This window comes from Anomaloglossus baeobatrachus, chromosome 5 (assembly GCF_048569485.1).
Source record: "Anomaloglossus baeobatrachus isolate aAnoBae1 chromosome 5, aAnoBae1.hap1, whole genome shotgun sequence".
NCBI classification, from domain to species: Eukaryota; Metazoa; Chordata; class Amphibia; order Anura; family Aromobatidae; genus Anomaloglossus; species Anomaloglossus baeobatrachus.
This window is the reverse complement of record NC_134357.1, coordinates 566,416,002-566,560,180: the sequence shown is the minus strand read 5'-3', so window position 1 is coordinate 566,560,180 and position 144,179 is coordinate 566,416,002. Positions and strand designations below refer to the sequence as shown.

Below are 144,179 nucleotides of genomic sequence, written 5' to 3'. Positions count from 1 at the left end.
TATGGATGCCTGGTTTGAGGCACAACCAAACTCCTTTTTGCTAGACTTACTGAACTTGGAATACCGATGTATGGTTTAGGCTGAATTGTACTTCTGGGCGTTTCTGCTTAACCTATGAAGTCTACTCCTAATTCAGTGTTTGAGAAAATTCTCTTTTGTTTCTTGCATGGGAATAAACGTTCTTTCTGCACTATTTTGTAAGGACGATTTATTCCCAGTAAAAAGGGAGTTTTTACTCCCAGTCTGATTAGGAGTTTGTATTTGCACAAGAGTTCCTGATATAGTGGGAGAAAGATCATGTGATCTTTAAGGTATTTTGGACTATCAAGTTTTGGTATTGTTTTCAGGGTTTTAAGTGCCTGCAACCAGTAATCTTTTCTATCCTTTTTGTATTTAGCTAGCAGGGCCTCACTTTGCTTAACCCTATATTAACCATCTGTGTGCTGTATTTTTCCTTACATCACCGTTTTCATATGTTGGGGGCTTTACTATCCTTTTTGGGCTTCTCTGAGGCAATTCAGGATTCCACATTCCATCTTTGAGGCTAGTTAGTTTTCCGGCGGTGACGAGGCGTCTAGGTTGGTTAGGAACACTCCACCACTACTTCTAGTTGTGTATGTGTAGTCAGCGGATTGCAGCCAGCTAAACTTCCAACTACTCGTGCATTATTTTCTACCTCTTATGGGAATTTTGCAAGATCATTAGCAGTGGTCTCCTAATCATAACAGCGGGACCTGTAAGTATAATCATTATGGTTTTTAATAATGTATTTTTTTTTTTAAAGCCCCTGGATTCGATCTGTACCCGATCTGTAACACGATCTTCCCAGGAACATTCGTGATCGGGATCGTGTACACGATCACTATGTGATCGGCACAATCCCCGATCTTTACAGGTCGGGATCACACATCACTATTAATAAGCTAAAAAGATAAAATTACAATTAAAAGCAGACAAAGGAGAAGTGAAAAACAGAGATAACACCCTCGGCAGTTATAGTTGATGACAAATAGAATAAATAGAATAATTTATACATCATTTATACTAAGATGTATTGAGCAAAAAAATGCCAGACCAATACATACATCCAAAATTACTTGAACCTACATGTGGAACATATGCTGGGCTCTTGGTGGCAGCAGGCCTTTGTGTTGTTCATGAAATGAAAGAGTACAATATAATATGACGAGGGTCAATTAGCACATTAAGAAACATAGTCTAAATGCACAACATAATATCAATGTATCAATGACCAAAAAATCTCTTTGTTTTTTTTCTCCCAATGGAGCAGTCAAGTAAGGAACAATATAACAGAACAGGTAAGTGAGTAACACACAGTACAGACCCGTATAGCCTTAATCGGATATGAGTTACAGAGCCCTTATAAAATGAGTCACATAGAAGATAAGGGTCTATATACACCTAGTGACACATGAGGTGAAAGTAAATAGATGAAATAGATGAAAAATTAATGCAGGGACCCCCTGAAGCGCATTTCGCTGTCTTGCTTCCTCAGAAGAGACATAGCTACTAATATAAGTGGCAGGCTGTATAACTGGTGGGCAGCCAATCCGCTGCATCCACCAGGAGGTGCGTCAGCAGACGTTGCATTCTCATGAGTGGCCGCATCCACGCGGTAACATAGCTTGGCATCCAGTGCATAGAGGACACGCCCCCCAGTGATGCACCTGGGACACGTCACAAGGAAAGGGGGAGCACGTCTCCTAGCAACAGAGGACACACAGCCCATGTGAGTGCACGGCTAGCGCTATGCTTTACAAACACCTGTCATAAATCAATGAGCATTCATCAATGAGCAGTATTCAGCTGGACTTCCCAAGCAGTCACTCAACAGGAGTGTACATAATATATCAGATAACACTCTGCATATAGTAAACATTTAAGACCATGAATTAATAAAGATATAAAAAAGTGATGGGATGTAAACAACAGAGAATATGATGGAAGAAAAAGTGCAAAAAATATACATACAGAAACATATGTAATAACATATTTATAAACATGTATACAATAAAAGAATTATAAATATTCTGTAGAAATGTCAATAAAAAATATATAGTATGCATACCTACAAACCCACATACCAAAATATATATGTGTCCATATATGCACATGGATACAGTTAGGTCCAGAAATATTTGGACAGTGACACAATTTTCGCGAGTTGGGCTCTGCATGCCACCACATTGGATTTGAAATGAAACCTCTACAACAGAATTCAAGTGCAGATTGTAACGTTTAATTTGAAGGTTTGAACAAAAATATCTGATAGAAATTGTAGGAATTGTACACATTTCTTTACAAACACTTCACATTTTAGGAGGTCAAAAGTAATTGGACAAATAAACCAAACCCAAACAAAATATTTTTATTTTCTATATTTTGTTGCGAATCCTTTGGAGGCAATCACTGCCTTAAGTCTGGAACCCATGGACATCACCAAACGCTGGGTTTCGTCCTTCTTAATGCTTTGCCAGGCCTTTACAGCCGCAGCCTTCAGGTCTTGCTTGTTTGTGGGTCTTTCCGTCTTAAGTCTGGATTTGAGCAAGTGAAATGCATGCTCAATTGGGTTAAGATCTGGTGATTGACTTGGCCATTGCAGAATGTTCCACTTTTTAGCACTCATGAACTCCTGGGTAGCTTTGGCTGTATGCTTGGGGTCATTGTCCATCTGTACTATGAAGCGCCGTCCGATCAACTTTGCGGCAAAAGCCTCCTCTTTTTCAAGGGACTAAAAGTAATTGGACAAGTGACTCTAAGGGCTGCAATTAACTCTGAAGGCGTCTCCCTCGTTAACCTGTAATCAATGAAGTAGTTAAAAGGTCTGGGGTTGATTACAGGTGTGTGGTTTTGCATTTGGAAGCTGTTGCTGTGACCAGACAACATGCGGTCTAAGGAACTCTCAATTGAGGTGAAGCAGAACATCCTGAGGCTGAAAAAAAAGAAAAAATCCATCAGAGAGATAGCAGACATGCTTGGAGTAGCAAAATCAACAGTCGGGTACATTCTGAGAAAAAAGGAATTGACTGGTGAGCTTGGGAACTCAAAAAGGCCTGGGCGTCCATGGATGACAACAGTGGTGGATGATCGCCGCATACTTTCTTTGGTGAAGAAGAACCCGTTCACAACATCAACTGAAGTCTAGAACACTCTCAGTGAAGTAGGTGTATCTGTCTCTAAGTCAACAGTAAAGAGAAGACTCCATGAAAGTAAATACAAAGGGTTCACATCTAGATGCAAACCATTCATCAATTCCAAAAATAGACAGGCCAGAGTTAAATTTGCTGAAAAACACCTCATGAAGCCAGCTCAGTTCTGGAAAAGTATTCTATGGACAGATGAGACCAAGATCAACCTGTACCAGAATGATGGGAAGAAAAAAAAGTTTGGAGAAGAAAGGGAACGGCACATGATCCAAGGCACACCACATCCTCTGTAAAACATGGTGGAGGCAACGTGATGGCATGGGCATGCATAGCTTTCAATGGCACTGGGTCACTTGTGTTTATTGATGACATAACAGCAGACAAGAGTAGCCGGATGAATTCTGAAGTGTACCGGGATATACTTTCAGCCCAGATTCAGCCAAATGCCGCAAAGTTGATCGGACGGCGCTTCATAGTACAGATGGACAATGACCCCAAGCATACAGCCAAAGCTACCCAGGAGTTCATGAGTGCTAAAAAGTGGAACATTCTGCAATGGCCAAGTCAATCACCAGATCTTAACCCAATTGAGCATGCATTTCACTTGCTCAAATCCAGACTTAAGAAGGAAAGACCCACAAACAAGCAAGACCTGAAGACTGCAGCTGTAAAGGCCTGGCAAAGCATTAAGGAGGAAACCCAGCGTTTGGTGATGTCCATGGGTTCCAGACTTAAGGCAGTGATTGCCTCCAAAGGATTCGCAACAAAATATTGAAAATAAAAATATTTTATTTGGGTTTGGTTTATTTGTCCAATTACTTTTGACCTCCTAAAATGTGAAGTGTTTGTAAAGAAATGTGTACAATTCCTACAATTTCTATCAGATATTTTTGTTCAAACCTTCAAATTAAACGTTACAATCTGCACTTGAATTCTGTTGTAGAGGTTTCATTTCAAATCCAATGTGGTGGCATGCAGAGCCCAACTCGCGAAAATTGTGTCACTGTCCAAATATTTCTGGACCTAACTGTATCCATGTGCATATATGGACACATATATATTTTGGTATGTGGGTTTGTAGGTATGCATACTATATATTTTTATTTTTTATTGACATTTCTACAGAATATTTATAATTCTTTTATTGTATACATGTTTATAAATATGTTATTACATATGTTTCTGTATGTATATTTTTTGCACTTTTTCTTCCATCATATTCTCTGTTGTTTACATCCCATCACTTTTTTATATCTTTATTAATTCATGGTCTTAAATGTTTACTATATGCAGAGTGTTATCTGATATATTATGTACACTCCTGTTGAGTGACTGCTTGGGAAGTCCAGCTGAATACTGCTCATTGATGAATGCTCATTGATTTATGACAGGTGTTTGTAAAGCATAGCGCTAGCCGTGCACTCACATGGGCTGTGTGTCCTCTGTTGCTAGGAGACGTGCTCCCCCTTTCCTTGTGACGTGTCCCAGGTGCATCACTGGGGGGCGTGTCCTCTATGCACTGGATGCCAAGCTATGTTACCGCGTGGATGCGGCCACTCATGAGAACGCAACGTCTGCTGACGCACCTCCTGGTGGATGCAGCGGATTGGCTGCCCACCAGTTATACAGCCTGCCACTTATATTAGTAGCTATGTCTCTTCTGAGGAAGCAAGACAGCGAAATGCGCTTCAGGGGGTCCCTGCATTAATTTTTCATCTATTTCATCTATTTACTTTCACCTCATGTGTCACTAGGTGTATATAGACCCTTATCTTCTATGTGACTCATTTTATAAGGGCTCTGTAACTCATATCCGATTAAGGCTATACGGGTCTGTACTGTGTGTTACTCACTTACCTGTTCTGTTATATTGTTCCTTACTTGACTGCTCCATTGGGAGAAAAAAAACAAAGAGATTTTTTGGTCATTGATACATTGATATTATGTTGTGCATTTAGACTATGTTTCTTAATGTGCTAATTGACCCTCGTCATATTATATTGTACTCTTTCATTTCATGAACAACACAAAGGCCTGCTGCCACCAAGAGCCCAGCATATGTTCCACATGTAGGTTCAAGTAATTTTGGATGTATGTATTGGTCTGGCATTTTTTTGCTCAATACATCTTAGTATAAATGATGTATAAATTATTCTATTTATTCTATTTGTCATCAACTATAACTGCCGAGGGTGTTATCTCTGTTTTTCACTTCTCCTTTGTCTGCTTTTAATTGTAATTTTATCTTTTTAGCTTATTAATAGTGATGTGTGATCCCGACCTGTAAAGATCGGGGATTGTGCCGATCACATAGTGATCGTGTACACGATCCCGATCACGAATGTTCCTGGGAAGATCGTGTTACAGATCGGGTACAGATCGAATCCAGGGGCTTTAAAAAAAAAAATACATTATTAAAAACCATAATGATTATACTTACAGGTCCCGCTGTTATGATTAGGAGACCACTGCTAATGATCTTGCAAAATTCCCATAAGAGGTAGAAAATAATGCACGAGTAGTTGGAAGTTTAGCTGGCTGCAATCCGCTGACTACACATACACAACTAGAAGTAGTGGTGGAGTGTTCCTAACCAACCTAGACGCCTCGTCACCGCCGGAAAACTAACTAGCCTCAAAGATGGAATGTGGAATCCTGAATTGCCTCAGAGAAGCCCAAAAAGGATAGTAAAGCCCCCAACATATGAAAACGGTGATGTAAGGAAAAATACAGCACACAGATGGTTAATATAGGGTTAAGCAAAGTGAGGCCCTGCTAGCTAAATACAAAAAGGATAGAAAAGATTACTGGTTGCAGGCACTTAAAACCCTGAAAAAAATACCAAAACTTGATAGTCCAAAATACCTTAAAGATCACATGATCTTTCTCCCACTATATCAGGAACTCTTGTGCAAATACAAACTCCTAATCAGACTGGGAGTAAAAACTCCCTTTTTACTGGGAATAAATCGTCCTTACAAAATAGTGCAGAAAGAACGTTTATTCCCATGCAAGAAACAAAAGAGAATTTTCTCAAACACTGAATTAGGAGTAGACTTCATAGGTTAAGCAGAAACGCCCAGAAGTACAATTCAGCCTAAACCATACATCGGTATTCCAAGTTCAGTAAGTCTAGCAAAAAGGAGTTTGGTTGTGCCTCAAACCAGGCATCCATAGCAGCCATGGAATCAGAAATGGTGTGAAATTTGGTACCCCTGAAACGCGTTGTAGCTCAAATAAATTATACTAGCTTAATCTCCTATCTCCTTTTGTGAGCAGCGCCCTTATTACCGTGGTTTTTTGTTTTTTCTTGATAATTTACTTCTCCTTCGGGAGTCCACGGGGTGCAGCAGCTCCAGCAGTAGGAGTTTCAATTAGGCTGGATTCACATCAGCGTTTTTTTTGCCTAACGGCAAAAAAAACAAACAGCGCATCATGCCGGATCCGTTTTATTTGTAGTACACCGCATGCAACCGCAAGTCACCGGACCGTTATTTTATATATAAAACCGGCCCGGTGACTTGCGGTTGCATGCGTTTGACTGCTGTTTTTTGCCAAATTTTGACGGATCAGTTTTGGTTTTTTTTTCACCCCCACAAAGATATATATACATTGTTTGAGTGTTCTCTGGACCCAATTTGTTGACATGATCACGTGACTTCCGGTGGTTGCCATGGTAACACAGGGTCATGTGATGACACCTGTAGCTAACATGAGTCACTTCCTCTCAATGCCGGAATACTGAAAGTAAAGCAGCATATCTTCAGATCTCGACTCTGTAGCTGTGATCTGGAGATATGGCAGACCGATCAGATTGTTGATCCTTTTAGCCCCCTAGGGGGACTAGTAAAATAAAAAAAAGTAAAAAAAAAAGTTTAAAAAAAAAACAAACAAAAATTGAAAATTAAAGGGTTAAAAAAATATACACATATTTGGTATCGCTGTGTTCAGAAATGCCTGATCCTGTTAAAATATAAAATCAATTAATCTGATTGGAATTTTTTTGCTGCTACACCATTTACCAAACGCCAAAATTTGTAATTACGTTTGCACAAAATGCAATAACAGGCGATCAAATCATAGCATCTGCGCAAAAATGGTACTGTTAAAAACGTCATCTCGAGACGCAAAAAATAAGCCGTCACTGAGCCATAGATCCAGAAAAATGCGAACACTATGGGTTTCGGAAAATGGCGCAAAACGTGCACCACTTTTTTTTGGACAAACTTGTGAATTTTTTTAACCCCTTAGATACAAGTAAACCTATTCATGTTTGGTGTCTACAAACTCGCACCGACCTGAGGCATCATACCCACACATCAGTTTTACCATATAATGAACACGGTGAATCAAATATCCCAAAAACTATTGTACGATCACACTTTTTTTGCAATTTTTCCGCACTATTTGCCGTTTCCCAGTCCACTATATGGTAAAACTTATGGTTTCATTTAAATCTACAACTCGTGCCGCAGAAAACAAGTCCTTATATGGCAAGATTGACAGAAAAATAAAAAAGTTACTTCAAGATAACTTTGTTTTCCTACTTTCTGGGCATGCTCAGTACTGGAAACCGGATCTTGCAAATCAGATGCGGTGACTTGTAGTACAAAACGGATCCGGCGCTCATTGAAAAGCATTGCAGAGGGCGCAGCAAAAGTACCGGATCCGGTGAGATGCGGTATTTTATCTTTATACAAAAACGCAACATGTTGCGTTTTTGTATCAAGATAAAATACCGCAAATTACCGGATCCGGACAGTAATGCACGCAACCGCAAGTCCATTGAAAATGCAGATGCGGTAAGATGCGTTTTTCTTTTTTTTTGCCGTTAGGCAAAAAAACGCTGATGTGAAACCAGCCTTACACTGACGTGTAATACTTGATTGGTCTGACACCGAAACCGGTGGGAACGGGGTTCCTCCTACCTAATCCAGGAACACGGTGAGATGCCGACCTGAGAACAGGAGGGCTGCACGAGCTCCAAGCACCAGCAGGATCAGAAGCTGCTGCGGTATCATCTTCATAGGATCCGTGACGGCATCCCCCTGTCAGCGCTATTTGACAGTGTTGTACCTGCAGTACAACACTCAGGTGAGTGTAACTGATTTTACTTATCGTAAAAATTAACATTTGCACACAGGAGCGTCCTCCTCTCTTTTCTCTTTTAAAGAAAAAAGCAGGACACAATAATCGTAATAAAGAACAAATGGCTGCCTTGGAAGATCTTAAAAAAATGAAAGGGGTTGTCATCAAGACAACAGATAAAGGGGGAAATATTGTCATTTGGCCCAAACAAATTGTATGATAAGGAGGCCTTTCGGCAATTAAAGGACAAAAACTGTTACAAAAGGTTAACATTGAATCCCTTAATGACTTCTTGATGACCTGTAAAAAATCTTTACAGATGATGTTCTAGGGAGCAATGTGATCACTATAGATCAAAAAGACTTCCTGCAGGTGGAACACCCACGAATCCCATTTTGTATTTACTACCAAAAATACATTGATCATTGATACTTATGATGTTGTATATTTAGACTATGGCTCTTAATGTGCTAATTGACATGTTTTATTGTAATCTTTCATTTCTTGAACAACACATGGCATATGTTCCACATGTAGGTTCATATAATTTTGAATGTATGTATTGGTCTTGCATTTTTTGCTCGATACATCTTCACCTTTCCTTTGTCTGCTTTTAATTGTATTTTTATCTTTTTGTCTTACTAATAAAGATATTTTTTATGCTATATTTTTCTATGGAATTTTTGTCTCACCGACTGTGGTTAGAGAATCTCCTATTCAACCATTCCATGCTAGAATAAATTGTCACTGCTCATCATAGTTAAGAATCAATAGGCATAAATAATAATAATATGTATTCATTTATATAGCGCTATTAATTCCAAAGCGCTTTACATACAATGGCAACACTGTCCCCATTGTAGTGCTAACCACTGAACCACCGTGCTGCCCTATAAATCAGGAGGAACTAGTACTAGAGATTGGACCACCAAAGGAAGGTCTGTTATTTGAGTCCTAAAGGTATGAGTACTGAGACAGTATTAAATGCATAGAATCGGTATTAGTGATCAGCGAACTGGTCGGTGCTCATAGTGAGCATTTTGATACTCGGGTACTCGTTACTTGTTTACCGAGTATAATGGAAGTTAAGGTGGAAATCGAAAATTATTCTGGAAAATCTTTAGGAAAAATGCTCTGTGTTATGCTCGCAGGGCTAGCAGGGGGTTAGTAGGTCCACTGAACCTAAGGTACCGATCACTGAACTGGAGGAGCGAACTGGATTGGCCGCTGAGTCTCCACTACCACCACCGGAGGTGCAGGTAGGAAACTGATAGAGGGCAGCCCCAGGGCATCAACGGTACCTTGACAGCTGGCGCCACGGATACAGACAGTCCCTGGTTGTAGAAACAGCAGCAGCAGCTAGTGTCGTGGATTTGGCGAGATAGATGAATGGATGTAGCAGCAGAGGCTGCTATGCATACTTGCAGCAGGGGATATCATGGCAGGGGGTTGGCGTGGATACTTGCAGCAGCGACAGCAGATATTGTAGGAAGAGGCTTGTGTGGATATTTTCAGCAGTGGACTTGTAATGCACTGAAACACAGATATGACTCCAAAACAGCATAATGACAGCAGCAGCAGGATCTGAGAACTAGCAATGTATAGACCTCGTTGTCAGGTACCTCCCTTAAGGGGAGAGGCACTTCTGGGTCAGGGCGTACTGGCCCTTTCACAAAAAGGGCGTGTCCGCATGCACAACCTACGGGCATTCCCAGGAGACCTGTGCGGTGTGTGCAGGCCCTGGGAGACCGCAACATGGACCGGGGATAAGGCAGCTTACCACTGGGCAGCCGTGAAGATGAGAGATCCAGCTTCCCTGCCAGGGAGTGGAAGGACAGCGCGGGGACGCCGGTATGGGCGTTACACTCGAGATTCCCGTGTACTTCCATTATATTCAGTAAAGGAGTACTGATGACCCGAGTATCAAAATACTTGTTACCAGCACTGAACAGGTCGCTCATCACTACTGATTCAGTATCCTTCTATTGGCATATAATAAATTGTAATGTAGACACTCCTAAATCTTTCCACTTTCACAAAAACTGTGACTGCAGGCTCAGTTTGTATAAAAAAAAAAGCAGCTTTGTTCACCCACTGCACATCCAACTCTGAGCTTACGCTGATGCTTCCGTCATCAGTTATTACCCGCAGTGCATCAGCCAATCACTTAGGCGGGCTTTGCACACTACGACATCGCAGGTGCGATGTCGGTGGGGTCAAATTGAAAGTGACGCACATCCGGCATCGCATGCGACATCGTACTGTGTAAAGCCTAGATGATACGATTAACGAGCGCAAAATCGTCGTAATCGTATTATCGGTGCAGCGTCGGCGTAATCCATAATTACGCTGACGCGACGGTCCGATGTTGTTCCTCGTTCCTGCGGCAGCACACATCGCAGTGTGTGAAGCCGCAGGAGCGAGGAACATCTCCTACCGGCGTCACTGCGGCTTCCGTAGGATATGCGGAAGGAAGGAGGTGGGCGGGATGTTTACATCCTGCTCATCTCCGCCGCTATTGGCCGCCTGCCGTGTGACGTCGCTATGACGCCGCACGACCCGCCCCCTTAGGAAGGAGGTGGGTCGCCGGCCAGAGCGACGGTCGCAGGGCGGGTGAGTGCATGTGAAGCTGGCGTAGCGATAATTTTCGCTACGCCAGCTATCACACGATATCGCACCTGGGGCGGGGACTATCGCGTGCGACATCGCAGCATCGGCTTGCGATGTCGCAACGTGCAAAGCCCGCCTTAGCTCAACGGCTGTGAGCAGAGACTTGGAGAATTCATTAATACTTGACTGAGTTAGACTAAAGGCCGCTTTACACACTACGACATCGCTAAAGCGATCTCGTTGGGGTCACCGAATTTGTGACGCACAGCCGGTCGCTTTAGCGATGTTGTGTGTGACACCTATGAGCGATTTTGCATCGTCGCAAAAACATGCAAAATCGCTCATCGGTGACATGGGGGTCCATTCTCGAATATCGTTGCTACTGCAGTAACGATGTAGTTCGTCGTTCCTGCGGCAGCACACATCGCTCCGTGTGACACCGCAGGAACGAGGAACCTCACCTTACCTGCGTCCCGCCCGCAATGAGGAAGGAAGCAGGTGGGCGGGATGTTACGTCCCGCTCATCTCCGCCCCCTCTATTGGGCGACCGCTTAGTGACGTCACTGGGACGCCGCATGGACTGCCCCCTTAGAAAAGGAGGCGGTTCGCCGGTCACAGCAACGTTGCTAGGCAGGTAAGTAGTGTGACGGGTCTGGGCGATGTTGTGCGCCACGGGCATCGATTTGCCCGTGTCGCACAACCGATGGGGGCGGGTACCCACGCTAGTGTTAGGGCCAGGTGGACGGGCAGACCCAGGAGGTGGATCCACTGGGCCGAACACCTTAATGAAGGCAAGGGGTCCGGTAGCCGGAGCACTACGGGTAGCAGGACAGTCCGTGCAAAAGAGTGGAATGGAGAAGTCCCTGGGACCACGGAGCCACTGATGGTAGTCCGGTGACGGAGCTCAGGTTCGGAGGCCGAGATGTTGTCAGGCAGAGTCCGGAACCGATGGAGCGAGAGGACGGGTCACCACAGGGATCAGAGATGGTACGGACTGACGGGATGGCAGATAGTCAGCGTTCGGGGTTCGGGAATCGGCAGAACCGGATGGCGAGGCAGGAGCGGCTCTAGAAGAGAGATAGGTAAGTATATCACAGAGACACAAGGAGACCTGACTCCTAGCTTAGGAAACACGAAGAACAGGCCCCGCCCACTTGGACATTAAACCCCTTTATACCCTGTACCTGTGTGTTCAATTTCCTGTCAGTGGACGCTGGCCCTTTAAGAGAGGGTCAATGCGCATGCGCGAGGCCCGGGTGCTAGAAGCCAGAGCAGGGAGCGGTGTATAGGAAGCAGGGGAGCCGGCCTGGAGCAGGGCTGCCGACGGGCGCCGGGAGCGGGGACCGGGCCGCCTGGGGACTGTAGGTGATGGAGGCTGGAGACCGTGGAGCGGGGGATGCCTGACAGAGAGCGAAGCAGGGAAGCCGGGGAGCGTGGCAGGTGAGCCGGGAAGCAGAGCAGGGGACCCGGAGAGCGTGACAGTACCCCCCCCCACGCCCCCCTCCCCGCAACCGGGACAGGAAGGCACGTATCAGAGGAGTGCCCACATTCTCCCGGGGTTCCCAGGACCTATCCTCAGGACCATACCCTGCCCAGTCCACCAGGAAGAACTGTCGGCCCCGCACGGTTTTCATGGCCACGATATCCCTTACCGCATAGATATCATCATCAGCAATAGTAGGAGGAGCCGAACTGGCAGCAGCGGAGAAGGGACCAAGGACAACCGGCTTGAGCGGGGAGACGTGGAAGGAGTTGGGTATCCTCATCGTGGCCGGGAGCTGCAGCTTGTAGGAGACCTCATTTATTCTGCAGAGGACTTTAAACGGCCCGATGTAGCGAGGACCCAGCTTGTATGATGGTAGCTTCAATCGGACGTACTTGGAAGCAAGCCAGACGAGATCTCCTGGAGAGAAACACGGAGGATCCAAACGCCTCTTGTCTGCGTGTCTCTTCATCCGCAGGGAAGCACGTCCAAGAGACGCCTTGACAGAGTCCCAAATTGTTGCAAAGTCACGGGCTACAGCATCAGCAGCAGGGACATCCGAGGAAGAGGATACAGGTAATGGGACGGAAGGCTGAAGTCCGTAAACGACATGGAAGGGAGAGCTGGAGGAGGACTCACTGACGTGGTGGTTATGGGAGAATTCAGCCCAAGGAAGAAGCGTGGACCAGTCGTCGTGATGGGCGTTGACGTAGTGACGTAAGAAGGAGGTCAAGATCTGATTGACTCGTTCCACTTGGCCTTTCGACTGAGGATGGTAGGCTGAAGAAAAGTCCAGAGTCACTCCCAGATGTTTGCAGAAAGCCCTCCAGAAGCGGGAGGTGAACTGAGTTCCTCTGTCGGACACAATGTGTGATGGAAAGCCATGCAACCGGAAGATGTGCTGTATGTAGGCGTCAGCGAGTTCCTGGGCTGAGGGCAGTCCAGCCATAGGGACGAAATGAGCCATTTTGGAGAACCGATCCACCACGACCCATATGACTGTGTGTCCGGAGGACAGGGGCAAGTCCGTAATGAAGTCCATTGCAATGTGTTGCCACGGAACTGAGGGTATAGGCAGAGGCAGAAGATGGCCATATGGCAGATGTTTGGGCGTCTTGTTCCTGGCACAAGAGGAGCAGGCTGAGACAAAAGAAGCGACGTCCGTACGAAGGGATGGCCACCAGTAATGACATACAATCGTACTCCATGTTCTTTTCTGACCAGCATGGCCGGCTGTTTTCGAGGCATGGCCCCAGTGCAACACTTTTTGCCTGTCAGTCTCAGAGACAGGTCTTCCCGGGCGGTATCTGGGCCAGGGTGACAGGGGCCACCGGAATGATTTTACTAGGGCAGATGATGGGCTGGGATGTCTCCTCCTCCTGCTCCATGGGCATGAATGACCTGGACAAGGCATCTGCGCGTACATTCTTGTCCGCAGGTCGGAAATGGAGCTGGAAATCGAACCTGGCAAAGAACAAGGACCACCTGGCTTGCCGTGGGTTCAGTCGCTGAGCGGACCGCAGGTATTCCAGGTTCTTGTGGTCCGTGTAAATGATCACGGGATACACTGCTCCCTCCAGAAGGTAGCGCCATTCCTCCAGAGCCAGTTTGACTGCCAATAGCTCTCGGTCACCGATGGTGTAGTTGCGTTCAGGCGCTGAGAAGCTCTTGGAGAAAAAACCGCAAGTCACCATCTTCCCGGAGGAGGACTTCTGCATGAGCACTGCTCCGGCTCCCGAGGAGGAGGCATCCACCTCCAAGGTGAACTGTCGGTTTAACTCCGGACGGTGGAGCACAGGGGAGGAAGCAAATGCCCGCTTCAGAGAGCCAAACGCGGCGTCGGACGCAGGTGACCAGTCCTTTGGATTAGCCCCCTTCTTGGTCAAGGCGGAGAGAGGTGCAGTCAGAGCCGAGAAGTGAGGGATGAACTGACGGTAATAGTTTGCAAATCCCAGAAAGCATTGGATTGCCTTCAGTCCAGAAGGAGGGGGCCAGTTGAGAATGGAAGAGACCTTCTCCGGATCCATCTGCAGTCCGGTATCAGAGATTACGTAACCCAGGAAGGGAAGAGAAGACTGCTCGAAGACACACTTCTCGTACTTGGCGTACAGACGATTTTCCCTCAGTCTTCGTAGTACCAGCTGCACGTTCTCTCTGTGGGTCTGGAGGTCCGGAGAAAAGACCAGGATGTCATCAAGATACACCACCACACAGATGTAGAGAAGGTCCCGGAACACGTCGTTCACCAATTCCTGAAAGACTGCTGGTGCGTTACACAGGCCGAAGGGCATCACACAGTATTCATAGTGCCCATCGCGAGTATTGAACGCGGTCTTCCATTCGTCCCCAGAGCGGATGCGGACCAGGTTGTAGGCACCCCGAAGATCCAACTTGGTAAACACACGAGCTCCTCTAAGCCGATCAAACAATTCGGGGATGAGCGGCAGGGGGTATTTATTTTTCACGGTGATTTGGTTCAGTCCCCGGTAGTCAATGCATGGACGTAGGTCGCCCTCTTTCTTCTTAACGAAGAAGAAGCCTGCTCCAGCAGGAGAGGAGGATCTCCGAATGAATGCCCTTGCCAGGTTCTCTGTGATGTAGGTAGACATGGCCCTTGTTTCGGCAGGAGACAGCGGATATATCCGTCCTCGAGGTGGTGTAGTTCCCGGGAGCAGGTCGATGGCACAATCGTAAGGACGATGTGGCGGCAGTACCTCTGACTCCTTTTTATCAAAGACGTCCGCGAAGGACCAATAGGCCGAGGGCAGTCCCGGTAGGGACTCTGGAACCGGACGTCGTCGGATGGGTTGAATAGTCTTCAGACAGTTCTCATGGCAAGAGGAGCCCCATCGGGTGATTTCACCAGTACCCCAGCTGACTGAGGGTTCGTGTGTCCGTAACCAGGGGAGTCCCAGCAGGATTTGATGGGACATGTGTGGGAGGACATAGAGAGCGATGTTCTCGGTGTGCAGGGCACCGATACGCAGTTCCACCGGCTTGGTGATCCACGAGATGGTGTCAGAGAGGGGTCTCCCATCCACAGAGGCAATCACTAGGGGTTTGTCGAGTGGAGTAACAGGCACCTGGTACTTGTCCACCGTGGCCTGCTGGATGAAATTGCCTGCTGCCCCGGAATCGAGGTACGTCTCGGCCGTGAACCGCGTCTCTCCCGTTGTCACTTGAACAGTCCACGTAACCGGGTCTGAGAGAATCCCAGCACCTAGGGTGGCCTCTCCTACCAACCCTAGGCTTTGGAGTTTCCCGGCCTCTCTGGACAGGAGCGTAGAAGGTGTGTGCCCTCTCCGCAGTAGAAGCAGAGACCCTTGGCGAGCCGTTCTGCTCGGCGTTGTTCAGACTGCCGCAAACGGTCGATCTGCATGGGCTCGGGGACGGAGACACCAGATGACGTTGACTGAAGTACGGCGGGCTTCTGCGGAGGAGAGGAATGCCGTATCGGACGTCTCTCACGGGACACCTCTTTGGATCGTACCTGAAAACGTAGATCCACTCGAGTCGCTAGGGCAATCAGGGCATCCAGGGTGGACGGCACGTCACGACCAGCCAGCTCATCTTTGATACGACCCGAGAGGCCTTCCCAGAAGGCGGCGGTTAGAGCCTCATTGTTCCACCCGAGTTCCGAAGCCAAGGTGCGAAAACGGATGGCATATTGACCCACCGTCAGAGTCCCCTGACGTAGCCGGAGGAGAGATGAGGCAGACGCGGAGGCGCGTTCGGGCTCGTCAAAGGTGCCACGAAATGCCTGCAGGAACTCCTGGATGTTGGTGGTCACCGGATCCTCCTCCCACAAGGGGTTCATCCAGGCCAGCGCCTCACCCTCATCATGAACGCGACCTTGGCTTGGTCGGAGGCAAACAAGTGCGGCAGCTGCTTGAAATGGAGATAGCATTGATTGATGAAACCCCTGCAGGTCTTGGGATCTCCAGCGTACCGGGGTGGTGAGGCCAAACGAAGTCTGGAAGCATCCGAGGAGGCTGCCACGGGAGCTGTGGCCGTCGATTGTACAGTGGAAGCTTGAGATGCCGAAGATGTGACCGACGCTTGCAGCGTGTTCAGGCGGGCGTCCACGGAAGACATGAAGTTCAGCATGCGGGTCTGGGTCTCACGCTGGCGTGTGAGTTCCTCCTGCAAGGCCGCTAGTGCTTGGGCGGGATCCACGGCCTGTTCTTACTGTTAGTACAATAGCAAATATACTCCGGCACACTAAAAGAATTATATGAGAGAAATCCAAAATGGTGCTCAAAAATACATCTTTATTTTTATATATTGTCCGACGTTTCAACCCGAAGGTTTTCTTCAAGGACTGAATTTTTTATACATATGAAGAAAAGAAAAACATAGTCATACATATGTAATATACATGGATGTCATAACAGGAAAAAAGACACATATGATACATCAGTAAAATGACAAAAAAATAAAAAAACAAAAAAACAAAACATCACATAACAAAGAACAAAAGTATGTAGAGAGCTCTCCACAATTATCTACATGAGGAATTCCCATGGTAACAAGGATTATATTAATGAGATCTACAGGGTATGTTATGGCATAACAAAGAGCAGAAATGGGTGACATACCTATGTCAAATCAGAGTAAACATTTTTCTGAGTAGGTTTTCAGAGGAGCACCCAGGTGTATCAGGTAAATACGAAGATTCTTAAATCAGAATAACGCTATATGAGTAAAGAATACAATTGTCAACACATATCGTTGGATAAAGTACAAGAAAGAAAAAGAAGAAGAAGAAGAAAAAGAGGAGGAAAAGAGTAAGAATGTTTTCAATGGAAAAGAGGAAAGGGGGGAGAAAGAAACGGATAACAGGGTGTCGGGGGCATACCTGTTGCTTACAGGGTGTTAAATCATCAAAGAGGTGGAGTATTATAAAGAGAAGGGCCGAGTCCGTCTAACAAACCAAACCAAGACATATATGAGTAAACAGTATGATATGGAGTTACTGAGATATGAGTATCATATATGAATCTACCTTATGTGCGTAGATAGGTGGGCCAAAGATCTAGACTATTATCGTATTCGTCAAGGGGGACCTGAGTAAGTCCGTATTTGATATTACTGCAGCGATAGGAATGAACAAAAAAATCTTTTTAAGTGCCTATATGGGCTAGAATGACATTCCACTATCAAGGATCGAGTATAATTGATCCCTATGGGTTAAAGAGAAAACAAAAACTGAATATATGTACCATAAAGAAAGTCCCAAATGGCGTGGATATTTCATATAATAGTATAGTTACCGTTAATGTTCAAGGGAAATGCCCAGGAGTCATAAAAGTGGCTGATAACAGAGAAATGAAAAAAGCCAGGTGATTAGTAAATGAGCCTGGGATATTGTAAAGGGGACATTGAAAAGGAGACATGTAAAAGTAGGGAAAAAGAGATAGAGTGGGAATACAGCATACCTCAAGGCGATATTAGTATCAGAACGTCACAAAATATATATCTGAAGTCAATTCAGAATATTCTAACAGGGATCATGCTTATAAGAGGATGTAACCTGTTACAATGGATAAAGGGGCAATGTAAGAGGCATGGAGTGTCAAGCAGTATACAGTGTATAAATAACAGCACAACATACCTCCCTGACTGGCAGGCTGTGTAATTAATATGAACAGTGAGCTGGCCAAAGGCTCTATGAGAAAAGGGCAAGAGGGAATTAGGCATAGGTTTGTGTGAGAGCTTAGCGTTGTGAACGCTGGTACATACCTAGATAGTGAAGTTACCACAGGTGGAGCGTCCAGGGACGCAATAGAGCCAGGGGGAGGCTATTTGTATTGTGAAAAAAAGGGGCGTACACGCAGTGTGAGACGTAAAGCACACCTATGTCTGTGAGGTGACTGTGCACGTGACGCCGCAATGCCCCACGCCTGCGCGGTGGAACAGGACGCCGAGATCTCGGCACCCCTGCCCCGCGCATGCGCGGAAGGCAGAGCGGTCACGTGAGTGACTAGTGGAATCTAAGCGCGCGCATGTAAGGGCACACGGTCGGCGCGCGCCCCACGGGGCGGGGCGCCAGTATGACGCCGCACCCCGTGAGCGCGCGCAAAGCAGAGCACCCCGCGCGCGCGCGCATAACGACGGACGTGAACCTGGAGCAGTGGGAGACAGTGTCACTATGTAAGCTATACCGTAGTGAACATTAGTGAAGGTGATGTGCTGGAAACAGGTGCGATCAGGGGACATGGGAGACCTAAGGGTAAAAGGAGAAGAATTAGTGATATATAATAAGCATGTACAGACAGACAGTTACATCACTATCAGATAGTATATCCATACCTATACGTCTATACACATATGTGTACATCTCGCACTCAACCATAAGAGGCGAGATATATCAGTACAAAAAGAACCAGGAAAAAGTATACAATGAGGAGATAAACAGGTTACATCATAATGACCATTTAAACCAATGGGTTCCAGGGATCTAGAAAAGAACATGAACACATGCAAAGAGAGCTAATAGGTTACATCATATTCCCTGTTTAATCCATTGGGTTCTAGGGTTCTCAAGGTATGTATCCAAAAGGCCTCACGTTGTTTGAGGATTCTGATCCTATTCCCACCCCTTCTCATTGGCGGTACATGTTCAATGATTTGGTATTTAAGTTGGGCCACAGTATGTCCATGTGTCACAAAATGATGTGGAACCGGTAATAACACCTGTTGGCAGCGAATTGTCGATTTATGCTTGTTAATTCGGTCTCGGATATGCTGGGTGGTTTCCCCAACATATCCGAGACCACAGGGACACTTTATGAGGTATATCACGAACGAGGAGTCACATGTCAGAAAATCTCGAATGTGGAATATTTTTCCAGTGTGAGGATGGGTGAACGTGTCTCCCCGAGTTAGGTTATTGCACTGTAGACAGTGTAAACAGGGATAATTACCAACCCTAGGGGTTCCTAAGAAGGTTTGGCGTGCTACTCTTGTGGATGACCCAATATCTGCCCTCACTAGGTTGTCTCTTAGGTTCTTGGATCTCTTGTAGCAGAATAAAGGAGGCTGAGAAAACTCGGACACTGTAGGGTATGAGGTATGTAACAATGGCCAATGTTTTGCAATAATGCCTTTGATCAATGGAGAAAACGGGTGGTAGGTATTGACACATGCCAGACGGGGAATATCCGATCGTGTTGTGTCAGACCGTGACCTACGGTTATTGGCTATGTGGGCTGGATAGCCTCTGGACATGAATTTAGAGCCCATTTCCTGGAATCTCAACTCACGCTTGTCAGGGTTGGACACAATCCTTTCCACTCTTTTGTGTTGTGAAATAGGAAGGGCTTTTTTGGTGTGGGCTGGATGGCAACTCGAAAAATGGAGGAGACTGTTCCTGTCCGTTGATTTTACAAAGAGGTCAGTGTCAATCTGGCCGTCAGGTGAGATCTGTATGAGGGTATCCAAAAAGTTGATTGAACAAGGGTCATGGTGTATAGTGAACGTCAGGCCCGTCCTGTATGTGTTGATCTGCTGAAAGAAGGTGTTCAAGGAGGAGACATCGCCATGCCAAATCATGAAGATGTCATCTATAAACCTCTTCCATAGTATTGAGTGATTCTTCCATAGGGGATTCTCGTATACAAACTCGGCCTCAAAGTGCGCCATGTAAATATTGGCATACGGGGGTGCCATGTTGGACCCCATGGCAGTGCCCCTGCGCTGTAGAAAAAACGCATCTTCAAACATGAAGAAATTGTTGTCTAATACTAAATGAATAAGGTCCATACAGAGCGAGTGCTGAGTGATGGTAAAAGAGCCCTGTAAATCGAGGAACCAGTCCACCGCTTGAATCCCGTCTGCGTGTTCAATACTAGTGTATAAACTATTTACATCTAGTGTGACCAGTAGAATATCAGTTGGAATGGTAGACAATTGGCGTAGGTGTCCAAGGAAGTCTGATGTGTCCCTAAGGTATGACGGTATAGTAGGGATTAATGGAGTGAGGATCCTATCTATGGTGATGGCCAGAGGTGATAATGCTGAATCGGTGGAGGCAACAATGGGACGGCCGGGAGGTGACTGCAAGTTCTTATGGATTTTGGGTAGAGTGTAAAATACTGGTATGACCGGATCAGGTTTGATCAGAAACTCTGCTAGTTTGGTATCAATAGTGCCGTGTAGTAGGTGGTAGTCAACTATGTCTTTTATCTTAACCTGTATTTCCCTTGTGGGGTCCCTGGAGATGGGTAAATACGTGGTCCTATCCTCCAATTGTGTGAGGATTTCGGAGACGTAGTATGACTTGTCCAGAACTACTATAGCTCCTCCCTTGTCAGCTGGTTTTACAATGATGTTGGTATTATTTTTTAGTGTGCGTATAGCTGCATGTTCCTCCGGTGTAATGTTACTCTTTACTCTAAAATCTCCTTTCTCAATTGACCTGGGAGTCATATCAATGTCCCTAGAGACCAGTGATATATATGTCTCGATGGGATGATAGTGTCTGGGGGGGTTGAATTTGCTGGGTAGTCTGAGATTGAGATTATGTAGAGTAAATAAGCCAGGATTGTTGTTGGTACTAGAAGGCAGTGTGTCAGTCGTCTTGTCAGAAAAATGGGCCTTAAGCCGCAATGTCCTATAGAACCGCCTAAGCTCCTGATCCAACTGGAAGGTGTTGAAAGAAGGGGTGGGACAATATGTCAAGCCTTTTTGTAATACCCGTGTCTCAATCGGGGACAGATTGTATGAAGAAATATTAAATACCAAATTGGTCATACCTGTGACCGAGTCTGCACTCGATATGGTGTGTAGGTTTTTCCTCTTCCCCCTCCTGGTCGCCCTCTTGATGTCTGTCTTTGATCTAAAAAATTGGAGGGTCGGGAAAAGTATGATTCACTGTCCGAGCCTGAAGAAGCTGAATATCGAGAGGGACCAGGTGGTCGTCTGGGGTAGTTGTCTGATGACCGCCACCTATTCACGCGGTCCTTGGAGTAATCCTCCTGGTCACGGATGAACTTTTGGCGTTTCCTGTCTTGCAGGGTTTTTTGAAAGTCAGCAATGGTCTCTTTAGTCTTTTGCCGAATCCTGTCCCATTCGGCGGTAGGTAGGCTGTTGGAAAACTGGTCTTCAATAGATCGGATTTTAGGGCCAAGTTCTTCAATCTCCTTTTGTAGGAATTCTATAGTCAAAATAATTACGTCCATGGAACATTTATTTAGTATGCTCTCAAATTTGGTGCAGTAATCAGCATTTTCAGCGAAGAGAGTGGGTCTAAGGGACACCCTTAAACCCCTAGGTATCCGTTGCACTTTATGGTACTGTGCCAAGGTAGCGCAGTGCAATTCAAAAGCAGTCCATTTTCTGAGTTCTTTCTCATAATCGCGGGTGCGTATTTCCTCCGAGGGGGTAGACAAGAATGAATCTGGAACCGTGACTTTCGCAAGTATGTCCGTCACTTCTGTAGCTCCGTATGAAAAAGTTGTGAATGACATTGGTAAGAAAATGTAGTAAAAAAATTTTTTTGTGAAAAAAATTCTTTGTAAAAAATTTTTTTGTGAAAAAATTTTTATACTGGGAAAGCGGGAGCACAGATCAAAAAAGGAGTCAATTGTGTACAGAAAGGACCTGGCTCGACCACTAATATCAATAGGTGCTCTGGAGAAAAAATAGTAGTACAATAGCAAATATACTCCGGCACACTAAAAGAATTATATGAGAGAAATCCAAAATGGTGCTCAAAAATACATCTTTATTTTTATATATTGTCCGACGTTTCAACCCGAAGGTTTTCTTCAAGGACTGAATTTTTTATACATATGAAGAAAAGAAAAACATAGTCATACATATGTAATATACATGGATGTCATAACAGGAAAAAAGACACATATGATACATCAGTAAAATGACAAAAAAATAAAAAAACAAAAAAACAAAACATCACATAACAAAGAACAAAAGTATGTAGAGAGCTCTCCACAATTATCTACATGAGGAATTCCCATGGTAACAAGGATTATATTAATGAGATCTACAGGGTATGTTATGGCATAACAAAGAGCAGAAATGGGTGACATACCTATGTCAAATCAGAGTAAACATTTTTCTGAGTAGGTTTTCAGAGGAGCACCCAGGTGTATCAGGTAAATACGAAGATTCTTAAATCAGAATAACGCTATATGAGTAAAGAATACAATTGTCAACACATATCGTTGGATAAAGTACAAGAAAGAAAAAGAAGAAGAAGAAGAAAAAGAAAAAGAGGAGGAAAAGAGTAAGAATGTTTTCAATGGAAAAGAGGAAAGGGGGGAGAAAGAAACGGATAACAGGGTGTCGGGGGCATACCTGTTGCTTACAGGGTGTTAAATCATCAAAGAGGTGGAGTATTATAAAGAGAAGGGCCGAGTCCGTCTAACAAACCAAACCAAGACATATATGAGTAAACAGTATGATATGGAGTTACTGAGATATGAGTATCATATATGAATCTACCTTATGTGCGTAGATAGGTGGGCCAAAGATCTAGACTATTATCGTATTCGTCAAGGGGGACCTGAGTAAGTCCGTATTTGATATTACTGTAGCGATAGGAATGAACAAAAAAATCTTTTTAAGTGCCTATATGGGCTAGAATGACATTCCACTATCAAGGATCGAGTATAATTGATCCCTATGGGTTAAAGAGAAAACAAAAACTGAATATATGTACCATAAAGAAAGTCCCAAATGGCGTGGATATTTCATATAATAGTATAGTTACCGTTAATGTTCAAGGGAAATGCCCAGGAGTCATAAAAGTGGCTGATAACAGAGAAATGAAAAAAGCCAGGTGATTAGTAAATGAGCCTGGGATATTGTAAAGGGGACATTGAAAAGGAGACATGTAAAAGTAGGGAAAAAGAGATAGAGTGGGAATACAGCATACCTCAAGGCGATATTAGTATCAGAACGTCAGAAATATATATCTGAAGTCAATTCAGAATATTCTAACAGGGATCATGCTTATAAGAGGATGTAACCTGTTACAATGGATAAAGGGGCAATGTAAGAGGCATGGAGTGTCAAGCAGTATACAGTGTATAAATAACAGCACAACATACCTCCCTGACTGGCAGGCTGTGTAATTAATATGAACAGTGAGCTGGCCAAAGGCTCTATGAGAAAAGGGCAAGAGGGAATTAGACATAGGTAGTGTGAGAGCTTAGCGTTGTGAACGCTGGTACATACCTAGATAGTGAAGTTACCACAGGTGGAGCGTCCAGGGACGCAATAGAGCCAAGGGGAGGCTATTTGTATTGTGAAAAAAAGGGGCGTACACGCAGTGTGAGACGTAAAGCACACCTATGTCTGTGAGGTGACTGTGCACGTGACGCCGCAATGCCCCGCGCCTGCGCGGTGGAACAGGACGCCGAGATCTCGGCGCCCCTGCCCCGCGCATGCGCGGAAGGCAGAGCGGTCACGTGAGTGACTAGTGGAATCTAAGCGCGCGCATGTAAGGGCACACGGTCGGCGCGCGCCCCACGGGGCGGGGCGCCAGTATGACGCCGCACCCCGTGAGCACGCGCAAAGCAGAGCACCCCGCGCGTGCGCGCATATAACGGACGTGAACCTGGAGCAGTGGGAGACAGTGTCACTATGTAAGCCATACCGTAGTGAACATTAGTGAAGGTGATGTGCTGGAAACAGGTGCGATCAGGGGACATGGGAGACCTAAGGGTAAAAGGAGAAGAATTAGTGATATATAATAAGCATGTACAGATAGACAGTTACATCACTATCAGATAGTATATCCATACCTATACGTCTATACACATATGTGTACATCTCGCACTCAACCATAAGAGGCGAGATATATCAGTACAAAAAGAACCAGGAAAAAGTATACAATGAGGAGATAAACAGGTTACATCATAATGACCATTTAAACCAATGGGTTCCAGGGATCTAGAAAAGAACATGAACACATGCAAAGAGAGCTAATAGGTTACATCATATTCCCTGTTTAATCCATTGGGTTCTAGGGTTCTCAAGGTATGTATCCAAAAGGCCTCACATTGTTTGAGGATTCTGATCCTATTCCCACCCCTTCTCATTGGCGGTACATGTTCAATGATTTGGTATTTAAGTTTTTTTATTTTTTTGTCATTTTACTGATGTATCATATGTGTCTTTTTTCCTGTTATGACATCCATGTATATTACATATGTATGACTATGTTTTTCTTTTCTTCATATGTATAAAAAATTCAGTCCTTGAAGAAAACCTTCGGGTTGAAACGTCGGACAATATATAAAAATAAAGATGTATTTTTGAGCACCATTTTGGATTTCTCTCATATAATTCTTTTAGTGTGCCGGAGTATATTTGCTATTGTACTACTATTTTTTCTCCAGAGCACCTATTGATATTAGTGGTCGAGCCAGGTCCTTTCTGTACACAACTGTTCTTACTGTTAGGGCCAGGTGGACGGGCAGACCCAGGAGGTAGATCCACTGGGCCGAACACCTTAATGAAGGCAAGGGGTCCGGTAGCCAGAGCACTACGGGTAGCAGGACAGTCCGTGCAAAAGAGTGGAATGGAGAAGTCCCTGGGACCACGGAGCCACTGATGGTAGTCCGGTGACGGAGCTCAGGTTCGGAGGCCGAGATGTTGTCAGGCAGAGTCCGGAACCGATGGAGCGAGAGGACGGGTCACCACAGGGATCAGAGATGGTACGGACTGACGGGATGGCAGATAGTCAGCGTTCGGGGTTCGGGAATCGGCAGAACCGGATGGCGAGGCAGGAGCGGCTCTAGAAGAGAGATAGGTAAGTATATCACAGAGACACAAGGAGACCTGACTCCTAGCTTAGGAAACACGAAGAACAGGCCCCGCCCACTTGGACATTAAACCCCTTTATACCCTGTACCTGTGTGTTCAATTTCCTGTCAGTGGACGCTGGCCCTTTAAGAGAGGGTCAATGACCGCGCGCGCGCCCTAATGCGCATGCGCGAGGCCCGGGTGCCAGAAGCCAGGGCAGGGAGCGGTGTATAGGAAGCAGGGGAGCCAGCCTGGAGCAGGGCTGCCGACGGGCGCCGGGAGCGGGGACCGGGCCGCCTGGGGACCGCAGGTGATGGAGGCTGGAGACCGTGGAGCGGGGGATGCCTGACAGAGAGCGAAGCAGGGAAGCCGGGGAGCGTGGCAGGTGAGCCGGGAAGCAGAGCAGGGGACCCGGAGAGCGTGACAGCTAGCGATATCGGTACCGATATCACAGCGTGTAAAGTGGCCTTTAGTCGGGATATGGGAGAGAACAGTTGGATGAACAAACATTTGTTCGACAGCTACCTGGAAGAATTGGCTCATAAGGGAAAAAAAGACTTCTCTAGTAAGATATCTTACAATGACCTCATATATTTATTGTGTCTGCTTCGTTTTCTTGTGCTCGGCATTATAAACATGATTTACCTAATCTGAAGGCTTTAGTCAAACTTTTTCCCGATGGAAATAATCTGTCTAATATTGTTTTAACACAGTTAAAGACTATTGTGAGACAAATGAAAAAGGTAAAAGGGAGGGAAAAGCACATTATTGATTTTGCGAATCATTTTTCAAGAATTTGGTGCAAAAAAAATTGCGTAATTGAGTTCTACAGTGAATGAGCAATATTGTAAAATGCTGTACATAACGGAATAAGCCTAGTGCGGCAAGTACCATTTTAATCAAATGAAAAGTCATACACAATCAAATTAAGGAAATATTAAGTAGTTTATCACTAGTATACTCAAGAATGCTCAATAGAAGGTGATCGGATATCACAGAATTCAAATTTGTTAAATCTGATTTTTTTCACATATATTTTGCTCTTGGGTCTCAAAAGACTCCGGAGCATAATAAATGTAGGATATAAAAAGTAAAATAAGACTACCTCAATGCTCACCTGTACTGATGTCTTCCATCCTACCGTCCCATCCTCCATACCTCTTCTTTTGCCAAGTGTCTGTCGTGCTCATTTTCTACACATCTTCACTCTAAACTAGGTCTCGGAGGTCAATATGCGCTGTGCTGTCACTCAGGCAATGCATGTTTGACCTCTCAGCACACGTTATGATTTTATTGGTGACATCCGAGGCTCAGACAAGATCTTTCCCAGAGTGAAGAGACTGAAGAGATTGAGCGACATGACCGAATGGGGAAAAAAAAATAGGTGTGGGAAAAAAACCCCGGTAAAATACAGAGACATCGGGATGGGTGAGGGGTGCAGTGAGTATTTTTTTTTTTTTTTTAACAGTTTTCCAGGCTTTCCAGTGTTCAGCAGAATGGCGGTCACAGCTGGCTGCCATTTTGCTGACTTTTTGCCAAGTAAATTACTTAAAAAAACCTATATATTCTGAAGAATACAGCTTTTTTCTAAAATAAGAGAATTCAACTCCACTCGAATAAGTTCGCTCCATTCTAGGAGCAACCTAAAGAAAAATATTGTTTACGTAGGGCAGTGGCGGGGAACCTCCGGCCCGCGGGCCGCCATGACCTTTTCTGCGGCCCGCGGGCAGATTTCTGGGGGCGGCAGTGCTACGGCCGCCGCGGTATTATCGGTTGCCAGCCCTTTAAATCTCCACATGCGCTGCTTGCGCACACCAATGAGCGCTCTCGGTGGCAGGTGCCAGCGTGCTCAGGACTTACTTTGTGGGCGGGTTTATCGCTCTGCGAATCCATCCCACATCACCTTTACCGCCTCCAGCATTGTGCCGCCCACTCTCCAGCGCTTGTGTGCCGCCAACTCTCCAGCGTTTAGAACAAACGGAGACAGGGCAGCACTCACCGATAATCAGGGACTATTTTATTTTTCAATGCTAACAGGTGAAACGGACATGAGGGAATGCAGGGAGGGGAGCACGAGGACGACGGTACCGTTTCGCACCACTAGGGGTGCTTTCACGGGTCCATACATGGGAATAAAATAGTCCCAGATTATCGGTGAGTGCTGCCCTGTCTCCGTTTGTTCTATGGATATACTTGTTTAAATTGGGCAATAGCACCTCGGTAAGGGACTTTGTTGGATCCATCAAGATTAGACAAAACGCTTTTCTGTGACATCTGACAAGCTAATGGATATAACCAAGGAAACTTCACACTGAACTGTGTTTGGTACAGAAATACTACACTACCTCCAGTATAGGTAAGCAGTGCGGTGCACATTCCCCTTTTTTATTTTTCAAAGTGCATATATCAACTCTCCAGCGTTTGTGTGCCGCCCGCTGCACGGTGCTGTCTGCCGCCCGCTCCACGGCGCTGTGTGCCGCCAGCTCCACGACCCTTCTCCGGTGCAGCATGCCCCCTCCACTGCTGTGTGCAACTCCAAGTACTGTGTGCAGCCTCCCCAGTCTCCTCCTAGTGATGTCTGTGTGCCCCCCCTCAGTGATGTCTGTGTGCCCCCCCTCAGTGATGTCTGTGTGCCCCCCTCAGTGATGTCTGTGTGCCCCCCTCAGTGATGTCTGTGTGCCCCCCCTCAGTGATGTCTGTGTGCCCCCCTCAGTGATGTCTGTGTGCCCCCCTCAGTGATGTCTGTGTGCCCCCCCTCAGTGATGTCTGTGTGCCCCCTCTCAGTGATGTCTGTGTGCCCCCTCTCAGTGATGTCTGTGTGCGCCCCCCTCAGTGATGTCTGTGTGCCCCTTCTCAGTCAGGTCTATGTGCCCCTCCTTTAGTGATGTCTATGTGCCCCCCCATTAGTGATGCTTGTGCCCACCTAGTGATGCCTGTGCCCCCCTAGTGATGCTTATGGCCCCCTAGTGATGCTTGTGCCCTCCTAGTGATGTCCATGCCCCCCTAGTGCTCTCTGTGTCGCCTTAGTGATGTCTGTGCCCCCCCCCAGTGCCATCTGTGCTCCACAGCAATGCTTATGCCTCCCAGTGAACTAGTAATGTCTGTTCTCCAGCCCCTCTTGTCATGTATATGCCCCCAGCATCTCTTGTCATGTATATGCTCCCAGACCCTCCTGTCATGGATATGACCCAGCATCTCCTGTCATGTGTATGCCCCAACCCATCCTGTGATATATACATCACATTGGAGATGCTAGGAGCATATACATCACAAGAGGGGATGGAGCATATACATCACAGTGGAGATGCTGGGGGCATATACATCACACTGGAAATGTTGGGGCCATACATATCACAGGAGAGGCTGGGGGCATATACATCACAGAAAGGGCTGGGGAATATACATCACAATAGTGGCTGGGTGCATATACCTCACAGGAGGGGCTGGGCATATATACTTCACAGGAGGGGCTGGGCACATATACATCAAAGGAGAGGATGAAAGCATATACATCACAGGAGGGGGCTGGGAGCATATACATGTCCCCAGCCCCTCGTGTGATGTATGTGCCCCCAGTGTCTCCAGTGATGTAGGTGTCTCCTGTGATGTACAGTATATACAGCAGTCCCAGTGTCTCCTATGTGATGCATATACAGCAGTCCCAGCATCTCTTATGTGATGTATATACAGCAGTCCCAGCATCTCTTATGTGATGTATATGCCAACAGCCCCTTCAATCATGTATGTGTCTCCTGTGATTTATATACACCAGTCCCTGTGTCTGTTGTATGATGTATATGGTCTACCAATCTTATTATCACAAAGAGTTGCCTGCGCTCCAGACCGTGACAAACCTGGAAAAGAGAGAAGCAACATAAGTATCATTGAATATCACAGCCGCACAAAACAGAAGCAGCTCCGGCCACCACAATAGGGGTGAGTTAATTAACTATTTGACCAAATATAACCGGTTCATTTTTACACTGATAATTTTGTGCGGCCCCCGAAGGTTGGCAGAAATTTCCAAATGGCCCCCGGCAGTAAAAAGGTTCCCCACCCCTGGCGTAGGGGATGATGGAGGAAGTTCTCATAGATGCTCACTCCACCATTCCCACAATGAATAGTAAGCTTATATCTTTGAGACATTGAAGATCTTCAACTATGAAAATTGATAATTTATTCAGCACCTTCTTAAAAATTCATAGACAGTGGTATTTGGACCCTTGTTGCCACCAGTTCAACTATCCAAGATTTTGTGCAGGATCCCTCACACCTCTGATTGACTATGTGTTCCTCTGTAATGTGTGATATTGTTTGTGAATGTTCCTTCTAATTTGTAAAGTGCTGCGGAATATGTTTGTGCTGTATAATTAAACGTCTTATGATTGTGAAATAGTATGTTAATCTCTGTTTAAGGGAATCAATCAGCAAGATTTCACCTCCCCAACTATTTATATGCACAAGAACATATTCCAGAAAAATGCTTATGTTCCCCATTGACTTCCATTATACTCGGGCAGTCGAGTCTAACCCATCGGAGCGTCCAACTGTTTATAATGAGTACCGAACCCTCGAGCTTGGTAGTGCTTGGTCATCACTAGTTATGCCTACCGAACCCTCGAGCATGGTAGGGCTCACTCATCGCTAGTTACGAGTACTGGGCACCCGAGCATGGTAGAGCTCGCTCATCACTAGTTACGACTAAAGAGCATCCGAGCATGGTAGTCCTAGCTCATCACTAGTTACGAGTAATATACACCTGAAAGGATATTAACCTATTAAAATACGAGTCAAAAGTCCACCAAAAAATTATATGCAAAACATTCAATTTATTGAACATATATCATATAGGAGTAAACAGTACAAAACAACAAGAATAGGTGCTCAGTAAGGAAACCAAGTAAGGGGGGGCACAGCATTGCAGGACAAAAATGTATGTATAGGGTGGGTATAAAGTGCACATGCATAATCGCAGCCTAACAGTACTGGGTTAGAAAAATTCAGACCTCACCACTAAGAATAAGGTGCCTTTGCAAAAACATCGCTAGAGAGCTGAGTATGTCAATGTGACAGAGCACTTACCCTTAGTCTCAGCGACGGAACTGAAAAGGAGAAATCCCCTGTAGACGTCATGCTCAAACCGTCGCTATAGGAGGGCGTCAGCGGCACCCGCCAGCCGACCACAAACTGCGCATGCGCACTACTGGAAGGGATTTCCCCTTCTCAGTTCCGTCGCTGGATTGCTGACGTGGCTTCTGCTCAGCGTGTGTGCCAATCGCATATGCGCCATATCCCAATGGCTGTATTTCCAGACACAGTATAGTGGGACTATTTAAACCTTGCATAATACACTAACTTTATGACCCCCTGGAAGAAGCCCACGCGAAACGCGCGTATGGGTCTTGGAGAAACTCTATTGCTGGACTGTGGGGACTATAGGTAAGTGCTCTGTCACATTGCCATACTCAGCTCTCTAGCTATGTTTTTGCAAAGGCACCTTATTCTTAGCGGTGAGTTCTGATGTTTTCAAACCCAGTACTGTTTGGCTGCTATTATGCACGTGCACTCTATCCCCGCCCTATACATACATTTTTGTCCTGCAATGCTGTGCCCCCCCCCCTTACTTGGTTTCCTTCCTTAATTTTTTGCATACAATTTTTTGGTTGACTTTTGACTCGTATTTTAAAAGATTAATATTGCTTTTGAGTCACTACCTGTTACTTTCTGTCCATTGGTGAATTCTTTTGGGTGCCTTGATTTATTTTGGGTCTATTCTGCGACTCATGAAAGGAGCCTGGAAATCTCAAATCTTCAGTAATATACACCTGGAAGGAGCTCGTACATTCTAGTGTCTTCAGTAGTGAATCAGTCAGACTGTACAGGCTGCAGTCAGGACCTAACAAGCATAGATCCCTAACTAAAACATAACATTTATTGATACTGTTAAAAATGCAAACCACAATAATTTTCAATAAAAATAATCCGCTGCACAGCAGAGAGAGGGAGAAACAATCTCTACAATGTCTACTCCCTCCTGGGCCCTACCTAGCCGTGGAGGTTGACACCCAAATATTACAATATTGCGCCCCCAGCCACCGACGGCTATCCCTGCTATTGCCGTGTAAACCCCTACAACCAAATATAAAGTGCGCTGCGCATAAATATAAAGGGATAAAGTGCGAATCTGGGTTCACATATACCTCCTAAATTTTCAGGAGGTAATCAGTGTTCTCAATGAAAACCTATAGCAGAGACAATTAGGTACAACTTATCTTAATCCGCCTCATGTCTGTCATGCCTCGACGCGGTTCCCCAAACTTGGTTTAGCAGGAGGCCGATAGTCAGTTTATGTGGCGCCACCATGCTGCCAGACTTTCATGATGCCAGGGGGCCACCAGGCTGATGAAATTGCATTATAACCCCACAGATGTCCTCAGATCTTAATGTCATCCAATAATCAAAGAGATATCCTAATTATGTTCTTAACTCTCGCCGTATGTCCACTCCATGTTTCCTCCCCGTTCACATGTTAAATTTCCACTGTTACTTCCGCGTTCCACACTGGAACACAATAACATCTGGTCCATGCAAAGGCCGGATATAGCCATAGCGGTCAGGACCTAGAAGGAGCCCGTACATCTGAAATCCTCGGTAATATACACCTGGATGTAGCCCGTACATTCTATTGTCTTCAGTAGTGTCTTCAGTAGTGAATCAGTTAGAATGTACGGTCTGCAGTCAGGACCCGGAAGAAGCCCGTATAACTGAAATCCACGGTAATATACACCTGGAAGGAGCCTGTACATTCTAGTGTCTTCAATAGCTAATCAGCTGGAATGTACAGGCTGCAGTCACGACTTGAAAGGAGCCCGTACATCTGAAATCCTCAGTAATATACATGTGGAAGGAGCCAGTACATTCTAGAGTCTTTAGTAGTGAGTCTGTTACATTGTACGGGCTGCAGTCTGGGCATGGAAGGAGCCTCTACAGCTGAAATCCTCAGTAATATACACCTGAAAGGATCCCATACATTCTAGTTTCTTCAGTAATGAGTCTATTACAATATTTGGGCTGCAGTCAGGACCTGAAAGTGTGACGCCCTGGCAAAACCAGGTAGTCACACAATAGGCCCCCGCATAACACCTTCCCTCACCTAGGTCACATACAGCCGACCTGAAACCCTAGTCACCCAACTCAGAGCAAGACAGGCACACCAATGAGCGGGAGCAGGCGGTTAGGAAACGCCCACCTAGGGGTCTAGACAGCCCGGGGCGGGAAAACAAACAGATTAAGTTGTAGTTCAAGTTGAGAGGATTGGAGGCTGGAGCTAGGTGTAGCTCCAGCGGAGGAGAAGTTCAAGTTGGACGGTGCCAGGGTCGGAGCCCTGGTACCTTGGCTAGGTGGCAGACGGTGGTGTCCGTCATCAGGAGACGGAAAGATGGCTCGGCAGATCCGAGTAGGACCGGGAAAGGGTTGGAGCCCGCCGGTACCGACACCGGAGACCTTACCGGAAACCGTGCACAGAGGGGGTACTCGGACCCTGAAGCCAGGACCAGAACCAACGGCCTAGCTAATGAACCGATTGAGGGCAGGATTACAGGTCCTGTCCCAACCAAAGTCTCAGAAGCAGACAACCATCCACAGAGAGGGATAGGGCAACCGCCAGGGCCCATAGATCTCACGGGTCAGCGTCAGCGGGCATGGCTCCTCAGGCACACAGAAAGCCGGGAGCTGACTCCCGTGTTCCATACCGGGAAGTCTAAAAACACAACCACAACTAGTGCAGAGGAAAAGACGGCGACCACCAGCCCGGGTAGGGGACCAGAGTACAACCGGCCACGGCGGGCGGCCACCAGCACCTTGGTTTAGAGTCGTGTGATTCATTTAATTGTGAGTAACCAAACATCCGCTGGTCCATCCGGGCGCGCAAGCCCCTGCCATTGCCATACCCTCCACAGAGACACTGAGCCCCGGGGCAACCATCCCTACCCACGGAGGGGTTAACATCTGGCTGCCACTACATCTCCCCTGGGTATTCCACAACAGTAGCGGTGGTGTCCCACTTCACCACACACTGTGGGTGGCGTCACGAACCGAATATGGCCAACGCCGTACAACTACGTCCCCTTTTCATTCGGCGTGTCCACGTGACCCCCGGGTCCGGAGGATCCCTCGAGCCACACAGCGGGTCCGTATCCGAGCAGCCCGGCTGATGGGGGCGGCACAGAAGGAGCCCGTACATCTGAAATCCTCAGTAATATACACCTGGAAGGAGCCCAAATATTCTAGTCTCTTCAGTAATGAGTCTATAACAATATTTGGACTGCAGTTATGACCTGGAAGGAGCCCGTACATCTGAAATCCTCAGTAATATACACCTGGAAGGAGCCCGAACATTCTACAGTTGAGTAAGTGACTCACCTGGAATGTTCGAGCTGCAGTCAGGGCCTGGAATTAGCCCGTACATTTAAAATCCTCAGTAATATACACCTGGAAGGCGCCTTTACAATCTAGTCTTTAGTAATAATAATAATAATTTATTCATTTATATAGCGCAATTAATTCCACAGCGCTTTACATACATCAGCAATACTGTCCCCACGATCTAAGGTCCCTATCAGTATATTTTTGAATTGTGGGAGGAAACCGGAGGAAACCCACGCAAACACGGGTAGAACATACAAACTCCTTGCAGATAGTGTCCTTGGTGGGATTTGAACCGAGGACCCCAGTGCTGTAAGACTGCAGTGCTAACCACTGAGCTACCGTGCCGCCCTAGTACTGAGTCTGTTACAGTGTACGGGCTGAAGTCAGGACCTGGAAAGAGCCTGTACATTTGAAATCCTCAATAATATGCACCCTGAAGGATTCCATACTTTCTAGTCTCTTCAGTAATGAGTCTATTACAATATTTGGGCTGTAGTCAGGACCTGGAAGGAGTCTGTATATCTGAAATCTTCAGTAATATACCTGGATGGAGCCCGTACATTCTAATGTTTTCAGTAGTGAATCAGCTAGAATGTACAAGCTGCAGTCAGAACCTTGAAGCAGCCCGTACATCTGAAATCCTCAGTAGTATACACCTGCAATGAGCACGTACATTCTGTTTTCAGTAGTGAGTCTGTTACTTTGTACAGGCTTCAGTCAGGACCTGGAAGGAGACCGTAAATCTGAAATCCTCAGTAATAGAAACCTGGAAAAAGCCCGTACATTCTAGTGTCTTCAGTATTGAGTCTGTTACAATTTTTGGGCTGTAGTCAGGACCTGGAAAGAGCCTTTACATCTGAAATCCTCAGTAATATATACCTGGATGGATCCCGTACACTCCAATGTGTTTAGTAATGAGTCTGTTACAATGTTTGGGCTTCATTTAGAACCTGGAAGGAGCCTGTATATCTCAAATCCTCAGTAAAATAAAACTGGAAGGAGTCAGCATATTCTACAGTCTTCAGTATTGAGTCTATTACAATATTTGGGTGCAGTCAGGTCCTGGAAGGAGTCTGTATATCTGAAATCCTCAGTAATATAAAACTGGAAGGCGCCCTTACATTCTAGTGTTTTCAATAGTGAGTCTGTTACATTGTACGGGCTGCAGTCAAGACCTGGAAGGAGTCAATACATCTTAAATCTTCAGTAATATGCCCCTGGAAGGAACCTGTACATCTGAAATCCTCAGTAATATACACCTAGATGGAGCCCGTACATTTTAATGTTTTCAGTAGTGAATCAGCGGGAATGTACAGGCTGCAGTCAGGACCTGGAAAACCAAGGCAAAACCAGGTAGTCACAAAAGTGTCCACCCTCTTTGATACCACCAAAAACCCACACCCAGGTACAACACACAGCCATTAAAGCCTAGCCACCCCCTCATGATAATGACACACAAGTGGGTGGGATCAGGTGGATGAGAACGCCCACCTAGGGGTCCTGAGGTGTCAGGGGCGGGAACACGACAGTCTAGCTCAAGTTGGAGTTGAGTTCTGACAGTTGGAGCTGACAGTTCAAATGTAGTGGAGTGGAAGTGAAGTACAGACTGAGAAGTGTAGTCAGGGGTAGGGGCCATTGGTCTACCCGGCTAGGTGGCAGACAGTAAACAGGGCCACAGACGACGGAGATCCGGTTGTGGGAGACCTTATGTGGACCAGGGCAGAGTTGTAGCCCGCCGGTGCCGACAGCGGGAATCCGATCCGGAGGCCATGCACAGACGGGGTGCCTGGACCCTAGGACGAGGAAGGTTGCAAGCCCCTTGTTAATCAACCAGCAGAGGACGAAGTTTCAGGCGTTGTTCTCCAGAAGCCCAGAGAGCGAAACGGAAGCCCAACGAAGGGAATAGGGTGTCCGTCAGAACCCACAGAAATCTGAAGGGTCAGATTTCGCGGGCCACAGCTCCCAAACATACACAGTACCGGGAGTGGAAACCCTGTTCCATGCGGAGTCCTCCCACAGAAGAGACAAACAGAGTGCAGGAGGAAGGGATACCTGTTTACTACACCCGGGTGTAGGACTCGAATACACCCCCCAACGGCAACAAGTCACTGGCAACTTGGTTTACCACTGGACTTGTGTGAGATTACTAAACTGTGAGTACACCATTGATCCCCGGTCCAACCCGGCACGCCACCCCCAGCAGCCATTAGTCCCGTGTTCCGACAACGGGCCCCGGGACAACACCTCCCCTACCCGTGGGGGGATCCCATCTTGCTGCCCCCGCTCCATCAGCCCCGGGTGCCCCATCACCATCCCTCACCACAACCCTCGGGTGGCGTTACCGACACAACAAATCCCCTATAAATATCCCCTCTACGGTCACCACTCGAGCTGCAGCAGCGACACTAAATCCAAGCAGCCCCAGAAGCGCCAGCGGACCCCGCCCACAACAGAAGCAGCCTGTACATCTGAAATCCTCAGTAATATACACATAGAAGGCGCCCATATATTGCAGTGTCTTCAGTAGTGAGTCTGTTACATTGTACAGGCTGCAGTCAGGACATGGAAGGAAACCATATATCTGAAATCCTCAGTAGTACACACCAGGAAGGAGCTCGTACATTGTAGAGTGCACGAGCTGCACTTAGGACCTGGAAGGAGCCAATATATCTCAAATCTTCAGTAATATACACCTGGAACGAGCCTGCACATTCTTAAGTCTTCAGTAGTGAGTCTGTTACAATGTTTGGGTGCAGTCAGGACCTGGAAGGAGACTGTATATCTGAAGTTCTCAGTAAATTAAAATTGGAAGGTGCCCTTATATTTTAGTGTCTTGTGTAGGGAATCAGCTAAAATGTACGGGCTGAAGTCAGGACGAGTCAATACATCTGAAATCTTCAGTAATATACACCTGGAAAAAGCCTGTACATCTGAAATCCTCAGTAATATACACCTGGAAGGAGCCTGTAAATTCTAGAGTCTTCAGTAGTTAATAAGTCAGAATATACGAGCTGCAGACAATACCTGGAAGGAGCCCGTATATTTGAAATCTTCAGTCATATATGTGGCGCCCCAGGACCTGGTCGCCACAACAGCATTGCCCTTCCAAAGGGTTAATGCTGAGCCTGGAGGTAATTGGGAGATCTATTGGCCAGTAAGTTTAACACCCAACGCAGTTCTCCCTCCGGCCAGCAGGGGGAGCTCTGAACCTGGAACTTCAGGGAGCATTCCTTAAGTCTAGCTGGAGGGAGGAAGTGTAGTCAGTCTGTAGGGAGAAGTGGAAGGAAGCAGACGCAGAGTGAGCTGTCCTGCAGAACTGGGGCCTAGAGCTAGAGTAGCTTGGCCCAGGGAAGCAGGAGTAGCTGAGAGGCAGCAGAGAGACTCGGACATCGGAGTCTGTAGTTGCCAGGGCATAAAATCCATCCCTGGTAGCTGAATCCGGAGGGCAGGAGAGCTGCAAGCCCCTGGCCCAGAAGTAATCTGAAGGTACAGCTGCATTCCAAGGGCCCGGTGTGGACTCCAGCAGAGAAGCACCAGAGAGGGCCTGCGCAGTCTACCACACAGAGAGAGGGACGAACAACAAGTCCCAGCAGCAAGAGGGCAATTGCAAACCCAAAGTGCAGTGTCCTAAAACAGCAGAGAAAGATTAAGGAGTAGGCCTCATACTCAACTGGCCAAAGATCACCCCAGGCACTTCCAGGCCGGCCGGACCATCTTTACCATCTGTGACGGTCTCCCTGGACTAAGTTTCTGCCGAGTAAAAGAGGAGAAGGTAAAGAGACTACTGTTTGTGCCTGTTTCTTTCATTGCTTGTCGGCCCTGCACCGTGTTAGTCACACAGCACCATAGACTTCCACAAGCACCAACTGTGCCCCGGGCATTGCTCCACCTGTGGGGAGCAGTACCACCTTTGCTGCCATAACATCATCCCGGTGGCCTCACACAGCAGCGGCGGCTTAATAGCCGCATACCACAGGTGGCGTCACGAATACAAACTTAAAGTCATCAGCCACATATTAAACTGACACCCACCAGGGCCACGGAGACGGGCCCAGCCACCACTGACTACCACCGGACTAGTCCGGCCCGGCACCGGGTGTCCCATAGCCCTGGGGTGGGCGAGTCAACTTTGGCGTCACGAACAGGATTTCGTGCCCGGTCCCACCGGGTACTGTGCGCCTGCAGGAATTGTGCTTAAAAGACTGTGTACTGGCTGTAAACTGCCGCCGCCATTAGCCTCGCCGAGCGCAGGAAGAAGGGGGGCGTGCCTGACAAAGAGCGCGAAGGGAGCGCGCCATCAGAGCAGAGCGCTGTTAACCCCGCGCGACCCAGAAGGAAATTTGAAAAGTGAACGGAGCCTGGTAAGGTTCACTAAGGGGGAGGAAGATGTCCGACTCAGAGGGAGAGCAGGTGGCTGCCATCGCCCAAGGTGCCGCAGCACCGGCCGAAGCAATCCCAGTCGCCGTCGCCCCAGCCTCCACTGTAGCGCCGGTAATGCCGATCACCATGCCGTACATCCCGGGAGCAGAATGGCTGCCGCAGTACTCCGGGGAGTCCCATACCTTGAGCGACTTCAGAGAAAGTCTGCACAGCTTATTCCGGGTGTATCCGCTGACTGAGAGCCAGAAGGTGGGCATATTAATGGGGCAGCTAGCCGGCGCAGCCCAGCGGGAAGTGAAGTCCTGGCCTGATACAGATAAAGGGACAGTAACCCAGATAATGGCCAAGCTAAAGAGTACTTTTGACACCCGCACCGCAGCAGAGATAAAGATGAGATTCTTTGGGTGCAAGCAGCGGGCCACAGACAGCATAAGGGACTATGCCTTAAACTTGCAGGAGGCCCTGAAAGCAGTTAAACAGGTGGACCCAGAGAGTGTACGTGAAGAACACAAACTCCTAACTGAGCAGTTCATAGAGGGGCTCCTGTCAGATGCCCACAGGACCCAGCTGCGTATCCTGGTCCTGCAGAACCCTGCTCTGGACTTTGCAAAGTTTAAGGACCAGGCCATCCGGGTACTGAGAGAATCTACACCGAATGACCCAGTACCCCTCCGGCCTCTTGCTATCACGTACCCCGGGGTGGTGCCTGCAACACGAGCCGCTGCAGGGGCTGAGGCGCAGACCCTGGATAAGGATCCCACTGCGGAGCTCAGACAGCAGTTCCAGGAGCTGACCAAGACTATAGCTGCCCTGGCCAAGACCGTGCAGTCTCTACAAGTGACCCCATCGCCTGCAAGACTCGAGTTGGCCTCCAGCCCAGATGACGTCCCCTGGATGCGACAGAGGAGGATTCCGCCGACCCGAGGCAGAGACACAGACCAGTATGATTCAATGGGACAACCGATCTGCCGCCGCTGCAGCCAGGCGGGCCACATTGCACGACACTGTCCTTTAAATGGGCCGAGCCTGGGGCCAGGAGCCAACCCCCAAGTGTGAGGAAGCCCGGCTCAACCCCCAGCCGCAGCAAGTATGTGGGAGGACGCCCGGTCCTTCCTATTGTGCTGGATGGGATCCCTTTGAATGCCCTCCTGGATACGGGGTCCCAGGTAACAACCATCCCCTACAAACTGTACAAAAGATATTGGGCTGATTCAGACATTGATCATGGCCCAGATGATGATTTAACAATTGTTGCCAGTAATGGTCAGCCCTTACCCCAAATTGGGTACAAAGAAGTAACCATTAAAGTGGGGCGGGTAGAATTGCCATGTCAGGGGATGATAATTGTCGATATTGATCGCAAAGAATCTGAACCACTGCTAACCATTGGTACAAATGTGATAGAAAATTGTATTGCCGAAGTGATAATTTTGTTGCAACAGGCGTCTGAAACCGCCAGCTCCGGGCAGCAGCGTGCCCTACAGAGGGAGATCAGAGCCCTGATGAGGAGGCAGCAGGTAGAGCTGGCCGGAGGAGAAATTGGCAGTGTGAGGGTAAGTGACCCCCTCCCCATTGTAATACCCCCAAGAAGTGAAATGTTGATATGGTGTCGGGCAGCAATAGGCCTCAAGGGTCAGGATTACCATGCCTTGGTAGAACCGGTGTATTCAGACAGTAGGCCGGGAGTCCTGGTAGCCAGAGGGGTAGCAGACGTCCGCAAGGGGAGAGTGCCCGTCCGTGTCCTGAATTGTGGGGAGGAGGAGGCCAAATTGCCCCGGTACGCCACTGTAGCAAAACTGTACACTGTCGGCAACAATACCATCAAAGCAGTGGAACCCTTGATCCCGTCCGACCAGGCGGAAGACAATGGCTCCAAGGGGCAGCTGGAAGACTGGTGCCAAAACTTACATGTGGGCACCGACTCCACCCCCTCACACCAAAAGCATGGGGTTTACCGGGTGGTACAGGAGTACGAGCGGGTCTTCAGCAAACACCCCCTAGATTTTGGGCAGGTGCAAGGGGTTAAACATCAAATCCCCACGGGTGATCATCATCCCATTAAAGAGAGATACCGCCCTGTGCCCCCCGCACAGTACCAGCGTGCCAAAGAAATGTTACGGGAAAGGAAGGAGGCTGGGGTTATCAGAGATAGTTGTAGCCCCTGGGCAGCTCCACTAGTGCTCGTAAAGAAAAAAGATGGTACAATGAGAATGTGCGTAGATTACAGGCAAATTAACCGCATTACACATAAAGATGCTTATCCACTGCCCAGAATAGAGGAGTCACTAACAGCCTTAAAGTCAGCTAATTATTTCTCCACCTTGGATCTCACCAGTGGGTATTGGCAGGTTCCCGTGGCAGAGGCGGACAAGGAGAAGACTGCATTCACGACACCGATGGGCCTCTGTGAGTTCAACTGTATGCCATTCGGGCTCTGCAACGCCCCAGGGACATTCCAAAGGTTGATGGAGTGCTGCTTGGGCCACCACAACTTTGAAACCGTGCTGTTGTACCTGGATGACGTCATAGTCTACTCCAAGACTTATGAAGACCACCTGAGGCACTTAGCAGAAGTGTTTGAGTCCTTGTCGAAATATGGCCTGAAGATAAAGCCGTCCAAATGTCACCTCTTGAAGCCAAAGGTACAGTACCTGGGTCATGTGGTCAGCGCAGAAGGTGTGGCACCTGATCCGGAGAAAGTCACTGTAATCAAGGACTGGCCAAGACCCACCACAGTGAAGGAGGTGCGGCAGTTCCTTGGACTGGTGGGCTACTACCGAAGGTTCATCGATGGTTTCACCAAGATAGCAGCGCCCCTTCAAGATCTCCTGGTGGGCCAGCCAAAGCAGGCTAAGAAGCAGAGCCCTCCATTTGAATGGAGCAGCCAACTAGAAACATCCTTTGTCCGGCTGAAAGGGGCTCTCACGGGAGAAGAAATTCTGGCCTACCCTGACTACAGCCAACCGTTTGTACTGTATACAGACGCCAGCAACGTGGGACTGGGAGCAGTTCTGTCCCAGGTACAGGGAGGCAGAGAGAGGGTGATAGCGTACGCCAGTAGGAAGCTTCGGCCCACAGAAAGGAATCCAGAAAACTACAGTTCCTTCAAGCTGGAGTTCCTCGCTATTGTTTGGGCAGTGACTGAACGCTTCAAGCACTATCTGGCATCGGCCAAGTTCACCATCTTCACGGACAACAATCCGTTGACACACCTGGCAACAGCCAAGTTAGGTGCGTTGGAACAGCGATGGATGGCCCGGCTGTCTAACTTTGACTTTACCATCAAGTATCGGGCTGGCAAGAAGAATAACAATGCTGATGCGCTGTCCAGAATGCCTCACTTACCCGAGTCTGGAGAAGACCTGGATGAACTCGAAGAGATAGAGTTACCGGCTTTCCATCACCAAGGTGTTTCCCAGTGTGAGCATGCTGTAGGAGTGAAGCGCTCGAGCCAGCACGAGGTCTCGGTCAACCCATTACTCCACCATAATTGGGAAGAGACACAGAACGGTGACCCGGCCGTGCGATTGGTCAAAGAGAAGCTAGCACAAGCTGAGACCCATCTTGGCCCGGATGCTCCAGAAGAAGCCCAGCAGCTGTGGAAGGAGAGGGGACGACTGTTCACATACCAAGGCAAGCTCTGCAAGAGATATGTCAACTGGCGAACGAATGAACTCGTCTGGCAGATAGTGGTCCCACAGAGGGATGCTCCAATGGTCCTAGCAGCTTATCATGATAACGCAGGACACTTCGGGTGGAAGAAGTTGGAGACCCTACTCCGCGAACGGTTCTACTGGGTGCACATGAGAAAGATGATTGAGAAGTGGTGCCGAGACTGTGGTCCATGTAACCTGAGGCGGAAAGATGATGCCAGCCAGATACAGCCAATTGTCACGAAGCAGCCCCTAGAGTTGGTGGCCCTGGACCACGTGAAGTTAACACCAAGCCGGTCAGGCTATGTGTACGCCCTCACCATTGTGGACCATTACTCTCGTTTCCTGGTAGTAGTGCCCGTGAAGGACCAGACAGCCAGAACAGCAGCTAGAGCATTTCAGGCATACTTTTGTCGACCTCACGGTTACCCTGAAAGGGTACTGACCGATCAAGGTCCTGCATTCGAGGCAGAAGTGTTCCAAGAGTTCTGTAACATGTACGGTTGTAAGAAAATCAGAACCACACCGTACCACCCCCAAACCAATGGATTGTGTGAGAAGATGAACCATGTGGTTATTGATATGCTCAAGACTCTACCTCTGGAAGAAAGAAACCAATGGCCAGAGAAGTTGCCAGATCTGGTAGACCTGTACAACCATTTCCCGGTAAATTCGACCAACTGCAGCCCTGCTTACCTGATGCGAGCAAGACCTGGCAAGTTACCCGTAGACTTTGAGATGGGGACTGTGTCACCTGAGGCGGTTCAGGAAATAGAGGATTGGGATACAGAGCGGCAGCAGCGGTACCGTAAGGTCCAGGAATGCGTAGAGAGGAGCCTGTCTCAAGCAAGAACGAGACAAGAGCAGCATTACAATCAAACAGCCCCAGCAACTCCCTTAGCACCTGGAGAACAAGTCCTCAAGAAGAAGCGGAGGACGCATAAATTGGATGATCAGTGGGAAAACGAGCCCTACACCATTATCCCCTCCAACTTTGACAATAGTAAGGTATGCCTCATAAGCAAGGATGAAGGCAAGACCTATCAAGCAATTTCTCGAGACCGCCTGAAAGCGTGCCCTGAACGGTGCAGAATCCAAAGAGAAATGGAAGAAGTACAAGGAAGTCCCCAAAGTCAAGAGAAAGAGGGGGAGATGATCCAAACAATCCTTGGAAAATTCCCCAAAACTTGGACCCGAATAAACAATGCCATAGTGGTACCAGTTTTGACGTTTCCGCAGTTGGTCGAGCCAGAAACAGAAGAGGTTCCGAATCCACCTAAAGAACCGTCTGCTCCAACACGAGATGACACGCCAGCAGTGGAGCAGGAGGATCAACCCCCTGTCAGTGGCGAACCTGTCATACCCTTGGCGACTCTTGGACCACATAGGCAATCATCACGCTTACCTATCGGGGTTAGGCCCACCTGTAGTGCTGAGGTAGAAGACACACTAAGTAGTCAGGGGCAAACACCAGAGCTACGCAGGTCTCAACGCAGCACCCGGGGACAACCCCCTCTAAGGTATAGAGAGTCAACTGTATAAGGGAAAGAGTACTTATTAGAATGTAAATAGTTATGCAAAATGTCTGTCATGTTGTGTACAAAATGTTTTCTTTTTCTTTGATTGCGAAAATGGACAATTGGGCCACTGGACTATGGGTGGCCAACACCCAAATTGTTCATAGTTAGCACCAGTGTGCTCAACACCCCTGAAGAAAAACCCGTCCGGCGTGCATAGAGTGGGGTCATCAATGCTCTGACGCACGCCCAGAGCCTACGTTGGGGGTTTGAACGCGGCGGGTCCCCCATGGAGCAGTGTAATGGACACCCGGCAGGGAGCCACACTGGACTCTTATAGTAATGTTTAAGTTTGTAACGTTCAAGTAATGCACCTCCCATAATGGGATGAAATGTTCTAACATGTCATGTTTGTTTCTACAGTCCGGGAGTACTGAATTTAACTAAGGGGGAGTGTGGCGCCCCAGGACCTGGTCGCCACAACAGCATTGCCCTTCCAAAGGGTTAATGCTGAGCCTGGAGGTAATTGGGAGATCTATTGGCCAGTAAGTTTAACACCCAACGCAGTTCTCCCTCCGGCCAGCAGGGGGAGCTCTGAACCTGGAACTTCAGGGAGCATTCCTTAAGTCTAGCTGGAGGGAGGAAGTGTAGTCAGTCTGTAGGGAGAAGTGGAAGGAAGCAGACGCAGAGTGAGCTGTCCTGCAGAACTGGGGCCTAGAGCTAGAGTAGCTTGGCCCAGGGAAGCAGGAGTAGCTGAGAGGCAGCAGAGAGACTCGGACATCGGAGTCTGTAGTTGCCAGGGCATAAAATCCATCCCTGGTAGCTGAATCCGGAGGGCAGGAGAGCTGCAAGCCCCTGGCCCAGAAGTAATCTGAAGGTACAGCTGCATTCCAAGGGCCCGGTGTGGACTCCAGCAGAGAAGCACCAGAGAGGGCCTGCGCAGTCTACCACACAGAGAGAGGGACGAACAACAAGTCCCAGCAGCAAGAGGGCAATTGCAAACCCAAAGTGCAGTGTCCTAAAACAGCAGAGAAAGATTAAGGAGTAGGCCTCATACTCAACTGGCCAAAGATCACCCCAGGCACTTCCAGGCCGGCCGGACCATCTTTACCATCTGTGACGGTCTCCCTGGACTAAGTTTTTGCCGAGTAAAAGAGGAGAAGGTAAAGAGACTACTGTTTGTGCCTGTTTCTTTCATTGCTTGTCGGCCCTGCACCGTGTTAGTCACACAGCACCATAGACTTCCACAAGCACCAACTGTGCCCCGGGCATTGCTCCACCTGTGGGGAGCAGTACCACCTTTGCTGCCATAACATCATCCCGGTGGCCTCACACAGCAGCGGCGGCTTAATAGCCGCATACCACAGGTGGCGTCACGAATACAAACTTAAAGTCATCAGCCACATATTAAACTGACACCCACCAGGGCCACGGAGCCGGGCCCAGCCACCACTGACTACCACCGGACTAGTCCGGCCCGGCACCGGGTGTCCCATAGCCCTGGGGTGGGCGAGTCATATACATCTGGATGGAGCCTGTACATTCTAGAGTTTTCCGAAGTGAGTCTGTTACACTGTTTGGGTGCAGTCAGGACTTGGAAGGAGCCTGTATATCTGAAATCCTCAGTAAATTAAAACTGGAAGGTGCCCTTACATTCTAGTCTCTTGAGTAGGGAATCAACTAGAATGTACGGGCTAAAGTCAGGACCTGGAAGGCGTTCGTACATCTGAAATCCTGAGTAATAAACACATGAATGGAGCCCATACATTGTAGTGTCTTCAGTAGTGAGTCTGTTACATTGGACAGGCTCCAGTCAGGACCTGGAAGGAGTGCATACATTTGAAATTCTCAGTAATACACACTTGGAAGGAGCCCAAACATTCTAGTGTCTTCAATAATTAATCAGCTAGAATGTATGAGCTGTAATCAGGACCTGAAAGGTGCTTAAACATTTTATATCCTCAGTAATATACACCTAGAAGGAGCCTGTACATCTCAAATCCTCAGTAATATAAACCTGGAAAAAGCCCATACATTCTAGTGTTTTCAGTACTGAGTCTGTTACATTGTACGGGCTGCAGTCAGGACCTGGTAAGAACCAATACATCTGAAATCTTCAGTAATATACACCTGGAAGGAGCCTGTACATTCTTGAGTCTACAGTAGTGAGTCTGTTACAATTTTTGGCTGCAGTCAGGACCTGGAAGGAGCCTGAATATCTGAAATCCTCATTAACATAAAACTGAAAGGTGCCCTTACATTCTAGTGTCTTCAGTAGGGAATCAGCTATATTGTACACGCTGCAGTCAGGACCTAGAAGGAGCCCGTAAATCTGAAATCCTCAGTAATATACACTTGAAAGGAGCCCATACATTGTAGTGTCTTCAGTAGTGAGTCTGTTACAATGGACAGGCTCCAGTCAGGACCTGGAAGGAGTGCATACATCTGAAATTCTAAGTAATACACACTTGGAAGGAGCCCAAACATTCTAGTGTCTTCAATAATTAATCAGCTAGAATGTACGAGCTACAGTCAGGACCTGAAAGGTGCTTGTACATTTAAAATCCTCAGTAATATACACCTGGAAGGAGCCTGTACATCTGAAATCCTTAGTAATATACACCTGGAAAAAGCCTGTACATTCTAGTGTTTTCAGTAATGAGTCTGTTACAATATTTGGGCTGTAGTCAGGACCTGAAAACAGCCTTTATATCTGAAATCTTCAGTAATATGCACCTGGATGGAGCCCGTACACTCCAATGTGTTTAGTAATGAGTCTGTTACAATGTTTGGGTTGTAGTCAGGACCTGGAAGGAGTGCATACATCTGAAATCCTCAGTAATACACACTTGGAAGGAGCCCATACATTCCAGTGTCTTCAATAGTTAATCAGTTGCAATATACGGGCTGCAGTCAGGACCTGAAAGGTGCTTGTACATTTAAAATCCTTAGTAATATATAACTGGAAGGAGCCTCTACATCTAAAATCCTCAGTAATATACACCTTGAAGGAGCATGGCATGTAGATTCTAGTCTTCAGTACTTAATAAGTTAGAATGTACGGGCTGCAGTCAGGACCTGGAAGGCGTCCGTACATCTGAAATCCTCAGTAATATACACCTAGAAAAAGCCCGTACATTCTAGTATTTTCAGTAATGAGTCTGTTACAATATTTGGGCTGTAGTCAGGACATGAAAAGAGCCTTTACATATGAAATCCTCAGTAATATACATCTGGATGGAGCCCGTACACTCCAATGTGTTTAGTAATGAGTCTGTTACAATGTTTGGTCTGCAGTCAGGATCTGTAAGAAGCATGCATATCTGAAATCCTCAGTAAAATAAAATTGGATGAAGCCCCATCATTCTAGTGTCTCCAAAAGTTAATTAGCTGGAATGTACGAGCTGCAGTCAGGACCTGGACGGAGCCCGTATATTTGAAATCTTCAGTAATATACACCTGGATGGAGCTCGGACATTGTAGTGTCTTCAGTAGTGAGTCTGTTACAATGTTTCGGTACAGTCTGGACCTGGAAGGAGCCTGTATATCTCAAATCCTCAGTAATATAAAACTGGAAGACGCCCTTAGATTCTAGAGTCTTCAGTAGGGAATCAGCTAGAATGTACGGGCTGCAGTCAGGACTTGGAAGGAGCCCGTAAATCTTAAATCATACCTCCCAACTTTTAAAGAAGGAAAAGAGGGACAAAGTTTGCGGCGCGCGCGGCATGGACACGCAGGCAGCCGGCGGGCCTCCAGCATGGACACGCAGGCAGCCGGTGGGCCTCCAGCATGGACACGCAGGCAGCCGGCGGGCCTCCAGCATGGACACGCAGGCAGCCGGCGGGCCTCCAGCATGGACACGCAGGCAGCCACAGTGAGGCGGCCGGTCGCCCGCACAGTGAAGCGGCCGGTCGCCTTCACAGACAGGCGGCCGGCCGCCCGCCTTCACAGACAGGCGGCGGGCCGCCCGCACAGACAGGCGGCGGGCCGCCGCACAGAGAGGCGCGGGCCGACCGCACAAAGAGGCGGCCCGAACAGAGAGGCAGCCGGTCGCACAGAGAGGCGGCCGTCGGCCCGAACAGAGAGGCGGCCGGCCGCACGCACAGAGAGGCGGCCGGCCGCACGCACAGAGAGGCGGCCGGCCGCCCGCACAATGAGGCGGCCGGCCGCCCGCACAGTGAGACGGCCGGCCCCCCGCACAGAGAGGCGGCCGGCCGCCCGCACAGAGAGTCGGCCGGCCGCACGCACAGAGAGGCGGCCGACCGCACGCACAGAGAGGCGGCCGGCCGACCGCACAGAGAGGCTCCGGGCGGGGGTGGGGGGGGGAGGGAGGGGAATCAGCGCTGGGGAGATTCAGTTTACGTACCTTAGCAGCAGACAGAGACTAGTTTCGGGCAGCGCGCTCCTCTCTGTTATGCCACGTCACGTGTTAGGATGGTAGGAGGGAAAAGCAGGGAGGCGGGGAGAGAGTGGGTGGGCGGAGCCCGGGAGACGGCCGTCCCGCCCGTGGCAACGGGACAAACAATGCAAAGCGTGATAGTCCCGCTGTATCCGGGACGGTTGGGAGGTATGCTTAAATCCTCAGTAATATACACTTGAAAGGAGCCCATACATTGTAGTGTCTTCAATAGTTAATCAGCTTGAATGTATGGGCTGCAGTTAGGACCTGAAAGGTGCTTGTACATTTAAAATCCTCAGTAATATACACCTGGAAGGAGCCTGTACATCTGACATCCTCAGTATTATACACCTATAGATTCTAGGGTCTTCAGTAATTAATAAGCTAGAAAGTATGGGCTGCATTCAGGACCTGGAAGGAGCCCACACATATGAAATCCTCAGTATTATATACCTGGATGAAGTCTGTACACTGCAATGTGTTTAGTAATGAGACTTACAATATTTGGGCTGCAGTCAGGACCTGGGAGGAGCCTGTATTTCTGAAATCCTCAGTAATATAAATCTGGAAAAAACTGTCTTCAGTAGTGAGTCTGTTAAATTGTACAGGCTGCAGTCAGGACATTTAAGGAGCGCGTACATCTGAAATCCTCAGTAATATTCACTTGGACGGAGCCCGTACATTGTTGTGTCTTCAATAGTGAGTCTATTACAATATTTGGGCTGCAGTCAGGACCTAGAAGGAGCCCGTACATCTCAAATCCTCAGTAATATAAACCTGGAAAGAGCCCATACATTCTAGTGTTTTCAGTAGCGAGTCTGTTACAATGTACGGGCTGCAGTCAGAACTTGGAAGAGGCCAATACATCTGAAATCCTCAGTAATATACACCTGGAAGGAGCCTGTACATTCTTGAGTCTTCAGTAGTAAGTCTGTTACAATGTTTGGGTATAGTCTGGACCTGGAAGGAGCCTGTATATCTGAAATCCTCAGTAATATAAAACTGGAAGGCGCCCTTACATTCTAGTGTCTTCAGTAGGGAATCAGCTGGAATGTGCGGGCTACAGTCAGGACTTGGAAGGAGCCCGTAAATCTGAAATCCTCAGTAATATTCACTTGAAAGAAGCCCAAACATTGTAGTGTCTTCAGTAGTGAGTCTGTTACACCTATTTTTTTCAGCAACTTAAATCCAATGGGCTGAATATACATCTCTCATACAAATTTGATTATCATCAAATTGACTTCCTGGATGTGCTCATCAATAGAGATAATTACAGTTTCCAACAGTCTGACATCGTTTGCATAGCACAGCAATGGGCGATGGAGGCCCCGGCACTGGCAGTGACAGCAGGAACTTGGCTCTCAGTGACATCAAGCTCCTGGCAGTGATCATGCATAACAGCTTCTGTGTAAGTTTACGTAATTCTTCCGGAACCCCTCTTCGACCATGACGTAAACTTAGGTCAAATGTCGTGCGTTAATCAACCACCTTAACAAGGGAATTTTACACTACATAATTTTTCAATCATTGCTTTTATTTAAAGTATTAAACTTTTATGTAAAAAATGTAAATATAATTTTTAATGGTATAAAATATAAAAAAAAATTTGATATTTTCAACTTTTAAACAGTAGGTGGAGCAGCTGCTGAAAATTGCCATGAAAATCTTGCGTACTGCTAACTTGTATTATGACTGCAGTAAGTGTAACCGGGATCTGCTCATGCGCCTGACCTCACTGCTCTTCTCCCTTTCTGGGCATTTGCAAAAGGATAGAGGATAATTAGGTTTGTTGTTGACTGCAATGTGATATTGAGATAGGAACAGTATCACCGAGGATGGCTGGCAGCGCTGATTGTGTTAGTTGGCGCTGAGCTGCTCACTAGTCTTTACAGAGATCTGAGAGGAGCAGTCATGTCATTGCGGCTGCAGTGCTCAAATTGCAGTAATTACACAGTTCAGCAGTTTCATACATGGTAGGATTAGATACAAAGTTCAGCAGAATATCATACATAATAATAATAATATTTATTAACTTATATAGCGCTATTAATTCCACAGCGTTTTACATACATTGACAGCACTGTCCCCATTGGGGCCCACAATCTAAAGAAGATAGTCCCTATCAGTATGTCTTTGGAGTGTGGGAGGAAACCGCAAAACCCGGAGGAAACCCACGCAAACACGGGGAGAACTTACAAACTCCTTGCAGATGGTGCCCTTCGTGGGATTTGAACCCAGGACCCCAGCGCTGCAAAGCTGCAGTGCTAACCACTGAGCCATCGTGCCGCCCATACATGATATGATTACAGGCATGGCTCTGCCAATTTAATGTCACAATATAGGTTTAGATACATGGCTCAGCGGAATGTATCTCACATGATAGGATTAGGTACACGGACTGTAAGCTGATTGTTTCTTTTTACTGCACTCTGCACACTGAGCTCATCTTATAGCAGTATAAGGCTATGTGCCCACGTAGCATATTTTCATGCAGTTACGCTGCGATCTGCACCACAGCATAACTGCCTGCGTCCTCAGCACAATCCATAAAGTCCATAAAGATTGTGCCTAATCCATGACCACGTGGCGTATTAGAACACAGCGATTCGGCTTCTGCCAAATCACTGCGTTCTAAGAAGTGGCATGTCACTTGTTTCGTGCACTTTGCATTCAGCCCCCGCTCTGTCTATGGGAGGGGCTGCATCCAGAGCACACGAATTCTGCAGTCACCGAAGCTTCAGAACGGAGGTTTTCAGCTGCGCTGTGAAGTGCACATGCAGTGACGTTACGCTGCTGTGCAGAGCGCACACACGTGGGCACATAGCCTAAAGCTTCATTCAGATGTCTGTGTTACATGGATGTGTGAATGAGGCTTTACATTAACACAGCAGAATTCAGTCTGGGTGCAGAGCACAGAAACAAGACTGTTGTATTTGTACCGCCCCACGCTCGGCCGCAGCCGAGCCGCTCAGATCCAGGCTCGTTGGTGGGTGGCTCGAGCGCCTCCGGACTCGGGGTCACTTCGCTCTGAAAGGGGGTGCTGGCGCTTTTGATGGGGGTTAGGTAGGTGCACGGCCGGAGCCGCGCTTGAGTTCGTGACGCCATCCACGGGTCGTGGTGAAGTTGGACACCACCGCTGCAATTACTGGGCACCTGGGGTGATGGTGGCTCAGCAAGATGTTAACCCCCATCCGTGGGTAGGGATGATGGCCCCGGGACCCGTTGGGGATAGCTGGGCGGTGCGCAGCTGGATGGCACTGTTGTACTTACGATTATTGACACACACAAGTCTCTGGTAAACCAAGTTGATGGCGGTCGGTGCCCGCAGCCGCCTGCGTCTGGTCCCCCACCCGGTTCGGTGGTCTTGGCCTTTCTCCTGCACCGTGTTGTGTATCTGTGGACTGTCTGCTCTTCAGCAACGGGAGTCCGCTCCCCGGCTTTGTGAATGTCCAGAGAGCCCTTTTACCCGCAGACGCTGGCCCGTGGGATCTCTTTGCCTGTGCGGTGGCTTTCTATCCCCCTTAGTGGGCTGTTGTCTTCAGTTGGGACTTGGGTGGGAAAGGACCTATAGTCCAGACCGCAATCAGTTAATTAACTCAGTCCAGTGGATTCTGGACCTCGTTTCAGGGTCTGATTACCCCCCTGTGTGCTCCGGTTTCCGAGTCGGTTACCCGGGTCGGTACCGGCGGGCCACTACCCTGTCCTGGTCCACCACGGTTCCACCGAGCTGTCTTCCCGGCTCCTGAAGGCTAAGACCACCGTATGCTTCCTAGCCAAAGGTGCCCGGGCTCCAACCCCAGCACCTGTCAGACTGTCACAGGCCTGTCCTACAGGCCTGACTTCCTCCACTCCTCAACTCTAAAACTGAACTCCAACTAACAACTAACCGTGTTTCCTGCCTCAGGCCCTCTGAACTTCTCGGTGGGCGTGGCCAACCGCCTGGCTCCACCCCTTGGTGTGTTCATCAAGCACTGAGGGAGGTGACTAGGGTTTTATGTTTGGCTGAGGACACCTTATTGGGGGACAGGTGTAGTGCGGGGGTCTATCGGTGACTACCTGGCTAGTCCAGGGCGTCACATTTTTACCAACAATGGTCACAAATATTAAATGCACTACAGAATGCTGCAGCTCTATAATATAGACAGAGGCAGCACAGGTGTAAAATACTAATGAAACAACCACTCACAAACCGACCATTCTCTGAGTGTGTTGATGCCCAGTATTTCACATGCACATAGATAAGGCCCGTATAGGGCACCAACACAAAGGTAGGTTTAGTGCACACTGACTGGTTTATAGCCTTTTATTGTCGCCAATTCTATTTGATGAGGTGGGCTGCCTAACTCTACACTATATATCTGCACCCCAATCTATGGCATTGTTCTTCGTGATCTTACAAGTTGAGTTCACACATCTGGATACAAGGAGGGAGAGGAGGATTAAATTAGAACTGACAGTGTTACGATTAGGGCTCGCTCACACTGACGATGATTCTCTCTTCTGAGAAAATAGGATTTATTTTTCAAATGACACTTGGCTCAAACTCTGCTGCAAGTGTGAGTCGAGTGTCATTTTACTGGGATCCAATTCATGAGAGAATCGGTGCACAGGTGAGGAAAAGATGGAAAGCTTAATTTCTCCATCTTCGCAATTGTCAGTGTCTGCATATATCTGACTGCACTCGGATGACATCCAAGTACAAGATGATGTTTAGCGCGCACCCATTGAATTAAATAAGTGTGCTCCATCCTATATACACTGCCAATTGCAGCAACAATTAAATTTTTCTCATGCTGAATCGGTATGAGAATAAAAGCACTGATTGGCACTGCCCCAAAGTATAACACTGGAGCGAGTGCTATCCGATAAAACATGTACGCTAGTGTGAGCGTACCCTAAGAGCAAAGCTGATACAAGGGTTTGCAATGTGACACAGCTACACATTGCCCTTATCTGAAAGGTGTGATTAATCTGTTCCCCATATGCAGTATTCACCAATCATGCAGGAGGTTAGACCAGGGGATCAGAGCTGTATCCTTACAACTTACACACTGAGAAACCTAAGCTATGGTGTGGCGTGTTCGTTCTGTAGGATGTTGCTGCCTGCTTATGGTTGGGCAGCTCATACAGGCAGAAGTACAAACTGCCATTAAAAAAATATCCAATACTCACTTAGACATTAAAAAAGTTAACTCATTATGTAACAATACTTACTGTTCATTGCAAAAGTATTCACCTCCTTGGCATTTTTCATGTTATGCGACTTCACAACCAGGAATTTCACTGATTGAGGGTTTGTAACTGTTCATGTAAGGAACATGCCTACAACTATGAATACTTGTTTTTAATTTTATTGTGAGCAAACGACAAAAAGGATAAAAAAACCTGAAGACTTCAGTATGCATAAGTCTTCATCCACCTATAGTCAACACTTTGTAGAGCCTCCTTTTGTGACGATTACTACTTCAAGTCACTTTGGATAAGCATCTATGAGCTTTCCACATCTTGCCACTAGGATTTTTACTCATTCCTCAATGCAAAACTGCTCCAGCTCTTTCAACTTTGCTGTTCACCAGAGGAAACCATCTATCTTCAAGTCTGACCACAAATTCTCAATTAGATTAAGGTCTGGGCTATGACTAGGCCGCTCCAATACATTTGTACATTTCCCCTTAAACCACTTGAGTGTTGCTTTGGGTCATTGTCTTGTTGGAAGGTGAACCTCCTTCCCAGTCTCAAATCACTGACAGTCTGAAACAGGTTTTGCCCTAATTAATCCCTGTATGTTGCACCATCCATCTTCCCTTCGACTCGGACCATTTTTCCTTTCCACACTGTGGAAAAACATCCCTAAAATATTATGCTGCCCCCACCATGTTTCACTGTGGGGATGGTGTTGTTGGGATTATGAGCTGTGTTGGTTTGGTGTAAGACATAGCGTTTACCTAAAAGTTCAATTTTGACACAGCACCTTTCTTTGTACATTTGGGGAGTCTCCCACATGTATTTTGTCAAACTGAAAATGAGCCTCACAAATATTAGCTGTTTCTGGCTATGCTTCCATAAATTCCAGCTCTATGGAATGTACACCTTATTGGGGTCATATGGACAGATACTCCAGTCTCTGCTTGGGCAATTTGAAGCTCTTTCAGGGTTACCTTTGGTCTCTGTGCTACCTCTCTGATTAATTAATTACCCTGGCTGAGAGTTTTGGAGGGCGGCCCTCTCGTCAGGTTTGTTCTTTCCATTTTATGATAATGGATTTGATGGTGCTCTAGAGATTTTTTTTTAGAACCCAACCCTGACTTGTACTTCTCACCACTTTGTCTCTTACTTGTTTGGAGATCTCCTTAGACTTCATGGTATTGTTTGGAGATCTCCTTGGTGTTCATGCTGTTATTTGGTTAGTGGGGCCTCTTAATGGTGTTGCAATCTCTGTGGCCTTTCAGTAAAGGTGTGTATATACTGACAGACCTCGAGACACTTCCATTGCGCAAATGTAGACTTCCTTTCACTAAGCATGTGACTTATGAATGTAATTGCTTGGACCAGAAATGTTTAGGGGCTTCATAACAAAAGGGGAAAATACATATTCACATGGCAAGTTTTAATTTTCTTATCCCATAAGTGATTTTTTTTTAATTATTTTTATCACTTCACATGTTCAACTTAGACTATTTAGTGCTGATGCATTACACAGAAATCAAATAACAAAATATTTAAAGACAGGCACTGATCCTTTTTTGGGTTTTTGTGAACAAAATAAATGTCTCACTTATTTTTTTTCAAGTAAGAATGCGATGAGACGCAGAAAAAATAGACTTCATAATGTAAAAATAAATAGATGAATTTTATATAGAATAAAATTGATTGACAAAATTAAGATTATATGTTGATCACTTACAGAAAAGGAAAATAATAGTATTGTTCTTTAACTTACATGATAATTTGGTTGAAGGTTATAGTAAATAATTATGAAAATAGTCATTCTGTTCACTCTTCATGCGGCATTAAGAAGAAATATTAAGTAATGATTAGTAATAAGTTTTGAGAGCAAATAACAACTGGCTCAGTGATAGGAAACAGGGTGGTTATCAAAGGAACACACACATATTGGGCATAACTAACACAGGTTTATTACAGGGGTCCCTCTTCTTTTTGAAATGTTTATTAAAGTCCTTGTGAGGTCACACAGAATAGATTTCAGCATTGCAAATGATACTAAGCTCTGCAAGGATATCAACAGCGGAGGATAATGTAACATTATTAAAGAAAACTTTACATAGGGATTTGGGGAGGAAGGAGATTTTTAATGACAAAGAGCAAGTGAAGATTAATAGGGTCAATGTAAAGTCATGCATCTTGGCCAAGGCAACAAAGCAGGGCTGTGGAGTCGGTAAGCCAAACCTTCGACTCCGACTCCTCAATTTCCCTTGCACGATTCAGACTCCGACTCCCACATATTTTGCTTATAGTTAAGTGAAAAATTTATTGTAGTACAATGTGAACATCAGACATTTAATCATTTTTATGATACAATAAGCAAGATATTTAGATAGAAAATAAAATATGTTTATTGGAATACAACTTTAGAACACAAAAAACTGTAATAAATTGTAAATATGCAATACACTATGTAATATACAGTAGATTACATATATATCTTGTGTATGTATGTGTGTATATATATATATATCTATATATATATATATAAATATTACATATTGTATTACATATTTACAATTTATTACAGTTTTTTTGTTCTAAAGTTGTATTCCAATAAATATATTTTGTTCTAGCTAAATATCTTGATCATTGTATCACAAAAATGATTAAATGCCTGATGTTCACATTGTACTACAATACATTTTTCACTTAAATATAAGCAATATACTGTTATTTAGTATGTTTTAGTTGAAAACTGTTTTTTGCCACTAACAGTGTATTACATAGTGTAGTATATACCGTATTTTTCGGACCATAAGACGCACTTTTTTTCCCCCAAATGTTGGGGGAAAGTTGGGGATGCGTCTTATGGTCTGACTATAGGGCTGCGGGCGGGAAACGAGGGTGCTGCGGTGGAGCGGGCCATCGGGGGCACGAGCAGGCAGCAGCAGCGCCTGCCGTGACCACGTGGGCCCGCTCATTACATATGCACGGCCATCCTCCCGCCCATCTCTCAGCGCTGAAACCGGCACTGACAGGTGGGCAGGAGGATGAGCTGGGACGTGCGCATAGTAAAGAGCCGGTCCCCATGATCACCCCTGGCAATTACAGCCTGGAGTGATCATGTGCGGCTGTATTCACTGCCCCCCCGCGCGTCATCATCAGCGCGGGGTGCAGTGAATCAGTACACTCACCCGTCCCCGTGTGTGGAGCCGCCCTCCTGCAGCACGCGATGTCTTCCTGTCTGTGCCGGTCAGCTGATCTGTGCTGATCAGCTGATCGGCACAGACAGGAAGACATCGCGTGCTGCAGGGGAACGGCTCCACACACACAGGTCAGCGGCGCAGAGAGGAAGATGATCGGTGCTGGAAGGAGTGAGGAAAAGGTGAGTATAAACGTTTATATTTTTTCTCTGTGCTATAGGATACAGGCCATATACCAGGATGGTATATGAGCACGATGGGGGCATATAGCAGGATGGGAGTATATGAGCAGGATGGATGGGGGGTATATGAACAGGATGGGGGTATATGAACAGGATGGGGGTATGTGAACAGGATAGGGTATATGAACAGGATGGGAGTATATGAACACGATGGGGGTATATAGCAGGATGGGAGTATATGAGCAGGATGGATGGGGGGTATATGAACAGGATGGGGGTATATGAACAGGATGGGGGTATATGAACAGGATGGGAGTATATGAGCAGGATGGGGGTATATGAACAGGATGGGGTATATGAACAGGATGGGGGTATATGAACAGGATGGGAGTATATGAGCAGGATGGGAGTATATGAGCAAGATAGGAGTATATGAGCAGGATGGATGGGGGAAATATCAATAGGATGGGGGTATATGAACAGGATGAGGGAATATGAGCAGGATGCTGGTATATGAGCAGGATGGGGGTTTATAGCAGGATCATATACAAGGCAGGAGGATCATTACCAGGATGGGGTACCTTAGTAGAGAATTTGGGGACATTACCCCCATAACAGTGTCAGCAGCAGATCCTCACCCCATAACAGTGTGTTATGACCACATTTTTTTGCTTAAAGTTTTATTTTCCTATTTTCCTCCTCTAAAACCAGGGTGCGTCTTATAGTCCGGTGCGTCTTATAGTCCGAAAAATACGGTAACACTATGTAATACACTATGTAAGTGGCAGAAAACAGTTTTCAACAAAAACATACTAAATAACATTTGTGCAGTCCATGAATTTGTTGTAAGAAATAGAATTGCCTCCATCAGATTCTCCTTCGCAGATGACCTCAAATCTGACCTAATAATTTTAAGGCTAGAGAACAACCTCTCTACAGTAACTTGGGTTGGAGGCAAAGCCGTAACCACATGGGCAACATCTCTAACAATTTCCGGGTATGTGTGAAACCGGGGTCCCTCTTGCAACTATCTTTTATTGCCAGCTGCAGCGTGTGCACAACACAGCACATGTCATGAACATGAAAGTGTTTTGAAGCAGCTTCAACAAGATCATCTAATCCTAAAGCATCATTTTGCTGTTCTTCTGTTGTAATATCTGTTTGTTCCTCAGTTACATGAACAGCGCTGTGGCTCCATCTCACACATACTAAATCTTAAATTTTCTTCTAGATGTTGTTCATTATTCTCATTCATCAGTTTAATTGTACTTACAGTAAGGTTGAAGCATTGTCCGTTACAATAACAAGAACCTGTTCTTTTTTGAGTTCGTAATCTTACAGAACTTTTTCCACTAAGGCCTGGAGAAACTGGCTGGTGTTATGAGCTTTAGTATCTTTTACTGCCAGTGTCTTGCTAACAATTTCTTTCTTGTTACAAACATATCGAACATTGATGGCAAAATAATTCAGTGAAATGCAGTGACTCTGGGCATCCCAGCAAAGGCAATGGGTTTCAAGATAGGACACTCAGACACATCGTGTTGTGAGGATCCTCACAAAGAATGAGCATGTCAGTTTGTGTGGCCTTTTTCTAATCTGCTTTTGCTATTGAAAGCATTATTTATGAGCTCAAAAACCTTTCAGGTGATGTGGGTTTTTAAAAAGCTGATCTGCTTTTGCAGCTGACAAACGTATCCTCAAAAAACGCAGCAAAAACGCTGTGTGTGAATGTAGCCTTAGATCAGGAATAGAACAGCCATTTATAGGACATTTCATAACTTTCCCAAATTCCTATGAAAAAATATTCAGCACATTCTGCACTGAACTACTGTCCCCAATTTATTATATATTTTAGAAGTCGGAGTCGGTGCACTTTATACCGACTCCGACTCCACCAAAATGAGCTCCGACTCCGACTCCACAGCCCTGCAACAAAGTGCCTAATACATAAAGAGGTTTTTGACAGAATTCCATCAAAAAACATGTTATAAATGTTGCAAATTGTTTGCGCAAGTTAAAGTCACACAAAAATATCTTTAGTCCACAATGGACAAAACTGGTTTGGCTGGGGTGGCAGAGGGCATGGAGTAGCCGACCCAACAAATCTATTAACATTAAAACAGCAAAGTGCAAACTACTTTTAGGACTCACTTCTGTGTAAAAACAGTGTGCCCATAGTGTGATAGTATTGACTGTCAGGTAGAAGAATGTTACCTGCCAAACAGGCGTGTGCCAACTGTAAAGAGATAATGCTATGGGGTTTCTTTTCAGGGGTGTACATAATCCACATAGTTCCAAGGAAGTGAAGTCTTAATTCATCATACCAATACATTTTGGGCATTGATGCTTACAACTTTGCATTTGCGGTTTGAGTAAGTCTGTTTTCTGTTGTAGCATGACTTTGCTCCAGCACAAAAAGAGATGTTCGGTCTGACCTCACAAATGCTCTTCTGAAGATTTTCCACAGTGACACTCCCATTCTTACATATCTATGGATTTAGAATAGGAGATCAAAAAACATCCTGTAGGTCTAATATGTAAATGTTCTAACACTTTTGTTCATATAGTATATATGTATTTCATACACTGTATATAGTAATATAAAATATCCAGTGCACAGGTGTGAAATAGATTGCAGCTATTTAGATTCTATTTTATGATTGTGTTCATTTGGAGAAAAACATTCCTTACATTCAGAACATGAATATGGCCTCCCCCCTTTATATGTAACAAGACTTTATTAAAAATGAAGATAATTTTATTTTAAAATAAAACATTTTTCACATTCTGGATATGAAAAGGTCTTCTCAACTATGTGAGCTCTTTAATGTTTAACATAAGTTGTTTTCAAATAAAGGCATATCTCAGCATAGATACGGCTTCATCCCTAAGTGACTTTTTTGATGACTAGCCAACTGCAATTTAGACACACAACTTTTCCCACATTCTGTACATGAAAATGTCTTCTCCCCTGTGTGAGTTCTCTGATGTTTAGTAAGACTTGATTTCTGATTAAAACATTTCCCACACTCTGAACATGAAAATGGCTTCTCCCCTGTGTGAATTCTCTGATGTTTAGTAAGACTTGATTTCTGATTAAAACATTTCCCACAGTCTGAACATGAAAATGGCTTCTCCCCTGTGTGGGTTCTCTGATGTGCAACAAGATTTATTTTCTTTCTAAAATATTTCCCACACACTACACATAAAAAGGGCTTTTCCCCTGTGTGAATTCTCTGATGTACAACAAGACTTGATTTCTTCTTATAACATTTCCCACAGTCTGAACATGAAAATGGCATCTCCCCTGTGTGAGTTCTTTGATGTGTAACAAGACTAAATTTTCTTCTAAAAGCTTTCCCACACTCTACACATAAAAATGGCATCTCCCCTGTGTGAATTCTCTGATGTCTAAGAAGATGTGATTTATTTGCAAAACATTTCCCACATTCTGAACATGAAAATGGCTTCTCCCCTGTGTGACTTCTCTGATGTGTAACAAGTTTTGATTTTTGTGCAAAACATTTCCCACATTCTGAACATGAAAATGGCTTCTCCCCTGTGTGAATTCTCTTATGTACAACAAGGTTTGATTGACAATTGAAATATTTCTCACACTCTGAACATGAAAATATCTTCATTCCCTTGATAATTATAACATCCCTTCTGTGACTTTTATTTTTCTTAATAGCTTGTGATGGATCAGATGATAGATCGTTGCTGTGAAGCACTGAGGATAGAGCTGGGAAAACATAATGTTCTTCATTTGTGTCTTGTGGCACACCAACATCATATGTTCGAAAATCTGAAGATGCCAGATGTCCCTCTGATATCCTAATACAGTCACCTGCCAAGAATAACTCTTTTATTACTTTTTCAATAATATAAATTTGGAAATAGTTTTCTTAAATTATCGAAAATGTTCAATAGAACTGTAAGTTATGTTGCAAAATTCAATAATTCACTAATATGTTATTAGTAATCTAACAAAAGAGGTGGTATTCTAACCAAGGACCACTAGATAATGATATCAGGCCACCAGGATAGGATCTAGCAGTTTTCCAATTCAGTGTCGAATTCAGCATCTTCCTAGCTTCATGTTCCAGTGTCGGTCACCACTATTTTGTAGTAAGACCCTCATTGGAGAATCATAAATGAACCTGTCAGTCAGTACTATTAGGGGAGTCTGAACGGTAAAATCCCTGAAAGCCACATGTATTTTACTGCAAAACAGAGGAACAGTACAATTATGCATGAAGAAACTCTAACTTTTTAGAAACTGGTAAGGCAAATTTATTTGTAAAGTGGTTTTCTCGAGTTGTTAAAAAAGTGGCTTAAGGGAAAATGTGATAAGTTAATATAAGCCTGCTGAATCCATTGCCATTTCAGATCCACCACTTTAGTGCTTTTCTTTAATCTTGGTCTACTTGCCTGCTGTGATGACAAGTCTGATATCACGCATGAGCGTTGCATCATGTATAAAATTTATCTGGAGGACAGCGATGGACTGCAGCACTCACATATTGTATATGGCATATTATGGCACCTAAGCAGCAGGGGCTGTGACTAGTTTGTCAGGATCAACTGCTCTCTAGCACCCTCCTTGTCAGGTCAACTACGGAATTGCTGGACAAGTAAATGAGGATGCTGCGCTGCTATTAAGCCAAATATTGAATGTCTCCTAATGAGGGTAATGTATATATAAATATATCACAGACCCTCACTAGTGAAATATATATATATATATATACACACACACACACGTACATACATACACACCTTGGTACCCTCACTGGTAGCATCACAATACCCCTAAGTAAAAAAAAAAAAAAAAAGTTTGCTCAAATAATGGCTGGAAATAAATAATCTCCAAAGAAATTGAATATTTACCAAAAGGAAAGATGTCTTTTTTTAAAAATATAATATTTTATTAACCAGAAATATTTCATTAAAAAACATTAAAAAGGGGGGGGCGTGGCCTGGACATGGAGCCGGCAAGACACACACTGTAGGAGCTCCTCAGTAACGGCTGCAAACACCACCACCCACCAGCTATCAAGAGCAAACACCGAGCTCAGATGAGAGGGAAAGCAGGTCTCCGGTCACAGACGCCTGCCAGAGGGACTCCCAGCCGTGGGGGGCAAGGTATTGTGCCATACCTTACTGAGGCCCAGCGTCCTCCCAGGCCTGTAATGGTGACCGGGACACGTGCTGCTGCGACCCGGCTGTCACAGCCTGAGCGTTCTCCTGCTTCCCCCGCCCGCTCTGCACAGCAACCCGGAGAGGGGCTGCAGACTGACCCGGCATCGCAGGCTCCTGGATGGATGGCTCCTGGGGAAAACACTGGAGACCGGCCTGTGGTGACTGATAGGGGAGGGGTGAGCAGTGGGAAGTTGGCTGCAGGGCGCGCTTCTCCCCCTGGGGCTTCACAGAGCAGAGGATCTCCTGCCTCTCTTCCTGGCTGCTCCAACTCACCAGGTACCCTGCGGTCGTCCCCTGTCCCACAGCACTCAAATACCCCAGCAGCTTGCTCAGGAGAGGCTATGGAGCAGAGCTTGCTCGTCCTCCCCTGCCATGGAGGGGAGAACACAGCTACTCCCTTGCAACACTATGGGGAAGACCAAGGCTCAGAAATGTCAGCTTTAAGGCTTCAAATCAATGCTATGCCAACCAAAATGGATATGGAGGGATACATTGCCCGCCTGGAGGCTGTGTGTAAAACTGAAATTCGCTCCTTGAAGGAGGATATGTCATCACTGACTAACTCCGTGCGGGCCCTTGAATCGTCCACCCAGGATTTATACTCTCAGCAAAGCTCACAACAGCTTATAGATCAGCAGGCTTAACAGATCCACCTCTTGTTTGACATGATTGAAGATGCTGAAAACCGCAACAGGCGAAATAATGTGCGCATTCGTGGTTTGCCGGAGTCAGTCGGGCCTCAGGATCTGACCTCTACACTGCAGAGGATGTTTAACTCCTTGTTGGAACGTCCCCTTGAAACACGCATTGAGATGGACAGAGCACACCGTGCACTGGGGCCTAGAAACCCGGACCCAGAGAGGCCAAGGGACATTATTTGCAGGGTACACTTCTTCCAGGTCAAGGAGAATATTATGAGAAAAGCAAGAGATAAAGGTACCCTGGATTTTAAAGGAACTCCCATACAACTTCTAGCGGATCTTTCCCGATCAACACTTGCAAAAAGGAGAGCCCTGAGACCCCTACTGGAGGTTCTACGTAACAACAATATTGCTTATTCCTGGGGCTATCCTTTTCAACTACAAGTCAGGAAAGGTCCCAACCTGATCATCTTGAGGTCTCCGGCTGACCTGCCAGATTTTCTTTTGGCTCTGGATCTCCCTGGGATAAAATTACTGGACTGGCCGTATACTACACCTCCACCCCAGAGAATGGTCCGTCGTGGAGGTCCCTTCCCACCTGATCAACACCGTACTCAGCGACCAAGATCCCAGAAGTCGCCGAGATCCTCATCGGCGGAGACCTGAACTCTCGGGACTACTTGGTTATACATGTAGTTTGAAGGAGGAATGAGGGCTGTTATGGCCTACTCTGATGCCTTACCAATATTGCCCTTTGTCCGTCTGTTTTTTTTTTTTTGTTTTTTTTCTCCCCCTCCTCTCCTTTCCCCCCTCCCCCCCCTCCCCTGGGCATCACTAATTCTAATAATGTTGGGATTCTCTGCCTCCCCTCCCAGCATGCTCCAATGCTGAGTTGGGACACCTGAACCCCCATGGGTATGTATGCTTCTCCTAAAAGCCTCACAAGTTGTGAGCCAGGAGACGAGAGTTTATCTCTCTTGCTGCATTCCTCACCTTGTTGCTGTGATGATTTATATTGAACTTGAGCTGTTAGCTGTTATATATGTTACTTTCATTTTGGTCGGGTGACTGACCATCTGTGGTTTCCTTTTCTTCTACCCCTTTTCGGTATTAACTAGTTAGGTGGTGTAGCAGCCGTCCTTCAGGCCACATACTTTTCAGTCACCTCCCACATTAGGGTGTGTTCCTAGAACACTAGTTACGAGTATTTTCTCAGTTTAATTGCCTTCTGAGCTAGGACTCAGGAGGCTAAGTAAAGACAGGTTTTGATACTTGTCTTTATTATTCTGGTTTCTCTCTCCATTCTACTACTTTCTCTCCTCCCTTTCCTTTAATCTCAGTTTCTTTCTTCTCCCTCCCCTTCTCCCTACTCTTCTCTCGGGTGCCCAGAAGATAGGGCTTCTAAGATGGCGAACCTCAACCTATGCTCGTTAAATGTTAGAGGATTTAATGTACCAGAGAAGAGATCCAAGATCCTCTATAACATGCATAAAAAAAGAATCCATATTCTATTGCTTCAGGAGACTCATTTTAAAACGGACCACACTCCCACATTTAAGCATAGGTATTATACTTCCTGGTTTCATAGTACCAATTCAGTTGCAAAATCCAAGGGAGTTAGCATCGCTCTACATAAATCTCTCCCAGCCCAGGTCTTAGCAGTTAAGTCCGACCCAGAGGGGCGATTTATTTTTATCAAACTTAAGATCTATACCAAATTATTTACCATTGCCAATTTCTATCTCCCCAACCAGGACCCGGCCAGGACTTGCCAAAAGTACCTGAACACCCTGTCTGACTTCGCTGAAGGCTCCTTGATTCTTGGAGGAGACTTCAATCTTATCCTTGATCGAGCTGTTGACTCCTCCTCGGGTAGGTCTTCTGTTCCTGCAGTGAAACTGCGAGGTCTAAGAAGTAAATTACTAGACTTGAGGCTCATCGACGTCTGGCGTACCCTACACCCTAAAACACGGGACTACACTTTCTATTTTCCTGTCCATGATATGTACAGTAGAATAGACCTTTTTTTCATTAGCCACCACCTACTCACACATGACCCGGCCTGTACTATAGACCCTATGGTGTGGTCCGATCATGCTTCGGTGTCACTTTCTTTCCTCTTGACTGACTTGCGCCCTGGGGAGTGGGTATGGTCATTGAACCCGCACTTATTAAAAGATCAGACATGTCAGTCAGCCATCAGGAAGACCATCACGGACTTCTTCGAATTTCACGCCAATGACCCAACACCCTTACCGCGACAATGGGAGGCCCTGAAGGGGATGATCCGGGGGACTTTTATTCAACAGGGAACCAGACTTAAGAGGGATAGAGCTTGCAAAATAGATAGCTTACTGACTTCCATCCATCACCTAGAACAGGCCCATAAACGGACCCATGACCCTCAGATTTTAACAGACTTGCTCAAGGCTAGACTAGATCTGGGGTCCCTCTTGGATGCAGCGTCTGCCCGTCACCGAGACAGAGGTAGGAGATTTATGTACGAATTCTCTAACAAGCCAGGCAGAGCTCTGGCTAGGTTTCTTAATCCTCGCCTTCCCTCTACATTTATCCCCACCATTAAATCACCATCTGGCCATTCAGCATATAAACCTCATGAAATTGCAGATGTATTCCGAGACTATTATGACGGGTTGTACAACCTAGGCGGCCCAGTGGCGGACATGTCCCCAACAAATTTCCAAGCGAAAGTGGACGAGTATGTCGATGGTACCCCTCTCCCCCCACTGAACCATGTGGACTCTCTCATGCTAGATGACCCTTTTAGCGAACAGGAGGTCACTGAGGTTATTAGGGGTCTAGCCAATGGTAGGAGTCCTGGTCCGGATGGCTTCCTGGCCAATTTCTATAAGCAATTCGCCTTGGAACTGACGCCCTTCCTGACCAGGACCTTTAACGCTATATCCTCAGCTTGCCCCTTTGCCGCGCAAACTCTTGCGGCTACCATAACGGTGATTCCCAAGCCTGGGAAGGACCCATCGCTATGCTCCAACTACCGCCCTATCTCTCTTATAGGGGTAGATGTCAAGATCTTCGCCAAACTAATAGCTAACCGGTTGTCCCCGCTGTTGCCTGCCTCAATCCATACTGACCAAACAGGGTTTGTCCGGGGTAGAGAGGCGCGCGATAACACTATTAAAACTCTACTTTTGACCTCCCACATGTACAGACAAGGTACTCCAGCCTGCCTGCTATCGATCGATGCCGAGAAGGCATTCGATCGTCTTAACTGGACCTTCCTACACTCATCCCTCAGACAGCTGGGAATCGGTCAAACTATGTTGGAGAGAATCTTTGCCCTGTATCATAAGCCCTCGGCACGAGTTCGAGCCAATAATACTCTATCTTCTCCCCTGCAAATATCTAAGGGCACTAGACAGGGGTGCCCTCTTTCACCCCTTCTATATGTGATAGCCATGGAGCATTTGGCTATATCCCTTCGAAACTCCCCCGATATAAAGGGCTTTGATATAGGTCAGAAATATTAAAAACTTGCCTTATACGCTGATGACCTCCTTCTATATCTAACAAACCCGGAAATCGCCTTTCCAGTTCTCATCCAGGAATTTCAACGCTTTGGCATGGTTTCTAACTTCAAAGTAAACTACTCAAAGACAGAGGCCCTTAATATTACTCTTCCTACCACACAAGTTAATAGACTAAAATCCGCCTTCTCATTTAAGTGGGAGACCCAATCTATCAAGTATCTTGGGATATTTGTTTCGGCCAATCCGGATGAGTTGTTTAAGGCTAATTACTCCCCACTGCTTACTTGAACTCTTGCAGATCTTAATAGATATAACCGGGGCCGACTTTCCTGGTTTGGCCGGATCAATGCCCTCAAGATGGACATACTCCAGACATTCCTTTATTTATTCCAAACAGTCCCGGTAAAAGTTGCTAAACAGTATTTTAGACAGCTCCAGAGGGCGTGTAGCAGATTTGTCTGGGGGACGGGGAGACCGCGGATTCGATACGCCACACTGGTGAGACCCAAATCCAGGGGAGGCGCTGGTTTACCTGACTTCGAAAAATATTACCAGAGTGTCCTCCTCACGAGGGTCTTAGATTGGAGATTTAACGATCTCAATAAACAATGGGTGGGCGTTGAGTCACATCTCTCCCCGTTCCCTTTGGCACAGCTTCTATGGGCCCCCCTTCAACAGAGACCGGCGGTCTCGGGGTTTCAACCTCTGACTCAGGCGCTCATGCTTTTCTGGGATAGACATCTGGAGACATTAAACTTATCCCACAGACCGGGGAGTATGAGCCCACTTTTTAATAATTCAGACTTTCCCCCTGCGTTGAAGAGATCCACCTTCTTGTGTTGGGACTCTACAGACGGAGCTACACTGGGACAGGTGGCTAAGAAATTATCTGGAACGGCGTCTTTTGGGGCTTTGCAGGAGTCATGCCCGGAGAGGAGATTATCCTGGCTGGAATATACTCAATTGACCACATTTCTAAAAAAGAAATTCCCGGGAAACGCTCTATTATCCAAACCTACACACTTTGAGACCCTAATTTCATTAAAAGCCGAGCCGCAGCATGCCATCGCATTGATCTACAACCTCTCATGTACAGCCCAGTATAAAGGGACCCCAACGTATCTGGAGGCCTGGCAAAGAGAGCTCCAGATTACGCTGTCGTAACAAGATCATCTCAAAATCTTTACACTCTCTCATAAAATGTCCATTTCCGGTAGTGCACAGGAGAAAAATTTTAAAATTCTTACACGCTGGTACAGATCCCCTGACGTACTGCATAAAATCTTCCCCACAGTACCAGATACCTGCTGGAGATGCGGAGTCGAAATTGGTACTGTGAAACATATATGGTGGGATTGCTCCTTGATAAGGTCATTCTGGGATTCAATCTTTGAAGTGTACTTTCAACTATCGGGTATTCGAGTAATCCCCACTCCTCAAATAGCCTTACTGTCCCTAATTCCTGCATCTCTCTCTGTGACCAAAAGAGGTATCCTGCGCTTTTTTCTCATCGCTGCTCGTATGATTATTCCAAGACATTGGAAGACAACTACCACCCCCTCTATGAGGGAATTTTTGGAGGAGATAAATAGATTGGAGCGTATGGAATCCCTGATGGCAGATGATAGTGACAAATGGGATGCACATGCTGGCACGTGGACTTCCTGGCTCCTTTTCCGAGACACTCTGGAATATTCGTCTTGGCACAGATAAGGGGCTATACTGTGGTCGTTTATCCCCCAGGTTCCTTTAACTGATATTTGTAATCTTTACGAAGATTCGTATATTTGTGCCTATGAGCTCTCTGGACGCCCGACTTACTCCTATCTATCTATCTATTCCCCCCCCCCCCCTCATACCCTCTTCTCTTTCCTATACCTATCTCTTTCTTCCTTCTTCTCTCTTTCTGATCTTCACTCAGTCTTTATAGTTAAAATAGTTTCCATAATACTGTTTTGAGAAGTCTTACCATGACACGGTATAATCTGAATTGATTTGCTTTCTCTGTTTTTTCTGTTTTCTTTTCTTACCATTCCTAGCTTGGTAAAAGTATTCACAATACAGTGTTATTTGCCTGATCCACATGTTTGAATTAACTTTAACCGATGTACATTTACATCTTATATGTGGTATGAACGATACTTTGTTCACTTTGCCTTAAACTTAAAAAATTATTTACTGGAAAAAAAAAACATTAAAAAGGTGTAAGGCAGGTCAGAATACATACAATGGATACAGGGCTTCGTATTTACCATATTTTTCGGACCATAAGACGCACTTTTTTCCCCCCAAATGTTGGGGGAAAGTGAGGGGTGCGTCTTATGGTCTGAATGTGGCTGCGGGGAATGAGGGGGCTGCGGTGGAGCGGGTCATCGGGGGCACGAGCAGGCTGTAGCAGCCTGCCGTGACCACGTGAACCCACTCATTACATATGCACGCCCATCATCCCGTCCATCATCTCTCAGCGCTGACAGGTGGGCGGGATGATGGGCGAGGGATAAACAGCCGGCCCGCATGATCACCCCTGGCAACTACAGCCTGGAGTGATCATGTGCGGCTGTATTCACTGCTCCCCGTGCATCATCATCAGCGCGGGGTGCAGTGAATCAGTACACTCACCTGTCACCGTTCCCCTGCAGTACTGCAATCTCCTCCTGGCTGCCGGCGGCCGCTGAGTGGAGCCGTCCCTGTTCCTCTACAGCATTGCGATATCCTCTTGTCTGTGCCGGCGGCGCACAGCAATGACGTCATCGCTGTGCGCACGTGTCCACACGCAGCCGCCGGCACAGAGACAGGAGGACATCGCAATGCTGCAGGGGAACGGGGACAGCTCCACTCAGCGGCGCTGCTGCTGACACAGACGGGAGGAGGAGCGGTGCTGCAGGGAGTGAGGTAAGGTGAGTATGAACGTTTATTTTTTTTATGTGCCACAGGATGCGGGCCGTATACCAGCATGGGGGTGTATAGCAGGATGGGGGTATATTAAGAGCAAGGATAGGGGTATATGAGCAGGATGGGGGTATATTATGAGCAAGGATGGGGTATATGAGCAAGGATGGGGGTATATGAGCAGGTTGGGGGTATATGAGCAAGAATGGGGGTATATGAGCAGGTTGGGGGTATATAGCAGGATGGGGGTATATACAAGGCAGGAGGATTATTACCAAGATGGGGTATCTTAGTAGAGAATTTGGAGATATTACCCCATAACAGTGTCAGCAGCAGATCCTCGCCCCATAACAGTGTGTCATGACTCCATTTTTTGCTTAAAATTTTATTTTCCTATTTTCCTGCTCTAAAACCAGGGTGCGTCTTATGGACCGGTGTGTCTTATAGTCCGAAAAATATGGTAACATGCCAATTAGTAAACACATCAATCCGGTAGAATTTTTTTTATGTATACAGTGCCTTGCGAAAGTATTCGACCCCCTTGAATTTTTCAACCTTTTCCCACATTTCAGGCTTCAAACATAAAGATACAAATGTTAATGTTATGGTGAAGAATAAACAAGTGGGACACAATTGTGAAGTTGAACGAAATGTATTGCTTATTTTAAACTTTTATAAAAAATAAATTGAAAATTGGGGCATGAAATATTATTTGTCCCCTTTAAGGTAATACTTTGTAGCGCCACCTTTTTCTGCGATTACAGCTGCAACTCGCTTGGGGATGTGTCTATCAGTTTTGCAGATCGAGAGACTGAAATTTTTGCCCATTCTTCCTTTGCAAATAGCTTGACCTGAGTGAGGTTGGATGGAGAACGTTTGTGAACAGAAGTTTTCAGCTCTTTCCACAGATTCTCGATTGGATTCAGGTCTGGACTTTGACTTGGCTATTCTAACACCTACAGTCATGGCCAAAAGTTTTGAGAATGACACCAAAATTATATTTTCACATGATCTGTTGCCCTCTGGTTTTTAATTGTGTTTGTCTGATGTTTACATCACATACAGAAATATAATTGCAATCATATTATGCGTACCAAAAGGTTATATTGACAGTTAGAATGAGTTAATGCAGCAAGTCAATATTTGCAGTGTTGACCCTTCTTCTTCAGGACCTCTGCAATTCTCCCTGGCATGCTCTCAATCAACTTCTGGACCAAATCCTGACTGATAGCTGTCCATTCTTGCATAAGCAATGCTTGCATTTTGCCAGACTTTGTTGGTTTTTGTTTGTCCACCCGTCTCTTGATGATTGCCCACAAGTTCTCAATGGGATTAAGATCTGGAGAGTTTCCAGGCCATGGACCCAAAATCTCTATGTTTTGTTCCATAAGCCATTTAGTGATCACCTTTGCTTTATGGCAAGGTGCTCCATCATGCTGGAAAAGGCATTGTTGGGCGCCAAACTGCTCTTGGACAGTTGGGAGAAGTTGCTCTTGGAGGACATTCTGGTACCATTCTTTATTCATGGCTGTGTTTTTAGGCAAGACTGTGAGTGAGCCAATTTCCTTGGCTGAGAAGCAACCCCACACATGAATCATTTCAGGATGCTTAACAGTTGGCATGAGACAAGACTGGTGGTAGCGCTCACTTCTTCTTCTCCTAATAAGCGGTTTTCCAGATGTCCCAAACAATCGAAAAGGGGATTTATCTGAGAAAATGACTTTACCCCAGTCCTCCGCAGTCCACTCCCTGTACCTTTTGCAGAATATCAGTCGGTCCCTGATGTTTTTTCTGGAGAGAAGTGGCTTCTTTGCTGCCCTCCTTGAAACCAGACCTTGCTCAAGCAGTCTCCGCCTCACAGTGCGTGCAGAAGCACTCACACCAGCCTGCTGCCATTGCTGAGCTAGCTCGGCACTCCTGGTAGTCCGATCCCGCAGCTGAAACAGTTTTAAGATACGGTCCTGGCGTTTGCTGGTCCTTCTTGGGCGCCCTAGAGCCTTTTTGGCAACAATGGAAGCTCTCTCCTTGAAGTTCTTGATGATGCGATAGATTGTTGACTGAGGTGCAATCTTTGTAGCTGCGATACTCTTCCCTGTTAGGCCATTTTTGTGCACAGCAATGATGGCTGCACGTGTTTCTTTAGAGATAACCATGGTTAACTGAAGAGAAACAATGATACCAAGCATCAGCCTCCTTTTAAAGTGTCCAGTGGTGTCATTCTTACTTAATCATTACTGATTGATCGCCAGCCCTGTCCTCATCAACACCCACACCTGTGTTAATGGAACAATCACTAAAACAATGTTAGCTGCTCCTTTTAAGGCAGGAATGCAATGATGTTGAAATGTGTTTTGGGGTTAAAGTTCATTTTCTTAGCCAATATTGACTTTGCAAGTAATTGCTGTTAAGATGATCACTCTTTATGACATTCTGGAGTATATGCAAATTGCCATTAGAAAAACTTAAACAGTAGACTTTGTAAAAATTAATATTTGTAGCATTCTCAAAACTTTTGGCCATGACTGTAGATATGTTTATTTGTGAACCATTCCATTGTAGATTTTGCTTTATGTTTTGGATCATTGTCTTGCTGAAAGACAAATCTCTGTCCCAGTCTCTAGTCTTTTGCAGACTCTTCAAGAATGGTCCTGTATTTCTCTCCATCGATCTTCCCATCATTTTTAACCATCTTTCCTGTCCCTGCTGAAGAAAAGCAGGCCCAAACCATGATGCTGCCACCACCATGTTTGACAGTGGGGATGGTGTGTTCAGGGTGATGAGCTGTGTTGCTTTTACACCAAACATATCTTTTGGCATTGTGCCCAAAAAGTTCGATTTTGGTTTCATCTTACCAGAGCACTTTCTTCCACATGTTTGGTGTGTCTCCCCAGTGGCTTGTGGCAAACTTTTAACAACACTGTTTATGGATATCTTTTTTGCATGCTTTTAAGCCCCATATTTTATACAGTATATACTGGTATAATTAAATTATGTGCACTTGACACCTTATTATTATCTTGTAACCAGCATGTTTTCTATGGCTTCCAAATTTATGTATCTGTATATTAATTTATATTTTTATTAGGCACATGACTTTTTATAACACTTAAAAAACTTTCATATATATATATATATATATATATATATATATATATATATATATACAGTGCCTACAAGTAGTATTCAACCCCTTGCAGATTTAGCAGGTTTGATAAGATGCAAATAAGTTAGAGCCTGCAAACTTCAAACAAGAGCAGGATTTATTAACAGATGCATAAATCTTACAAACCAACAAGTTATGTTGCTCAGTTAAATTTTAATAAATTTTCAACATAAAAGTGTGGGTCAATTATTATTCAACCCCTAGGTTTAATATTTTGTGGAATAACCCTTGTTTGCAATTACAGCTAATAATCGTCTTTTATAAGACCTGATCAGGCCGGCACGGGTCTCTGGAGTTATCTTGGCCCACTCCTCCATGCAGATCTTCTCCAAGTTATCTAGGTTCTTTGGGTGTCTCATGTGGACTTTGATCTTGAGCTCCTTCCACAAGTTTTCAATTGGGTTAAGGTCAGGAGACTGACTAGGCCACTGCAACACCTTGATTTTTTCCCTCTTGAACCAGGCCTTGGTTTTCTTGGCTGATTGCTTTGGGTCGTTGTCTTGTTGGAAGATGAAATGACGACCCATCTTAAGATCCCTGATGGAGGAGTGCAGGTTCTTGGCCAAAATCTCCAGGTAGGCCGTGCTATCCATCTTCCCATGGATGCAGACCAAATGGCCAGGCCCCTTGGCTGAGAAACAGCCCCACAGCATGATGCTGCCACCACCATGCTTGACTGTAGGGATGGTATTCTTGGGGTCATATGCAGTGCCATCCAGTCTCCAAACGTCACGTGTGTGGTTGGCACCAAAGATCTCGATCTTGGTCTCATCAGACCAGAGAACCTTGAACCAGTCTGTCTCAGAGTCCTCCAAGTGATCATGAGCAAACTGTAGACGAGCCTTGACATGATGCTTTGAAAGTAAAGGTACCTTACGGGCTCGTCTGGAACGGAGACCATTGCGGTGGAGTACGTTACTTATGGTATTGACTGAAACCAATGTCCCCACTGCCATGAGATCTTCCCGGAGCTCCTTCCTTGTTGTCCTTGGGTTAGCCTTGACTCTTCGGACAAGCCTAGCCTCGGCACGGGTGGAAACTTTCAAAGGCTGTCCAGGCCGTGGAAGGCTAACAGTAGTTCCATAAGCCTTCCACTTCCGGATGATGCTCCCAACAGTGAAGACAGGTAGGCCCAACTCCTTGGAAAGGGTTTTGTACCCCTTGCCAGCCTTTTGACCCTCCACGATCTTGTCTCTGATGGCCTTGGAATGCGCCTTTGTCTTTCCTATGTTGACCAAGTATGAGTGCTGTTCACAAGTTTGGGGAGGGTCTTAATTAGTCAGAAAAGGCTGGAAAAAGAGATAATTAATTCAAACATGTGAAGCTCATTGCTCTTTGTGCCTGAAATACTTCTTAATACTTTAGGGGAACCAAACAGAATTCTTATGGTTTGAGGGGTTGAATAATAAATGACCCTCTGAATAAACTTTTCACAATTTAAAAAAAAAATAAAAAAAAGAAATAACATTCTTTTTTGCTGCAGTGCATTTCACACTTCCAGGCTGATCTACAGTCCAAATGTCACAATGCCAAGTTAATTCAGAAGTTGTAAACCAGCCAAATCTGCAGGGGGTTGAATACTACTTGTAGGCATTGTGTATATATATATATATATATATATATATATATATATATATATATAATTCTGCTGGATTGATGTATTTACTAATTGGCATGGTAAATACGAAGCCCTGTATCCATTGTATTTATTCTGACCTGCCTTACACCTTTTTTTGTTTATTAATGAAATATTTCTGATTAATAAAATATTTTTTAAAAAGATATCTCCTTTCTTTTTGGTATATACACCAATCTTTATAGGTAGGTTGGACACCCGTTTCAGATAACATAAGGCTTTTCGGGTTAAGGGTTCATGCATAGAGCAAGAGGAAAAAATGTTATATATTTAATCCAAAATAAAAGGCAGTGTTTATAAAATATACAGGAATTTACAGCAGGGAGCAATACAATACACAGTTACATAACATAAAAAGGGAAAAATTATAGAACACTACTACACCTGGTCAAGGTATTGGCTGAGCTATAGGGGGAGAGGCACCCCAGAAGGAGATGGACAATCATATACACAACATGTATTCCTCTAGGCATTGACCCAGAATGTAATGAGGCATTGCTTATATTAACCTTCGTCACACCCACAGACCCCCCCCCCCTTCCTCTGGTGAGCTAAAATAGGGGAGGGGGCTTCAACTCTCACAGAATTATGTAATTCTCTCTTTCCTCATATCTCTACCCGGGTGTGTCCCACGTGGAAGATATTGCTGTCATATTTCCTATAACGATTTTAGCAGAATGTGGATAGTAAATAAGAGGCATCTAGCATGTTCTGGTTGGCATATATTAATTTGGGGCTCTTCCGTATGTCCCCGATTAAGCTACAATATGTCTTAGGTGCATGATGGAATTCTCAGGCCGAAGGTATGCCCACCATATTTGTGTGGCTTATGCACCTCGCAATATTAAAGGGGTGGTTCACACATTTTTTTTTTTCCCCAATGATTCTCACTTACCATTGTCTGCATCTTCTGCATTGGCTTCCGTTTCCATTTCTGGCACTGAGCGGCGCTATGCTGCACGCTCAGTGCCTGTCACATGACCCCCTGGAGCTGTGGCCGCCGGCATCCTCTGACGTCCCGGCATTTCCGGGCTCTCAAACAAGACGGGTACGTCACAGGATGCCGGCGCCACTCAGATTGAGTGACAGGGCTGTGGGCGGTGACTACCACACCTCACAGCTCAGCATCGAGGGGAGGATCCGGAGGACGTCTGTGTGGAGCCGGCGTCCTGCAGATGGTGAGGCTGAGGCACGGGGCGCCAGTGTGCAGTGCAGGGGGGGGGTCTTCAGCTGAATCCCCCCCCTGCACGTAAGTATGTGATCACACTGTCCACCCGCCCGCTCTGCTGCGATGTCAGGAGAGCGGCCGGTGTCGGGCAGTGTGATCGTGTGCTCCTCCCAGCAGCAAGACACTGACAGGCATGTCACCGCTGTGCTCTGCCATCTGTTCTGCTGCATGGGACCAACTGTCTGCACTCTGTCACCTGCACCACAAGTCACAGAGTGGAGACAGTTGGTGACAGAGCACCTCTGCCCCCCCCCTCTTCTTTCCCCACTCTCTTCTCCCCCCCTCCCTCTCTCTCCCCCCCCCCTCTCTTCTCCCCCCCCTCCCTCTCTCTCCCCCCCCCCCTCTCTTCTCCCCCCCCTCCCTCTCTTCTCCCCCCCCTCCCTCTCTTCTCCCCCCCGCTCCCTCTCTTCTCCCCCCCTCTCTCTCTTCTCCCCCCTCTCTCTCTTCTCCCCCCCCTCTCTCTTCTCCCCCCTCTCTCTTCTCCCCCCTCTCTTCTCCCCCCCTCTCTCTTCTCCCCCCTCTCTTCTCCCCCCTCTCTCTTCTCCCCCCCTCGCTCTCTTCCCCCCCGCTCGCTCTCTTTCCCCCACCCGCTCGCTCTCTTTTCCCCCCCCGCTCGCTCTCTTTCCCCCCCGCTCGCTCTCTTTCCCCCCGCTCGCTCTCTTTCCCCCCCGCTCGCTCTCTTTCCCCCCGCTCGCTCTCTTCCCCCCCCGCTCGCTCTCTTTTCCCCCCTCGCTCTCTTTCCCCCCCGCTCGCTCTCTTTCCCCCCGCTCGCTCTCTTTCCCCCCCCGCTCGCTCTCTTTCCCCCCCGCTCGCTCTCTTCTCTCCCCCTCTCTCTTCTCCCCCCCTCTCTCTCTTCTCCCCCCCTCTCTCTCGTCTCCCCCCCTCTCTCTCGTCTCCCGCCCTCTCTCTCTTCTCCCCCCTCTCTCTCTTCTCCCCCCCCTCGCTCTCTTCCCCCCCCGCTCGCTCTCTTTTCCTCGCTCTCTCCTGGCGTGGTCAGTACAGAAATCTCTCCATCGTGGAGGGGTGAGAGGGAGTAATAAACATGGAGTCCCTACTGTGTCTGTGTATTTATTTCTAATAAAGTATTTTTCTCTGTGTGATGTCTTTTTTTTTTTTTAAACCCTTTGTTGGAGATTCTTAATGGCCAGGTTAAACTTGGCCTGACATTAAGAATCTCGGGCTTTATACCAGCTGGTAAAACATAGCTGGTATTAACCCCTTATTACCCAGCGTGCCACCTGCCACCAGGGCCACTGGAAGAGTTGGATACAGCGCCTGAAGATGGCGCTTCTATGAAAGCGCCATTTTCTGGGGCAGCTGTGGACTGCAATTCGCAGTGGGGGCCCAGAAAGTTTGGGCACCCTGCACTGTGGATTCCAATCCCCAGCTGCCTAGTTGTACCTGGCTGGACTCAAAAATTTGGCGAAGCCCACATCATTTTTTTTTTTTTAATTATTTCATGAAATTCATGAAAAAAAAGGGCTTCTCTATATTTTTGGTTCCCAGCCGGGTACAGCTAGGCAGCTGGGGGTTGGGGGCAGCCCGTAGCTGCCTGCTGTACCTGGCTAGCATACAAAAATATGGCGAAGCCCACGTCATTTTCTTAAAAACGTTTTCAGGGAAAAACCTTTATAAAAAAAAATGCTTCCCTGCATTTCTATTGCCAGTGAAAGTAACACCAAGCAGCGGGGGCTAGCAGCCAGTAGCTGCTTTGGTTACCCTTAGCAATAGAAAATGCAGCGGGAGCCCACAAACAATGTGATTTTTTTGTTTTTTTATTTTTAATGAATTTTTTTAAAAAAAAATCGGCATGGGCTTCGCCCATCGAGCACCAGAGCATTTTACTGCTCAATTCATCCCAAGTAATCAGATGACTCCAGTGTCGGCCGATTACTTGTTCTGTGTCCCCCTGCATCCATCGCAGCGTGTACGGGCTGTGAGGTCAGCGGAGTGGAGACAGTGACATGCTCTGCTCTGACACATAGTGTGCTGCATGTCACTATCTTTCTCCACTCTGGCACTTGTTGTGCAGGTGACTGGATGCTACATGTCACTAACTGTCTCCACTATGGGACTTGTTGTGCAGGTGAGAGTGTATACAGTTGGTACTATGCAGCAGAAATCACAGAGTGGGGCAGTTAGTGACATGTATCATCCGGTCACCTGCACAACAAGTCCCAGAGTGGAGACAGTGACATGCTCTGCTCGGACACGTAGTGTGCTGCATGTCACTATCTTTCACCACTCTGGGACTTGTTGTGCAGGTGACCGGATGATACATGTCACTAACTGCCCCACTCTGAGACTTGTTCAGGTGAGAGTGTATACAGTTGGAACAATGCAGCAGAAGTCACAGAGTGGAGCAAGTTAGTGACATGTATCATCCGGTCACCTGCACAACAAGTCCCAGAGTGGATACAGTGACATGCAGCACACTATGTGTCAGAGCAGAGCATGTCATCAACTTGCTCTGCTCTGTCACCTGCGGTGCTGCATGTCACGTTTTTGCCGCGATTTGGTGCCTTTTTTGCTGCGTTTTTGCTCACTGCGTTTTTAATCAGTGCACAATGCCATTAAAGATTGTTGATGAAAAAAATAAAAAAGGTCTGATGTCATTTCCTTATTCAAAATGTTCATTGTATGCAGGAGAGCAGACAGCAGCTGCAGAACTACAAGGCTCAGCATCCTCCATTCACTAGTGTATGCAGGAGAGCAGACAGCAGCTGCAGAACTACAAGGCTCAGCATCCCCCATTCACTAGTGTATGCAGGAGAGCAGACAGCAGCTGCAGAACTAGAAGGCTCAGCATCCTCCATTCACTAGTGTATGCAGGAGAGCAGACAGCAGCTGCAGAACTACAAGGCTCAGCATCCTCCATTCACTAGTGTATGCAGGAGAGCAGACAGAAGCTGCAGAACTACAAGGCTCAGCATCCTCCATCCAGGACTGTATGCAGTTTTTTTACCCAAAAAGAAAAAAAAAATGACATGGGCTTCGCCATATTTTTGTATGCTAGCCGGGTACAGCAGGCAGGTACGGGCTGCCCCCAACCCCCAGCTGCCTATTTGTACCCGGTTGGGAACCAAAAATATAGAGAAGCCCTTTTTTTTTTTTAATTATTTCATGAATTTCATGAAATAATTTAAAAAAGAAAAAGATGTAAGCTTCGCCTAATTTTAGTGTCCAGCCGGGTACAACTAGGCAGCTGGGGATTGGAATCCACAGTGAAGGGTGCCCAAGCTTTCTGGGCACCCCCACTGCGAATTGCAGTCCGCAGCCACCCCGGAAAATGGCGCTTTCATAGAAGCGCCATCTTCTGGCGCTGTATCCAACTCTTCCAGCTGCCCTGATGCCGGGTGGCTAGCTAGGTAATAATGGAGTTAGGGCTAGCTGTATATTATCAGCTAGCCCTAAGCCCGAAATTCATGGTGTCACGCCAATATTAGACATGGCCACCATGAATTTCTAGTAATGATAAAAAAAAAAAACACAACACACAGAAAAATATTTTTATTAGAAATAAAACACAACACAATTAGTGACTCCATCTTTATTGAAATAAAGAACCCCCCCTCCGCAGTAATCCTGGGTTAGGGTCCCGCGCCGTCCAATCAGGATCCAATATCATCTGATCGGTTTGCTGGAAGGCAAAGCGATCAGATGATGTGTCAGGTTAAACTACGTGAATCACATCATACATCAGCTGATTGTATAAAAGCCGATTATACAATCAGCTGATGCATCAGTAGAAAAAAAATAAATAAATAAAATACTCACGTCTGTGCTGATTACCGGCAGCTCCTGCAGCGGAGTCTGATCCTGGCCCATCACTGCAGGAGCTGCCGGTAATCAGCTGATGAAGTCCCCTGACGGCAGGATCAGCTGATAGCCGGCCGGGCGCGAAAAAGCCGGCGACACCACGAGAATCGATCAGCTGATGCGTCAGGTGACTGCATCAGGTGATCCACGGCCAGGTCCTGCAAGCTTCGTGCGTGCCCCGGGGAGACTGCACACAGCCGAAGCGGCGGTACCGAGACAGGGGCTGGAAGCAGCCATGGCACCCGGACCCTGCAGACAGGTGAGTATGACATACACACACACATACACACTCACACACACACTGTATATACACACACACACTGTATATACGCGCACACACACTGTATATACACACACACACACTGTATATACACACACTGTATATACACGCACACATACACACACACTGTATATACGCGCACACACACTGTATATACACACATACACTGTATATACGCGCACACACACTTTCTTCCCCTGGCTGTGTAGAGCTGCTGCTGTCTCTGTGTGATTTCTCTTAGTGCACATCCACTGGGAAGAGGCAGGGAGGAGGGTTTGGGTGGGAGCAGAGTGGGTGTATTAGACACAATGAGTGTGTTAGATAAGCTAGACACCGCCCTAGAGCCACAAAGAGTTCTGGGACTTGTAGGAACTGAACACAGGAAGTCAGAGGAGAGATTAACCCCATCAGAGCTGGAGCCAGCAATGAGCATGTGCTGCTAGTGCACAATAAAAGGTAATTTTGCTGAAAAAACATAATAGATGTGTTGAGGGGCACATATTAGCAAGATTTATCAGAAAAAAAAAAAATCAGTTTTGGTAACTGGACAACTTCTTTAATACTTCGTCCAACAGAGCCAGCCCAGCTGATAAATCCTCTAATCAAAAGAGCCGATCTTCCAGCAGGAAGCCTCTGCTCTAGTGATGGGTAATCTAGTTCATTTTGGTGATTAGTTCACTGAAAAGATTAGTTCAAAAGATTAGTTCATTTAGTTCAGTATTTCTGTCCACCCTGTCCTGTGATGAGCTGATAGGAAATGCATCATGTGACCTGTGAACTAAATGAACTATATGAACTGCTGAACTAAATGTTCTATTAAGAATGAATCAGGACAGTCTAGTTCAATCTGATGCATCTCACTGAGCCCAGCAGCGCCCCCTGTGGTAGTGTAGAGTACTGACTCATATTGAATGTGTATGAGGGAGCTGAGTAGCAGTTCAGCAGCCACCATTTTGAGAACAGAATAGAAGCCAGTGGTAAAGATTTTAGCAAGACTGATCTGCTAGGCTACGGGAGGCTGATCCTCTACAGCAGGCTAATCTTATCACACAGACAGGTGAGGGGCATGAACCACACACACAAACACTCTCTTTCTCTCATACACACATAGAGCTGTCTGTCTACTGTGCAATTTTAGTTTTTATTATTACTATTATATTTGTATTTGATGTGTGGTCTAGTGTTTTACTACCCTCTTTTCCAGCATCAGGAGATATAAAGAGCCAGTGTGACAGCAGGAGCCTCCTGGAGCTGTAGAGGATCACTCTCTGTCTCCTCACACTGCTGTTTAGTTCATAATGAACTAATCTCTGTCAGGATGGTGATAGATGAACTAGTTCACTCTGAAGATTAGTTCATTTTGAACTACTCACTCCCGAACTACCCATCACTACTCTGCTCCACCCTCATGTATACAAATGCCAGTGTGACTGTCTCTTAGGCCCGGGGATTCCGGAGCGGAAAAAGGCTTGTATCCTTAGTGTAAATGAGTTGGTAACACATCTGCTAAGTGGGTATCTGGTATTTAGACCTCTCATGAGGGAGAGGGCCACTCTTGACCCAGGGGGGAATCACAAAAACATATTTGCCTACTATATTATCATGACAGGCGATTAATGATTCTTTTATTTTTATTTTTCCTCTCTCACATACAGTAGTTTTCAAAAAAATAGCAGTGGTGTGTACAAAAACACGAGTTAAGCCCAAAATCTTTATAATAGTTTTTATTTCCATTAATTGAGAACATGGCACACTGTTTTCTAAATCAAAACATGCAGGGAAATTGATTTAATTTTAACTACTTTACAGAAAATATAAATAATGAACATTGGGCTGTTCAAAAAAAATTGCAGTGTCTGTATTTGTCTATATACTCAAAATCTGTCTTTTTATTCATGATTTCACATTCCTGTGAATCACTAACCTAATATTTACCGTATTTTTCGGACTATTAAGACACATTTCCCCCCCAAAATTTTGCAGTGGTGGTGGAGTGAGTCATCAGAGGCAGGAGCAGGCTGTAGCAGCTTCTACCGTGACCACGTGGGCCAGCTCATTAGCCTTCTTTTGTATGCACTGCATACCGACGCCCATCATCTCTCAGCCTTGAAGGCGGCGCTGAGTGGTGGGCGGGATGATGGGCGGGGATGCACGCATATTAAACAGCCGTCCCACGTGATCATCCCTTGCTTCTACAGCCTCGAGTGAACATGTGAGGCTATATTGCCTGCCCCCCAGATATCATCAGCGTGGGGGGCAGTGAATAAGTATGCTCACCGCTCACCGTTCCCTGCAGCATCGTGATGTCCTCCTGTCTGCTGGCCCGCTGATATGTGTGGAGAGCGGTGCGATGACATCATCGCTGTGCGCACGGCTCCATACAGGTCAGCGTTGCTACTGCTGGCACAGACAGGAAATCGAGCGATGCTGCGTGAAGTGAGGAAAGGTGAGTATACAGTGGGAGTCCTCCACTTGTAACCGCATATCAGGCCGCAGCGGAAGTGAGCGTGAGATCAGTGGTGACTTCAGTCAAATGATGTGCAGTGACAGCTGAAGTCCCCGCTGATCCCGCATGACTCACTTCACTTGCAGCCTGACCCTCACAAGAGAGCGGTCGTGTTCTATAGCCATTCTCTGTGATTGTCAGATGTAGCAGAGCTGGATGCGTCGTGGGACCTTGTGTGGATTACGTTGGACCTGGAGGGGTGTTTTAAGGATTAATAAAGTGGTGAAAGAAGGGGCTTTTTTGTGTTTTATTTCAAATAAAGGATTTTTTGGGTGATTGTGTTCATTTACTTTCACTTACAGCTTAGTTATGAGGGGGTGTCTCATAGATGCCTGCCACCACTAAGCTAGGACTTAGTGGCAGCTATGGGCTGCCATTAACTCCTTATTACCCCGATTACCACCGCATCAGGGCAATCGGGATGAGCTGGAAAAGTCTCGGGACTGTCGCATCTAATGGATGCGGCAATTCAGGGCAGCTGCTGGCTGATATTTTTTATGCTTGGGGGGGCTCCCAATAACGTGGGTCTCCCCAGCCTGAGAATGCCAGCCCCAGCTGTGAGACTTTATCTTGGCTGATTATCAGAATTGAGGGGGAATGCCATTGTTTTTTATTTTTAAATTATTTATTTAATCTACTGCACGATATAGACCTGCCTACCGGTGTCTGTGTTTGGCTGCAGTTAGACAGCTGTCACTCAGCGTGGAGGCGGGTCTGCCTGCAACCAATCACAGCCACTGGTGAGCAGGGAAGGAGTGAATATGTTATGAGCCTAATGAGCGGCCGACTCCAGATGATGAAAGAGCTGCTGCAGCAGCAGTGTGACAGCCACCTGGTGATCGGTGAGTATGAAGCGCTTGCTCCTACCCCTTTGCGCCCAATTCAGATCCCCATAGACTTTATATGGGGAGCAGTATCTGGTCAAATACCAGCCCTCCGAAGTGCAGGGACAAAACGCAAAAAGAATTGACATGCTGCAGTGGTCACCAAAGACGCAGCTAAAAAAAACTAAAATGTGTGGACAGCAAAAATGAAATCTTATAGACTTTGTTAGGGAAGGAAATTCATGCAGTTGAGACCAAAACTGCACCCAAAAAACGTGCAAGAAATGCAATGTGCACACATAGCCTAAACGTTTATGTTTTTATGTGATGGGAGCCATATATACAAGGATCGTGATAATATACAAGGAAGGAGGATCATTACCAGGATGGGGTACCTTAGTAGAGAATTTGGGGCCATTACCCCCATAACAGTGTCAGCAGCAGATCTTCGCCCCATAACAGTGTGTAATGACCACATTTTTTGCTTAAAATTTTATTTTCTTCCTCTAAAACCAGGGTGCGTCTTATGGTCCAGTGCGTCTTATAGTGCAAAAAATACAGTAGTTGTATAATCAGTTTTTTAGAACGGCTTTACATCTATGTTGCATGGAGTCACCAACTTTTAACTCCTATCACCTGTTATTCCAGCCCAGGATGCTTTGACTACATCCCACAATTTATTTGCATTTGTTGGCTTTGCCTCAAAAATGCCATTTTTTATGTCACCCCACAAGTGTTCAATTGGATTAAAGGTACGGGGATTGGGCTGGCCACTCCATAACCCCAATTTTGTTGGACTGGAACCAAGATTTTACTTGTTTACTGGTGTGTTTAGGGTCATTATCTTGTTGAAACACACACTTCAAGGGCATTTCCTCTTCAGCGTAAGGCAAAATGACCTCTTCAGGTATTTTGATATATGCAAACTGGTCCATGATACCTGGTATGTGGTAAATAGGCAGGCACCATAGTAAGAGAAACATGCCCATATCATGATGCTTGCACCACCAGGCTTCACAGTCTTCAGAGTGTACTGTGGCTTGAATTCAGAGTTTGAGGGTCGTCTGATGAACTGTCTGCAGCCCTCTGACCCAAAAAGAACAATTTTTCTTTCATCTGTCCACAAAATGTTTCTTCATTTCTCTCTAGGCAAGTTGATGTGCTCTTTGGCAAATTGTATCCACTTCAGTACATGTCTTTTTTTTTTACAAGCGAATTTGTAGGGACTTCTTGCTAATAGATTAGCGTCACACAGGCGTATTCTAACTGTCACAGTACTCACAGGTAACTTGAGACGTTTTTGATCATCCGGGAGCTGATCAGTGGCTGAGCCTCTGCCATTCTGGCTATTCTTCTATCCATTCGAATGGTCATCTTTTGTTTACTTCCATGTTTCTGTTTTGCTTTCCATTTTAAAGCATTGGAGATCATTTTAGCTGAACAGCCGATCATTGACTGCGCATTTTTATACTTTTTACCCTCTCTAATCAACTTTTTAATCAAAGTATGCGGTTCTTCGGAACAATGCCTAGAAAGACCCTTATTTCCCAGGTTTTCAAGGAGAAATGCATGTACAACATGTGCTGGCTTCACCCATAAATAAGGGCCACCTGATTCACACAGGTTTCTTCATAGAATAATTGACCTCACTAATTTAACTCCACACTGCTATTATTTTGAACACACCCACCTTTCAATTAATTATTCAAATACACAAACTCAAAGATCTGCAGATCATGAATGGAGAGTCTGGAGGTATTCTAACAATCTGCCGCACCAACTGGTAGATTATTTGAAATGTGGTAATATAATTTATACCAACTGTGAATAATCTGGTTAGTCATATTGGAGTGCTATTACTTTGAACACTACTGTACTTCTCCCCAGGGCCGCCATCAGGGCATTACTACTGGGACTCCTGTACTGGGCCCGATCACGCTGACAGGCCCCTCCCCTTTCATTCCTCTGCTCACCGGGCCCCAGGGGCGGGGGGCGTTGACAGTACATTTCGCAGGGCTGGCCGTGCAGTGAGCAGGAGGCAGGGCCCGGACACGCTGACAGCCTGGCCCCTCCCCTTTCATTCTTCTGTGCTCCCCGGGCCCCATGGGGCAGGGGGCGTGGACATTGCACTTACAGCACCTGCAGTTGCACAGGGGCCCCAAGCGGGAGCGGGCCCCTAGAGCCTGAAAACGTGTTAACCCCTTAGTGACCTATGACGTACTGCGTACGACATAGCTCCCTGGTACTTAAGGACCCATGACGTACCCAATACGTCATGGCAAGATCGCGGCCCTGGTAGCTGCGATCGCTTTGCAATTATCTTAGATTTGGGGAGGAGGGTCCCTCTGCCTGACCTCAGGAGGGGTTGTGTCTCCTCCCCGGACCTAAGGAGGCTGTGATTGGCTGACTAACGCCGCTCAGCCAATCACAGCCACTGTAATGTTTAGCCATTGAAAATGGCTGAAACATTAAAATCCAGCCATGTTCAGTGCAGCTGTAGCACCGATCATTGGCTGGAGCTGGGTGACCTCAGTTTCACCCGCCCCCCAGCTCTGATTGGACAGATCGGTCACAAGGCCGGTCTCTCCAATCACTGTGGATCTGGGGCCGGAGACCGCCCCCTCAGCTTCACTCCAGCGTTTGTGGTGTGGAAGCTGTCTGAGAAAAGCGATCGGTAAGTTACAGACACTGTCTCCTTTCAGCCGCTGTCATTGCCCCAGCAGTCACTGCCCCTGATCCAGCGTCACTGAACCCATCTGCTGCATCCCCTCCATCTGCCACCGCCTCCCCCATCAGCCGCTGCCCCCCTCCCTCATCTGCTGCCCCCTCTCCCACCTCTCACCTTCCTCCATCTGCTGTGACCTCCCACCTGCTGTGACCCCCCCACCCCCACCTGCTGTGATTCCCCCCCACCATCTATCCGTCCCTCTGTCCATCCGTCCCTCTGTCCATCCGTTCCTCTGTCCATCCGTCCCTCTGTCCATCCGTCCCTCTGTCCATCCGTCCCTCTGTCCATCCGTCCCTCATCTATATGTAGCACCCACGAGGCAGGGGTTAAATGTTACTCGTTGCCGGGCCAGTGATGTCGGGTCAGGAGGATGTGACAGGTGGCCCTGCCCGACTTCGTGGCCCCGAGGTGTACAATAAAAGGGGATTTGTATGATGGTGGGGGAATGATGAGGATGATAGTCTTGTGACACCACCTGTGGTACGTGGCCAGGGATTAGCCGCCGCTGCTGTCCCTGTCCTTCGGGGCAGATGGTGTTGCAGCAAGGATGGTTCTGCTCCCCACAGGTGAAGCGCAGGGCGACGGCAATCAAAAGGCTAAATCAGATGCTGTGGTTCCAGCTGTGATGGGCCCCAGCCGATCCAAGATCCGTTGGAAGTTAGAATCGGTACGGTGGTCGATGGGCCCTTCCTTCTTGTGCCTTTAAAGATGGATCCCCGTGGCCTGAAGCTGCTTAGGGACCCTGGTTTGTGTAGTGTTAGCTCCTGTCCCATGTGTAGGTGACGCGGGGCCGCTGTGGGGCTTGACTGTAATCACTACTCCGGACCCTATGTGGAACTGTGCTCCTGGATCTCATGGTGGTCAGAGGGACATGCAATCCCCCTGTCCTGCAGATTCTGGTGATACAACGTGAAGTCTGTTCCACCCTAAGGCTCTGCACCCTGAACCGCACCGGTCCCGCTCCTGTTCTCTCCTGCTGGAGAACACTCTAACTGTTGTGTAATCTCCTAACTCCCCGTGGTGGCTGCTCCTCCCCCGGTTCCCTGTCACTAGTGGGTGGCTGCCCCCCATTTTTGGTGACTACCTTAAGACCCGACCCTAGCCTGGTCCCCAATGGGGAGGGCAACCTGGTTGTGTATATGAGTTTGTGTTGTGGAACTGGTACCGACCTCCTCTGGATCCAGGATGAGTACTGCACCTTAAGTGAGGTGCAGTACCCTGTGGTGACTGAAGCCTCAGGGGCGCCACATATCCATCTATGATTCTATCTATAACCATCTATCTATGATTCTATCTACCTAGCCATCTATCTATGATTCTATCTATCTGCTGAAAGAGCCTTAAAGTGAATCTGTCAGCAGGTTTTTGCTCCCCCCCATCTGAGAGCAGCATAATGTAGAGACAGATACCCTGATTCCAGCGATGTTTGCTTTCATTGTGATAAAATCTATGTTTTCTCTGCTGCAGATCTAGCAATTATACAGAGCTCATGAATATGCTGGACTACCTGCAGCATGACGAGTAGCCCTGTAATGATAATCTCCTGCTGATTAACCAGTGATGTTATCAAAACTATACTAAGCAGCCCAATAAGTGTCAATTGCTGTAATCAGGATCTCTTCCCCTATCTTATGCTGCGCTCAGATTAGGTGTTAAAAACCTGGTAACAGATTCCCTTTGAAGGGGTTGTTAGGTCTAAATCCACAAGTCTGCATTATCACAATTTGGTTTCAATTACTTTAAAAACTGTATGTGACACATTCCCTTAAAGAAAGAAAATAGATATACCAATAATAAAAATATACCAAAATAGTTAGATTTAAAAAGAAAAAAAAAAGTAGGGCCCTGCCAAAAGAGTCTGTCAAGGGAGGAATTTGCGTTGAAGACTGCTAATGGAGCCTTCGTTTGGGATATCCAGAGACGGTGCAGTATTAGCTGTATATCAGTGCCTACATATCAATGTATATAAGACAAAGAACACAGACATGCTCTCCCCGAGTCAGCATCAGCAACTGAGCTCGTTATTATATTGAAAGAAACTTAATTATTACAGAAGGCACCTTCGGCCTTGAAAATGATACACAGAGTTTATGGGAGTATCACTCCCCTATTTCTCCCAGCATATTGTACAATACATCTGTTCATTAAAACATTCTTTCTGTGTGGACACTACTGATAAGACTCTGCAGCTTCACATTCTGGCTTCAACATCTTTGGTTAACGCCTTCATGATTATACAACTTTGAATTATACTATAGGTCTGTGCGATGGCTACATAGACAGACAGATAATTATACAACTACAGCTACATTGTGATTATTTATATACACAGATATTCTTATTACGTTTGAACAAACAAGCTATAGCTCAGTCGACCTCCACAAGTCTACCTTGTTGTGGTGGCAGGCTTACAAAAATCTGATGGCCAAAACAAAATCTGATGGCTGTGTGTGTGATACGGTGTTCAATGTGAAGGGTTAATGTGTGATTGGTGAGGCTGTAGTGCAGAAGTGATGTTTTTCCAAGAGTGGCGGTGAGACTATGGAAGATTCGTGGGCTGGAGGCTGAGCTGGGCTGGAGGTGGAGCTGGGGTGGAGCCTCAAGGGGGCCCCGAACTTTTGCCAGTATGGGGCCCTGAAATTCTTAGTGGCAGCCCTGCTTCTCCCAGCCCTGGGAGGTGGTGAATCAAAATTCTGCCCCTAAGTTCTATAAAACGTCTAACTATTCTAATGACCATTAAGTCAAAGTTGAAAGCATAATGACCCCTGTAAAAGACCACAAACCCATTTCTAAAAAAGTCAGAAATAAATCCACTAAGTACGTCCATAAGTAAGTTCTGCTAAGTGTACGTTCATAAAAGTTGAAATAATAGGTAACATACCGGACCCCTGATCAATGCTGAGGGATGTAATGTAGTGGGAACAATTGTGTTATTTAGGCATTTTCTAAATTTATCTGTAAATTGTCACCTCCAGAGCCGGACTCTGGCCCAATCTGACAATCAGGTGCAGAAAAATGCTGATATACTCTGTACAAGACATTGAGGCGAACGTCTCATGTAATGAACTAATAGGAGATGTGCAGGACACCTGGCGGGGGCTGGATGTCAGCCTCTGTACCTGGCCTGTGTGCAGCAACATTTTTCTACACCTATTCTAATAAACCATTATATTTCAAGGGGGAATGCGGCACCACTCCGTATATGGAGGTTTTGTACACGCGACCTATTTTAGAATATCCCTGCACATTAGTGCTGTAATCCACTAATATACAAGATATCAATGATTGACCAGTATATAATATGGAACATGTGCACATTCCACTATAAACTGCCCATTCCCAATGTCTAGGATGTACGGGAAACCTCTTATATTTTATTTTTAGGATAAGTTTTGTTCATTCTTCTTAGTCCCACATTGTAGCAGCTGCTGAATGAGAAGAATCTGTGACTTCTCTGCATTTAGTGGTCACTACTCACCTGGGCGGTTATCTGTAGGAATCTCCTCTTTACTCCGCTCATCACCCCTCACATATGTCTCTGTAGTATTAATATGGGGCAGATCTTCACCCTGAAACAAATATTGTAAAAGTCACAGACAGATGGAGAAGTCCCATCTATGATCAGCTCTAATCCTGCCATCTCCACCGCTCTCATTACACAAGTATAACACATATAATACTGGAGCATAAAACAAGACTGAGCACAAGACCTTCACAGCCGTCTACACATCATAGGGAGATTTCATGGCCCCTTCTCTCCATCTACCTGATGATCCTGAGGAACATCGGGGTCTTCTTGTTTACAGTCCTGTGGGAGAAGAGGACGGGGACATCTCTCTGGTGTTGTCCTCTTACTGGATAGACCTGGAGGAGACACATACAGGGACTGAATCCATTCCTTACATACAGATAATTATAGGCCGTGTATTTAGTCCTGTCTATTACCTGGTGATGTGAGGGGCTGGGGAACCTCCATCATGACATCCTTGTACAGATCTTTGTGTCCTTCTAAATACTCCCACTCCTCCATGGAGAAATAGACGGTGACGTCCTGACACCTTATAGGAACCTGACACATACAATGATACCGTCACCCCCGATCCCTTCATAGCGTTACTGTATAATGTCCCAGCATTCCCAGCAGTGTCACCTCTCCAGTCAGCAGCTCAATCATCTTGTAGGTGAGTTCTAGGATCTTCTGGTCATTGATGTCCTCATGTATCGGGGGGTGAGGTGGAGGCCCCGTGATTGGGCTCAGGGGTCTTCCCTCAGACACAGGGGCCTGACAGCGCTCACTAGAGGTCTTCTTCACTACTGTGTAATCCTGGTTATGGAGAGACACAGTAAGAAATCTCACTCCAGACATTTCCAGAGTCCTCACCTCTCCAGTTCTGTCCATCTGTTATTCCCATAGATAAGAATGGTGTAATGTGACGTCATCAGAATCTCTCACCTCTCCAGTAAGCCGGAAGAGGATCTCTAGGGTGAGGTGTAATATCCTCTCCGCCATCTTGTCCCTGTCCATATCCATCCTTCACGGGGCAATCAGGAGAATTCTCTTCTATAGAGCGATTGTTCTCCCCCAGCATCTAATGTGTATGGAGCCTGAGCCCAGTAATGGGGAATCTCCACACACCTCCTCCTGCAGAGCCGCACACTAGATATATGGCTGCTCTGTGCTGCCAGGACCTGTGATGATGTCACATGGAGGGGAGGAGTCAGGGTCACATGATCAGCCCCATCAGTATATGCAGGACTCTGCTGTGCTGGCTGTCTTGGCGCTGGATGAGGTGAAGTTTATGTGTGAATGTAGCAGTGCCGTGTGTGTGTGTGTGTGTGTGTGTGTGTGTGTGTGTGTGTGTAACGGGGTGCCAGGGGTGCCTCGGGGGTTGTAGTCGTGGCCCCATTTTCTCTCAGGCTAACCCCCGGCTCCGCCGTCACTATTGGGACAGGAGATTGTTTGGTGGGGCAGAGTGTGGTGATACAGAGAACGCTGTCAGACGTATAAAGACTTTGCAGACGACGGTCAGTTGAATCAGAAGGCACGTTTATTGCACACATCTTCACAACAGTGGCAGTAAGCTGATAGCGTCGTTTCACAACTCCTGATGGGGGAACACCTCTTCTTATCGTCTCCTCTCGTGGGGATGTGCCCGGCTACTCTACTTCACCTGGGCTCCCACTCCGGCTACCGCAGACCTGACCCACTCAAACCTGTTTCACCATAGAGGACACTTTCTCTTTCTCTGTTCTTCGTACGCTGTTCACTTAGCTCCCACTGCTCCTTCTCTCCTGTCCCGGACTCGACTGCCTCCTGACTCAAAACTTTTTTTTCTCCAACACACTCTCTCCCTCCCCCCAAGCTGCCGGCTCCACCTCTCTCCTGCACTGTTTCTATGGGGACAGCCGTCCCACCCGGCCACTAGGGGAAACCACTAAAACAGTATAAACACAATTTATCATTAACATTAACATTACAACTTTATCTACCCCAGCATGGGGTATCTTCAGGGGGGAAAACTACTCCTCTTTGTAAGGGGACCGTCCACCCCTTACATTCCTCCCCTCTTTTTGCCTTAGCCTCCCGGCAAGGCCCGCACCTGCAACACACAAACTTAGCAGCAAAGTCACTTTTATAAAAACCTTAAAAATGTTCACATAAAGGCACACTCAAGGGGCGCACAAGTCCGGCGCCCGGAGTCCTTCCAAGGGAGCTCCCGGTCTTTGCAGTAGATTTGCCCGGAGGCCGTTACAGCACTCCCGATCTTGGCTGGTCTTCTGCCCGGAGGCTCTCACAGCACTCCCGGTCTTTGCAGGCAGGGAACACAAACAATAAAGCCTCCGTCAACATCACGGAGGGGAGTCCTTGTCCAGTTCAGCATCAGGCTCCCTCCGGGCTCGGTACCTTGAACGTTGTTACAACTTTAACTCTTTACCGGTTCTTCTCCATAACTCCGGTATTTAACACAAGTATGTCCACCACCTCTGGTCGCTATGATTCACTCGGGGTGGTATGCACGCTGCCATTCAGCCCGCTGAGCCCTCACATAGTCGGACAGGGATTGGCCTGGCAAGCGGTGTAGCCTCCGGAACGGTTCATAGTTGATCGAGGGCTCTACCTCCTCTGTCTCCGGTTTGGGCTCCTTAACCCCCGACGGGGGTGATGGGTTAGCTGAACGTGACGGCCGGGGACTACCAACGACGACCACCGGGTGTGTTACCATACTCTGGTGGATCGCTAACACCGCCGGTGTCCCCCTCTCCATCTCAGATGCCGGTCCGGCAACTACTTCGGGCGTTACCGCCAGTGTATTTCTCGGCCGGCAAGTCTCAGCCAGCACCGGTCTCTGTTGAGCACGTCTCCGGTATTGACACTCCTCCCACTCAATCTCTTGTTGCCACTGTGCGGCCTCTTGCTCGGTGGGCATCCGGGTCACCCCCACGGCAAAGAGGCCCCGGCATCCCACTTCTCTCCGGAACTTCACCTTTTCTCCCGGGTACAGAGTATGAAGGCGTTGTGGCAAGCCCTCAGTGTCCAGGTTAACCCGGTTATAGAAAAAATGGTCCCCTGTCTCTTCGTCCTCAAGGAATCCATAGCCTTCAGCCTGGTTGAATTTGACCACAGTGCCAACGGTACATTGCCGATCAAACTCCTCGCTAAGGGGACCGGCCATCATCTCACGGGCCACGGTCTCGGCTAGTAACCTCTCCTGCACTGGGTCGGTTTCAGGCGGCGGAGACTGTCGTCGGGTCAGGGGCGTCGGTTTCACCGGCTCCCAAAAGAATCCCCACTCATCTTCTTCTAACTCCGGGGTCGGAACTTCTGTGGGGACTGGGGGACCCACCTTGTCTGGTGTAACCGCCTCCGGGCTCTGGAGAGGTGCTCCCAGGGTTTCGCTTCCCGGTCGTAGCTGCGCCTGGTAGGTGGCCTGGACTTCAGTAGAGGTTTCACCGGTCGCGGCATCCCAGGAAGTGACCCACGTTACTTTTGTGGGCCGCTCCGGACCTCCTGGCACAGCCGGTAGTTTAATGGTAAGTCCTTCCTCGGCTGCGGTCTGCTTCGGGCGTCCTCTGCCCAGGCTGGTTGCTACCAGCGCGCCCACTGCAGCTCGCTGTTTTCTCTGGGTCTCCATCTCACTCGAAGTCAGTCTCTGAGTTGGCACTTCTTGCAGCCCTTCTTGTAATGGCGCCGGGGACAGTGGAGATGCTGGGGAAGGTGGAGGTGGGCCTTCTTTTCCCGCTCTTGTATACACTCCACCCCCAGTCTCGCACATCAAATCGACCCAGCATAGGCGACTCTTCTTTTTTCCTGTACTGCCGCCCTCTTCACATGTTTTCAACAACATCTTAGGGCCAGCACCTCCCCTCTTTGGACGGCGTACTCTGTACTTCTTTTTCTTCGCCGGCCAGCTCATGGTTCTTCTTTTGGCGCCAATCTTCTGCGCACCCACTGTGTTCGTGAAGACGGCGGCCATCTTAGCGCCATCTTGTGCCCGGTCCAACGCCTTAGGCACCACTTGTTCTTCCCAATATGGAATCGGGACCCTTCGCAGATAGTCCGGATCCTGCCGACTACGCCACATGTAACGGGGTACCAGGGGTGCCTCGGGGGTTGTAGTCGTGGCCCCATTTTCTATCAGGCTAACCCCCGGCTCCGCCGTCACTATTGGGACAGGAGATTGTTTGGTGGGGCAGAGTGTGGTGATACAGAGAACGCTGTCAGACGTATAAAGACTTTGCAGACGAAGATCAGTTGAATCAGAAGGCACGTTTATTGCACACATCTTCACAACAGTGGCAGTAAGCTGATAGCGTCGTTTCACAACTCCTGATGGGGGAACACCTCTTCTTATCGTCTCCTCTCGTGGGGATGTGCCCGGCTACTCTACTTCACCTGGGCTCCCACTCCGGCTACCGCAGACCTGACCCACTCAAACCTGTTTCACCATAGAGGACACTTTCTCTTTCTCTGTTCTTCGTACGCTGTTCACCTAGCTCCCACACCCTGCCCTCACTGCTCCTTCTCTCCTGTCCCGGACTCGACTGCCTCCTGACTCAAAACCTTTTTTTTTCCAACACACTCTCTCCCTCCCCCCAAGCTGCCGGCTCCACCTCTCTCCTGCACTGTTTCTATGGGGACAGCCGTCCCACCCGGCCACTAGGGGAAACCACTAAAACAGTATAAACACAATTTATCATTAACATTAACATTACAACTTTATCTACCCCAGCATGGGGTATCTTCAGGGGGGAAAACTACTCCTCTTTGTAAGGGGACCGTCCACCCCTTACATGTGTGCGATGTGAACGGAGTGGAGTCGTTTGTGTACAGAGCGGAGTTGCATGTGTACAACGTGCACGGAGCGGAGACATGTGTACAGCGTATATGGAGCAGAGCAGTGTGTGTAGAGCATGTACGGAGTGGAGCCATGTGTGTATGACATATACAGATCAATCCCGTGTGTGTACAATGTGTACAGAGCAGAGCCGTGTGAGTATGACCTGTTAGGGTCTTGCCCTCTTGAAGCTGAAGGAATGCTCCGCTCTGCACCTGCACACGGTGATGTTATACGGAGCCGTCTGGACGCTCTGCACTCACAGCTTATTGCTCCTCTCTGCTGTTTCCGCACTATAAGGCCTGAGGCCTCGATCAGAGACATCACCCCCTCCCCTCCCCTCCCCTCCCCTCCTCAATGTTCTCCTCTGTGTAGAGCCGCCTCATTGCTTTCACCATTTCACTAGTACAATCAGAATTACAAGTCTTCCCGCATAAAACAAGCCCTCGTACGGCTGTGATGGTGGAAGAATAAAAAAGGTAAGTGGTGAAATATACATTGTAAGTAATGAATACAGTATATAGGTGATGCTCCTATGTCCGGTAAGTACAAAGGGGTTACTTTGTCTCATTAATGGCCCCAGCGCTGCACAGCATCCAGTCGGGGACAATTCATTATAGTAATAATAATCTTTATTTTTATATAGCGCCAACATATTCCGCAGTGATTACATACATCAAAGTGTCTCTTCAGTGAAGAAGTAGATGAATTATAGCGCCACCTATTGGTGACCTTAAATGAGCCTTGTCATATGACTTAGGATTTACGCCAAATTAGAACATCAATTTGCAGACAAGGTGTTTCAGGATGGTTGTCCCTCGTCAGTGCAAAGTATGAGATCTTTTCTGGCTAAGACGGGGTCTAAGGGTAAAGCTATTCTCCATGCGGAGACTGAAACACCAATCCAGCATGCCAATGGTGAGGAAACTTTAACTCACGATGCTCCTCCGGGAAATTTGCAAGTTGTCTCTTCAGGGGAAAGCAATTTTTGCGGAGATTGACACACCAGGAGACAATCTGCATATTTCCCAGAGGAGCATTGTGGCTTAAAGGCTCCTCACCACTGGCATGCTGAGATACATACATCAGTAACAGTGTCCCCATTGGGGCTCAGAATCTAAATCCCCTATCAGTATGTCTTTGGAGTGTCGGAGGAAACCAGAGAAACCATACAAACTCCTTGCAGACATTGTCCTTTGTGGGATTTGAACCCAGGACTCCAAAGTGGCAAGACTGCAGTGCTAGCCACAGGAAATGGAGGTTCTAGACCTAGTAAACAAATCAGTCCTCTTAGAGGTGCCGCCGGTGCAGGAGCAGGGGAGGGTGTATTATTCCCCTCTCTTAGTGGAAAAAACTGATGGTTCCACCAGGACCATAATAAACCTGAAGGGCCTGAATGTTCATATAAAATTAGAGACCTTCAAAATGGAGACCATCAGGTCAGCAATAAAGATTCTATTTCTGAGATATTATATGGCCGACCTGAACTTAAAGGATGCTTACTACCATGTGCCTATACATGTGGAACATCAAAAAATTCTCAGTGGTCCTATACATCAAAGGAACGATACGACACTCCCAATACAGAGCCCTCTTCTTCGGGTTGTCAGTAGCTCCGCGCGTCTTCACCAAGCTGATAACATGATAGCAGAAATAACGGCTCATCTACAGGAGAGGGACTCGGTATTAATCCCATACATGGATGATTTTCTGATAGTGGATGCCTCATATCGTGAATGGATACAGGCAGTCTGCACCACCATGGGTGGCTAAATCTAAGCAAATCAAGATCAGAGCCACGCAGGGTACAAGTGTTCTAGATTCAAATACCCAGGAATGTCGTCTGCCACAGGATAAGGTATTAAATCTCTACAACCAAATCTCAAGAGCAGTTACGTTGCCCGTTAAGGCACTCAGGCAGGCCATGTCTCACCTGGGGTCACTAAACTCGTCCATCCCGACAGTTCCATGGGCTGTGTTGCATACCAGAGAATTGCAGTGGAATACTCTGGAAAGCTAAGTGACTCTGATGGGACGACTATCAGCAAAGTCAACACTAAAACCATCAACGATTCAGTCCCTTTTCTGGTGGAACAAAACAGAATATCTGTTAAGGGGTGTAGCCTGTAAAGAATTCAGTTTCAAAGGTTGTTACTATGGATGCAAGCCCCATGAGCATCTAATTCAATGGGAGTGGTCTGAGAGGAAGAAAACGGCCTCCTCAAACCTAAAAAAAAACTGATGGCAATAGAGCATGCGATTTTAGGCTTTCTACCCCTTCTAGTGCGAATTCTCTCAGGCAATTCTGTAACATTGGCTTACAATCATCAAGGGGGAATTCGTTGCAGAGCCCAGTTAGAGACAACCGTCCATATATTTCAACTGGCAGGGAAACATCTGCAGTCACAGCCCTACACATCAAAGGAGGAGAAAACTTCAAGGGAGATTTTTTGAGCCACAATCGACTAAAGAAGGGGGATTGGGTTCTGAGTTAATCTGTGTTTACCCAAATAGTGGACTTGTGGGGTCAGCCAGTAGTAGACTTGTTTGAAAACGCAGAACCGGAAGGCCTACAACCTGCCATAAACCTCAGTCTGATACAGCGCCGCACTATCGGCTCTACCCTCACCTACTGTATCCTCCCCTATCCCTTGTAGACTGTGAGCCCTTGCGGGCAGGGACCTCTCTCCTCCTGTAACTGTCTGTGTCTTGTATTGTTTATGATTATTGTACTTGTCCCTATTATGTACACCCCTTTCACATGTAAAGCGCCATGGAATTGATGGCGCTATAATAATAATAAATAATAATAATATTAAGGTAAAAAGATTCTGTTATATAAACCCCAAAGAGCATCCCCATGTAGTAGACTCCTTCCTGGTCAGATGGGACTTCAGTCTGGCATACGCCTTCCCTCCAGTGATACTGATTCCAGCTGTTCTGAGGAAGATCAAGGAAGATTGAGCAAGGATCATCATGATAGCACCCTTTTGGCCCCAAAAACCTTGGCTTTCTTGGCTAAGGAGGATGTCCATCTCCGACCCATGGGTGCTTCCGGACATCCCGGATCTTCTCTCGCAGGGACCAGGTAGACATCCTCGAGTTTTTATGTATAATCTTTCTTTATTGAGTAGAAGAAAGACAAAAAAAAATAAAGAAGCATAGAGAAAACATACAAGCATCCAAGGTTATAGATAGATCATTGCGTATGATACCACAGTTTGAATAACATTTCTATAACATATTTCCACTAATGACTTAAAATCAGTCGAACACTGTTTCAGTTCTTACGTTCCGCCCTTTCTGTATCACAGACTAGAGACTGCTGTCTGCTTATTTAATGAGAAAAAAAAAAAAACAACAAAAAACCTATCCTATCTTGCGTATTTTATAACATATTCCTCATGTCCTGTGTTTCCTCTCTTCATTGGCGAGAACTTGATAACTAAACTTCCCGTACAACCTTGAACCATATCCTAGCTCTACTCATTGTCTCTTTATCCGTGAATTTAAAAGAAATAATAATAAAAAAAAAACAAAAAAAAAACGAAAGAGATGAGAAAAGAAGGGAAATAAGTAGTCATGCATGAAATAGAAAAGAAAGCTGAAGAAACTAGGAAGGAGAAGGGGGACATTTTAAGGGTTAGGAGGGAGGGGGGGGGCCGCAAACAGGCCTATCATAGCCCTTCTACTATCTCTGCTCGTACTGCACCTACTGAACCTTCAAAATAACGTATGGTAATCGTCTGAACTTTTAAATATTATCCATAGCGTCCAAATTCTCAGGTATCTTTCAGTGTGTCCCTCTGCCTCTGCCACTAGTTCCTCCATATGATGTATGTGCTCAAATTCCTCTGTCCATTCCCTCAAGGACAGGGCCTCCTGTGTTCTCCAATGTCTTGGAATCACTGCTCTTGCTGCTGCCAGACAAAACCGCAGTATATCTCCTTTTTGAGCTTTAATTGAGCCGGGGAGCATTGACATCAAGGCTATTTGTGGGGTCTGTGGTGTTCCTCTCCCTGTTATTTTTGTATATGTTTAAAAGATTGCCTCCCAGAATGGCTTGACTTTAGCACAGTCCCACCATATATGTATCATTGTACCCTTTATCGTTCCACATCGCCAGCACATCTCGGAAACCGAAGGAAAAATTCTGTGTAGCCTCACCGGATACTGATACCATCTTGTTAGGATCTTATAATTCTTCTCTTTGGTGTACCCAGCAATCGACATTTTATGTGTAAATATATAAGCTTTCTGTTTTTCTGTGTCTGTGAATGTCGTTTCCATTTCTTCCTCCCACTTGGTCATATATGAGGGATCCGAGCCCGCACAAGGATCTGCCTGTCCTATCATCTTATATATAAGTGACATCAAATGCGTGGGTATAGTATCCTGCATAAATATTTTCACGAAGGGTAAGGCCATGCCCTCTGATATTCCATCCATTCCTTGTGTCTTAGAGTTAACAAATGAATAGAGTTGTCTATATTCTATCCAGGATAATGTCTGGGGAGGTTCCATGGTTTGCATATCCTCAAAGGATCTTAATTTAGACACCCTAAGGGTATGATAAATCCTACCATCCTGTTGTGCTCTCCATCGTAGAAATTTGGCCCGACCGACTCCCGGGGGGAATTCTGGATTGGATATAATAGGAGCAAGGAGAAAGGGGCAACCCACCAATCCGCCATTCTGTTTAACCTGATCCCATGTCCTCAGTGTAGCCTTAATAAAAAGACTTGCCGCAAACAGTCTCACCCCTTCCCTGGACCCAACCCATGGTAGATATTTTAGTGGAATTGATGAGCTTTCCTGTTCAAGTTTGACCCATTTCTTATTCTGGTCGTTAAAATGCCAGTCAAACATTCAAACCATCAGTGCCGCCCGATGATATCTGCGCACGTCTGGGAGTCCTGCGCCCCCTGCAGTGATATGCCTAGTAAGTGTGTGATATTTTATTCTAGCCCTAGAGTGTCCCCATATAAATTGAGTTAGGGCAGACCTGAGTGTTCGAAAAAACCCGGTAGGGGGGAGAAGCGGGACTGCTTGAAATATATATAAAAACCGTGGAAGGATGTCCATTTTAAATGTGTTTATACGACCAAACCAGGACAAGGGTTTTTTATGATATGTCCTAAGCTCTTTGATTGTTCGTGTCAATAGCGGTAAATAGTTCTTGGAATACAATAGTTCCAGATCTGCAGGGACATTGATGCCTAGATATTTCAGTGCCTGGGATTGCCATTTAAATGGGAAGTTACTTTGAGCTAATGAAACCTCTTGAGGCTGCAGTGTGACATTTAAGGCTTCAGTTTTTGAACAGTTAACTTTGAAATTACTTAAATCCCCAAATCTCTCAAACTCCGCTATCAAAGAGGGGAAAGATATGTGTGGCTGAGACACGTATATCAACAAGTCGTCCGCATATAGCGCCGTCTTGTATGTTTTCCCCCCTACGTCTATACCGTGCACATTGGGATTTCTCCTGATTGCGTTGGCAAGATGTTCCATTGTAATTACATATAATAGCGGAGAAAGAGGGCACCCCTGCCTTGTTCCATTTCTGATTTGTATAGACTGTGATAAGAAGCCATTTGCCTTTATCCTTGCCGATGGACATGTATAAAGGGCCAATACTTTATTCAAAAAGCCAGGGCCTATCCCTATTTGTTTTAATGCCGCCCTCAAGAAGTCCCACTGTACTCGATCAAACGCTTTTTCTGCGTCTACTGATAGTATTCCCAGGGGCTGATTCGTGCTTTTAGCGTGGGCTATAAGCAGTAAAGTTTTATTGACATTGTCCCGCGCCTCCCTACCCTGTATGAATCCTACTTGGTCTGTATCAATGATGGAGGGAAGAAGGGGAGCCAGCCTGTTGGCCAAGATCTTGGAGAATAACTTTATATCTACATTGAGTAAAGATATTGGTCTGTAATTCGACACTATCATGGGGTCTTTGCCAGGTTTCGGAAGGACCGTGACATGTGCCTCCAGTGACTGAGCCGCAAAGGGAGTCTCCGTTGAGATTGCATTAAAGACCTTAGTCAGAAATGGGGTAAGCAATTCCCGAAATGTTTTATAAAATGTAGGAGAAAATCCGTCCGGGCCCGGACTCTTCCCATTTGGGGTATTCCTAATTGCTTCTCCCACTTCCTCCTCTGAGAACCGGTTTTCCAGTTGTTGCACTTCCTCATTTTTCAGAGTTGGCAAGGCCGTGTCCATCATATATCCCTTAATGCGCTCAATCAAAGTCTGTGACGACATGCCAGAGAACCTCCCTTGGATGTTATACAGTTCCGAGTAGAAACCCCTCAATTCTTCCAAGACCTCCGCCGGGTTGCTCGCTTCCCCTCCTCCCCGTTTCCGCAAGCTAGGTATAAATGTTGTAAGATTGCGGGGATGTAGAAGGTTGGACAAGGATCTGCCGCATTTGTTAGAATGCTGATAGAGGAAGCGCTTATAATGGTTCCGGTATCGGAGAAATCTTTCATTCAGCACTGTCCTAAGTTCCTCTCTGTATTTTGTGAGTTCTGCTAGTGTTACCCTCAACTGCCTATTTTTGTGTGCTGTTTCCAACTTATGAATCTTGTCCAACAGTTCTTTTATGCGGATATTCCTTATTTTTTTGGTACGCGCCCCATGCTTTATCAGCACCCCTCTTATGACACACTTGAACGCCTCCCACTGCAGGGGCATCGAAGTGGAGTCCGTTTCGTGAGAGGACATGAAGACCCCAACCGTCTCCCTGATGTCAGTCATACATCTTTGAGCAAGTTATCGTTGAGTCTCCATGTCCACTCCCGCTTCCTCCCATCCGGGGGAACAAAGGCCAAAAAGACAGGGGCGTGATCGGACCAAACTATACTACCAATCGTGGGATTCGGTCTCCAGGCCAAAACACACTGACTCACTAAAAATAGATCTATGCGGCTGTACGAATCATGAGGGGTGGAATAAAAGGTGTAGTCCCTACCCGTAGGATGCATGCTGCGCCACACGTCGTTAAGGTGCATCTGATGTATGTCCCGCTTCAGAGAGGTCAATCTTTTTGTGGAAATGTTCCTCCGTCCAGCCGAGGTATCTACTAAGGGATTCAAAGACAGATTAAAATCTCCCCCCAGAATCATTATTCCCTCTGCGAACTTGGATAGAACTTTTAGGAAGGCCCTGCATGTCTGTGTCTGTCCCGTGTTAGGGGCATACCATCCTGCCACCGTATACACTGTATCATATAGCCGTAGTTTAACTATAATGTATCTGCCTTCTGCATCCTGTTTCGTGTCTAGAATAGAATGAGGCAGATTTCTGTGTATGGCCAGCGATACCCCCCTTGACCGGGATTCAGCATTGGCGCTGTGGAACCATGTTACGTAGTTACGGTCTCTCAAGTTTGGGACATGTCCCACTTTAAAATGTGTTTCTTGAAGGAGCAATATGTGGACTTTCTGTTTGTGCATTTCAGCAAGTATTTGGGTCCTTTTTTGTGGCGTATTAAAGCCCTTTGTGTTGAAAGATCCAAATTTTAGTTCTGCCATGTCTATTTTTAGCTGTTAGACAAACAAGGGAAGGACACGAATAGACGGGGAAAACTGTCAGAGAAGGGTTGGAACAAGTGTGCTTTTTAAGAGATTTATAGCAAAAGATATAGGAAAGCCCAGAAATAAAGGAAGGAAAAGTAAATGGATATAGAAGTAAAAAAGAGGAAGAGAAAAACAAAAAAAAAATTTGTTCCCAAGTATAGGAAGGTGGTGATGCACTAAGGCACCAGCAACTATGTCCTGGTGTCCCAACCCACCTACTTTGTTGGGGGAGGCTGTATCTAACTATACCTTGTCCAACACGGTATAGCACCCCCTCAAGTGCGGTAGACCTTCCAGGGAGAGTTGCTCCCCGCCGGCGCAATCCTCTATCTATATATAAATTTCCCATCTGTATTAACTGTGTTAATCCATAAATGATTTGGGACTTGGTCCAACATGTATTACTATGTCTCTACTCCATATACCTCTCTGTCTCCCCATACTATATCATAAACAATTTCCTGATATTATTCCCCTTTCATATCAGAACCCCTATTTTCAGTTTGACTTTAACTATAACTATAACAATGAGCCATCTTCCGAACTTCAACTAAAATGTCCTGTTCGTGTGTTGTCTTTAGGAAAACTCAAAATTCTCTTTTTCCGCTTAGTGAGACTCCATATTCAGCCGAGATCCATAGGCGCCTCTCTTCGCCTCCTCTGGGGGGCTTCTCTAGGTGGGTCCACTCCGGGGGCCCCCGGCGGTAGGAATGGCCAGTCCCGAATCGTCACTGATGGGTTTTGGAGGGCTGCGGTGAACGCAGGTATGCCCCCTGGGTGACTGAGGACGTGCATCCTTCCCGCCCTCCGGACTCTCAGGCGGAATGGGAAGCCCCAAGTGTACTGTATGTTCCGTTGGCGTAGTATGTCCAATAAGGGTCTCAAAGCCTTTCTCTTCTGGAGAGTCCACTTGGACAGGTCAGGTAGAATTAGGATCTTTTGCCCTTTAAAGGAGATATTGTCAAGTTTCCGTGCTTGGGCCATGATATTATCTTTCAACTTATACTTGTGTACTTTGCATATGACGTCTCTGGGGAACTCTGGATCCATTGCTTTAGGGCCCAGTGCTCTATGAGCCCTGTCTAGCTCTAGTGGAGAATCTATGGGTACATGCAGTATGTCATTGAAAATGTGGCATAAAGTCTCATCTAAGGCTGTATGTTCAACCGACTCAGGAATGCCGCGTACTCTAATATTATTACGCCGGTTTCTGTTTTCCGCATCATCTAGCATTTCTGCCAAGTACTGAAGTTGTATATTATGAGATGCATATCCAGCCTCCTGTTCTGTTGCCTTTACTGACAGTGCCTGTACTGTGGATTCTGCTGTTGTGACTCTTTCCCCCAGCTGTTGTACTTCATCTTTGAGTCCAGATAGTTCAGCCTTATATGAATTCTCTAGTCTGGATATATACTGCTCCATATCCTTTTTTGTGGGGATGTTTTTAATATGTGAACTCAGCTCCCCAATGGTCCGCCATAGCTGGCTGATATCTTGGCCCACCTGCACCCCTTCCTGACTATTGGTTTGTAGCATGTCAGTGTTTGGGGATTTACCAGGAGCTGGGAAGGTAGCTGTTGTTTTATTTGGCTGCAGCAGAATATGTGTCTGAGCTTGGGTGCCTGCTGCATGCTCTGTTCTGCTCCCTTCTTTAGCCCCATCTTCTCCTGCGCTCTCTGACCGCTTCTCCTCAGGAATTGCTCGGTGCCCTCCCACACTGCCTGTCTGCCCGCTTGGCTCCGGCGTCTCAGCGCCATTTTGCTCTTCCAGCGCGGCCGCCCCGTTTACTTTATTATCCTTGGGCTGGCCTGCACTCACCGCTCCCCGAGCTGCCTCCACCTTCTCCACTGCCTCCGCCGCCCGCGTCACCTGCTCAGCTTCCTCCATCTCTGCAGCCGCCGCCATCTCTCTGCAGGACGCGCGGCTGCTTCTGGTGGCTATTGCAGTGTCGGCCATTTTGGGATCGGGCCCTGCTGGCGCTGTCCGCACCATATACCGCCGAATGCTCTGACCTGGGGTGCTTGAACGGGATGAGGTGAGCTGGGGGTCTTCCTTCTTTCTTCTGTTGCCCATTCGTTTAGTTGGGGATCCTGAATTGTTTCTCTGGCGTGATGAATCCCCGCGCCGGCTGAGGAGCTGATGTAAAGCACGTCTCTATCCCTCCATGGCCAGGCCACGCCCATCCTCGAGTTTTTAACCTTCATCTAAAGGCATGGAATTTGAGAGGTTATTGCTAGAGAATAAAGATTTTTCCCCTAATTTGGTCTCAACTTTTAATCCAGAGTAGAAAAAGGTAACCACCAGTATTTAGGCCAGAACCTGGAATAGATTCTTGTCTACTCCAGGAATCCAGCTATGTGATGAGGTTCCTGTCGGCTCCATCTTAGAGTTCCTGCAGAATGTTGTAGATTTAGGGCTTCCACAAGCACCCTGAAAGTCCAGATGTCAGCACTAGGGGCTTTATATAATTATGATTTGGTACATGATTGTCCTGGATTTATAGAGCCCGCTCTAGGGCAACGCCTATAGTTAGAAATAGAATGTCTCCATAGGATCTAAATCTGTTACTGTCAGCGCTGATAGAGCCTCCCTTTGAACCCATAGCGGCGGCACCAATTAAGCTGCTTTCGCTTGAAAGCATCCTTTTATTGGCAATAACATCAGCCCCTTGGGTAAGTGATATCCAGGCTCTGTCCTCAGATCCTCCTTTCACACAGATTTTAGATGATAGGGTCATCTTGAGACCAGATGCAGTGTATTTCCTTAAGGTAGCATCCAAATTCCATAGGTCCATCCTTCTGCAATAGCTCTGGTAATCAGAAGGAGGAGATGCTACATACCCTAGATATCCGGAGATGCTGATAAAATACCTAGAGGCCACGGAGTCTTGGAGACTAGATAGGTCTTTATTTGTTACCTTTCAGGGCCAGGGGAAGGGACGTAAGGCATCGTAAATCGTGGATTAGAGAAGCTATTAGCTTAGCTTACACTACCGCAGGTAGGTTGGTCCCGGACTGGTTGAAAGTTCATCCCATAAGAGCCGTGGCAACCTCCTGAGCAGAGAAGACCAATGTCTCCATCGAACACATTTGTAAGATGGCAACATGGTCTCCACCCTCTACCTTCTATAAACAAAACGGGCTAGATCTATCTTTCTCTTCTGATCTCACCTTTGGTAGAAGTGTTCTATGGTCCTTCCGTAAAAAAATTCTGTTATTCTCTCCATGGTGCTGTCATGGGGGTAGGAAAAATACGTAATTACTTACCAGTAATGTGTTTTTTCGGAGCCCATGACAGTAGCCATATATTACCTCCCTTCACGTGTGGGGTGTTTATAAAGAATAAGAGATACACAGATGTATATTAGTAATATAATGGACACGGTCTACATAGAGTCTATTGGGTGTTCGGTGTAGGTTTAAGTTAACAATGTCTATCTGGAGGTCCTCTCATACTCTGTAATCCAATTGATGCGTGAGAGAGGTACCGCCTTTTTATTCCTTAAGTTTCCTGTCCTTAAAGGGTGGATCCCTCTCTCTGTGTTGCCGTCATGGGTTCCGAAAAAACACATTACTGGTAACTAATTACTTATTTTTAACATATTCTTCAATAAAGGTTATTTCTTAGTTTACCCTCAGTCTACATGCGCATGTTCCTCTGTGCTCCTCCATTTTTCTGCCACGGTACTTGGTATGTCTGATAGTTCAAGGCTCTCATTGGTACATCTTTTGTATTTACATTCAATAAATCCCTACTCTCACTATTTCACCTGATGGAATTTTATAAGATGGTATTTCATTTCCTATCACTAATTAATTGTGATCGGTAGACTTGCAGATCACCAGGACCGGAGTGTCTAACCAGGTTTATTAAAAAAAATGGTTCCGTCTTGGGATTGATCCCAGTTACCTAACCGGATGCCGATCCCCATATAAGTTTATGGGGACCAGAATTCGGCGTTTAAAAATGATGGTAGAAGGGATCGGGGGATAAGAGCAAGTGCTTCATACTTACCGAGGCTCCGGCGTGGTTGTAACTGCTTCCAAGCTGCTCATTCATTTTCCGGGACCACTCATTTACCTTCATGTATATTGACTGCTTTCCCCACCCGCCAGCTTCTGTGGTTTGTTGCAGTCAGATGTGCAACCCTGAGTGGCAGTGTCTCAGCTGACTGCTTCCAGTCACAGACACTATGTGCATCTAACATTGTATAAAAATAAATAAATAGAATATTTGGCATTGGGTCTCCCTATATTATGATACCCAGCACAGAAAAAGCATACAGCTACAGGCTGCAGCCCCTCGTGTTTATTATGTCAGATCTGCAGGAGTGTTTTGGAGGTTAATAAAGTGGTGAAAGAGTGGGTTTTTTTTTGTCTTTTCCTTCAAAGAAAGGATTGTTTGTGTTTATTTTCACTTACAAATTAGCAATGGGGGGGTCTCATAAATGCCTCGCATTACTATTCTAGGGCTTAGTGGCAGCTGTGGGCCGCCATTAGCTCCTATTACACCAGGGCAATTACACCATACACCAGGGCAATTGTGAAGAGCTGGTTAAAGTGCTGAGATTGTCTCATCTAATGGATGCGGCAATTTAGGGTGGCTGCAGGCTGCTATATTTATATTTAGGCGTGGGGGTGCCCAATAAGCATCGGTCTCCCAGCCTGAGAATACTAGCCCCCAACTGTCGGGCTTTATTATGGCTGGGTATCAATTTGGGGAGACTGCATGCTGTTTTTTATTATTTAAATAATTAAAAAAAAAAAAAAAAAAGCTGTATGTAGTTCTTATTTTGATACACAGTAAAGATAAGTGCCAGGCTGGAGGCTGCAGCCTGTAGCTGAATGCATTATCTGTGATTGGTATCATAATACAGGGGGACCCTACGTCAATTATTTTATTTATTTTTACACCACGATAGTGACCCCCAGACAGTGTCAAGCTCGGGGCTCGTCTCACTGCAACTTATCACAGTTGCAATGACTGCCGGTGGACGGGGAAAGCCTTACATGTGAAGGACGAGCAGTCCCGGAAGAAGAATGAGCTGCCTGGAAACAGTTACAGCCACGACGGAGCCTCGGTAAGTATGAAGCCCTTGTTTTATTCTTATTTTCTTTATTTTTATTTAATTTTTTTTTATTTGCCAAATCCAGATCATTAGCCGGAATTCCATGAGAATTCCGGACCTGGCACTCGGCCACTTTTGAAGTCACGCGGATCTGGACTTTAACAGTTCTGGTCCGCCAATCACTATTTAAACATTCTTCTAAAAAGCTGTTTTTAATTTATCCTTAGTCTACATGTGCATGTTCCTTTGTTCTCCTCCATTCTTGTTCTGCAGGACTTGGTATGTCCGATAGTCCACATATTGGTACATCTTTTGCATTTACATTCCATAAATCTCTACCCTCATTATTTTATCTGATGATATTTTAGAAGTACATATTTATTATTTTTTGTATATACCCTGGCTGGTAGCTATACACTCTATTGCTGTTATTTACTGTGTATTTTCACACATCTTTTAGCTCCTGGCCACAATGGATTACAAGGTCAGGGATACCACCTGGGAAAAAGGTGACATGTGTATTTGACAGTTATCCCACTTCAAGGGGGCAGCCAGAGAGATGTGAGCACCTTACAATTAAATATTAAACATCAAAAGCATAAACTGATAAAAATATGGTGGAACAAAGCTTTTGTGGTGGATTTCATGAAAAAAGACCTGATTCCACGTGGTTTCATTCCCTATCACTGATGACCCTCATGAAGAAGCCCCTGGCGAAACGCGCGTTAGGATATATTATTTTCTTCCTCTGCTCCTTGCACTTTACTCTGGCAGCCTGACACTGGTCTGTATGGCTGCACCTATATCCCCTTGCCTCGGCCATGCTTCTGTGGCTGCATTTCTGGGACTTTGGGCAAATAATAGTAATAATCTCTTTGTCTTTGTTGCTGCTAAACTGCTGCTTTTTGGTGCTTTGGGTCAGTGCAATAACTATCACTCTTCTGCTACTATGTAGGCATTTTGGGTCAGTGCAATAAATATTGGGCTATATTTCATATATACTGATATTTTTTTTTATTTTTTTGCACTTTTTGTCCATCCTGCTGCTATTTATAATCTTTGTGTCGGTGCAATAAATATTGGGCAACGTTACTTATACCTTTTTGGTCTTTTATTGAATTACAGCTCGTATACTGCATTTTTCCTTTATTTTGTATAATTTGCACAGGTGGGCTTGTTCCATATACCTGATCCAATTTTTCCATGCACTGTTTAAAGCCGCACATCTTTTTTTAGGTCCTTCTTATCTAGTCATGTCTTTTTTTAGAGTGTTTATAAGGATGTTTCTGTGATCATGCAATACTTTGGGGAGTGCAATATTTAATAAATTTCTCTGCACTGAGGACCCCTAGTGGTCAATTTATTTATATATCTTTCATTAAATATTTATTGGTGATACAATTGTGCTTTTTAGGATGCTTATGGATGAAAATAATTTTTTGTTTGCCATTTGTTTTTTGTTAATTTGCTGATTTTGTTTTCAATAAAGATATAATTTGATTCCATTTTTGGCTTATTTACTCTATGTTGTCTATAGGTTTTTGTTCTTATTTTAGAGTTAGCTACTATATCATTTTGGCCATTTATTGGTGGTTTATGAGAATAATCAGGTTTATACCTGGCATCAACTTAAAGGGAACCTGTCATCAGAAATTTAGCTTGAAACCTAAAAGTTCCCCCCTCTGCAGCTCCTGGGCTGCATTCTAGTAAGGTTCCTGTACTTTTTGTGGCCCCTTTTAAACCAAATTAAATACTTTATAAACTTGTACCTTTTGCTATGTAAATTTTGTAAATCGTCCATGGGGGCGGGCTCTCTGCTGATCGTTGCTGTTCCTCCAGCACATTGACGCCGTCCCCCCACGCTCCATTTCATCCATCAGGACGCCGCCCACTGCGCCCGAGGTGCCGCCCACGCCAGGATCGCTGGTGACGTGTGTCACAAGCACGAGATTATGGGCGGCGCTGTGATTGCATCGCAAGTGCCCGCCCATAATCTCGTGGACGCGCTTTCCCCCACTGCCTCCAGCGTTCTGCGCAAGCGCTCGCCGGCCAAATAACCTGACGTCACCTCCTTCCCATCTTACCGTGCAGCAGGGCAAGATGGGAAAGAGGTGACGTCGGGTCATCTGGCCAGCAAGCGCTTGCGCAGAACGCTGGAGGAAGAGGGGAAAGTGAGGTCACGAGGTTATGGGCGGCACTTGCTGATGACACTCACAGCGCCGCCCATAACCTCGTGCCTGTGCAAAACGTCACCAGCGGTCACACGTGCACAGTCCCGCTACAGTCGCACAGCGCATGCGCGGGACCACGGGCGCCCAGGGGCGGCGTCCTGAGATATGAAATTCAGCGTTGGGGGGCGGCGTAAATCTGCTGGAGGAACAGCAACAGTCAGCAGAGAGCCCGCCCCCATGGACGATTTACAAAATTTACATAGCAAAAGGTACAAGTTTATAAAGTATTTAATTTGGTTTAAAAGGGGCACAAAAAGTACAGGAACCTTGCTAGAATGCAGCCCACGAGCTGCAGAGGGGGGAACTTTTAGGTTTAAAGCAAAATTTCTGATGACAGGTTCCCTTTAACAGGAAACATGTTTTGGAACAAGATCTATATTAAAAAGGAATTCCAATAGAAACAGCAGTAATAGGCTGAGTTTTTCATCCACGGAAATAGAGTCATCTGATCATACCATGGATTTTTCTGAATCTGAAGCTGTTCTGACAACCAGTACATGTGATAAAAAAACAGGGAGTTCAAAAAACTTACAAACCCGATTACCGAGAAATACAAAGAAAAAAGGACACAACAAAGACGAGCTGGGCGGAAACATCACCGCAACAGAAACATTCAACCACCGTACTCGCAGGGGAAATTATTAGAGCCTCAACAAGATCTTAATATATGCAACATGTCAGCCACCATACTGGACAGTGATCAAATGTGTTTTAAAAAAAGGGTTACATTTTGTCCCTGGTACAAGATTGAACGTTTTTGACACAATTCTGGACGTAAACAAATTTATCAGGAGATTGACCAAAAAGAAGCATTTTTTCCAGGAAGAAACAATCATGTCCCTGATGTTGTACCAGATATACAGGAATTGACCCCTTCATTTTTTCCCAAACAGATCTCCCTGAAATTCCTAAGAGATCTAGCAGGTACTGGGAGTAGGATACCGGATTTATATGATGATAATTTCTCCAAGAGAGTTCCTAATCCTGACTACTACCCAGTTCAATCTAAAACCCCAAGTATGGAAGACTTTCAAAATGTGGTGGAGGAAGAGCTAATGAGACTCCATAAAAAAAATGAAAAATGTACATCATAATTTATCTACCCGGGAAAAATCAACTTTGATGACATTACAAGAAAATCCGAATATTACAATAAAGAATTCTGATAAAAGGGGCTCGATCATTATACTTGGATACTGGTCTCTATGAATGAGAGCTTATAAATATGTTAAAAGAGAGTTACATATATAAACAACTACGAAGAAATCCCATTAATGAAATCAGGGCTTCTCTAGAGTGTCTCCTGGACGAAGGATTACATCTTGGCCTTATTAATATTAAACAGAGTGAATTTTTGAATCCATCTCACCCTATGATACCATTGGTTCACGCTTTACCTAAAACGCATAAGAACCGCTTTCCCCCTAATTTCAGGCCTATCGTGTCTGGAATTGGGTCTTTAACGGAACGGCTTTCTGAATGGTTAGACACTCATTTACAATTTTTGTCTCAGATCACACCCAGTTACATACGCGACACCAAGCACATTTTAAATGTATTTACCCAGTTCACATGGGATGACACATTTAATTGGATGACTTGTGACATAGAAAGTCTATATACCTCCATCCTCCATGATCTTGCACTTCTGGCAATCAAACAACAGTTGTCTAAATATAGCAGTTACACAAATGACCTACAAAATTATATTTTGTAAGGCACACATTTTTTGTTAAAGGGAACCTGTCATCAGATTTTTCCCTATGAAACTAAAAGAATCACCTGCAGCTCCTGGGCTGCATTCTAGGAAGGTGCACCTTGGCCCTGACTCCCCTTTTAGACCCCAAAAATAACTTTATAAAACTTGGCCCTTAGGTATGCTAATTACCTTTGTGGGCCACAGGGGCTGGCTCATTTTCTGCTCCGTTTTTCCCATACTGCCACTGATCGCCAGCCTCCTTCCTTGATTGACACGATGATGCCCTCCGTCATCCTCGTCGTCGCATTTTCAAATCTCGCGCCTGTGCAGTCAGGTCTGCTCGCGCAGGCGCAGTTCACTCTGCCATATCTCGGGCAGAGCGCCGGCGAGCTAAATGTGCAGGCGCGAGATTATGGGCGGGTACTAGGATGACGCTGGTGAGGTGTTTGCTGTGCATGACCTCACCAGCGTCATCCATGATGTTATAATGGTTTGGAAGGGCTCTGAGGAAAATGTGGAGAAATTTATTTTTTATCTGAATAACAATCCATTCAATCTAAAATTCACATATGATTTTAATGAGAAGGAAATTACGTTTTTGGATATCACATTTACAGCAAATATGTCCACTTACAAAGTAGATTGAGACATATATAGAAAAATTTCAGCTGGTAACTCACTTTAACATGCTGACAGCTGTCATCCAAAACATGTCAACAACAATATTCCCATGGGAGAGTTTATACGTGCTAAAAGGTGTTACATTTCAGAAGAGTCGTATAAAAAACAATGTGATATTATTGAAGATAGGTTTATGTGCAGAGGATACTCTAAGGGCGGCTTTGCACACTACGACATCGCAAGTGCGATGTCGGTGGGGTCAAATCGAAAGTGACGCACATCCGGCGTCACTTGCGATGTCGTAGTGTGTAAATCCTAGATGATACGATTAACGAGCGCAAAAGCGTCGTTATCGTATCATCGCTGCAGCCTCCGACATTTCCATAATGCCGGTGCAGCGACAGGTGCGATGTTGTTCCTCGCTCCTGCGGCAGCACACATCGCTGTGTATGAAGCCGCAGGAGCGAGGAACTTCAACTTACCTGCCGCCGGCTGCAATGAGAAGGACGGAGGTGGGCGGGATGTTTACATCCTGCTCATCTCCGCCCCTCCGCTACAATTGGCCGCCTGCCGTGTGACGTCACTGTGACGCCGCACGACCCGCCCCCTAAGGAAGGAGGCGGGTCGCCGGCCAGAGGGACGTCGCACGGCAGATATGTGCGTGTAAAGCTGCCGTAGCGATAATAATCGCTACGGCAGCTTTCACTAGATATCGAACGTGCAATGGGGGCGGGACTATCGCTGCAGCATCGGTAACACATTGTTACCGATGTTGCAACGTGCAAAGCCCGCCTAAGTCCTGAGTAGATCAAAAAATCGGACCAACCAAAACAAACAGATTACAATATTTGGAAAATAGAACTTAAAAAAAAGTTCTCCAGCAGAATATCCAGTTGTCTTCTCCACGAAATTCAGTAGGGATTACTATTTGGTGGTAAATATTATAAAAAAATGTCTACCTATTCTGACTACGGACCATAGTGTAAAAAACATATTAAATAATGGAGTCAAATTTGTGTCAAAAAGGAATCGGACAACTGGTTCCTTAATTTCTCCAAGTGATCACACAAACAGAATGAAAAACAATTCCAGTAATCCTAATAAATGGCTTTCTACTACTGGTTCATACAAGTGCAGCCACAGGACATGCAGTCTTTGTAAATTTATCCATAACACGAAAAAAATTGTGTCCAGTGCGACGAAAAAGGAGTGTAACATTAATTCCCTGATAAACTGTGGCACAACATGGAAACTTAACGACAATCTATTGAAGGATACACTGTGCGCAAATGATGTCAAGGAAGCAATAGAGGTCTTTTTGGCAACACACGCCGGGGACTCCACCTCCCTACCTTTTCAGTGGGAAGCATTCAAGTGCGTAATTCGGGGAGTTTTAATAAAACATGGGGCACGTATTAAGAAGTTGAAGACTTTGCAAATTAGCACACTACTTGATGCGATACATAGGTTGGAAACCACACATAAACGAAACAGATCAGCTGGGGTCTTAGCAGACCTCGTTAAAAATAGAGAGGACTTGAAGACGCTTCTTAACGAAAAATACCTTAAATACCGCTCTCATTACCAACGTTTCCTATATCAACACTCGGACAAATGTGGTAGGCCCCTGTCACGCCTTCTTCACCCCCGCAACAACACATCATTCATACCGAGAATACAGCGGCGTGGCGGCACTGACACGAGTAACCCGGTGGAGATCATGGAGGAAATGAGGACATTTTACTCTGATCTATATAACATAAAGGGACGCCTGGCGGATATGGAGCAGAGTAAACTGATGGAGAGGATCAATGAGTACATCACAGACACGGCATCCACACCATTGAGGGAGGAGGAGGTCTCACAATTGGAAGAACAGTTTACAGAGGAGGAGGTGGGGCTGGTGATTAAAAGCTCTCCTGCAGGAAAGAGCCCGGGTCCGGATGGGTTCTCCCCGGCATTTTACAAGACATTTAGAGAATTGATAGCCCCATTCCTTACAAGGGTTTTCAATTCGGTCTCAGACACGACTCCATTTGCGGCGCAGTCCCTGGAGGCGTTCATTACAGTCTTGCTGAAGCCCGGCAAGGACCCATCTCTGGTTACCAATTATAGGCCGATATCTTTATTAAATGTGGATGTGAAATTGTTTTCTAAAACACTGGCCAATAGACTGGCCCCTCTCCTCCCCTCAATTGTCAACTCAGATCAGGTCGGATTTGTTCAAGGTAGGGAGGCCCGCGACAATGTGAATAAGACTTTATTACTCATGGCTAATGCGATCTCTTCTTCTTCACCGGTTGGCCTTTTATCTGTGGATGCGGAGAAGGCATTCGACCGGGTGCATTGGGATTTCCTCCGAACCGCGTTACAAAAGATTGGCTTGGGCCCGCTCTTTTTACAAAAAATATTGGCGTTGTATACGTGTCCCTCGGCACGGATCAAGGTCAATGGAGCATTGTCTCGACCCATTGCGATAAGGAATGGCACGAGACAGGGGTGCCCCCTCTCGCCATTGCTGTATGTGGTAGTGATGGAGCACCTCGCTAACGCTATAAGGAGGAATCCCAGTGTACATGGTCTACGGGTGGACGAGGAGACTTATAAGACTTCCCTGTATGCTGATGACCTATTGATTTATGTTTCTCAACCCCACATTACACTACCCTCTTTGATGAAGGAGTTTGAGAGATTCGGAGAGGTAAGCAATTTCAAAGTGAATTACTCAAAAACGGAAGCACTGAGTGTCACCCTAAGATCCCACGAAGTGGCATTGGCTAAACAGAATTTCCCATTCAGGTGGCAAACTAAAGCAATTAAATATTTGGGCATACAGATCCCGGCTGACCTCTCTCTCCTCTACGCGTTAAATTATCAAACCCTATTGACACGCACACTCAAAGATCTCCTATCATATCACAAAAAACCTATTTCGTGGTTTGGACGTATCAACTCTTTCAAGATGGACGTACTCCCACGGTTTCTATATGTTTTTCAAGCGGTCCCCATATCTCCACCCGCTAGCTTTTTCCGCACACTCAAATCGGCGTTGATCAAGTTTGTATGGGGACACTCGAGGGCGAGAATAAAATATCATACTTTAACCAGACCGACGGACAGGGGAGGGGCTGGACTGCCAGACCTCCGTAGATACCATCAGGCTACTCTATTAATGCGCATGTTTGACTGGCACTTTTTTGCTGAACATAAGAAGTGGGTAACATTAGAGCAAGGGGGAGCGCATGTACCCTTGCGGTATCTACCTTGGTTGGAGTCACGAGAGGGAGTAAAGTTGCCTACGGCTGACTTCTTGGTAAAGGCCACACTAAAAGAATGGGATCGGACCCGACAAAAAAGTTCGTTATCTGGTTCTCCACTCCTGCTCACCCCAATCCTTTCCAATCCGGAATTTGCTCCGGGATCTGACCGTTCCACTTTCTTGCGCTGGGGAAAAGATGATGATGTTAGGATTCATCATGTATTAAAAGGACATGACATCATGTCCTTTGGGGATCTGCAGGGTCTGGATCCCCCTTGTTCATTATCATGGATAGAGTACAGACAGTTGCACTCATTTGTAAGCAATAGATTGAGAAAATGGAAACATCTACCCAACCCTTCCTTGACTCCATTTGAAGGGTTGTTCATGCAGAAGTCCCCACCTTCTCACTTAATATCATTAATTTATAAATTGTTGAGTCAGGCAGCTCCTGAGGCAGATACGGATCCACACTTCATGTCACATTGGGAGATAGAATTGGGCACCACCTTTTCTGAAGAAGAAAAACGGAAAGCATATCTGTTTACCCATAAGCTGGCCACGGCAGGCTATGCGAAAGAAAAGAATTACAAAATTTTATCAAGATGGTACCTATACCCAGTGAAGCTGCATAGGATTTTCCCCTCTGTATCTGAGCTGTGTTGGCGGTGTGGAGGGTCCCCGGGGACAATGCTGCATATATGGTGGGAATGCCCGCTCATTAAACCCTTCTGGCTAGAGGTGTTTCGGACATATACCAATATCTCTGGAGAGAGGGTGTTGCCCTCCCCACAGATCTCTCTGCTGTCCATGTTGCCCGGCTCAATTAAGACACAAAAGGAGACTTACTTAGATTCTGCCTTTCGGCAGCCCGTTCGGTGGTACCTAGACACTGGCGGAAGACAACGTCTCCTTCTATGCAAGAATGGCAGCAGGAACTCTCCTCCCTATGTTATATGGAGGAGCTTTCCGCGGAGGTGACAGAGGACAGCGAGAAATTCTTAAAGATTTGGCAACCTTGGATCCTTTTCAAAGAGACAAATGCGTATAGAGAACTGTTTGGTCCTTGAATAGAAGGGGAATACTGGCCGGGCCTGGTTTCTCCAACAGCCGCACCTGGGAGAACATGGACATCCCTTCCCCTCGGACTTACCCACCCTTCACCTTCTTTCTCTCTCTATGTCGTTACTATCTTCACTGCTAGCTCATTTCCCCCCCCCCTTTTTTTTTTTTTTCACCCTGTTTCCTGATCTTAAGTTGCATTCTTAGTGCCTAATGTTCGGGTATACGAGTCAAGTGGGTACGTAGACTCCCTCTCATTATATTTTGGTTTTGAAATAATACCCTATCCAAAGTAAACAGAGGGAGCAGAGTCAAACAAATGTGGAGGGGGGGAGAGGGGCAGATAACATTCGTAATTGAAAGATCTTGAGATATGCATGTCCCCTTCCTTTCTTCTCTTCCCTCTGTTATTGCCTTTTGCTACTTTCCAGAAGGATATATGTCTATATGACTCTCTTTTGTATTTCTAAGGAATTGATTTGTAAGTCAAATTTGTATGCAATGTATGTAATATGTGATCCTATGCTTTGGTTCTTGTCATTTGTATTGTATTTTTCTTAATAAACAAAGATTATACATAAACTGTGGCACCAATAACGTGATAAATGCTATAACCTGTACGACATGTGACATTCAATGTCGGTAGCACTTGCCAAACTTTGAGACATAGGATCTCTGAACATATATATGATATCGGCAATACCAGCAGTAGAAGCCCGTCAGGTGCTTCGCAGCATTTCATCACTGAACTTGGAGGTAACATTGACTCTTTTAGGGTTAATGCTATAGAAAAGATTGTTTTACCCAAAAGAGGTGGTGATTTGATGAAATTAATACATAAAAAAGAAGCAAAGTGGATATTTATACTAGATGCAAGAATACCATCGGGAATTAACTTAATAAATTAATTGAAAAATATCTATTGACATGAATATATTTAAATTTTGCCTTTTGCTAATTGCAATGTCTGATTAACCTGTGTGTGACATCATTTCCTGCAGGCAATCCTTTTTTAACCTTTGTTTACTTTATGGTAGTGTGGAACAAGATAAAGGTCACAAGATGTCCGCAACACGTACCACATTTCTGTAGTACCTACATGGTTTTATCACTATGAACCTGCAATTTTAATGCATATCTATTAAAACAGAAGTTGGACTTGAATGCTGGAGACCTTTTTCTTTTTCCTTGGATCCCACAGCCAGGCCGGCTACATATTCCGTGCACTGTCCTCTAATATTGGTTTCCAGACAAGTCGGGTGAGCTGGATTTGTTTTTCTTTTCAGTAAAAATATGTATGATATTTCAAAGAAACATTGGCTGATCCTACCAGCGGACTCTACTCTTAAACAATACTTGCCTCAACAACCCTCTACACAATCTACGAGATCATTTAGTCAAGAATTATTTAGTACCAAAAAAAAATCAGTCACCAATTATCTCTATAAACACATCCCACATTTGGGGCTGCATCCCCTGCAGCAAATACAATACTTTCCCTGGTATTGATTTTTTTTTTTTTTACCATCCGATGGTAAACAATACACCATCATACAATCTATCACGTGTACAACAACAACAATGGTTATTCACCATGCCATGTGTCCGTGCTCCAAAATCAATATAGGGCTCCCCACACAAGCCCTAAAGTTAGAGTTTGTGAACACCTAAGGAATATCATGGCTTCTGCGACTGAAGACAATCCAGATTATCTAAAAACTATTCCGAAACATTTCAAATGATACTATTCTTTTGATGCTTCTGGACTTTGTATAAAAGGCATTGATCTTATCCATTCAGGCCTATGGGGTGGCAACCTCAGCCATCTCCAAGCCCAAAGGGATCTGGGCCCTGTGTACTCTACACCCTTCAGTTCTCAATGAAACATTAAGCTTTGTTCCTATCCTCTAACCTCTCTTCCCCTTTTATGACTTTCTTTATTTTTACTTTTACTTGTTTTTATATTTATGTAGATATTTCATGTTTTTAACTGTATCTATTCTTTTTCTTAGCCCCACATGTTTATCTGTATACAGTATGTCATGCAGTGACTACTGGGGTTCCGCCAGGTATAAGGGAGCCCCTGGCAAGTGCCGCAACACACAGGGTACACCAAGAAAACAATGGTTGGCCATTTTGCTAGGGAGAGGGGAGTGGGGTCACCTCCTACACTCACCTGATCCTTGCACTCCCTAATGACCTTATACAGGTCCTTCCCCCATCGCTGATCATGTGCCTAGGCTCTTGCTTGCCCAGAACTCACCCTGGCTGGTGAGAAGGCCGAGGAGAGCACTAGTCTCACCACTACAATAATACAACATAAGGGAAGGGACACAAACACGGGAAAATAGGCACAAAATGGAAAACACTCCAAGCTCTTTCAATGCAGGTAAACACCACTGCTGCAATTGCCACTAGTCCTCAGCTTCTTCCAGAGACTGGCTCCTTCCAAAGTGGTCAGCATAAGAATGAAGAGATTCTAAAACGGGCATCAGATGATAAGACATGTGACTTTTATAGTGAAAGGGAATGGTCACAAAAGAGCTGCACCTGAGATTAAGGCTGCAAAGGATAGCAAGATAGGAAAGAGTCCTTAACCCCTATAGCACTAAAGGGAAACGCCAAATTCCAGCCTATGTGCTGAGCAGAGGGGAACATAGGGGTATATGTATTTTATTCATATACAGTAATATCCAGTGATATTACAGTGGGGGACTTGGCGCCATTCCAGCGGGATTCAGTGTTACCAGGTTTGTTTAATTATGGTGTGACTTCTTTATGCTGGTTATTTTGATACATGTCTTAAAAAAAATACCCCTTTGCAATTTTTTCTGTGGATCTTACACTGGAATACTGGTATTTGTATCATATTTTATTGGCATAATTTTTGTACTATTTATATTACAACTGGTTTCATGTCTCCTGCTGCACTGGTATGCCACCTAGTGCACTTTATTCGTTATTACAGACCCCTCTCTATTTTTGTTTTATAATATTTGTATAATAAAGATTATATACATTTAAACAATTTTTTCATGTTTATTTGGTTCAAATTTTGTGTATTAGTTTTGTTAGCACTAAAGGCAAGTAGATTTCACTCAAATACAAGTAGTGGATTAGCGGACAATAAAGCATTGTGATTTTTCGATCCCAGTCATAATCCCATAATCAGAGCTGTGCTGCTCTGATCAGCAGAAATGAACAAGCAATCAGACTGCTAATCCTTAGGCTATGTGCGCACTAGAAATGAGAAGTTTCTCAAGAAGTTTCTTGAGAAACTTCTGGGAGTGAAAGATTTCCGGACCTCCGGAAAAAATCCGCACCAAATCCGCACGCGGATTTGCCGCGGAATAGCCGCGGAATTGCCGCGATTTTCCCTCGGGTGGTTCCCTGCGGATTTTTGCAGGCTGTACTGCCGAAATCCGCAGGGTACCTGCGGAAATAATGGACATGTTCATTTTCTCAAGAAAGTTTCTCGAGAAATTCTTCTCGCGGAAATTTCTTGAGAAAAATCCGCACCAGTGCGCACAGCTTTTTTTTTTTACCATAGAATTTGCTGGGAAATGTCTGCACAAAGATTGCAGACATTTCTCAAGAAATTTCCGCGGCAAATCCGCGGGTAAATCCGCGGGTAAAAAGCTCTAGTGCGCACATAGCCTTATAGTCCCCTCGAGTGACTAGTATAATAAAAAAAAAAGTAAAGAAAAAGTTTTCAAAAATAAAAACTAAAAACATGAAAAAACTAAACGTTGAAATTAACCCTTCATTCGCCCCATTAAAAATTATTATTATATTGCCGTGTTCAGAAATGCCCGATCTATGAAAAAATAAAATAAATTAATCTGATCGGTAAACGGTCTAGCACAAAATAAAATTGCAAACTCCAAAATTACATTTTTTTTGATTATCACAAATTTTGCACAAAATGCTATAACAGGCGATCAAAACGTAGCATCTGCGCAAAAATGGTACCAGCACGAGACACAAAAAATAAGCCATCATTGGGGCCCATATCCTGAAAAATAAGAACACTACAAGGCGCGGAAAAAAAGCACACAAAGTATGCTACTTTTTTGGACAAACTTCTGATTTTTTTTAAACCCTCAGATAAAAGTAAACGTACACGTTTGGTGTCTATAAACTCGTACCAACCTGAGGCATCAGACGGACACATCAGTTTTACTATATAATGGACATGTTGAACAAAATACTCAAAAAAAAAATTGTGCAACCGCACTTTTTTGGCAATTTTCCCGTGCTTGGAATTTGTTTTGCAGTTTTCTAGTACACTATATGGTAAAAGTCATGGTTTAATTTAAAAGTACAATGCATCCTGCAAAAATCAAGCCCTCATATGGCAAGATTGACAGAAAAATAAAAAAAGTTACGGTTCTTGGAAGAAGGAGAGCAAAAAACAAAAACGAAAAGATGGAAAATCGCCTGGGGGTGAAGAAGTTAACAAAATAGATAAAAAGCCAAGGGGGATGATAGGGTGAATACTTTCTCCAGGCACTATATATTGCTAATATCCCTGCAATGGAGAAGTGAAATTTTAAGAAACAAAATTGTGTCCAGTACAACCAGTCGAATTCTGGTGAAAGGTCCGATTATTGTTGCTACTTTGCAACTTAACCCACCTTACACATACATCTTGTGACTTTGGTTCACTTTATATTATGAGAAATAGAAAATAATAATTTTACTATATAAATAACAGGTTGTAATTTTTTTTTAATGTTTTTAATACTATTCAGTTTAACACTTGTCATGATGACTTCTAATGTTGCAAGCGTAATGAGTGTACAAATGTCAAAGATGCAAAGGCCATAGAAAGAGTTAAACTACATGAAATGTATTTTGCCTTGTTGTGTGTCTGCACTGCTCTCCCATTTTGGATATAGCAAATTATGAAAATAGTCATTCTGTTCACTTGTCATGCGGCATTAAAAAGAAATGTTAAGTAATGATTAGTAATAAGTTTTGAGACCAAATAACAACTGACTCAGTGATAGGAAAGAGGGTGGTTATCAAAGGAACACTCGCTGATTGGGCATAACCAGCACTGGTTTATTACTGGGGTCAGTATTGGACCCTCTTCTTTTTTAAATGTTCATTAAAGTCCTTTGTGAGGTCATATAAAATAATTTCAGCATTTGCAAATGATACTAAGCTCTGCAAGGTAATCAACAGCGGAAGATAATGTAACATTATTAAAGTAATCTATACAGTGGGATTTGGGGAGGAGGGAGGCTTGCAATGAGAAAGAGCAAGTGAAGATTAATAGGGTAAATGTAAAGTCATGCATCTTGGCCAAGGCAACGATTTATTATGATATTTTCACCAGAATTCTAGCAAAAACATGTTAGAAATGTTGCAATATTTTAACCCCACCTTAAAGTCAGACAAAAATGTTGTCTTTTGTCCAAAGAGGACAAAACTGGGTTGGCTGGGGTGGCAGAGGGCAAGGAGTAGCCGGCCCAACAAATCTATCAACATTGAAACCACTTGAGTGGCGTAAATTGCAGGGCTGTGGAGTCGGAGTCATGGAGTCTGAGTCGGAGCTCATTTTGGTGGAGTCGGTATAAAATGCACCGACTCCGACTCCTAAAATATATAATAAATTGGGGACAATAGTGCAATGCAGAATGTGATGACATTTTTTTTCATAGGAATTTGGGAAACTTATGAAATGTCCTATAAATGGCTGTTCTATTCCTGATCTAAGGCTGCATTCACACAGCGTTTTTGCTGCGTTTTTTGAGGATACGTTTTTCAGCTGCAAAAGCAGATCAGCTTTTTAAAAAACCGCATCACCTGAAAGGTTTTTGAGCAGACTAGAAAAACACCACACAAACTGACTGCTCATTCTTTGTGAGGATCCTCACAAAACGCTGTGTCTGAATGTCCTATCTTTTCACCCATTGCCTTTGCTGGGATGCCCAGAGTCACTGCATTTCACTAAATTATTTGCCATCAATGTTCGATATGTTTGTGACAAGAAAAAAATTGTTAGTAAGACACTGGCAGTAAAAGATAGTAAAGCTCATCACATCAGCCAGTTTCTCCAGGCCTTAGTGGAAAAAGTTCTGCAAGATTAGGAACGCAAAGAACAGGTTCTTGCCATTGTAACGAACAATGCTTCAAACATAAGTACAATTAAACCGATGAATGAGAGTAATGAACAACAGCTAGAAGAAAATTTAGGATTCAGTATGTGTGAGATGGAGCTATAGTGCTGTCCATGTAACTGAGGAACAAACAGATATTACAACAGAAGAACAGCAAAATGATACTTTAGGATTAGATAACCTTGTTGAAGCTGCTGCAAAACACTTTCATATTCATCACATGTGCTGTGTTGTGCACACGCTGCAGCTGGCAATAAGAGATAGTCTGCAAGAGGGATCCCGGTTTCACCCATTCGTCTTTTCGCCGGTTTGGCGGATGCGCGCACTCCAGTACAGTGTATACAGTACAGTGGCAGCGCGACAATCGACGGTCCCATACTTCCATGTGACCGGAGCATGTGACCCGGACTTGTAGCGCTGCCACTGTACTGAATCGTACTGTTCTGTCGTGCGCCACATCCGCCAAACCGGCGAAAAGCCGGATGTGTGAAACTGGGCGGACATGCTGGAAATCTGATTGGAAAAGTGAGGAAGTTGGTTATTGCCGCCAGAACCCCTATATTTGATTCCATCTTGAAGAGACGTATTGGGAAAGGGGCAATTGTTGATCAAGCCACTCGGTGAGGCAGCACTTATTTAATGACTGAGCGATTGCTTGAACTAAAATAGTTTCTTATAGATATGGTGAACCCTCAAGTAACCTTAAATGAAGGTCAATGGACACAGGAATTGAAGGAATTGCTTAATCACCCATTTACCGTGACTAAAAAATTACAAGCTGAGGATTTAACTCCTGGCATTTTCATAAGGGAGTGGAAGAACTTGCTAATTTGCCTGTCCCAAAAAGGAGGTTTGCAGATGGCATTTCTGCTTCAATGAAATGGAGAGAGACACAGCTATTGGAAAATAAAATTCTTCTGGCAGCTGTTTATGTGGACCCAAGTCATCGTATACTGCTTAATGATCAACAGCTTACTAAAGGAAAAGAAGCTTTGAGTGAGGTAGCAGTTAGGATGAGCAGCTACAGGACTGCCAGGCGCAAGAAGACTAGCCTGACAGTGCTACTGCTGCCATATCTTCGTCCTCATTAGATGAGGAGTTTAACTTTGACAAGTATTTGGATGACATGGAGCAGGCAAAGCATTGCCGCAAGGAAAAAGATTTCATTCCGTCTCCTATAGCAGCAGATTGACTATATTTCAGTAAATTTTTTCACTTGCTCTTAAAGTAATAGAAAAATTCAATCATTCATCAAAACTGACTGTGCATGAGGCAATTCCTTTATACCCGGAAATTGTTAGAGATGTTGCCCATGTGGTTACGGCTTTGCCTCCAACCCAAGTTAGTGTAGAGAGGTTGTTCTCTAGCCTTAAAATTATTAGGTCAGATTTGAGGTCATTTGTGAAGGAGGATCTGATGGAAGCAATTCTATTTCTTAGAACAAATTCATAGACTGCACAAATGTTATTTAGTATGTTTTTGTTGAAAACTGTTTTTTTGCCACTTACATAGTGTTATATATAACACTATGTAGTACACTATGTAAGTGGCAAAAAACAGTTTTCAACAAAAACATGCTACATATTAACATTTAGCATATTACTTATATTTAAGTGAAAAATGTATTGTAGTACAATGTGATCATCAGACATTTAATCATTTTTATGATACAATAATCAAGATATTTAGATAGAACATAAAATATATTTATTGGAATACAACTTTAGAACACAAAAAACTGTAATAAATTGTAAATATGTAATACAATATGTAATATATATTATACATGAACACAAGATATATATGTAATCTAATGTATATTACATATTGTATAACATATTTACAATTTATTACAGTTTTTTGTGTTCTAAAGTTGTATTCCAATAAATAAATTTTATGTTCTATCTAAATATCTTGATTATTGTATCATAAAAATGATTTGATGTCTGATGTTCACATTGTACTACAATAAATGTTTCACTCAACTATAAGCAATATATGTGGGAATCGGAGTCGGTGCAAGGGAAATTGAGGAGTCTGAGTCGGAGGTTTGGCTTACCGACTCCACAGCCCTGGTAAATTTTTCCAGAAATGTACACCAGCTCTGCTGACTCAACTGCAAAGTGCAAACTACCATTGGGACTCATTTCTGTGTAAAAACAGTGTGCCCATAGTGTCATGGAATGGATTGTCAGGTAGGAGAATGTTACCTGCCTAACAGGCATGTACCAACTGTAAAGATTGGTGCAAAAGAGATAATGCTATGTGGCTGATTTTCAGGGGTTTACATCGGCCCTATAGTTCCAAGGAAGTGAAATCTTAATTCATCACACCAATACATTTTGGGCATTGAATGCTTACAACTTTGCATTTGCGGTTTGAGTAAGGCCGTTTTTTATTGCAGCATGACTTTGCTATAGCACAAAAAGAGAAGTTCAGTCTGACCTCACAAATGCTCTTCTAAAGATCTCCCACAGACACACTCCCATTCTTGCATGTCTATGGATTTAGAATAGGAAACCAAAAAACATCCTGTAGATCTAATATGTAGATGTTCTAATACTTTTGTTCATATAGTGTATATGTATTTCATACACTGTATATATTAATATAAAATATTCACTGCACAGGTGTGAAAGATATTTTAGCTATGTAGATTTTATTTTATTTTTGTACACACTTGGGGAAAAATATTCCTTAAATTTAGAACATGAATATGGCCTCTCCTCTTTATACGTAACACGACATTATAAAAAATTAAGAGAATTTTATTTCAAAATAAAACATTTTTCACATTCTGGGTATGAAAATGTCTTCTCACCTGAGTTGTTTTGAAATAAAAGCTTTTCCCACAATCTCAGCATAGATATGGTTTCTTCCCTATGTGACTTTTTTGATGACTAACCAATTGTGATTTAGATACACATTTTTTCCCACATTCTGTACATGAAAATGGATTCTCCCCTGTGTGAGTTAACTGATGTTTAACAAGCCTTGATTTCTGATTAAAACATTTCCCACACTCCGAACATGAAAATGGCTTCTCCCCTGTGTGAATTCTCTGATGTTTAATAAGACTTGATTTCTGATTAAAACATTTTCCACACTCTGAACATGAAAATGGCTTCTCCCCTGTGTGAATTCTCCGATGTTTAATAAGACTTGATTTCTGATTGAAACATTTCCCACAGTCTGAACATGAAAATGGTTTCTCCCCTGTGTGAGTTCTCTGATGTGTAACAAGACTTAATTTTCTTCGAAAACATTTCCCACAGTCTACACATAAAAATGGCTTCTCCCCTGTGTGAATTCTTTGATGTATAACAAGACTTGATTTCTTTTTATAACATTTCCCACACTCTAGGCATAAAAATGGCATCTCCCCTGTGTGAGTTCTCTGATGTCTAAGAAGATGTGATTTACTTGCAAAACATTTCCCACATTCTGAACATGAAAATGGCTTCTCCCCTGTGTGACTTCTCTGATGTGTAACAAGTTTTGATTTTTGTGCAAAACATTTCCCACATTCTGAACATGAAAATGGCTTCTCCCCTGTGTGACTTCTCTTATGTACAATAAGGGTTGATTGACAATTGAAATATTTCTCACACTCTGAACATGAAAATATCTTCATTCCTTTGATAATTATAACATCCCTTCTATGACTGTTACTTTCATTAGTAGCCTGGAATGGATCAGATGATAGATCGTTGCTGGGCAGCACTGAGGATACAGCTGGGATAATATAATGTTCTTCATTTGTGTCTTGTGGTACACCAACATATGTTCGAAAATCTGAAGTTGCCAGAAGTCCCTCTGATCTCCTAATACAGTCACCTGCCAAGAATAACACTTATTACTTTTTCAATAATATAAAGTTAGTAATAGTTTTCTTAAATTATATACAATGTTCAATCAAATTGCAAGTCATATTGCAAAATTCGATAATTCACTAATATGTTGGTGGTATTCTAACCAAAGAGCACAGAGCAAGGACCACCAGATAATATCAGGCTACCAGGATAGGCTCTAGCAGTTTTCCAATTTAGTGTTGAATTCCGTATCTTCCTAGGTTTATGTCTGAGTGTCGGTCACCACTATTAGGGGTGTCTGTCTGGTACAATCTTTGACAGTCACATGCATTTTAGAGCAGAACGGTGAAGAAGTACGATTATGTATGAAGCTGTAAATTTGTAGAAACTGAAAAAGCAAATTAATTTGTAAAGTGATTTTCTCGAGCTGTTAAAAAAAAAGTGCCTTAAGGGAGAATGTGATCAATGAATATAAGCCTGCTGAATCCATTGCCATTTCAGGTCTTCCACTTTCGCGCTCTTCTCCAACCTTGGTCTACTTGGCTGCTGTATCACGTATACTGCTGCTGCAGTGCTCACATGTTGTATATGGCACATTATGGCTGCTGTCAAGTACAGAGAGGCTAGAGATAAGCACTGAAGCAGCAGGGGCTGTGACTGGTTTGTCAGGATCAACTACTCTCTAGCACCCACTTATCGTCAATTATGAAATTGCCGCACAAGTAAATGAGGTTGTTGCGCTGCTATTAAGCCAAATATTGAATGTCTCCCAATGAGGGTAATGCATACCGTAATTTTCGGACCATAAGACGCACTTTTCCCCCCCCAAATGTTGGGGGAAAGTGGGGGGTGCGTCTAATGGTCTGAATGTAGGGCATGGCTGCGGGGAATGAGGGTGCTGCGGTGGAGCGGGTCATCGGGGGCACGAGCAGGCAGCAGCAGCGCCTGCCGTGACCACGTGGGCCCGCTCATTACATATGCACACCCATCCTCCCGCCCATCTCTCAGCGCTGAAGCCGGGGCTGATAGGTGGGCGGGATGATGGGCGGGGACGCGCGCATAATTAACAGCCGGCTGTGATCACCCCTGGCAACTACAGCCTGGAGTGATCATGCTCGGCTGTATTTACTGCCCCCTGCGCATCATCATCAGCGCGGGGTGCAGTGAATCAATGTAAATCTCACCAAGGACACCATCTGCAAGGAGTTTGTATGTTCTCCCCGTGTTAGCGTGGGTTTCCTCCGGGTACTCCGGTTTCCTCCCACACTCCAAAAACATACAGATAGGGACTCTAGATTGTGAGCCCCAATGGGGACAGTGTTTCCAATGTATGTAAAGCGCTGTGGAATTAATAGCGCTATATAAATGAATAAAATTATTAATTATTATTATTACTCACCGTTCCCCTGCAGCATCGCGATGTCCTCCAGTCTGCCTGCCGCGCTGTGTGGACTGGAGACTAGCGGTGCTCACAGCAATGACGTCATCGCTGTGCACATGTGTGTCTTCACAGCCGCGCCGGCAGACTGGAGATAATACATCGCAGTGCTGCAGGGAACGTGGCCGGCTCAACACAGCACTGCCGGCACAGACAGGAGGAGGAGCGACGCTGCGTGGAACAAGGAAAGGTGAGTGTAAACTTTTATTTATTTTTTTGTGTGTGCCGCAGGATGATGGGGGTATATGAACAGGATGATGGGGGTATATGAACAAGATGATGGCATATAGCGGGATGATGGGGGTATATGAGCAGATGATGGTGGTATATGAGCAGGATGATTGGGCCATATACCAGGATGATGGGAGTATATGAACAGGATGATGGGGCCATAAACCAGGATGATGGGAGTATATGAACAGGATGATGGTATATAGCAGGATGATGGGGGTATATGAGCAGGATAATGGGGGTATATGAGCAGGATGATGGGGGTATATGAGCAGGATGATGGTGTATATGAGCAGGATGGGAGCACATACCGGGATGGCAGTATATAGCAAGATGGGGCTATACCAGGATGAGGGACATAAATATATACACAAGGCAGGAGGATCATTACCAGGATGGGATACCTTAGTAGAGAATTTGGGGATATTACCCCCATAATAGTGTCAGCAGCAGATCCTCGCCCCATAACAGTGGTCATGACCACATTTTTTGCTTAAAATTTTATTTTCCTCTTTTCCTTCTCTAAAACCAGGGTGCGTCTTATGGTCCGGTGCGTCTTATAGTCCGAAAAATACTGTATATATCACAGATTCCCGCTAGTGGAATATATATATATCTCGGTACCCTCACTGGTAGCATCACAATAGCCCTAAGCAAAAAAAATCTGGATGCCACCACCAATCTTTATAGGTAAATTGGACACCCGTTTCAGATAGCATAAGGCTTTTCAGGTTCAGGGTTCGTGTATAGAGCAAGCGGAAGGAAGCTAATAAATTTTATATATTTCATCCAAAATAAAAGGCAGTGTTTATAAAATAAACAGGAATTTACAGCAGGGAACAATAAAATACAGTATACATAGATATAAAAAGGGAAAAATGAAATAATACTACTACACCTGATCACGGATATGGTTCAGATATAGGAGAGGCACCCCAGAAGGTGGACAATCCAATACACAACATGTATTGCTTTAGGCTTTGACCAAGATTGTAATGAGGAATTTGCTTATATTAACCTTTGTCACACCCACAGACCCCCCCATCTGGTGAGCCAGGATAGGGAAGGAGGCTTCAACTTTCACAGAATTATGGAATTCTCACTTTCCTCATATCTCCACCTAGGTGCGTCACACGTGGAAGATATTGCTGTCATATTTCCTAAGAAGATTTTAGCGTAATGTGGATAGTAAACAAGAGGTATCTAGTATGTTCTGGTTGGCAGATATTAATTTGGGGCTTTTCCATATGTCCCCTGATTAAGCTAAAATATATCTCAAGTGCGTGATGGAATTCTCAGACTGAATGTATACCCGCCACATTTGTGTGACTTATGCACCTCACAATATTAATACTTTGTCCTATGGAGCCAGCCCGGCTGATCGGCTCTTTTGATCAGAGGACCTGTCTTGCAGCCTGTAGCCTCTGCTCCGCCTTCATGTATATGAATTCCAGTCTGACCTTTTTTTTAGCTCTAGGGGGTTCCTGAACTTAAAGAGGCTTGTATCCTTACTGTGAGTTGGTAACACATCTGCTAAGTGGGTATCTTACAGCTCTCATGAGGCAAAGGGCCTCTCCTGACCAAGGGGTCATGAAAACATATTTTCCTATTATATTTTCATGACAGGTGATTAATGCCGCTCTTATTTTTATTTTTTCTCTCTCAAATACAGTTGTGTTCAAAATCAAAATAATAGCAGTGTGTACAAAAACATGAGTTAAGCCCAAAATCTTTATAATATAATAGCTTTTATTTCCATGCATTGAGAACATTGCACACTGTTTTCTAAATCAAAATATGCAGGAAAATGTATATAATTTTTAACTACTTTACAGAAAATATAAGTAATGAACACTGGGCTGTTTAAAAATAAAAAATAGCAGTGTCTGCAGTTGTCTTTATATACCCAAAATCTATCGTCTTTTTATTTCGGATTTAGCATTCCTGTGAATCAGTAACCTAAGATTTAGTTGTTTAACCACATTTTTTTTAGATCTGCTTCACATCTATGTTGCAGAGTCCACCTTCTGGCTCCTGTCAACTCTTATTCCAGCCCAGGATGCTTTGACCACATCCCACAATGTATTTGTATTTGGTGGCTTTACCTCAGAAACAGCATTTTTTATGTCACCCACAAGTGTTCTATCGGATTAAGGTCGGGGGATTGGGCTGGCCACTCCATAACCTCAATTTTGTTGGACTGGAACCAAGATTTTGCTCGTTTACTGGTGTGTTTAGGGTCATTGTCTTGTTGAAACACACATTTCAAGGGCATTTCCTCTTCAGCGTAAGACAACATGACCTCTTCAAGTATTTTGATATATGCAAACTGGTCCATGATCCATGGTATGCAGTAAATAGGCGCAGCACCACAGTAAAAGAAACATGCCCATATCATGATGTTTGCACCACCATGCTTCACGGTTTTCAGAGTGTACTGTGGCTTGAATTTAGAGTTTAGGGGTCTACTGACAAACTGAGTCCCTTGAACCCAAAAAGAACAATTTTGCTTTTATCAGTCCACAAAATGTTTCTCCATTTAACTTTAGGCCAGTTGATGTGTTCTTTGGCAAATTGTATGCGCTTCAGTATACAGTGCTGGCCAAAAGTATTGGCACCCCTGCAATTCTGTCAGATAATACTCAGTTTCTTCTTGAAAATGATTGCAATCACAAATTCTTTGGTATTATTATCTTCATTTAATTTTTCTTCAATGAAAAACAATAAATAAATTTGTCATAAAGCCAAATTGGATATAATTCCACACCAAACATAAAAAAGGGGGTGGACAAAAGTATTGGCACTGTTTGAAAAATCATGTGATGCTTCTCTAATTTGTGTAATTAACAGCACCTGTAACTTACCTGTGGCACCTAACAGGTGTTGGTAATAACTAAATCACACTTGCAGCCAGTTGACATGGATTAAAGTTGACTCAACCTCTGTCCTTGTGTGTACCACATTGAGCATGAAGAAAAGAAAGAAGACCAAAGAACTGTCTGAGGACTTGAGAATCCAAATTGTGAGGAAGCATGAGCAATCTCAAGGCTACAAGTCCATCTCCAAAGACCTGAAAGTTCCTGTGTCTACGGTGCGCAGTGTCATCAAGAAGTTTAAAGCCCATGGCACTGTGGCTAACCTCCCTAGATGTGGAAGGAAAAGAAAAATTGACGAGCGATTTCAACGCAAGATTGTGCGGATGGTGGATAAAGAACCTCGACTAACATCCAAACATTGCCAAAACTTTCCCGAGAAAGCCTAAAACGTTTTGGAAGTTTAGGAAGAATGTTCTCTGGTCAGATGAGACAAAAGTAGAGCTTTTTGGGAAAAGCCATCAACATGACGCTCCCTAAAAACGCATCTTTTTAGGGCGGTCTTTCACACTCCCTAGCCAAAATAATTTCACCTAATCCCTCTACAACTTCTCAGAACATAACCCCACGTCAAACTCCATGGCACCCAAATGCATCTCAAGGCTCTGGCCAACTGGTCCAGGAAGCCATTATCTATCCCCCATGAGATGGCTGGATTGTCATTGTAAATAAGCACTTGTACCTTGCCCCTCCCCCCTTCTCATTGTAGATTGTAAGCTCTCACGAGCAGGGATGCCATTTTTCCCTTTAAATATTGTATCTTCTATAATTGTTACTTGTTTGTATATGTTTATGTATATGATATGTATATGTATATGAGCCTCCTGAATTGTAAAGCACTGCGGAATATGTTGGCGCTATAGAAATAAAGATTATTATTATAACATAGAGTTTACAGAAAAAAAAGAGGCATTCAAAGTAAAGAACACAGTCCTTACAGCCAAACATGGCGGAGGTTCCCTGATGTTTTGGGGTTGCTTTGTTGCCTCTGGCACTGAGAGGTCATGGGTCTTCCAGCAGGACAATGACCCAAAGCACACTTCAAAAAGCACTAGAAAATGGTTTGATAGAAAGCACTGGAGACTACTAAAGTGGCCAGCAATGAGTCCAGACCTGAATCCCATAGAACACCTGTGGAGAGATCTCAAAATGGCAGTTTGGAGAAGGCACCCTTCAAATCTCAGGGATCTGGAGCAGTTTGCCAAAAAAGAAAGGTCTAAAATACCAGCAGAACATTGTAAGAAACTCATTGATGGTTACCGGAAGCGGTTGTTTGCAGTTATTTTGGCTAAAGGTTGTGCAACCATGTATTAGGCTAAGGGTGCCAATACTTTTGTCTGGCCCATTTTTGAAGTTTTGTGTGAAATGATCAATGATTTGATTTTTGTTTCATTGTCTTTTGTGTTTTTTTCATTGCAAGCAAAATAAATGAAGATTTGTGATTGCAATCATTTTCAAGAAGAAACTGAGTATTATCTGACAGAATTGCAGGGGTGCCAATACTTTTGGTCAGCACTGTATGTCTTTTTTTAACAGTGGGACTTTGCCGGGACTTGTAGCTAATAGATTGGATTCACACAGGCATCTTCTCACTGTCACAGTACTCACAGGTAACTTGATACGTCTTTGATCATCCTGGAACTGATCATTGGCTGAGCCTTTGCCATCCTAGTATTCTTTCATCCATTCGAATGGTTGTCTTCCGTTTTGTTCCACGTCGCTCTATTTTTACTTTCCAGTTTAAAGCATTGGAGATCATTTTAGCTGAACAGCCGATCATTGTTTGCGCTTCTTTATAAGTTTTATCCTCTACAATCAACTTTTTAAACAAAGTACGCTGTTCTTCGGAACAATGCCTAGAAAGACCCTTATTTCTCAGGTTTTCAAGGAGAAATGCATGTACATGTGCTAGCTTCACCCTTAAATAAGGGCCACCTGATTTACACCTGTTTCTACACAGAATGATTGACCTGACTAATGTAACGCCACACTGTTATTATTTTAAACAACCCACTTCAATTATTATTCAGGTATACAGAGTCAAAAAAATGCAGATCATGAATGCAGAGTCTGAGGGTTTTCTAAGAATCTACTGCACCAACAGGTAAATTGTTTCACATGTGGTAATATAATTTATACCAAAAAGAGTGAATAATCTGGTTACTCATATTGGACTGCTATTATTTTGAACACTACTGTACTTCTCCCAGCCCCGGGAGGTGGTAAACCTAAATTCTGCCCCTAACTTCTATAAAAAGTCTAACAATTCTAATAGCCATTAAGTCAAAGCTGAAAGCATAAAAATACATTAATGACCCCTGTAAAAGACCACAAACCCATTTCTAAAAAAAAGCCAGAAATAAATCTACTAAGTACATCCATAAGTAAGTTATACTAAGTGACTGTTCATAAAAGGTGAAATAATAGGTGACATACCAACCTCCTGATCAATGCTCAGTGATGTAATCTAGTGGGAACAAATGTGTTATTTAGGAATTCCTGAAATGTTTCTGTAAACTCTAGTGAAAACTATGGGGCCGTGTCCTTCTGCGATTCATTTGATTTGAGAAATCGCACTGCACTCACATGTAATCCGAGTGCAGTGCAATATAGGCAGAGACAGGCGGTGGAGGAGATGGGGAGAAAGTGCTCCCTCCCTCTTCTCCGCACCTGTGATGCCATCGCAAGATGTCACCATAGTTGCATAGTTGCATGACCCTTGGCTGAAGCTCGCAGCAGAGAATCATTAGCATATTGCTTCTGATGTTCTCGTATTGGAAGCTATACGCTAGTGGAACCGAACCCTTTGTGCCGGACTCCAGCCCAAATTGACAAGTAAGTACAGAAAAATGCTGCTATATTCCATGCAAGACAATGAGGCAACCGTCTCATGTAACCAACTAATTATACACGTGCAGGACACCTGGCGGGGGCTGGATGGCCACCTCTGTATCTGGCCTGTGTACAGCAACATTTTTCCACACTGATTCTAATAAACTCTTATATTTGAAAGCGGCTGTCCAGCACCACTCTGTATCTGGAGCTTTTGTACACGTGTTCCATTTTAAAATATCACTGCACATTATCCCTGCAATGACTGACCAGTATAAATAATATGGAACATGTGCACATTCCACTATAAATTGCACATTCCCCGTGTCTAGGATGTACGGGAAACCTCTTACACCTTATTTTTAGGATAATAAGTTTTGTTCCTTCTTAGTCCCACATTGTAGCAGCTGCTGAATGAGACGAATCTGTGACTTCTCTGCATTTAGTGGTCATTACTCACCTGGGCGGTTATCTGTAGGAATCTCCTCTTTACACCATTCATCACCCCTCACATATGTCTCTGTAGGATTAATATGGGGCAGATCTTCACCCTGAAACAAATATTGTAAAAGTCACAGACAGACGGAGAAGTCCCATCTATGATCAGCTCTAATCCTGCCATCTCCACCGCTCTCATTACACAAGTATAACACATAGAATACTGGAGGATAACACAAGACTGAGCACAAGACCTTCACAGCCGTCTACACATCATAGGGAGATTTCATGGCACCTTCTCTCCATCTACCTGATGATCCTGAGGAACATCGGGGTCTTCTTGTTTACAGTCCTGTGGGAGAAGAGGACGGGGACATCTCTCTGGTGTTGTCCTCTTACTGGATAGACCTGGAGGAGACACATACAGGGACTGAATTCATTCCTTACATACAGATAATGATAGGCCGTGTGTATTTAGTCCTGTCTATTACCTGGTGATGTGAGGGGCTGGGGAACCTCCATCATGGCGTCCTTGTACAGATCTTTGTGTCCTTCTAAATACTCCCACTCCTCCATGGAGAAATAGACGGTGACGTCCTGACACCTTATAGGAACCTGACACATACAATGATACCGTCACCCCCGATCCCTTCATAGCGTTACTGTATAATGTCCCAGCATTCCCAGCAGTGTCACCTCTCCAGTCAGCAGCTCAATCATCTTGTAGGTGAGTTCTAGGATCTTCTGGTCATTGATGTCCTCATGTATCGGGGGGTGAGGCCCCGTGATTGGGCTCAGGGGTCTTCCCCATCCCTCAGACACAGGGGCCTGACAGCGCTCACTAGAGGTCTTCTTCACTACTGTGTAATCCTGGTTATGGAGAGACACAGTAAGAAATCTCACTCCAGACATTTCCAGAGTCCTCACCTCTCCAGTTCTGTCCATCTGTTATTCCCATAGATAAGAATGATGTAATGTGACGTCATCAGAACCTCTCACCTCTCCAGTAAGCCGGAAGAGGATCTCTAGGGTGAGGTGTAATATCCTCTCCGCCATCTTGTCCCTGTCCATATCCATCCTTCACGGGGCAATCAGGAGAATTCTCTTCTATAGAGCGATTGTTCTCCCCCAGCATCTAATGTGTATGGAGCCTGAGCCCAGTAATGGGGAATCTCCACACACCTCCGCCTGCAGAGCCGCACACTAGATATATGGCTGCTCTGTGCTTACAGGGCCTATGATGATGTCACATAAAGGGGAGGAGTCACGGTCACATGGTCAGCTCCTCAGTGTATGCAGGACTCTGCTGTGCTGGGTGTCATGGTGCTGGATGAGGGGAAGTTTATGTGTGGGGTGAGGAGGGGTTTACAGTGTGGATGTAGTAGAGCCGTGTGTGTACGATGTGTGCGGAGCGGAGCAGTGTGTGTATGAGCAGAGCTGAGTGCCGCTCTGCCCTGCACACGGTGATGTTATACGGAGGCGTCTGGACGCTCTGCACTCACAGCTTATTGCTCCTTTCTGGTGTTTTCGCACTGTAAGGCCTGAGGACTCGATCAGAGACATCACCCCCTCCCCTCCCCCTCCTCAATGTTCTCCTCTGTGTAGAGCCGACTCATTGCTTTCACCATTTCTCTAGTTCCCTCAGAACTACAAGTCTTCCCGTATAAAACAAGCCCTCGTACGGCTGTGCTGGGGGAGAATATAAAGGTAAGTGGTGAGATATACAGGAAATAATGGATACAGTATATAGGTGATACTCCTACGTCAGGTAAGTACAGAGGGGTTACTTTGTCTCATTAATGGCCCCAGCGCTGCACAATATCCAGTCGTGGACGATTCATTACATGAGCAGCAGCCGATGCAAAGTGATCTCTGCTATATTTCTACAGGTAAACCATTTTGGGTGCCGATGTGCCGTCCCCCCAGACACACAACATAGCTTTACCCCCCCAGACAAACACCGGAGCTTGTCCCCCCAGACACACATTGGAGCTTGTCCCCCCCAGACACACACCAGAGCTTGTCCCCCCCAGATACACACCGGAGCTTGTCCCCCCCAGACAAACACTGGAGCTTGTCCCCCCCAGACACACACCAGAGCTTGTCCCCCCCAGACACACATCGGAGCTTGTCCCCCCCAGATACACTCCGGAGCTTGTCCCCCCCAGACAAACACTGGAGCTTGTCCCCCCCAGACACACACCAGAGCTTGTCCCCCCCAGACACACATCGGAGCTTGTCCCCCCCAGACAAACACTGGAGCTTGTCCCCCCCAGACACACACCAGAGCTTGTCCCCCCCAGACACACATCGGAGCTTGTCCCCCCCAGACAAACACTGGAGCTTGTCCCCCACAGACACACACCAGAGCCTGTCTTCCCCAGACACACACCGGAGCTTGTCCCCCCCAAACACACCGGAGCTTGTCTGAGCGAACAGGGAAGGGAAGTAGAGGCAAGTCTGTTATCTTCCATCTACCTTGTTGGTTACTGCTTATAGTATATTGTCTGTACTTTACTTATTTGGTGCTGTATACCTTATTTACACTTTACCCCCTTTATTTTGAACTGTATTTTTCATAACTCATTATTATGATTATTTCGCCATCTTTTCCCTGGGACTGCCCCGGTGTTATTTACTGGTCATTGTTTTACACCTTACCTATCAAATGTTTTTTAACATATACAGTTAGGTCCAGAAATATTTGGACAGTGACACAATTTTCGCGAGTTGGGCTCTGCATGCCACCACATTGGATTTGAAATGAAACCTCTACAACAGAATTCAAGTGCAGATTGTAACGTTTAATTTGAAGGTTTGAACAAAAATATCTGATAGAAATTGTAGGAATTGTACACATTTCTTTACAAACACTCCACATTTTAGGAGGTCAAAAACAATTGGACAAATAAACCAAACCCAAACAAAATATTTTTATTTTCAATATTTTGTTGCGAATCCTTTGGAGGCAATCACTGCCTTAAGTCTGGAACCCATGGACATCACCAAATGCTGGGTTTTCTCCTTCGTAATTCTTTGCCAGGCCTTTACAGCCGCAGCCTTCAGGTCTTGCTTGTTTGTGGGTCTTTCCGTCTTAAGTCTGGATTTGAGCAAGTGAAATGCATGCTCAATTGGGTTAAGATCTGGTGATTGACTTGGCCATTGCAGAATGTTCCACTTTTTTGCACTCATGAACTCCTGGGTAGCTTTGGCTGTATGCTTGGGGTCATTGTCCATCTGTACTATGAAGCGCCGTCCGATCAACTTTGCGGCATTTGGCTGAATCTGGGCTGAAAGTATATCCCGGTACACTTCAGAATTCATCCGGCTACTCTTGTCTGCTGTTATGTCATCAATAAACACAAGTGACCCAGTGCCATTGAAAGCCATGCATGCCCATGCCATCACGTTGCCTCCACCATGTTTTACAGAGGATGTGGTGTGCCTTGGATCATGTGCGGTTCCCTTTCTTCTCCAAACTTTTTTCTTCCCATCATTCTGGTACAGGTTGATCCTGTCTCATCTGTCCATAGAATACTTTTCCAGAACTGAGCTGGCTTCATGAGGTGTTTTTCAGCAAATTTAACTCTGGCCTGTCTATTTTTGGAATTGATGAATGGTTTGCATCTAGATGTGAACCCTTTGTATTTACTTTCATGGAGTCTTCTCTTTACTGTTGACTTAGAGACAGATACACCTACTTCACTGAGAGTGTTCTGGACTTCAGTTGATGTTGTGAACGGGTTCTTCTTCACCAAAGAAAGTATGCGGCGATCATCCACCACTGTTGTCATCCGTGGATGCCCAGGCCTTTTTGAGTTCCCAAGCTCACCAGTCAATTCCTTTTTTCTCAGAATGTACCCGACTGTTGATTTTGCTACTCCAAGCATGTCTGCTATCTCTCTGATGGATTTTTTCTTTTTTTTCAGCCTCAGGATGTTCTGCTTCACCTCAATTGAGAGTTCCTTAGACCGCATGTTGTCTGGTCACAGCAACAGCTTCCAAATGCAAAACCACACACCTGTAATCAACCCCAGGCCTTTTAACTACTTCATTGATTACAGGTTAACGAGGGAGACGCCTTCAGAGTTAATTGCAGCCCTTAGAGTCCCTTGTCCAATTACTTTTGGTCCCTTTAAAAAGAGGAGGCTATGCATTACAGAGCTATCATTCCTAAACCCTTTCTCCGATTTGGATCTGAAAACTCTCATATTGCAGCTGGGAGTGTACACTTTCAGCCCATATTATATATATAATTGTATTTCTGAACATGTTTTTGTAAACAGCTGAAATAACAAAACTTGTGTCACTGTCCAAATATAGCTGGACCTAACTATACTTCAATAAAGGTTGTTTCTACTTTCCCCTCAGTCTACATGCGCATGTTCCTCTGTGCTCCCCCATTCTTTTTCTGCAGGATTTGGTATGTCCAATAGTCCACACACTGGTATATCTTTTATATTTACATTCCATAAGTCCCCACCATCACTATTTCACCTGATGGTATTTTAGAAGACGGTATTTCATTCCCTATCACTGATGAATCATTTTTTACTAGATGGGAAAATATATGTACAGAAAGCTCTAACCAATTTATTGAATTACTCATAGAGCTAAACCAAAATTTGCTGACTACATTGGAAATTGAATTAGATTTGTCATATAAAAATGTATCCACACCTGAAAATCTATTATTATCTATGGATAAAGCATCCGATGAATGGGAAAAGGAGATACCTGAGACACAAGACAAGAAGTTGCTTCGAGATAGCACTGACTATCAACAAAAACGAATCTAAAATAGTGACGCATCCCTACCCAAAACCACAACGAACGATGCCTATCAATCTCCTGTATTTCGTCTTCAGGAGAGCAGTCCGATACGTCCCAATTTTCCATGACAATCCAATCTGACAAGAACACTAAACGTAAATGCAATCAGATTTCTTCAACTAATAAACGTACAAAAAATCCAAAAGTACTGACCAAAAACACACCAAAGGTCATCCATCTTTCATAGCATACTTTTTCTGTTACTTAATTATCATTATTGTGAAAAGGTTTTACTTTCTTATCCAGTATGCGTTTCGATCTCTTTACAGCTATAAAATACTTAAACACTTTCACTAGATTTCTTCAAGAAATGCTAAAAGGGACCGTTACTAACACTTGAGGAGCTGGCTACCGAACATGAAAATCCTGCTCTACCTAAGATCTCTACACCGATGCAGCAGAAATAAAAATAAAATCCACTGTTATCCCTATATCCGAATGTGCAAATATTTCTACAATTTGTGTAAAATTGTATGAATTGAATTTCAGTGACTTATATTCAATTTCATACCATGAAATACCAGGATGTTGCTCCTAACAAAAAGGAAAACAACTGCTGTAGGAAGGAGGGAAATAGGAGTGCAGCAAAGCCCAGACAGATGTTGGTGGTAGGGGACTCTATAATTAGGCGGACAGACAGGGTCATCTCTCGCCGAGACCGTGAATGCCGAACAGTGTCTGCCGGGTGCTCGGGTTCGGCATATTGCGGATCGGATAGACAGATTGCTGGGTGGGGCTGGGGAAAACCCAGCGGTCATGGTGCACATTGGTACTAATGACAAAGTTAGAGGCAGGTGGAAGATCCTTAAAAATGATTACAAGGAACTAGGTGAGAAGCTGAAGTCCAGGACCTCCAAGGTGGTGTTTTCAGAAATACTACCGGTGCCACGAGCGTCACTAGAAAGACAGCGGGAGCTTAGGGAGATAAATACGTGGCTTAGAAATTGGTGCAGGAAGGAAGGGTTCGGGTTCATGGAGAACTGGGCCGATTTCTCAGTCGGCTACAGGCTCTACGGTAGGGACGGGCTGCACCTCAATGGGGAGGGTGCAGCTGTGCTGGGGGAGAAAATGGTCAGACGGATGGAGGAGCTTTTAAACTAGGATCTGGGGGGAGGGTGGGTAGTGGAGCAAATAAGGGGATAGAGCAGATAGAGACAGTGAGACGGTAGGGGTCAATGAAGGATTAGGGGGGATGGGACATGCAAGGAACGTAGGGAGGCTAGGAGTAATAAAGGTGTTAATAGTATTAAATGTCTACTGGCAAATATGTGGCGCCCAAGGACCTGGTCGCCACAACAGCATTGCCCTCCCAAAGGGTTAATGCTGAGCCTGGACGTAATTGGGAGGTCCATTGGCCAGCAAGTTTAACATCCAACGCAGTTCTCCCTCCGGCCAGCAGGGGGAGCTCTGAACCTGGAATTCCAGGGAGCATTCCTTAAGTCTGACCTAAGGGAGGAAGTAGTGTTCAGTCTGTAGAGGGAAGTGAAAGGAAGCAGACGCAGAGTGTGCTGTCCTGTGGATCTGGGGCCTGGAGCTGGAACAGCTTGGCCCAGGGAAGCAGGAGTAGCAGAGAGGCAGAGAAGAGACTCGGACATCGGAGTCTGTGGCCACCAGGGCTTAAAATACTCCCTGGTAGCCGAATCCGAAGGGCAGGAGAGCTGCAAGCACCTGGCCCATAAGGTGCCCGAACGTACAGCTGCAGCATCAGGGCCCGGTGTGGACTCCAGCAGAGAAGCACCAGAGAGGGCCTGCGCAGCCTACCACAGAGGGAAAGGGACGTACCACCGGTCCCAGCAGCAAAGAGGGTCATTGCTGGATCCAGAGAAGCAGGGTCCTATCGTAGTAAAGAAAGGAACAGGAGTAGGCCTCATACTCAGCTGGCCAGAAAGATCACCCCAAGTACTTCCAGGCCGACCGGATCCCCTTCACAACCTGTGACGGTCTCCCAGGATTGGACTGTTCCTAAAGTAAAAGAGTAGAAGGTAAAGAGACTGTTGTTTGTGCCTGGTTCTTTCATTGCCTGTCGGCCCTGCACCGTGTTAGCCACACAACACCATAGACTTTCACGAGCACTAACAGTGTCCCCGGGGCTCCGCTCCACCTGTGGGGAGCAGTACCACCATTGCTGCCGTATCATCACCCCGGAGGCCTCACACAGCAGCGGCGGCTTAATAGCCGCAGACCACAGGTGGCGTCACGAAACAAATACTTTAATTGCTCCCAAGTCACCAGCCATATTAAACTGACACCCACCAGGGCCACGGAGTTGGGCCCCGCCACCACTGACGTCCCCCGGACTAGTCCGGCCCGGCACCGGGTGTCCCATAGCCCTGGGGTGGGCGAGTCAACTTTTGGCGTCACGAACAGGATTTCGTGCCCGGTCCCACCGGGTACTGTGCGCCTGCAGAAACTGTGCTTAAAAGACTGTGTTACTGTTTGCAAACTGCCGCCGCCATTAGCCTCGCCGAGTGCAGGAAGAAGGGGGGCGTGCCTGACAAAGAGCGCGAAGGGAGCGCGCCATCAGAGCAGAGCGCCGTTAACCCCGCGCGACCCAGAAGGGAATTTGAAAAGTGAACGGATCCTGGTAAGGTTCACTAAGGGGGAGGAAGATGTCCGACTCGGAGGGAGGGCAGGTGGCTGCCATAGCCCGAGACGCCGCAGCACCAGCCGAAGCAATCCCAGTCGCCGTCGCCCCAGCCCCCGCTGTAGCGCCGGTAATGCCGATCACAATGCCGTACATCCCGGGAGCAGAATGGCTGCCGCAGTACTCCGGGGAGTCCCATACCTTGAGCGACTTCAGAGAAAGGCTGCACAGTTTGTTCCGGGTGTATCCGCTGACTGAGAGCCAGAAGGTGGGCATATTAATGGGGCAGCTAGCCGGCGCGGCCCAGCGTGAAGTGAAGTCCTGGCCTGATACAGATAAAGGGACAGCAACCCAGATACTGGCCAAGCTAAAGAGTACTTTTGACACCCGCACCACAGCAGAAATAAAGATGAGATTCTTTGGGTGCAAACAACGGGCCACAGACAGCATAAGGGACTATGCCTTAAACTTGCAGGAGGCCCTGAAAGCAGTTAAACAGGTGGACCCAGAGAGTGTACGTGAAGAAGACAAACTCCTAACTGAGCAGTTCATAGAGGGGCTCCTATCAGATGCCCACAGGACCCAGCTGCGTATCATGGTCCTGCAGAACCCTGCTCTGGACTTTGCAAAGTTTAAGGACCAGGCCATCCGGGTACTGAGAGAATCTACACCGAATGACCCAGTACCCCTCCGGCCTCTTGCTATCACGTACCCCGGGGTGGTGCCTGCAACACAAGCCGCTGCAGGGGCTGAGGCGCAGTCCCTGGATAAGGATCCCACTGCAGAGCTCAGACAGCAGGTCCAGGAGCTGACCAAGACTGTAGCTGCCCTTGCCAAGACCGTGCAGTCTCTACAAGTGACCCCATCGCCTGCAAGAATCGAGTTGGCCTCCAGCCCAGATGACGTCCCATGGATGCGACAGAGGAGGATTCCGCCGACCCGAGGAAAAGATACAGACCGGTATGATTCAACGGGACAACCGATCTGCCGCCGCTGCAGTCAGGCGGGCCATATTGCAAGACACTGTCCTTTAAATGGGCCGAACCTGGGGCCAGGAGCCAACCCCCAGGTGTAAGGAAGCCAGGCTCAACCCCCAGTCGCAGCAAGTATGTGGGAGGACGCCCGGTCCTTCCTATTGTGCTGGATGGGATCCCTTTGAATGCCCTCCTGGATACGGGGTCCCAGGTAACAACCATCCCTTATAAACAGTACAAAATATATTGGGCTGATTCAGACATTGACCATGGCCCAGATGATGATTTAACAATTGTGGCCAGTAATGGTCAGCCCTTACCTCAAATTGGGTATAAAGAAGTAACCATTAAAGTGGGGCGGGTAGAATTGCCATGTCAGGGGATGATAATTGTAGATATTGATCGCAAAGAATCTGACCCACTGCTAACCATTGGTACAAATGTGATAGAAAATTGTATTGCCGAAGTGATAATTTTGTTGCAACAGGCGTCTGAAACTGCCAGCTCCGGGCAGCAGCGTCCCCTACAGAGGGAGATCAGAGCCCTGATGAGGAGGCAGCAGGTAGAGCTGGCCGGAGGAGAAATTGGCAGTGTGAGGGTAAGTGACCCCCTCCCCATTGCAATACCCCCAAGAAGTGAAATGTTGATATGGTGTCGGGCAGCAATAGGCCTCAAGGGTCAGGATTACCATGCCTTGGTAGAACCGGTGTATTCAGACAGTAGGCCTGGAGTCCTGATAGCCAGAGGGGTAGCAGACGTCCGCAAGGGGAGAGTGCCCGTCCGTGTCCTGAATTGTGGGGAAGAGGAAGCCAAATTGCCCCGGTACGCCACTGTAGCAAAACTGTACACTGTCAGTAACAATACCATCAAAGCAGTGGAACCCTTGATCCCGTCCGACCAGGCGGAAGACAATGGCTCCAAGGGGCAGCTGGAAGATTGGTGCCAAAAATTACATGTGGGCACCAACTCCACCCCCTCACACCAAAAGCATGGGGTTTACCGGGTGGTACAGGAGTACGAGCGGGTCTTCAGCAAACACCCCCTAGATTTTGGGCAGGTAAAAGGGGTTAAACATCAAATCCCCACGGGTGATCATCATCCCATTAAAGAGAGATACCGCCCTGTACCCAAAGCACAGTATCAGCGTGCCAAAGAAATGTTACGGGAAATGAAGGAGGCTGGGGTTATCAGAGATAGCTGTAGCCCTTGGGCAGCTCCACTAGTGCTCGTAAAGAAAAAAGATGGTACAATGAGAATGTGCGTAGATTACAGACAAATTAACCGCATTACACATAAAGATGCTTATCCACTACCCAGAATAGAGGAGTCACTAACAGCCTTAAAGTCAGCTAACTATTTCTCCACCTTGGATCTCACCAGTGGGTATTGGCAGGTTCCCGTGGCAGAGGCGGACAAGGAGAAGACTGCATTCACGACGCCAATGGGCCTCTGCGAGTTCAACTGTATGCCATTCGGGCTCTGCAACACCCCAGGGACATTCCAAAGGTTGATGGAGTGCTGCTTGGGCCACCACAACTTTGAAACCGTGCTGTTGTACCTGGATGACGTCATAGTCTACTCCAAGACTTATGAAGACCACCTGAGGCACTTAGCAGAAGTGTTTGAGTCCTTGTCAGAATATGGCCTGAAGATAAAGCCGTCCAAATGTCACCTCTTGAAGCCAAAGGTACAGTACCTGGGTCATGTGGTCAGCGCAGAAGGTGTGGCACCTGATCCGGAGAAAGTCACCGTAATCAAGGACTGGCCAAGACCCACCACGGTAAAGGAGGTGCGGCAGTTCCTTGGGCTGGTGGGCTACTACCGAAGGTTCATTGATGGTTTCACAAAGATAGCAGCGCCCCTTCAAGATCCCCTGGTGGGCCAGCCAAAGCAGGCTAAGAAGCAGAGCCCTTCATTTGAATGGAGCAGCCAAATAGAAACATCCTTTGCTCGGCTGAAAGGGGCTCTCACGGGAGAAGAAATTCTGGCCTACCCTGACTACAGCCAGCCGTTTGTACTGTACACAGACGCCAGCAACGTGGGCCTGGGAGCAGTTCTGTCCCAGGTGCAGGGAGGCAGAGAGAAGGTGATAGCTTACGCCAGTAGGAAGCTTCGGCCCACAGAAAGGAACCCAGAAAACTACAGTTCCTTCAAGCTAGAGTTCCTCGCTATTGTTTGGGCAGTGACTGAACGCTTCAAGCACTATCTGGCATCGGCCAAGTTCACCATCTTCACGGACAACAATCCGTTGATACATCTGGCAACAGCCAAGTTAGGTGCGTTGGAACAGCGATGGATGGCCCGGCTGTCTAACTTTGACTTTACCATCAAGTACCGAGCTGGCAAGAAGAATAACAATGCTGATGCGCTGTCCAGAATGCCTCACTTACCCGAGTCTGGAGAAGACCTGGATGAACTCGAAGAGATAGAGCTACCGGCTTTCCATCACCAAGGTGTTTCCCAGTGTGAGCATGCTGTAGGAGTGAAGCGCTCGAGCCAGCACGAGGTCTCGGTCAACCCATTACTCCACCATAATTGGGAAGAGACACAGAACGGTGACCCGGCCGTGCGATTGGTCAAAGAAAAGCTAGCACAAGCTGAGACCCATCTTGGCCCAGATGCTTCAGAAGAAGCCCAGCAGCTGTGGAAGGAGAGGGGACGACTGTTCACATACCAAGGCAAGCTCTGCAAGAGATATGTCAACTGGCGAACGAATGAACTCGTCTGGCAGATAGTGGTCCCACAGAGGGATGCTCCAATGGTCCTAGCAGCTTACCATGATAACGCAGGACACTTCGGGTGGAAGAAGTTGGAGACTCTACTCCGTGATCGGTTCTACTGGGTGCACATGAGAAAGACAGTCGAGAAGTGGTGCCGAGACTGTGGTCCGTGTAACCTGAGGCGGAAAGATGATGCCAGCCAGAGGTCTCCCCTACAGCCAATTGTCACGAAGCAGCCCCTGGAGTTGGTGGCCCTGGACCACGTGAAGTTAACACCAAGCCGGTCAGGCTATGTGTACGCCCTCACCATTGTGGACCATTACTCTCGTTTCCTGGTAGTAGTGCCCGTGAAGGACCAGAGAGCCAGAACAGCAGCTAGAGCATTTCAGGCATACTTTTGTCGACCTCACGGTTACCCTGAAAGGGTACTGACTGATCAAGGTCCTGCATTCGAGGCAGAAGTGTTCCAAGAGTTCTGTAACATGTACGGTTGTAAGAAAATCAGAACCACACAGTACCACCCCCAAACCAATGGATTGTGCGAGAAGATGAACCATGTGGTTATTGATATGCTGAAGACTCTACCTCTGGAAGAAAGAAACCAATGGCCAGAGAAGTTACCAGATCTGGTAGACCTGTACAACCATATCCCAGTAAATTCGACCAACTGCAGCCCTGCTTACCTGATGCGAGCAAGACCTGGCAAGTTACCTGTAGACTTTGAGATGGGGACTGTGTCACCTGAAGCGGTTCAGGAGATAGAAGATTGGGATACAGAGCGACAACAGCAGTACCGCAAGGTCCAGGAATGCGTAGAAAGGAGCCTGTCCCAAGCAAGAACGAGACAAGAGCAGCATTACAATCAAACAGCTCCAGCAACTCCCTTAGCACCTGGAGAACAGGTCCTCAAGAAAAAGCGGAGGGCGCATAAATTAGATGATCAGTGGGAGAATGAACCCTACACCATTATCCCCTCCAACTTT

General features: G+C 45.7%; 1 protein-coding gene across 1 annotated transcript; it reads right to left on the bottom strand.

Moving 5' to 3' along the window:
• Positions 1-55,985: 55,985 nt before the first annotated feature.
• Positions 55,986-132,696, bottom strand: LOC142312403 (uncharacterized). The gene is made up of 5 exons (XM_075351346.1): positions 132,577-132,696; positions 132,396-132,493; positions 132,108-132,198; positions 123,346-124,298; positions 55,986-59,612 (listed from the first exon to the last, which is right to left on the bottom strand). The coding sequence occupies exons 1-5, from the start codon at positions 132,659-132,661 to the stop codon at positions 58,914-58,916; spliced, it is 1,926 nt and encodes a 641-aa protein (XP_075207461.1). The 5' UTR covers positions 132,662-132,696; the 3' UTR covers positions 55,986-58,913.
• Positions 132,697-144,179: the final 11,483 nt, after the last annotated feature.

Coding starts and splice junctions, on each gene's coding strand:
- LOC142312403 (XM_075351346.1), bottom strand. CDS start 132,661: ATGGAGGAGTGGGAGTATTTAGAAGGACACAAAGATCTGTACAAGGAC. Junction 132,494..132,576: donor CCAGCCCCTCACATCACCAG/GTAATAGACAGG, acceptor TGTCTCCTCCAG/GTCTATCCAGTAAGAGGACA. Junction 59,613..123,345: donor TTAGTCATCAAAAAAGTCAC/ATAGGGAAGAAA, acceptor AAGAGAATTCAC/ACAGGGGAGAAGCCATTTTC.